Consider the following 144,179-nt stretch of genomic DNA (forward strand, 5'->3'; position numbering starts at 1 on the left):
AACAGGCAAGGCTGACTGCCTGTAGCACCACCCCTGCCATCAGGAATGACAGGCCCATGTCACATGTGTGGGCGGGCCTCTTTTTTTTTTTTTTTTAATTTTTTTTAACGTTTATTTATTTTTGAGACAGAGAGAGACAGAGCATGAACGGGGGAGGGTCAGAGAGAGGGAGACACAGAATCTGAAACAAGCTCCAGGCTCTGAGCCATCAGCCCAGAGCCCGACGCTGGGCTCGAACTCACGGACCACGAGACCGTGACCTGAGCTGAAGTCGGACGCTTAACTTGAGCTGAAGTCGGACGCTTAACCGACTGAGCCACTCAGGCGCCCCTGGGTGGGCCTCTTGATAGAGAAATGCTTTGTTTTAGAGAAGGCAATGTGGATAATGACTGAAAGCCCAGGTTCTGGATCAGATAGACATTTTTTTTTTTTTTTTTTTTTTTTTTTTGGCTTAACCTCCCTTAACACAACTATGATGCTTAACTTTCTAAACTCCAGTTTTCTCGGGGCACCTGGGTGGCTCTGTCAGTTAAGCGTCTGACGCTGACTCAGGTCGTGATCTCGCAGCCCATGAATTCAAGCCCCACATTGGGCTCTGTGCTGACAGCTCGGAGCCTGGAGCCTGCTTTGGATTCTGGGTCTCCCTCTCTTTCTCTGCCCCTCCCCTGCTCAGACACTCTCTCTCTCTCTCTCCCAAAAAATAAATAGTAAAGAAAAATAAACTCCAGTTTTCTCCTCTGTAAAATATTGATTATAGTAACTGCCACATGGGCTATTGTCACTGATAAATGAAACAACTTTTGTAAAGTTGTAGCTAATATATCAAATAATAATTATTACAAATCTACAGTTGACAGAGGATGTGAACAGAGATAAATGGGAAGGAAAGGGGAGTGACGTGTCTATGGTGAATCTCTCATATGTCTTAGAATTATAGTCCATTCTTTAGTAGCCTGTTTGATTAATCAATCATGGAGCTATTCCATTCTCTTGATATTGTGCCTGATAGTTCTTTTAGCATTAATTGTACTACAATATCACTAGAATAGAACTGTTAAGATTTAAGTCCTGTAACATTTTGTTTTCAAGATCTGAGCATAGTTACTGCATTTTTAAGGGAAAATTTTAGACTAGATTATAACCTGTGTTTTGCTGAGCAGAAGAAAATCTGTAGATGGCTACTCTTGTCATTTTAGTTTAATTTTTTATTAAAATTTTTAAATTTTATTTATTTTTGAGAGAGACAGACAGAGTATGAGCGGGGGAGGGGCAGAGAGAGGGAGACACAGAATCTGAAGCAGGCTCCAGGCTCTGAGCTGTCAGCACAGAGCCCAACGTGGGGCTTGAACTCACGGACTGTGAGATCATGACCTGAGCCAAAGTCGGCTGCTTAACCGACTGAGCCACCCCAGTGCCCCTACTCTTTTCTTTTTAAATCTATGCCAATGCCAAGACCCATTTTCTGAACTTGAGGAGCATGGATTTGTTTGTAGAAGATTATGAGTGGTCTGAGTACTTGCTTCATAAATACCACCCAAACTGGCCTCCTCTTCCTTCCTGGGAGTTCGCATCTAAGTATTGATTTTATTGATTTTACTTTATTTTTATTTTTATTTTTTAAACAGGCTTCCACGCCCCTTCTGCCCTCAACCACCTCCCTTAGGCTGTCATGCTGCTCAGGGTAAGAGGAACACAGCTTCAGTTCTGGTCAGTTTCCAGAACCGTGTGATATGTGTTGAACCTGTCTAGCCTCGTGCCTCTGTGAGTGTGAATGTGGGTGTGGTGTGAATAAAGCAGAGATTGTCATCTGCTGTTAGTGACCTCCTATAACATCTCCGTGGGGCAGGGGAGTGGAGGTAGAGACTTTTTTTTTTTTCCACCCCTGGATGGGGGATCATAGGTTGAGAAACTCTGGCCTGAAATTACAAAGTTTGGGGCGGCTCTTTGGTGATTAAACCGCTGGAGAACGCAAGCGTGAGGGCTGAGCTGGGGAGAAGTTACCAGTGTCTGTCAGGCAGGCCTGCGGGTGGATTTGAAGATGGAGGCCACGTTGACAACAATATTACGTCTGCCTGAACGTCCCTGACCACCCGTTGGATTCTCCTTGGCTCAGTAACAACTCCCAGGTAAACTGCTGATGCAAAAGTTTGGGCTTGGTTTCCCCGTGTATCCTGGGAGTCCGCATCAGCTCCCCTTTCCCTGGATTTATTGTGCCCATCAGCTCAGAGCGCTGCTTTCCTGTAAAGCTTGCTTCATCAGCTGGCATACAGCAGTTCAAGGCTTTCCGGACTCTCCAAACCGATTAATCAACTGAAACCATTCTCTGAGTGCCCGTGATACGTTTGGCTCCCTCTGGGGACAGAGACGAAGTGTCTCCCTTTTGAGAACACGTGCGTGAAAACGTGTATCAGAATGCACTAAGGTAACAGAAGCACCGCTTCTTACAGAGGTAAAAGAATTCCCAAGCCAAAGGGATGGGGGGAAAGGATCCCTCCATTTGCTGATGTGACACGGCTCAGGGTCTCGCGCAGGGGAACGCGAAGAGAGGGAGCCTGGGTTCCGGGGCGCTGGTTTGCAGCCCGGTGGGGGGGGGGGGCGGGGGGTGGTGTCTCCTTGGGCCTCCAGCCCCTAGCAGATTAACCCTTTGCAGCAAGGACTGCGAGCGAGAAGGCTCCAAAGGAAAGCGCAGGAAATGTTAGCCAGCGCGCGGACTGGGAGGGGGGCGGGGAGGAAGCCGAGACTGCAGCGAGACCAAAACAGGGTGGGGCGCGGGGTGCTCCCCGGGGAGAGGCGCCCGCCCGGGTGGCCGGGATGGAGACCTCTGCGGGGCGCGGGGAGGCAGGCCGGCGAGCTCGGGAGAAGGAAGCGGACGGGCGCCTCCCGCCCCCGGGGCTGCCCGCCAGCGGCCGCAGGGCAGGGCGGCGGCGCCCGCCGGCGTCGCTCTCCCTCGCCCGGGTCGGCCCGGGCTCTGGCCCGGTGGGCGGGCCGGGCGGCGCTCGGGGCCGGGCTCCGCTTCCCCACTTTCCCTCCGTCCCTCCCTCCTCCCGGGGCCGTCCCGGGCGGCCGGGCCAATGAGCGCCGAGAGGAGGGCAGCGGGAAGCGGAGCGCGCCCGGCGCGGCCCTCCCACCGCGCCCCGGGGCCGCCGCGCCAACGCCGAGGTTGCGCCCCGGGAGTTCGCGCGGCCCCCGGCCTGGTGGCTCGGTCCCCGCGGGCGAGGCGGCCGTGCGCGCGCGCGCGCCTGGGGCAGCGGCCCGCGAGCGCTCGGGCTGCGGGACGGGGAGCGGGGTGGCGCGGGCTGGGGCCGGGGCAGCCGCCTCCCGAAGATGCAGGATGGCAGCGGAGCCGCCGTCCAGCCTCTCGTACCGCACCACGGGCTCCACCTGCCTGCACCCGCTCAGCGAGCTCCTGGGCATCCCGCTGGACCAGGTAACGGGCGGCCGGGGCGTGGGCGCAGCGAGGGACCCTCCTCCCGGGCCACCGCGCGGGGTGCGGGCTGCGGGCACGCGTTAGCCACCGACGGTCCTCCCCCCCACCCCCCAGCCCCTATAGCAGATTTCACAGCCACAGACTCGACAGGTGGGCTTTTTTACTGACAACGTTTTTGTCCTCGAAGTGTGAAAAAAATCGGTATACCCTGAAAGACGGGTTCAAATGATACATATATTTTTTCTTCTTGAGGTTTTGGGTTGCCTCGTTTCCTGTCACGAAGTTCTAAGGTATTCTGACAAATGAATCAGGTGTTTGTTTTGTTTTCTTTTGTTTTTTTTTTTTTTTCCATCCGTGTAGTCGAGTCTTGATTATTTTTAATTTAGATTTCTGTCCTTAAAAGATAAGCCGGCTTGGTCTGTTTCTGCAGCCGTTGCTTGAACAGACACCTGGGTTTTAGACTTGGGTGGTGAGACTTGCCTGATCAGAGGGACAGTTATTTTGTCATGGTTTCCCAAGGGGCTCCAGTTTATCCAGTGGGTTCATTCTTGAGGTTCTAGGCTCCCGAGTGAGTTAGGATAGTGGGAGAAGAGAGGCTCAGAGAAGTTACTTGGACTGTCCAGGAACTGTCTGCTACCGTTAAAACTGAAAATGGCTATAAAAAACAATATAATTCCTGGTAGGAAATCTGCCTGAGGGTTGAGGCTGCCTTACTCATTTTCTTGTGTCTGCAGGTGCTGCAGGCTACATCTGCCATGTCTTTCGTGGAGAGTCAGTAAATATATGTTGATTTAAGTGGAATGAAGTGTGTTGGGGGACCGCCCATTCACCTCGGTTTAGTTTCATACCCAGGTTTGCCCCAGGTGTCTTCCTCTGCTTTTCACTACTGATCTTTTTTTTTTTTTTTCTTCTTCAAACGGGAGTATACCTGCTGCCCTCTCCACTCACATTCCTTCTGCAATGAGGAAGTGAGACCTGGACATTTGCCTTATTCACATACTGTTTACTGAGCCACCCTTCTACCTGGCTGCTTCCAAAGATCTGACTCAGAGCTCCACCTCCTGTGGCCATTTGCCTTCGCATCAGTTGCAAAATCCAGAAAGTTAACAAATGGGGGGAGGTATTAGATGCTAACTTGTGCTTTTGTAAATCAGTCTTCGATTTGTAATGAAGATGGGAGAGTCCCAGGGACTTAGGCAAAGGCAGAGATACTAACAGATTCTTTTGCCCTGAAACTGCTATATAACTCATAGCTGACTTTCCTTAAGCGGAATGTGTTTTGTACTTACCCTTCAGCCCCAGCCCCAACCCCCATCAGAATTTATTTTAGTTGCATTTTCTGTTTTAAGTTATTTGGCATTGCTAGAGAGAGGAATCTGGGGAGCATTTTCGTATGGAAAGGGATAGTTAAGGAACCCTGACAAGTTACAACTGAGAGGTGCTGGTACGATATTATCAGGTGCTTTTTAACTCATCTACCCCCATCCCCAGTCTCCTGGGTTTGTCAGAGGAACCCTGTTTTTAATTTATAAACAAGAATAAAAGAGGCTTAAGGATGTTTAAGGCTGGGAGAAGGGATTTCTGGGATAAACTGAAAAAGAAAAGTGGGCCATGGGCAAGGAAGGACCCCTCCCCTCCTTCCCACCCCCCCCCCCCCCCCACCGCCCCATGATGTCTTTGATCTTTGGATGACCCCACCACCTTCCAGCAGGGTCACATCTGAGTGATTCTTGCTGGAAGAAGTACATATAGGGCAATGCCCCAGCTCACTTATTTAAGGCCTGATGAAAGTCGCAAACCATAAATAATGTGGTTTGAGGCTAAGTTGTGGCTTGAGAATTTGGAAGCTTCGTGTGTTTTTCTCCCTCACACTTTCTAATGTTTATTTTTTATTTATTTTTAAGAGAGAGCGCACGAGAGAGAGGGAGTGGGGGAGGGGCAGAGAGTGAGACACACACACAGAACCCGAAGCAGGCTCCAGGCCCTGAGCTGTCAGCACTGAGCCCGATGCGGGGCTCGAACTCACGGACTGTGAGATCATGACCTGAGCTGAAGTCCGGGCCTTAACCGACTGAGCCACCCGGGCACCCCTCTCCCTCACCCTTTCAAGGCCTTTTTAAGGTCTTAGATGTCAGACTTGACCTACTCTGCCAGCAGACTTCTTTTGTGAGTGCTTCTGTGACCGCTGGCTGGCATTCAGCCTCCTAGAGCTCCAAATGCCCCCATGGGTAAAAGGGGAAATGGCAATATGTTCTGCATTCTGGGGGCACCCGGGGGGGCTCAGTCAGTTGACTGTGTGGCTCTTGAGATCAGCTCAGGTCATGATGTCAGGCCCGTGGGATTGAGCCCCACGTGTTGGGCTCTCTGCTGAGAATGGAGCCTGTTTAGGATTCTCTCTCTTTCTTTCTCTCTCTCTCTGCCCTTCTCTCCTGCTTGTGCTCTCTCTCTCTCTTTAAAAAAAAAAAAAATCTGCATTTTAGAGTGGAGAAAGTTTATGCAGATAAAAAATGCTCTACATCAGGAAGGTCCTTCATTCACACAGGGTCCTGGCAGGAAACTCAACTCAGTGGGTTGCAGTGGAGACACTTTAATGAACTACATGGAGGGATGTGGGCAGCATTAAGGGACCCACCGGAGGAGGTTCAGGTACTAAGACCTGGATGCAGAAGGGGAAGGGGAAGGGGAGGATGTGTTGTTACTGTTGCCCAGTGAGAGCTGTATCCACCCCTGCAGGCGGAAGCAGAGAGAGAGAGAGCCTCAGCCTTCCTTCCCTCCACCCACAGTCCTTCCGTCTCTTGCCCATCTCCGTAGTAGTCAGATCACATCTAAGGGTGACGGCCTGGGGTGCCTGGGTGATGCGGTCTTCAGGGGCTCCACTCTGGGCCCAGAACTTGGAAGAGAGAGGTAGAGCCAGAGGTGGAGGACAATCCAGGAATAAGAGAATAGTCCTCAATAAATGTTTGCTTCTGTCCCACCGAAGAGTGGCTTTTTATTGGCCTGCAATATGCTAGAGGTGACAAAACATGTCCCTTGTGTTACTTAAATAGCTCCTTATAGGCCACCTGAAGACGTTGACTCTTCCCCCCTCCCCATGTTCGCATTTCATAGCATTTCATGCTTGTATTTGTAATTTCTGCATTGAACGTACATCTGAGAATGTCTTTGGCTTCTGGGTGTCCCTGTGTCAAGTATTTTATTACTTGCAAAAAACCTAAAATATCTGTTGAGCATTCTACTGTGCGAGTGAAGAACTCATTTTTCATTTGATTCTTTCATTTATCTGTTCTGTTAACTCCCCAGGGAAGCTTGCGGGCGATCGATCGTGAGGAAACGTCTATTATTTTAATTTCCAGGGACTTTACTAGTCTGACATCTTCCTAGAGATGTTAAATGTAAAATCATCTTACTTGATTAGAAACAAGTAGAGTACAGAAGAATTCAGATGCAGAGGGTAGGAAATGGATGATGATGTAGGACCCTCCACAGGTGTGTCACAGGTGAGTGTGTGAAAATTGGATTTCTAAAACAGTGGGTCGCTGTGTATAGCAAGTATGGAGTGCCGACAACTAGTAGGGTTATTTAGATATAAAGCTTCACTTGCCCGGGATAAATTAGGTAAGAACTTTTCTTTCTCATTTAGAGTGAATCAGGGAACAAAGGATGAGTATTTGTCTTATTTTTTAAGTCATCTGCTCGTTTCCTTTTCACTTGGTTTTGGTTGTGGAATGTGACCTGATCTGCCTTTAAACTAAGGATGGCTTTCCTTCCTTCCTTCCTTCCTTCCTTCCTTCCTTCCTTCCTTTCTTTCTTTCTTTCTTTCTTTCTTTCTTTCTTTCTCCTTTTCTTTTGTTCTTAAATATTTAATGTTTATTTATTTTTGAGAGAGAGAGAGAGAGAGAGAGAGAGACAGAACGTAAGCAGGGGAGCGGCAGAGAGAGAGGGAGACAAAGAATCCGAAGCAGGTTCCAGGCTCTGAGCTGTCAGCACAGAGCCCGATGCGGGGCTCAAACTCACAAACTGCAAGATCATGACCTGAGCCAAAGTCGGACACTTAACCAACTGAACCATTCAGGCGCCCCTCTCTCTTTCTTTCTTTCTTTCTTTCTTTCTTTCTTTCTGCTTATTTATTTATTTTTGAGAGAGAGAAAGAGAGAGAGAGAGAAGATTCCAAGCAGGCTCAATGCTGTCACTGTAACCTCCCCCCTCCCCCTGATGTGGGGCTTGAACTCAAGAACCAGAGATCATGACCTGAGCCAAAATCAAGAGTCGGATGCTTAACCAACTGAGACACCCAGGTACCCCTAAACTAAACATAACTGTCACAGTTTGTAAGACTGATTTAACCACCATGATGGATGGATATCAATGTTGTTAATTGCGTGATGCATTGGATATCAATGTTGTTAATTGTTAAAACGCCTGTTTTGAAAGGAGTTTTGAAAGCTGAGCAAGAAATGGTTTCCTGACTATGAGGAATTTCCATTCTGGTGGTGGGGAGCTCTGGGGGCCAAGGCTGTTTTTATCGATTGTCCTACCAGACTTTGTATACTTTTGCATAAAGTAGCAATTCTTTGTTGAATTAGAAGTCCTTGCCTGGGTTTCATTCCCCTCCCAAACCCCAACCTAATCAGAAAAAGGGTCAAGGGAAAAATAGACCAGGACATAAGAATCCAGGAAATGATTTTGAGATTAAAGCGGCAAAGGTTTAGGACAATTAACATAAGCTTGTGTTGTAGTTTAAAAGGCTGGGTGAATGAAGACCAGCTCTAAAGACCTGGCATTCTTGATGAATGGTGAGTCCAGTAGTGAGTTTCGATTATTCCACCGAGGCCTCTGACCACGAGGTTTCTTTACTTGCCTGGAGCTTTTAGTCACCGGTTGTTTCCCTTGTCCAATCTTGGAAAGCCCAACCTGCAAGTCTCTTCTTTTTTTTTAATTTTTTTTTTCAACGTTTTTTATTTATTTTTGGGACAGAGAGAGACAGAGCATGAACGGGGGAGGGGCAGAGAGAGAGGGAGACACAGAATCGGAAACAGGCTCCAGGCTCCGAGCCATCAGCCCAGAGCCCGACGCGGGGCTCGAACTCACGGACCGCGAGATCGTGACCTGGCTGAAGTCGGACGCTTAACCGACTGCGCCACCCAGGCGCCCCCTTGCAAGTCTCTTCTTATCTAGATCTTGCCCTTGGTTAAAAGCTCAGCTCACATTCCATAGTCATTATAAAATCAATTAAATATTTATTTAATGCTGTTAGTGCCTGGTTCCTGGCCAGGTGGTACAAATACAAGGCTAAAAAGCATCAAGGCCCCTGTCCTGGAAGGGCTTGCACACCAGTAGAGGAGACAAAGGACCCATGTAAGTATACAAGTACTGTGTACTCACTGACTTGTGCAGGTGCTGACAGAAGTTTGTAGATGGTGCCCTGGTGGAACAGAGAAGGCAAAGCCATAGGACATGTTGGATTCCTGTAGAAGTTACTATTTACCTTTAACATGGTTTACAACCAAGTGGACAGCAGATCAGCCTTTGTTGGGAGAAGGGTCCTTTGCTTGGCCCACCCCCTCCACACCCCCCACTGATGCCGCCTCAAGGCTATACCCTTGGGTTTCTGACTTGAACAATCTGCTCTTCACCTTGGGACTTTCCAGTTCATCCCAGCTCAGGATGGGTGTGGGCATATGGCAGGCCAGAGAACATCAGCCCTGCAGAGCGCTACTTTAGTTTTCTTTTTTGGCCTCAGTAGTTCCTGCAAAGTCAGATCTGCAATCCCCTTGATGCCCCCTTCTTCTGATGTCGAAAATGATTGGCAAACAGGAGGAAAATAATTTGGTTAGACTGCAGACAACAAGTTTTGAGTTTCTCCCGTGTTCCCCAAGAATTCCTTGGGGTTTGTTGGGCTGCGATGATTCAAACAGCAATAAAATAGGGTCCATCCTCAAAAATCTTGTTGGGTGAGGCAGGGACACATACGTCAACTGGTGTTGCTCATGTGCAGTGACCTGGACCAACGGTAATCAGCCTGGAAACTGGTGAGAAATGTACATTCTCAGGAGCGCCTGGGTGGCTCAGTCCATTGAGCGTCCGACTTTGGCTCGGGTCGTGATCTCCCGGTTCATGAGTTGGAGCCCCAGGCTTGCTGCTGTCAGTGCAGAGCCTGCTTCGGACCCTCTGTCCGCCTCTCTCTCTCTCTGCCCTTCCCCCACTCATGCTGTCTCTGTCTCAAAAATAAACGAGAAAATAAAAAGTAATGTCCATTCTCTGCCTAGTGTCCCCATCTGCTGCTCGGGGGACAGGCACAGCCCTGGGTGGTTTAATGAGCCCCCTGGGGCGCTGAGGCACCCCGAAGTCTGAGAACCACTGCTCCGCACGGCACCCTGGGATCCCAATTAATCAAGCAGAGTGGAGGGAAAGATCTATTCTTTGCGAGGGGACAAGGCATGGTTGTCAGAGAGCCTCTGGCAGGTGAGGAGTAGCACGTGTTGGGTCTTGCAGGATGAGGAGGAGTTTAGCAGGCAAAGTGGGTAGAAAGAACACACGCATAGGTGTGGACGACTGAAACCGCTCAGTTCTGGGAGCTGAGAACACGCTGAAGTGGGTTGTGGGCTGCAGTGAGTGGACTGCGGGGTCCAGGCTGGGGAAGAGAGCAGGGGTCACGTCACGAGGCAGCCGATGGGCTCTGGCGTGTCTGTACCTCATCCTACAGACTGGAGCTCTGCGGACGTTTTCTATAAAGGGCCACACGGTCAGTATCTTCGGCCTCAGGCCCTGCAGCCCATCACATCTACTCAGCTCTGCCATTGCATGAGAGTAGAATAAATAACATAATACATAGTGAATCCATAATTGGGTGTGGCTGCATTCTCAGGAAACTTCACTCACGGATACTTGTAAACTGGAGTTTCGAGGGCACCTGGGTGGCTCAGTCGGTTAAGTGTCCAACTTCGGCTCAGGTCACGATGTCCTAGCTCATGAGCCTGAGCCCCATGTCGGGCTCCGTGCTGACAAGTCAGAGCCTGGAGCCTGCTTTGGATTCATTCTCCCTCTCGCTGTCTCTCTCTCTCCCCCCTGCTCTGTCCCTGTCTCTCAAAAATTAATAAACTTTAAAAAAAGTTTTAAATTGGAGTTTTGTATAATTTTTCATGTGTCAGGAAATTTTCTTCTTTTGATTATTTTCAATCCTTAAAAAAGAGAAAAAACATTTTTTTTTTGCCGGCAGGCCACACAGGAAACGGGCAGTGGGCTGGGATTGGCCGAGGATAGGATTTTGTAGACCCTTGCTAGAGACGAGTTTTCCATAAAATTTGATGCATGGACATTCTTCAGAATCTACTGACATGTGTGTTTCAGGAATCCGGCCCCAACTGGTGAATCAAATGTTGGGGTGGAGGGGCTCCCCAGGTGATTTCTCTGGCCAGCGGAAGCTGGGCACCAGTGCTACCATCAAAGGGAAGACAGTGACGGACATAAGGTGTGGGAAGATTTTAATTTTGTGGAGCAGGGCAGGAGTCATACGGCTGCAGGTTGCAGGGACAGGAGGAGGGCGGGCGTTTGAGGATGGGAGAAGGCGTAGCGTTGTCTTTCTGGGATGTGGAGAAGGGGGTGTGCACGGTCCATTTAACGGGCTGCTGAGTGTAATCGACGGGCTGAAAACCACAAATTTTGCAAGGCATGAGTTTGTGCCAATATGCGATTTTTCTCTTTGAGCAGCTCCTTCTAGGAGCAAAAGCAAAACCGTTGGGCGTTTGCAGAGAGGGTTGCTAGGCAGTTAAGAAGAAGGGGTGTTGAAAGATGCCGACAAGTACTTGGAAGTGATGGGAGAGAGAAGGGACACATCCAGAGTTTTGGAGGGACTGAGGAGTAGGTGCAGAGGAAAGGAGGCGGGTGGGGGCTGGCCTAGTGAGTGGAAGATTCCTAGTGAAGCTGTTCGGGGCAGTGATGACAGTCCGGGTGTTGTATGGTAGGGGTGACAGTTGGGTTTAGCCAGCCACCCCCGTGGACTTGGGGTGGGGGGGATCTGGCAGACTTCCTCCCAAAGTTTGAAGCAGGTGGACTTGGGACGTGAGCCGGAGGCAGAGGAAAAGGCTGGGCGGTAACTGAGCTCTCTAGGTTGGTAGGTTCTGAGAGCATATGGCTGGACCGGAGAGGGTAGACCCACCCTCCTGTCAGGCACTAAGTCAGCTGCTCTGCGTGCATGACCTCCCTTCATTTTTTTGTTTGTTTATTTTGAGAGAGAGAGAGAGAGCATGCACGCATGTGCGAGCAGGGGAGGGGCAGACAGAGGAGAGAGGATCCCAAGCAGGCTCTGTGCTGCCAGTGCAGAGCCTGACATGGGGCTCAATCCCACCAACGTGAGATCGTGACCTGAGTCGAAATCAGGAGTCAGACACTTAACCGACTGAGCCTCCCTCCTCCCCATCCCACCCCCCCCCCCGCCCGCCCCCGCACCATCTCACTTCATAAAAGGAGGAGTTTGGGCTGAGTCTGGAGGGAGCACAGATTTTCTAGAAGGATGGTGGAAGAGAGGTGGGCTGAGGCAGCAAAGGGGAGGGGAATTTGGAAAAGCAGTGACGCTCCTGTCTCTGCTCATCTGTTGGCACATAGTTCTCCACCAAGGCTGGGAGGGAAGGGAGAGAGCTGGGACGGCAGTGCGGGGTTTTGGGTAGAGCAGAGGGAGGGCTTTGAGGAGGTCGGCAGAGGGAAGGAGGTCTGCATGGGACGATGAGTCACGGAGGAGGAGGAAGTCCAAGAGGCACATGGCTGCAAGTTGACAAAGGGGAGCTTGGTGGCTGGGCATGGGAATCAGAATGAATGGCAGGGTTCTGGGCAGTGGGTGCGGGCCCCTGGGGTCCCGGAGTCCTGATAAGCCTGTGGCCAGTGACCGACCTTGAACATGGAGTGCAGTGTTTCCTGGGGCTGCACAGAAACGTGGTGGAAAGTTCCTTTGTGGTTCCGAAGAGATTGCTCAACTTGCAGAAACAGTGTGCGAATACCAAGCGATAAGATGTGTTGAGGGCAAGGCTGTGAATTCCATAGAGTCGAGAGGGCAGGGCTGGTGGAGTTGGGGACTGCCCCATGGCGTGGCCCTGCGGGAGCCTGTGCACACAGAGCAGGAGAATGAGCCGTCTCCGTCTGGGGGGACTCTGGGTGAGTCCAGGAGGTAGGCTGGCCCGTCTGGAAAATGCTGACTGGTGTCGCAATCTGCTGGCTTAACTTGACAATAATTGAAGAGAGGACAGAGAATTTGCAGGCGTGACCACATACTTCCTGCCATTTTAAGCAGAGGCCCAGTGGGTTCTGGAGCTTTAACCTTCCTGTCATGGAACAAGAGTGGATTCTTCCCAGCTTGGCCTCGGTTTACCTTTCTGGCTTAACGACACCGGCGGCTCTCTATATTGAATGCATGTGCTCTCAGGCCTTCAGTCAGCTGCTCTGCGTACATTATCTCATTTAACGGGTGTGACAACATTGAAATTTATGCCGCAAATTTCAATGTAAGCAGTGGGCCTACGGGGCTTTAGTGCCTTGCCGGCAGCCCAGAGGCTGGAAAGGGGCAGAGGCAGGACTTCAGCCCAGGACTGTCTGATTGTTGTGCTTCCAGGAAGTATGGCAGCCACGACTTGCTTCCCTGTGCACCGTGCTGTCATCCCAGGGGACTGTTTATTTCCTATGCCTCAAATGCCGTGTGCCTTTCGCACCTGCCAGCTTCCGCCTACACTCTTCCTTCTCTCTCTGAGCCTCGTCCTCTTCCCAGTTCTCATTTCCTGTTTCATCTCCGCTGTCTCTCTGTAACCTTGGCCTTGCTGTCTCCCTCCGCTCCAGGGGCAAACGGGTCCCTTCGTTTTTTCTGTTTCTCCCCGGGACTTTGCATACCATATTGCAGGGCTTACCTTACGTCTTAGATATTAATTGGTCTTTCTGCCCTGCCTGACTCTGGGAGGCCAAATAACTGGGTTGGAATGGGGCTGCGGAGATTGGTTAGGGTGTACCTTAATCAAGCGACAAACCCATACGCGCTTGTTCAACCACTGTATTGCATGTGAACCCTTGTAATACAACGTGCTGCATGCTTCAGGGAGTGCCTGCACGTGCCACTGCCCGGGGGCCACCAGGCCTCTGCAGCCGCCCTGCGAGCTGCCGCCTTAGGACGAGAAGGGGAATGTGCTGGGCTGGGGCCAGATGGGCCCTGCAGAATCTTCCAGGAAGAGGAAGCTGTTTGAGCAAAGCTACTGAGACTCGATTGGAGAAAAGACCAGCATTCTTCGTGGGCAGTGACTGAGGGTGAACCTTCGTCATCTTGGTGTGCTGAGTACAATGCAGGAACTTCATAAATGTTTGTTGAACAGGAATTTTATTTACGTTCTTGCATTAGAACGAATGAGTAAATTCAGTGAGACTTGGGAGCCAGCTCTTTTTACCAACTGGTTAGGTCTGTTTGTTATTTGGAACCTGCATTTCAGATTCGTAGGCCTGATATCTGATTGGAAAGTTAATGAAGGACCCGGTTGCTGATAGTTTGAAATTAGCCTTGCCTTGTTTAAATTCTCCATTCCCAGTTGTATTATGTGGGGTTGAGGTATGCATTCCTTGGGATTATTAATATCAGTTTTGGGCCTGTTTTCTCGGATTTGTGTGGGCAAAATGTGGACGTTTCCCGCAGCAGCCTACAATCAGGTGTCGTGTGTAAAAGATGCCCTATACCCAAGTGTTTTGCAGCATGGCCTCCGAATTACATTTATAAAGAAAGGTTTCTGAAAAAGATTCTAAGGAGAGACAATCTGGAATTATGTTTTGTAGTAGCAACTTGTAAAAGGAATTCCATATGTGTAATTTAATAACAGAACTTGGTTGTGTGCCTTCCAGAAGCTTTCTATTTTAAGTAAGTCAACCCTTTCAGTAAACAAGATAAAGGAGAAACTTGCTGTGGCCGTATTAATGGCTATTTCTAGCAATTTCGCCAAGGATCAGTGTAATACTCGGTGGGAAAAGTTAACTTCAGGTAGTTTGTACAGCTGAAAAATGTGCTTTATGAAAAGACCTCTGTCCCTTTGGGCTTAAGAAATGTGACCATCTCCCCCACGATGAACTCTTTAACCTCTTTGTAATGTGCTTTCTGGTTCTCCCGAAGACGTGCCCTTGGTGAATCAGATATCCAGTTCCTTGTAACAGTGGGGCTGTGGTTACAACTTCCTCAAGTTGTCAGCGGTTCATCTTTTATGCGTTAGTAATCAATCGGACTCCAAATTGGTTTTCAAAGCCCATAACAGCACGAAAGCGGTTTTAAGTGTTGAATTCAGATTTCTGGGCTGATAGTGCTGGGGGTTTCCCAACCATCTTATTATTACAAAGAGTCCATTCGCAGGCTTGTTTACCAAACACCAGCACAGAACTCAGGTCCTCGAGGGAGGGGGTAACCTTTGAACAGTTTTTGTCCCCGTGGTTCTAAATTCTGAGGTCAAACAAGTAATTAAAATCACAAAGACTGTAGTTCATCTCCTCCCAGCCCCTGATTTGTCGCATTCATCATTCTGTAGCTTTAATTTGTCAGCAAAGGTAGACACCAGAAGGTTGCTAAGGCCTAGAGGAACTAGGTCTAGAGGAACTTTGGCTAAATTCAGAAGTCCTTCTGTGAAATTTCATGAAGTGGTTTCATTATGAATGTCATAGAGTTAAAACTTCTTTTTTTTTTTTTTTTTTTCTGGCATTATGTTTTACCCTGTCTTTGTTTTTATTTAGTTTTATTTATTTGTTTAAATTTTAAAAGTTAATTTGAAATTAATTTTGTGGCTTTTATGTTACTTCATTTTTAAATCTTTTTAAATGTTGATTTTTAGAGACAGAGAGAGACAGAGCATGAGCGGGGGAGGGGCAGAGGGAGACCCAGAATCCGAAGCAGGCTCCAGGCTCTGAGCTGTCAGCAACAGAACGCAACGCGGGGCTCGAACCCACGAACTGTGAGATCATGACCTGAGCCGAAGTCGGACGCTTAACCAGTTGAGCCACCTAGGCGCCCCTGTGGTTTTTACATTGTAAAAGTACAGTAAAAAAAAATTCGTTTTCTGCCTAGGTAGCTTATATGCTTAGTATCAAAAGCACAAGGCAGAAAAGAGGATATAATGAAGGGTCCCTTCCCACACTCCCCCTGCCCCTTACTTTGCAGCTGCCCAGATCGCCTCCCCACTGGCAGCCAGTGACGTCCTTTCCGAGATGGGCTGTGCATACGTGTGTGCAGAATCTCTTTGCCTGTTTTTCTGAGAGTAGACAGTTCTTCCACTCCTTGCCTTTTTTTTTTTTTTTTTTTTTTTTTTAAACTTAGTGTCTCCTAGGAGTGATTTGTATCTGTATATACAGAGCTCCTGTGACATTTGACTTGCTTTCCGCCTTTTCTGAGAGTTCTGTTTCTGTTTCCAGGAACTGCCTTGCCCCTTAGCAAGAGCATGGAGTGCCAGTCATGGTGGGAGAGGAGGTCGGGGACGGGGCTTCCCACGCTGGCGCCCCCTCCTATGTTCTCATTCCCGAGGACTGTGGTATTAAACAGCACACATTCAACTGGGTAAACTTAAAGATCAAATTGGCTTTATGCAGCCTTTCATGAGTTGGGCAGCACCCCATTTAAGCGATTGGAAGGAGCTCCGACAAGCCGTAGAAAAGGAGAAAAATTTTAAATGTTTACGTATTTATTTTGAGAGAGAGAGAGGAGAGGGAGAGGGAGGGAGAGAAAGAATCGCAAGCAGGCTGTGCACCTGCTTGGGATTGACAGGGGGCTTGACACCGTGAACGGTGAGATTATGACCTGAGCTGATATCAAGAGTCACGCAACTGGCTACCCAGGGGAAGACTTTTAAATGCAAAAAGGGTGCGGAAAAAGGAAATTATTAGCAAAGAATGCATTGTTCCAGGCAAGGTCCCCTTCCTAAGGGGACTTGAACGGTCTCTCTGGTGGGATTATTGCATTGGTGCTGACCAGGTAATTCTGAGCTGATTAGTTAAAGCTTATATCCTGGGGGCGGGGGGGCGGGGCACTTGGGTGGCTCAGTTGGCTAAGTACCTGACTGAATTTCAGCTCAGGTCATGATCTCATGGTTCATGAGTTCAAGCCCCATGAGTTCGAGCCTCGCGTTGGGGTCTGTGCTGATAGTGCAGAACCTGCTTGGGATTCTCCCTCTCCCTCTCTCTCTGCTCCTCCCCTGCTTGCTCGCTTTCTCTCTTTCTTGAAGTAAGTAAATAAATAATTTTTTTACATTCCTGGGTAATCAAAACTACAGCTAGGCTAGGTATTAAGTCTTTGCCGATTGGGGCTTAGCATAAGTGACTCCCAATTTGGGTCTGCTCTCTCCTGCTTAACAATGGGGAGCACCAAGGTCCCCTTCCAGTAGCACACATGGTGGGGAGAGAAATTGGGGTTTGTTTCCAGTTTCTCCTCACATGGAGAGAAGTCCACTCTGGACTGAGGTATAAGAATATTAAAGACCCCTGCAATCCTCAAGTCCCAGGGATGAAAATGGCTCTGTCTCTAACTGGTGTCGGCTGTACCTCGTCAGAACTCTTGGTATGCCCATCTGCTGAAAACCTGTTCAGCCCTAAAATTCTGTTCTTCCAGAATCTTAGCAAGGAAGGCTTGTTTTTGGTTTTTTAAAATTTTTTATTAAAAAAAATTTTTTTAAATGTTTATTTATTTTTGAAAGAGAGACAGACAGAGTGCAAATGGGGGAGGGGTAGGGAGAGAGAGCAACACGGAATCTGAAGCCGGCCCCAGGCTCTGAGCTGTCGGTACAGGGCCCGACACGGGGCTTGAACTCATGAACGGTGAGATCGTGACCTGAGCCGAAGTCAGACACTCAGCTGAGTGAGCCACCCAGGTGCCCTGTAAAGAAACACTTTTTTGAAGGTAAAGCCTACAAACCAAGACTCTTTATTTTCCACTTTTTGGTGGCTGTAGGTAATAGGATTCTACATGTACATTTTACTTTTTTTCTTCTGCAAATGCAATGTGTGCCTTTTGGTGAATGTTGGCTGAATTGAGTTAGCCTTTGGGGTTCTGGAATCATTTCTCTTCTTTCATCTGTTGAGGTGGAGGAAATTTTCTATGACTTTCAGAGTCCTTCTAGCTGGACTAAGAATGAAATTTACATGAGACAGATTAACGGGAGAAAATCAAATCTAATAGCATATGTATGAGGAATCTGCACAGACATGAAAATTCCGAAGACACTCAGGCCACATAAAGCTTATTTTGTGACCTCCTGAGCTAAGGAGAGGGGTAAGGTCTGGAGATACAAAGGGGAGGATGACCATTAGCAGGAAGGTGAGGAGATGTTGAGAAAACAAAGGTTGTCCTGCTATGCAAATAAATTTCTTCAGTAAAGAGGAATCTCTGTTCATAGCTCTCTTTCTGGTACTAGCTGTCTTTTCCAATGTAAATTTACACAGTGGAGGGGGAGGGAAGGAGATTTTTCTGCATCTGCAGTTTGGATTGCTTTTAAGTCAAAACAATCTTTATGCCAAAGTGGCCCCATCTCGGGGTGGCCTGACCCTGACCACTGCACCCCTTTTTTAGTGTAAAATCAGAATTTAGGAATTGGGGTGCTTTACTCTAGAAAAAAGATCATGTAAAGCAGCGTGGCTGTTTCTTGTCTGCTAGGGCTTGTTGAGCTGTTTTTCTTCCCTTCTCCATTCTTCTCCAAACAATACATGTTCATTTGCCTGCAGATTATTTAACGGAAGGGGAGAAAACCAGCATTTCTATGAAATTATATTCCGAGAGTCAGTTTATGTGGAGGAAAGGACAAAATGATTTTTAATTTTTTGTTTTTCATGTAATGGTGGAGTTTACAAAAGAGTATAGTGGTAGACTATTTTACATTTATTTTTGTAATCTCAGCCTCATTGAGCTAACATTTACCTCAGTTTTATAGTTAGCTTTACTAAGCTGCAAAACTGAAGTTGACTTACGTGGTGTTTATCTTTCTACTGAAGCATTTAGAGCATCTTTAGACATATCTTTATCTGATTGCCAGTTCTGCTATCTTAGGTTAAAGGAAGGGCAGAATGTGGCTGTAAACTAAAAATCATTTCCTCAGGATTTAGGTTGGGGCTCAATTTCTTCATACCAACGAATGAGGAATTATAAGTGTGCCCCTTTGAGAGCTGAAACCGCGGAGAGAATTTTAAGGCAGGTAGTAGGCTATGAAACTGTTTCGAAACTGACCACTTATAAGTTTGTATGAGAGCTGGAAAGCCAGATCTTGTGTACTTGGCAGCCTTGAAACTTTTATTAGACTAATGCGTGTCTAGCTTTGGTCCTCTGTTGCAGTTTCCAGAAGAATTGGAGAAGGTAGAAAAGAGCAGCGAAAATGGTTCTAAGAACAATTGAACTTGACAATTACGTGAAGTTTGCTACACAGAAGGAAATAACCTCAGGTGAAAAAGTGACTAAGGATAGCCAAAGCCACAGATCATGGAGAGCCATCAGTGAAGACCTTAAAATGCAGGGTAGGTGACCATAAGTGGGGTGTACCACTAACGCACCTCGTTTCCCCACAAAGGCCTTGAATGTGGTGGCCTTTGTTGTATTATTTTGTAATCAGCCCTCATAAACTCAAGTGAAAGGTACCAAGGTCTTAGCAGTATTTTAAGAAAAGACTTGCACATCTTTTAAAGATGGCCCTTTGCTTCGTAATAGATGGGTCACATTCTTTGGTAATTAAAAAAAAAAACTTACCGTTTTGGAATAATTTTAGATTTATAGAAAAGTTGTAACGATAGCACAGGGAGTTTTTATGTATGCCTCACCCAGTTTTCCCCAGCGTCAACATCGTACGTGGTACATCTGTCAAAATGACAAAAAGCCAACGCGAATATATAACTATTAAATAAATTCCAGAGTTTTTGAATTTCACCAAATTTTCCATTCATGCGCTCTTTTTATTCCAGGGTCCTGTACCTTACAGTTCACTCATTTAAAGTATACGGTTCAAGGGGCGCCTGGGTGGCGCAGTCGGTTAAGCGTCCGACTTCAGCCAGGTCACGATCTCGCGGTCCGTGAGTTCGAGCCCCGTGTCAGGCTCTGGGCTGATGGCTCGGAGCCTGGAGCCTGTTTCCGATTCTGTGTCTCCCTCTCTCTCTGCCCCTCCCCCGTTCATGCTCTGTCTCTCTCTGTCCCAAAGATTTAAAAAAAAAAAAAAAAAAAGTTGAAAAAAAAAAAATAAAGTATACGGTTCAAAATGTTTTTTAGTATAGTCACAGAGTTGTGTAACCATTGTCACAAGCTAATTTTGGAACATTTCTGTCCCCCACCCCAGAGAAAGGCCCATGTCATTAGCAGTTCCTGTTTCTTCCTAAATCCTGCCTCTCCGTGTCTGCCCCTCCCAGTCCCTGGCAACCCCTAACCTACATTCTCTCTCTATAGATTGACCTATCCTGGCTGTTTCCTGTAAGTGCAGTCATATAATATGTGTCTTTGTGATTGGCTTCTTCACTCTTCAAGGGTCTTTGGTGATTTTTGATTGGGTGCTCATGCATCGTTGCTCTGTTGTACTTCAACTGTGGGGATGTTTTGAGACCTGGCTTTAAAGCGCAGCCCTTTTAAAAAACATTTGGGGGGCGCCTGGGTGGCGCAGTCGGTTAAGCGTCCGACTTCAGCCAGGTCACGATCTCGCGGTCCGTGAGTTCGAGCCCCGCGTCAGGCTCTGGGCTGATGGCTCGGAGCCTGGAGCCTGTTTCCGATTCTGTGTCTCCCTCTCTCTCTGCCCCTCCCCCGTTCATGCTATGTCTCTCTCTGTCCCAAAAATAAATTAAAAACGTTGAAAAAAAAATTAAAAACAAAACAAAACAAAACAAAACAAAACAAAAAAAAACATTTGGGTTCCCCTTCTGCCGGGACACCTGGGAGTATTCCCAATCCAGGCTCACTTAAATCGTACTTTCTGCTTTGGACTTTTTTTTTTTTTTTTTTTTTTTTTTGGGCCATACAGGGCATGTAAATTTAGGCCTCCAAACTCTCATTCTCAGGGGAGTCTTTGCACGTTTCGGCTGTCCACCGAGAGTCGCGCCCCTATGAACACACACCCCACTGTCTTGGCTGTGGGGAAGGCGGTTTTCCCTAGTTAGCCGTTGCCTTTCAGGACTTACGGAGCAGTCCTGACTTCAAGACGCGTCTTCACTTTTTGCCGAGTCTCCAGTTCTTGCTCCCGTCTCTCCGTTCTCAGCCTGCCTGCCTGGTCTCTGGTGCCCAGGCTCTGGACTGTCTGGAGCACATGCCAGATATCCTACACGTCTGATTTCTGCTTTCTTGCATTTCTGGCTTCTGAGGAATTTTCCCACCAGTTCAGCTGTGCATGAAAATGATCAAGCGTGGCAATATGAGCTCATGTTTAGCTTAACAAATATAGATGGCAGCACGTAGGAGTATTTATAGATGTGTGTATGTTCCAGAGTTAGTGTGTACACATAGTTCCTTGCGCTTTCAGCTGAAAGGGTCTGCAGGCAGTGACACTCCGTTAGCGGTGAGGACGCCTGTCCCCACATGTTGGTTTCTGATACTTTTCTCCAAAACCAGAACAAAAGCTCATGGTGAGAAGGTCCGAATGACTAGAGGTAGAAAGATTTGAGCAACAAAGTAAAGAAGGCTTAAATTGTAGGAGTATCAAGAAGTAGAAATTATAGGTCTATCATCTACCGATGATAAGCCAAAGTATAGAATGAACATCACTGAGTTCCTACTGGTATAAAATAATTGAATAAGTGAATACATGGGGCAAAATAGACAAATCTCCTTGCAGAAGAATTCTTCCTTGCGGAAGAATTCCAAATGATACTGGTGGTGTAACTTTCCACTCTGCAAGTGTGGGCTGTGCGTTGTGACTTCCTTCCAAAAGGATGGTGTGGAAAGGGAAGGTGGGGCAGAGTGAATGTACAGTGCAGGAACCTAACAAACATGACCTCAGCCATGTGACAAAGGTCAGTAGCCACAGTGATAATTATACTGGTAGTATGTTCCCCTTAATACGGTGTGGGGAAAGTGGCACTTTATTTCTGCGATCGTCCTTTGCAAAACCCATAACCCTCTTCTAATTATGAGAAAAACCTCAGACAAACATGAGTTGAGGGAGTTCACAAAATACCAGACTAGTACTCCTCAAAGTGTCAAGGTCATCAAAAACAAGGAAAGTTTGAGAAACTGTCATAACCAAGAGGAGCCTAAGGAGACGTGACAATGAAATGTCATGTGGTTTCCTGGATGGGATCCTGGGACAGAAAATGAGCATTACGTAAAAACTAAGGGAATCTGAATGAAGTATGTATTTTAGTTAATACTAGTGTATCAACATTGGTTCGTTAACTGTGGCAAATTGCCATACGATGTAAGATGTAAGGGGAAACTGCAGGGTGTGTGGAATTTCTCTGCAATGTCTTTGTAATTTTGTGTAAATCTAAAACTGTTCTAAAAAAATAAGGTCTATTTAAAAACTGATGCTTTTTTTCGGGGTGCCTGGGTAGCTCAGTCAGTCGGGCATCCAGCTTCAGCTCAGGTCACGATTTCGTGATTTGTGGGTTCAAGCCCCACGTTGGGCTCACTACTATCAGCCTTGAAGCTGTCAAAGTAGAGCCCGCTTCAGATCCTCTGTCCCCGCTCTCTGTGCCCCTCCCCTGCTTGCTCGCGCTCTCTATCAAAAATAAATAAATAAACATAAAAAAAGCATCAGGTTTTTTTAGTTTTTATTTATTTTGAGAGTTAGGAAGAAACAGAGAGGGAGGGAGGGAGAGAAGGAGAGAGAGAGAGAGATTGAGAGAGAGAGAGAGAGAGAAAGTGTGGGGGAGGGGCAGAGAGAGAAGGAGAGAGAGAATCTGCTGTCAGCACAGAGCCCTATTTGGGACTCCATCCCATGAACTATGAGATCATGACCTGAGCTGAAATCAAGAGTTGGGGACTTAACCAACTGAGCCACCCGGGTACCCCAGCTTTTCATTTTTTTTACTTACTAATATACAGTGTTGTATTCGTTTCAGGTGTGCAGTATAGTGATTCACCAGTTCTGTACATTTCTCAGTGCTCATCACAAGTGTACCCTTAATCCCCTTCACCTTTTTTTACCCATCCCCCCACCCGGATGCTTTTTGTATTTAAAGTAGGATTGTTAGTTGTGCTGTCACTGTGAACGTTGAACTCCTCATATTGTCAGAAATGGAAGTTGGGACCAGTATGTTTTTAGAAAATTTCCTAGTCAGAAACATGGAAAGAAAACGTGCAGTTCTGCTGGTCCATGTTCGTGCTTTAGAATTACTTTTTACTGTAAGGTTCGATTTATGAAAATCTTTGCATGTGTCTAAGTTACTTTCAGTAAAGGTGGGAGGGATTTTTGGTTCATCCTGACTCCTCAGGCTCCAAATCAGGTGACTTTAGCGAATGAATGGTTGTTTCATAAGGTAAATATTTCTCTTGTAACATCAGACAACAGAACCACCCCAAACCAAGCTCTCCATGCACTCACCATCGCTCACTGAGATAGTTCCTCCTTGGAAATGCTCTTCTGCTACTCACTTCTCCATGCAAACAGCACATATTGATGAAGCCACAAGAATCCATGCAAAAATCTTATAAGGAACAATGGAATACTAGCTGTATAAAAGGAGACTAGAGTTTAGACACACGCTGCGCAATTGATGTTTGGGGTTCCCTCTGAGATCTGTCCTGTGAACTCACCTGGCTCTAGGGGAGTAGGAAGAAAGGTGGAATAGCATGTGGGGGAGCTGGGTTCTAAGCTGAGAGCCAGTATTTATTAGATACGTATTGGACAAGCTATTTAGACGTTCTGAGCTTGATTCCTGATTTGTAAAACAAGCCAATAATATCTACAGTGAGGGGTTGTTGTGAATATCAGGTGAGGTAGGTGATCCCCTGGGAACGGGTGTGCAGACCGGTCAGGAAACAGGTCGGTGTCATTTGCTGTCATTTCCCCATCGCCAGCTCCATCACACTTCTGAATCTAATAGGGATGCCAGTGTCACAGCACAGAACTTCAGCGAGATGGGTGTGGGTGGTGTTCGGCTAATATCCGGTGAATGGAAGAAAAGACCTGCCGTTGCAGGTGCTGGGGAGGAAGGAATTTAGGGTACTTCAAGGCAGAAAAGATGGGGCAGAGGGAGGAGTGAGTAAAGATACGGTGACGGGTGGAAGGAAAGCTTTTTTTTTTTTTTTTTTTGACCGTGAGATCTAAGCTGATATATGAGTAGGTTTCGTGTACCTAGGAAGTGTGAAAGAACTTCTTATCAGGTAAACATTACTTATCATCTGAAAATGCTGGGGTTGTTAGTTGGGGTGTGTTCACAGCCACCAGCATGGCTTTGCATGTGGGAATATTAAGAAAATCAGCTGTCTTCTAAAGCAGATAGTGAGACACAGTTTTTTTTGCTTATTTATCAGACAGTTGGGTATATAAAAGATACAAGTTCTCTTCGGATAGAAAGGAAAATGCAGCTTGATTCCCGAGGGAGTATGGGCCATAGGTATACTTATTCCACCTTATGGCATTATTTCTCCTTTCAGCTTCTGGTCGTCATGCTTATCTAGCTATAAATAAAACTTTTTACAGTGAGTGCTTCCTATATGCTGTGCTAAACACTCGGCATGGATGATCTCGTGTAAGCCACACCACAACCCTATGTGGTAAATAATATTTTCCCGGAAAAAAACAGAAGGGTATGTGACTTGTGTAAGATCCCATGGATTTTGACCCAGGAATTTAGGGTTCCAACCCTGGACTCTTATCCACTCTTGTATTTTATGTCTAAGGGTATGGCAGCCTCAAAACAGGAATCATTAGGGGAATATTTGGTAAATCTGGGAATGAACTAGATAGAATACAAAGCAATTTTGCAGCTGCCCCATTTGGCTTGTGCAGTGGGGTACAGTGACCCAGGAGACATGTCTTGCTCTCCTGTGCAAGAGCAGGTGGTCACAGCAGATCACGCTGTGTGGTGTAGTCACAGCTCCCCAAAGCTGTTAGCTTTTAAGAAGGACACTGGAAAACTGAGGCATGGCTGACGGAAGGTGAGCAGGAAGCTAATTCATATGAGGATTGTTGAGGAAGAAGGGGTGTTTAAGTTAAAAGCCTTAGGAATGATAGGATAGCAGTTTTCAGATATTTGAAGAATATAGTTATTCTGTGTCCTTAGCAGAGTTAAACTCATTGGACAGAAGCTTTAGGGAGGTAGGTCATAAAATTCGTCATAAAATTCCTTATTGCTGTGCGTTGCATAGATAAAAGAATTGATGACCAGTGGAGTTCACGAGTCCCCATCCCCGGCAGGATTCAAGCAGAGGCTGTATGATGATGGTGCCTGTCTTCAGGAACTACACCCTTCCTTTCCTGACGTCCCTACACGCGTGTCCTGAGTTCTGTTTCGTGCCCAGCTGCCACTCCATGTGATTCTTGTTTTAGTATTAATTGCCAAATAAGTCAGTGGTTTGAGGAGCAAAGTTTCTCAGTAGGCACTTAAAGATCATGAGAGCCCAGGATGTCTGGGGCTCAGTTGGTTGAGCATCTGAACCTTGATTTTGGCTCAAGGTCATGATCACAGGGTCGTGGGTAGAGCTCCGTGTCAGGCTCTGTGCTGAGTGTGGAGCCTGCCCGAGACTCTCTTTCTCTCTCTCTCTTCCTTTCTCCAGCTCTTACCCTCTCCCCCACTTGTGTTCTCTCTCTTTTTAAAATAAAATTAGGGGCTCCTGGGTGGCGCAGTCGGTTAAGCGTCCGACTTCAGCCAGGTCACGATCTCGCGGTTCGTGAGTTCGAGCCCCGCGTCAGGCTCTGGGCTGATGGCTCGGAGCCTGGAGCCTGTTTCCGATTCTGTGTCTCCCTCTCTCTCTGCCCCTCCCCCGTTCATGCTCTGTCTCTCTCTGTCCCAAAAATAAATAAAAAACGTTGAAAAAAAATTAAAATAAAATTAAAAAAAAAAAGATCGTAAGATCTCTAAATGTTAAGCAGTAGAGGAACAGATTAAATTATGCTATTTAATGGAACATATACAAATATTAGAAGGAAGGCAGATTGAAAGATATCTATCACACTGAGTAAAAGCAAGTTGCTGAACAGCATGTATATTATGATCCCATCTCCCATTTAAATTAAAAAAAAAATCAATATGCTCTTTCTTTCTCTCTCTGTCTTTAGTTCTGGAATGATAGTTACCAAAATGTAGCTAGTGGTCTCATCCCAGTGGCTTTGACCCTCGCAATAATCATCCAGATTATTGGGAAGGGTGAAGGAAACTTTAAAATTTTACATCTGTGTGTGTGTGTTTAACAGCCATAGTATTTTGGCATTTAAAATCTATAAAAAGAAAGAGCTTCAAGACCCAAAGGGATGACGTAGTTGTGCAAGATGACGGGTGATGTGGCGGTTACTTTGTGGCTCACCCAGTTGTGAACCTAATAGGGTTGCAGAGGAAGATGTCAGAAGAGGAGGAAGACGGGGCTGTTATGCACTGGGGGTTTTGAGTATCTAGGCAAATGGGACTACTTTTGACAGGAATGAGGAAACTGGAAATAGAGGTTGATTTACAATGTGACTTCTGCTTGGGCCACGTTGAGATGAGAGCAGGATTTCAAAATGGACATGTCCCGAAGGGAAAGCGAGCTGTGAGCCATCAGAGCTGAGAAGTTGGAGGTTTGGAGATCACTGGCATCTGGGGGCAGATGAAGCCAGAAAAGGTGTGAAGTTGGGGGAGGGCAGAGGGGGTGACCTGAGACCACGGAGACTCAGTTTGCCCTGGCGACTGATCCTGCTGAGCACCGTGCACACTGGGGAGCCAGGAAAAGGTAATTGAGCCGAGTAGCTTGGAGATGGGGGAGGGGCGGGGGACGGTGTTACAGGGGCCTGAGGTGGGAGGAAATGGATGTCTGTGTAGACCACTCAAGAGAGAAATCTGGGGACTTTGAAGAAGAGAGACAAGAAACAATGGCGGGAAGGATCAAGGGGAGTTTGGTTTTGTTTTTTAAGACAGAGGGGAGTTGTCCTTGTTTGAAGACAGCAGTGAAGTCGAAACCTGGGGAGAAGAAGCTGACCGACGTGGTGGTGCAGAGTGGACTGAATGTCAGGAGGGATGAGGTCAAACCCCTGGTCAGCTGAGGACCCCGAGAGAAGGTCCGCTCTCCACCCAGGAGGTAGGGATGGACTTGACTCGCTTCAGCGTGGAGATGGGAAGAAGGTGGGGTGCTCCTGCTGAATAGCCTTGGCTTTGGATTTTGGGTGAAAATGTGGAAACTAATTTATCGGTGTTTATTGTTCGGAAAGAGTGAAGTGGATGGGAGCTTCAAAAGGTTGGGATTGGGCTCAGTGTGTCCGAAAGGCACATCCGACGGGCCTAAGGCACCCGCGGTGGTTCAGAGTGTCCGTGGTCTACGGCACTCATTCCTAACCAGCAGTCACCATCAGAACCATCTGGGTGGCTTTGGAAACCCAGGGATGCCCGGGTCCCACCCTTGATCTTTCGGAGTCAGAATTTCCTACGAAGTCCTCGTCTGGGACTCTTAGGAATTTAAAGATTCCATGTTCCGTTCAGGAGCTGCTGGGGATATGCCGGCTGCCTTGAGGAGGAAGCGTGACTTTCCAGAGCATAAATAGCCTTGAGTACTGTGTAAAGGCTCGTCTGAGCATTGGCTCCTTGAGGGACTTGTGAAGTTTTGCGCACTTGGGAATTCCAGTCTTCCCTGGTGATCGGGCAACTTACTATTTCTCAGGCAGAGCCAGCCTTCGTATGTGCGGGTATGCGTGTGTTTACTGTTCTTAGCCTGCCGTGTCTCCTTCCAACTCAACTCCAAGGCGTGTCTGAATACCCCCCGAGTCCTTTTTCTCTGGGTGTTCTTCAGGTTCTCGGGGTGGCCTCTTATGCTCCATATGGTGTTCCCATTTCACTTTTAAATGTAGGAAGAAAACCAGTGTTCTGTTAAGTTTCTTCCTTTCTTGCCCTGACCGATGGAAATGATTCTGTTTCTGCTTACTGCTTTGTATGAATTAATCCAGGAGTCTCCCTCTTAGTGATGTGACTCTCTTTTCTTTCTTCTCGTCTGTGTTGGAGATGGAGGTTGCTGAATCTCTTCTGGTTTTGGACGTTATTTTAAATTTGTAAAAATAGGAATCTGGAACTGTTTTCACAGGAGAAGTGAGAAGGAGAGGGGTGCTCTGCAGGACCCCAGCGCAGAGACTCAACCCGGAGAACACTCCCCATGAAGTGTGCGTGGAGGAGCCATTTGGCCGTGTGCAAAAAATATGTCACATATAATTTTGTCATGGGGTTTTCAGAATTATCCTAATGACAATCTTATTCCCGTCCTCATTTGGTAGACAAGAGCTAGGCTCATTGAGATTAGATCACTTGCCCAAGGACACCCAGCTGGCTAGTGGCAGAACTGGTTGTCTCATCCCAATGTCTGTGCGCTTTCCCCTGTGGCTGCTTACTACCTTGTTCGTGTCTTCAGAATTAATAAGACGTGCCCACGATAAGAAGGCGAGGCCTTTGAATTAAATGGTTATTGCAAATGGAGTTGCTGGTGTTGAAACATTCCAGACGCCCTAGGAATCCTGTCTTATGTCCTTGGGAGGACTTTATGGTTGATATCTGAAATGAGCAAATTGTGATGGCCAGAGATGTTTCAGAGGAATAAACATAGGTTATTTTTATCCCCAAGATGTTTAAGTTTGAAGTCAGTGTTTCCAAACAACTTGGTAAATAGTTTTATAACCATGTTTACACGTCGCAAGGTTTTGCTTAAAGCTGAATGGCTTCTCCTTTTCTTTCCACATTTCCAAATGTGGAACTCGTTCATTAACTAGAAATCGATCATTGGGAATAACTCTAGTCTCTGTGGTTTTCTTCTCAATTTCTGGTTAGTTTATTTACTTTCAGAAGTCAGTGACTTTTTTCTCATGTGGTTTTCTTAAGTCCCAGACCCGGTTAGAGTTTAAACCCGTTTACATTGTCTGAGATGTGCCTTTGATAGAATATTCTTGTTTGTGCTCCTTCTTCAAGGGCTGCCCCAGGGCCCTGCCTCAAAGCCATGGGAGTTTAGGCTGGTGTCTATGAGTCCTGATTCAGGCCAGTGGCCAGCCGGGGAAGAGCTTGTGCAGTCAACTTATTCCAAACATCAAGCTCTTATGTTTCCACATAGTCCCACTACAGCCTGCCTCCCTCTCTCTCTGTCTTCCCTCCTCCTTTACTTCCCCCTCCCCTTCCCTCCCCTTCCCTCCCCTTCCCTCCCCTTCCCTCCCCTTCCCTCCTCTTCCCGCCCCTTCCCTCCCCTTCCCTCCCCTTCCCTCCTCTCCCCTCCCCTCCCCTCCTTAGCCTCTCTTTCTGTTTCTCATTCCCTCACCCTGGGTTTTAGGAATGGTGATGAAAATCAGGGCACATGGGTTTTTAAGTGCTTGGGACTGGAGAGTGAGGACAGTCGGAATGGTAGACCAGAAGCACCACTGAAAATGGACTCCCTGCTTGTGCAGCCACTATGGAGAGCAGTATGGAGATTTCTCAGAATCCTAAAAATAGAACTACTCTGTGATCCAGCAATCCCTTTTCCAAGTATATACACAGAGGAAATCAAATCACTATCTGGAAGAGATAACTGCACCCCCATGTTCATTGTGGCGTTATTCATAATAGCCAAGACCTGGAAACAACCAAGGTGTCCATTGATGGATGAATGGATAATGATTATACACACACACACACACACACATATATATATATATATATATATATATATATATATATATATTCCACTGTAAAGATACATACAGTGGAATATTATCCCCCCAAAAGAGAAGGAAATCCTGCCATTTGTGACAACATGGATGAATGTTGAGGACACTCTGCTAGGGGAGATGAGTCGGACAAAGACGAATACTGTATGGTCTCACTTATATGCAAATCAAGAAAAGCTGATTTTGTCTTCAATCACGTGGAAAAGCTTTTGACTCTTGTTCTGGGGGCAGGGAGGGGTGTGGTGAAGATAGAGTACCTGTGGGTGCCGAAGCTTCCAGCAAATTCCAGCCCTCTCACCCCCATTTCCTTCCTCCCAATCACTTATTGATGTGAAGCAGCAGGTGAAGGCAGGGAGCCAGGACTGAGCTGGGATGAACTGCCTGGGACGCCTTGGGCAGGTTACCGATCTTTCTCTGTTGGGCACTGTCCTAGGTGCTAGGCTTACAAAGATGAGTAAAACTTCCTCTTTGCCTGTAGAGAACTCAAACTTAGCCAGAATATGGGCCCACAAACAAATAATTACAGACACGTGGGGGCTGCTTACCATCTAGCGATTGAGGCCCGGCCATCAGCCTTGGCTAAGTGACGAGGGTCCTGCTTTCCAGGGGGGCGTTGCCTTGTCTGCCTTTCTGCCAGGATGGGCTTCTAACCCTGGGTTGCTGCTAGCTAGTCTCTGTCCACTTCTTGTGGATGGCTTCACTGCAGACAGTGTCCCATCCTCCTCCTGTCCCTGCAAGATGACCGTCTGCAGGATGACCGGGGATGCTGTGATCATCAGACCCGGCTTTTGCCGGCCAGGCTGGACTTCCTGTCAGTGCCAGCACCTGAACAGCCCCCTAGCGTGCCCTCACCGGTGGCCCTCTTCCTGCACATCTTGCTGTGAGGTACTGGCTGGAGACCCCCGGCGTTCCTAAAGTACCTTTCAATTTTAGGGCAAGTAATGGCAAAGGTTTTGGAGCCGGGTGGCAACCCTTTTGGGGAACAGCAATAACTTGGTGGAGTCACAGCTCTTCAGGGTCCTGTTCTTAACTTTGCTAGTTAGTCTAGAGTCTTGATTTTTGTTGGGGTACTTAGACTTGATGGGACTCAGGGATGGACACCAACCAAACAGAATACCTTTTTATCCGTTCACTGTGGCTAATACAATTGACATGCAGGGCAGAAATCCTGATGTTGGGTAGTCATTCCATTCACATCCCATGTAGGAAACTTTTCCTACAAATTGCAAGTATAATCAGAAGTAAAGGGAGTCAGTTGGGTGGGCATCATGGTCATGGTGATTGAGCCATGTTAGTCAGATGGACCCCGTTGCATCATATTTGGTACCTGGGCCACCTAGTTGTGGTACCTGTTCACCCGTAGCGTATTGACGTACTCAAAATTTTTTTTCTTTTTCTTTTGTTGTTTAATAGAATCCTTGCAGACCTCCCCTTTCTGTAAACACATTATCTTTTCCGGGTAGGTCATAGTACCGTGGATTAAATTATCGTTTATTTTAGTTACATTCCAGCCTCAAGGACAGGGCTGCCTGCCAGATACCTTGAGTGAGAGAGTAATGAAGGGGAGCAGAGGACAGGGAATTCTCTTTGGCTGTAGTCATAGCCTCACCTCTCTGGAGAGAAGCGAATGATAAGGCCAGGGGACTTTCAACGACTGAAGAGTGCTGTATGTCAACTTGTTTTGGTAAATGTCACACCAGTCCTTTCCATTGTGTTTTCCGAGGTTTTCCTCCATCAATGATAACTTATTCATTATGTTCCAGGGTTACAATAATGGTTGGGATGTGAGGGTTCGTTCCATTTTCACCCCTTCCTATGGGCTGTGAATCAATTGAGAAATACTCATAGGTCTCAGGCTGCTGGATATCAGCTTTGATACTGGGAAAGCTAAACTGGAGATGTCAGTATGGCTCTGGGGCTAACGAGAAGCTCCCACAAACCTGGATTGAGCTGATCTATCCCAGTGGCAGGTTGAGCAGCTGCCTGGGGGGCTTGCCCCTTGGTGGGAAGAGGAGTGGAAGACTGAGCAGCCTTCGGGAAGGCATCTCAGGAGAGAGTCCAGACTCTGAAGGCACTGCTCCCTCCCTTCTAGGAAGCAAGGGTCCCCCTAGTGTCAATCATACCCTCCCTTGGGCAGACTGAGTGAGGGGAGGAGAAAATGGAGAGGGTTTCTGCCCAGTGTTCTAGCAAGGAAAAGTCTTTGATTATGAGTGGGCCCAGGGGGAAAGGTTATTGGCCTGGAAAGGTTTGAATAACCTTTGATTTGAGTAAATACTCAAATTCTTGTAGCAACCCTAAAAGTAGGTCGATACTACCGTCTTATGACTGAGGAATTGGAGTAATTTGTTCAGGGTCACCCAGGTCTGTGGAAGAGAGCAGGGACTTAAATCCACGTCCCCCTGACTTAAAATCTAGGCTATATCCTATCACACCAACTTGTTTATGAGAGGTTGTGTGTGCTGCTATCCCTTCCTTAAATTCACTGTGGCTGTAAAATAATCTCCTAGTAATCCAAGGCACGAGATGGTAAATATATGTACCTGTGCCCTTTAATTGTGCTCTACATGCACAGTGTCCTCTTAGCATGACTGCTTCTTTAACTTCTCATTCCCATGCAGATATGAGCTCTCTCTGATGCTCATAAGGTTTGTGTCTCCCATGTGTGAGGATCAGCGATGCCTCTTGCTTGAGTTGTCTGTTGGCCTCGCTTCACCCCTTTCTCAAGAAGGTGGGGGCCAAGGCACTTGCTGTTTTCCTACCAAGTGTAGCATGTAGCACAATGCCTGGACCCACACAAGCTCTGTGGGATTGTTTGTTCAATTGAATAAATGTCTGGATCCACTTTAGCGTGCAAGAGAGGAGGACTAGATGGAGAGAGAAGGCCAGAAAGAGAAAGTAGAATTAAGTGGGGCGGGAAGAAGGAGAGGACAGAAGGGAGGCGATAAGAAATACATTTTATTTAGTTATTTATTATTGGTTTTTTTTTAGAGAGAGAGAGAGAACACAAGCAGGGGAGAGGGGTGGAGAGAGGAGAGAGAGAGGAGGAGGAGGAGGAGGAGGGAGAGAGAGAGAGAGAGAGAGAGAGAGAGAGAGAGAGAGAGAGAGAGAATCTCAAGCAGGTTCCATACTCAGCACAGAGCCAGATGTGGGGCTTGATCCCATGACCCTGGGATTATGATCTGAGCCAAAATCAAGAGTTGGATGCTCAACCGACTGAGCCAGCCGGGTGCCCCAGGAAAATACAGTTTAAAAAGAAGAGGAAAGGAGAGGTTGCATGGTGGGCATTTGACATGGGCCAGGATATTATGCCTCCTCTAGCTGAGACCTCTAGTCCTCTCCCTTTTTGGAGGCTCTGACAACACTTGTCTTTGGCGGAACTTGAGGAAGGCGTCACCACAGCAGTGGCCAGGGAGGCCTCTTTTGTCGCCAGAGTGTCACTCATAATTCATCTGCAGCAGCCACCCAGCTGGGAAATGCCCTCAACAGGCAAGTACTTTGGCGACTGACAAGTAGGCAAGAGGCAAGGTTAATAAATCCACCTGGTTTCTATTTTTAGCATGCTGTTAGCACTGCCTAAAGCTGATTGGCCCAAGGTAATCATTTGCTACTTTATTCTCTTTTAATTATAGGTCTTATTAAACTCAGTTTTGACTACATTAAACTTTAATTCTTAAATTTTAAGTTCCAGATATTTTATCGTTTTTGGTGTACCTGTAAGTGGGATTGTTTTCGTAATTTCTCTTTCTGCTGTTTCATTATTAGCGTGTAGGAGTGTGACAGATTTCTGTACATTGATTTCATATCTTGTGATCTTACTGAGTTCATTTATCAATTCTAATAGTTTTTTGGTGGAGTCTTTAGGGTTTTCTATATATAATAGTATGTCATTTGCAAATAGTGACCGTTTTACGTCTTCCTTACCAGTCTGGATGCCTTTTATTTCTTTCTGTTGTCTGATTGCTATGGTTAGGACTTCCAACACCATGTTGAGTAAAAGTGGTGAGAGTAGACATCCTTGTCTTGTTCCTGATGTCAGAGGAAAGACTCAGTTTTTCACCATTGAGTAGGATGTTTGCTGTGGGTTTTTCATGTATGGCTTTTATTATGTTGAGATAAGTTCTCTCTAAACCTACTTTGCTCAGGAGCTTTGTCAAATGCTGTTTCTGAATCTATTGGAGTGATTGATAAATGGCTTTTATCCCTTCTCTTATTGATGTGATGTATCACGTTGATTGTTTTGCAAATATTAAACCATCCTTGTATCCCAGGAACAAATTCCACTTGATTGTGGTGTATGGTTTTTTAAAATGCATTGTTGGATTTGGTTTCCTGATATCTTATTGAGGATTTTTGTATCTATATTTATGAGAGATACTGTCCTGTAGTTCTCTTTTTTTGTGTGGCGTCTTTGTCTAGTTTTGGTATTAGGGTAATGTTGGCCTCATAAAATCAATTTGGGAGTTTTCTTTCCTCTTTTATTTTTTGGAACAGTTTGAGAAGAATAAGTATTTACTCTTTAAATGTTTAGTAAGATTTACCTGTGAAGCCATTTGGTCCTGGACTTTTGTATTTTGGGAGTTTTTTGATAACTGACTCAATTTCATTACTGGCAATTGGTATGTTAGAATTTTCTATTCTTCCTGCTTTAGTTTTGGTAGGTTATATGTTTCTAGGAATTTATCCATTTCTTCTAAGTTGTCCAATTTGTTGGTATATAGGTTTTCATAGTATTCTGTTACATTTGTTTGTATTTCTGTGGTGTTGGTTGTTATTTCTTCTCTTTCATTAGCAGTTTTGTTTATTTGGGTCCTCTGTTGTGCGCAGTCTCTCTCTCTCTCTTTTGATGAGTCTGGATAGAGATTTATCAATTTTGTTGATCTTTTCCAAGAACCATCTCCTGGTTTCATCGATCTACTCTGTTATTTTTTTAGTTTCTGTATCATTTCTTTCTGTTCTGATCTTTACTTTTTCCTTCCTTTTGCCGGGCTTGGTTTTGTTTATTCTTTTTGTAGCTCCTTTAGATGTAAGGTTGTTTATTTGAGATTTTTCTTGCTTCTTGAGGTAGGCCTGTATTGCTATAAACTTCCCTCTTAGAACCACTTTTGCTGCATCCCAAAGATTTTGGACTGGTGTGTTTTGATTTTCATTTGTTTCCATGTAATTTTTTATTTCTTCTGTGATTTCTTGGTTGACCCATCCATTGTTTAGTAGCATATTATTTAACCTCCGTGTATTTGTGCTCTTTCCAGAATTTTTCTTGGGGTTGATTTCTAGTTTTATAGCATTATGGTCAGAAAAGATACATAGGAATAAGCCAAAGAGGTGAAAGATGTCTACTCTGAAAACTATAAAACACTGATTTAAAAAATTCAAGATGATGCAAAGAAATGGAAAGACATTCCATGCTCATGGGTTGGCAGAACAAATATTGTTAAAATGTCTATACTACTCAAAGCAGCCTACACATTTAATGGAATCCCTATCAAAATACCAACAGCATTCTTCACAGAACTAGAACAAGCAATCCGAAACTTTGTGTGGAATGAAAAAAGACCTTGAAAGACCTTCAAGCAATCTTGAAAAAGAAAAACACAACTGGAGGTATCACAATTCCAGATTTCAAGTTGTATTACAAAATGGTAGTGATTAAAACAGTGTGGTACTGTCATAAAAATGGACACATAAATTAATGGAATAATTAATTTATGTGCCTGGGTGGCTCAGTCAGTTGAGCATCTGACTCTTGATTTCAGCTCAGGTCATGGTCCCAGGGTCGTGGGATTGTGCGCTGGGCTCCGCACTAAGTGTGTAGCCTGCTTCAGATTCTCTCTCTCCCTCTGCCCTTCTTCTCTGCTTGCTGTCTCTAAAAAAACAAAAAAACAAAAAACAAGTGACATATATATAATGGAATGTTACGTAGCCTTAAAAAAGAATGAAATCTTGCCATTTGCAACAACATGTATGGAGCTAGAGAGTATTCTGCTCAGTGAAAAAAGTCAGTCAGAGAAAGACAAATACCCTATGATTTCACTCTTAGGTAGAATTTAAGAAACAAAACAAATGAGCAAAGGAAAAAAAAAAAAGAGACAAACCAAGAAACAGACTCTTAACTCTAGAGAACAAACTGATGGTTACCAGAGGGGAGGTGGGTAGGGGGATGGATGAAATAGGGGATGGGGAGTAAAGAGTACACTTATCATGATGAGAGACAACAACCACCACAATCACAAAAAAACAAAAAAACAAAACAAAACAAAAAAAAAACCCTCACTTGCAAGCCACCAGGGATTCTGGGACTTTTGAGCATTAGCTCCCCATTCTCCTGGGTGGTGCCATACCAATAAATTACCTTTCTTCACTGCAAAAAAAAAAAAAAAAAAAAAAAAAAAAATTCTAATGAAGCCTTTCTATACCTCTAATTTGAAAACCTTTTATGAGTTTACATAAGAGATGCCATTTATTAAGTGAAGTTTTCATTAAATTCACTTGTCCATGGATATACTCTATGTTTTGAAATGGAAAAAAAAAACAACCCAAATAATTGGTATTTGTTAAATGGTAGGAGGGAGAGTGGGTGCCATATTTACAGGCCAGAAATTCACACCATGTTTAAGGCAATTCAGGGTGGAATTTTGTTGGCAGATACACCAAGTACAGACAACTCTTGAGTTTACTTAGCAAAAAAACTAGAGAAGCCGATTCTGTGACGGTGGGAGAGTGGGGTGTACACAATCCACAGCCAGTGGTGTTCATTGGAGCAGGAAGAGGTTAGGGAGCCGCCCCTGAGGGTGTGTCTGAGAGTGTGTGCTGGGGTGTCTCAGAGAGATGATGGGAGTGAACAAAGATGGAATATTGCAGGGCCGTGTGGGGAATGATGGACAGGTCATCTGGGGAGACCAAGGGTAGTGGGATGTGGTTGGGAGAGGACTATGGGGGAAAACTGAAGTGGGTTGGAGGACATCAGTTTACCTTGGAGGTTTGTTGAAACAACCCAAGGAGTGTGTTTTCTGGGCAACGCAGAGGTCAACTGGGTAAGGCTCCTTTGTTCAAGGAGGACACAGTCTACTAGCAGAGATGACCTGTCCACAGATACTTTGGCCACAACACACGCCATGGTGGGTGCAGTTGGCCAGCATGAGCCGATTGCCGTGGGTGCCAGAGGGAGGGTGAGATCCTATATCTATCTATGTCTATATCTGTATCTCTATCTGTATCTATATCTGTATCTATATCTATATATCTATAATAATTTTTTTTTAATCCAACTCTTGGCAGGTGCCTTTTACCAACTGGACACCCAGTGTATGTTTGGTGAGCTGAACTTGGAGGAAGAGTGGCTGGTGGGATAACCTTGCACCACCCAGTACCATTTGTGAATTTCCCATGCTGTCTTGTGTGGTTACCAGTGAGTTCACATGAAGTAAATCAGTTAATCATTAGCTGGCAGGTGCCAATCTGCCTGCTCTCTTTGGCTAAGTCATTTGGTCACAGCCAAGGCATTATTAATGTTTATAAGAATTTCTGAGTTAGATCCTAAAAAAAAAAAAAAAAAAGGAATTTCTGAGTTAGAAGGGAACTCATGGATCATTGATATGACTTCCCGATGGCACCAGTTAGAAACCTTATTAGGTCCTCAGTGATGACAGGAGTTGCCTGATGTTCCACAGGTACCAGATGTTGCTGTATCCCACGTTGAACCTGTCACAGAGCTAGGCAGCGTTCAGCCCAGGGTTGGGGAATGGACAGCCTGACTCTGATGCCAGGTGCACTGGGAAGGGCCATCACATCTAAAATGACTATTAAGTTTTAAATACTTACTTCCCAGAATTCTGTGATGCTTTTCTAACCCTGGCGTGTTTTTGTGGCATTAGCTACTTGCTAAAGACTGCAGCGATGGACTCTTCGTAGTAGTAGGTAGCCAGAGCAAGACCAGCTTTTTCTCTAGAGGCAGATGGTGTCATTTGCGGTGGCCTAGAAGTCGATTCATCGAATAAGCAAGTCATGACTGTGTGCACGTTATGTACAGATTTTAGGAACTTCCCTGTTTCATTGTGCGTGGGTACCCTTCAGCCTCCTCTTCCCCATAGAATTTATACCCTCGAGAACTGGTGGCAACAGGCAGTAACTTCTGCCTTGTAGTGTGGAATGGTGCAATTCACATGGGAAACAGAACAGAAAAACCACAACAGGTGAAAGGAAGTGGCATCTTGGCTTAATGGGGTTGCAAAGTGAGTAGATTGCCTTTTTAAAGTTTACACCATTGCAAAAACTAAAGTATATACTCTATAGGACTGGGAGGTTATACATAAAACCCAAAGGACATTTCCCTCCATATTGACATAGAATCCCTTTAATCCTTAACTGTGCGCTCGCAGGACTTGAGTCTCCTGAGTGGCACTCCATGCCAGCTAATCTGCCCAGCTGTCATTCCTGCCATCAGGGACTTAGAGAATCTGGTATCAGAGGGAAGGGAAGGAGGGAAGTGAGGTGGCATGGTAGAGGTGGGGGGAGGTCAGTTGCACTTGGAGGGAACAAAACAAAAATAAGAAAGTGTGAAGTTTTAGCGATAGCAGGCATTTTAGGGTAATTAGAAACATTTGCCAAGTTTTGCGAAAAACCATTGTGGTTCCTTTATTGTCCATATCTACATAGCGTGGTGGATTTTTTAAAATAGATGTATTTGGGAGCTTCTGGGTGGCTCAGTCTCTTAAGCATCCGACTTCAGCTCAGGTCATGGTTGGTGAGTTCAAGCCCTGCGTCTGGCTCTGTGCTGACAGCTCGGAGCCTGGAGCCTGCTTGGGATTCTGTGTCTCCCTCTCTCTCTTCCCCTCCCCTGCTCATGCTCTGTCTCTTTCTCCTCAAAATAAACAAACATTAACAAATTCAAATAGATGTATTGGTTATTAGAGTATCCCAAGGCAGGGATACTTTTTGCCACTTAAAATAATGAAGCAGGGGGGGCGCCTGGGTGGCTCAGTCGGTTAAGCGGCCGACTTCGGCTCAGGTCATGATCTCACAGTCCGTGAGTTCGAGCCCCGCATCGGTCTCTGTACTGACAGCTCGGAGCCTGGAGCCTATTTCAGATTCTGTGTCTCCCTCTCTCTGACCCTCCCCCGTTCATGCTCTGTCTCTCTCTGTCTCAAAAATAAAAAATACACGTTAAAAAAAAATAATGAAGCAGGAGAAAATATTTACGTTCCTGAAGTTCAGAGGCCAGCCACCCTGGAGAAAGGTGACTTTTTAATTGTTGAAACACCAGCTGTTAGGGTCTTTATTAGTGTTTTCATCTGGATGGTGACTGTGGGCAGGTAATTCTTGATGGCAGGTTAGACGGTTAAAAACCGTCTTTTTTAGTGTTTCTAATATGTATGAAATAACTTGGTTAAACTGTCCAGTTCAGCCCGTCTTTAAAATTAGTAATTATGAGGCCAGGCCTCCTTATCATCTTTGAAATGGAGTAAAAGCTCTCATGTCCTTCGGGTTGTATTTTCTGTTTAAATCCTCACCTTTGAAAAAATTACCTGTTTCTAAAAAAATAAATAAACAAAGCTATTTCTGAAGTAAAAATAATTAATAATAAGCCCTTAGTCCTTAGATAGCTTTTGTCAGAGCTATTCTAAATATTGATTTTTACATATATTAATTCATTAAAACCTCACAATTACCCTAAGTGGTAGGGTTATGTCTATTACGTAGATGAATATGGTGTGTGAGTCCAAAATTTGGATCTGAACAGACCCTTGGCTGTGCTTTCTACCACAGTACTGCAGCGTATTTTTGAAAAAAATTTTTACTTAACAGCAATTTTTTTAATGTTTATTTATACTTGAGAGAGAGAGAGAGAGAGAGAGAGAGCGCGAGTGTGATTGGGGGAGGGTCAGAGAGAGGGAGACACAGAATCTAAAGCAGGCTCCAGGCTCCGAGCAGTCAGCACAGAGCCCGAGGCGGGGCTCGAGCCCATGAACCGTGAGATGATGACCTGAGCCGAAGGCGGACGTTGAACCAGCTGAGCCACCCGGGTGCCCCAACACTGCAGCGTGTTAATCCTAAAACAAAACCAAAAACTCACATGCCCTCACAACCCAGCTCCGAAGAACTCTTTGCAGACAACCCTTACAGTGCTGTAGGGCTGCTTAAAATGTGTTGCAAGTGAATATGTATTTTCCAGCAGGTAGTATTTTTTTCTAGACTTTCTTTTGTAAAGGAAAATAAAAATTTCATGGAAGAGCCTAAACTTAAAATTCTCCACTTAAGAGGAACCAAACAGTGTCTTGTGCTAAAGATAGCTTCTCGCCTTGGGTCTTTCTCACTATATTACTTTCATTAATTAAGGAAAAGTGTTTTGGGGCCTCTTAAAGGGGACCGGCTGTTAGGGGAGGGGACGGTGTTTTGATACTCTGTTTCCCCTGCTTGCCTATGGAAGTCTTCATTCTGTGTTTCAGAACTTAAGGACAGTGGTTTTGCTATAGCTCTCTTGACTGTCTTAGTAAATAATCTATCCAGGGTGAATTAATTTGCCTCTCTTGGATATTACCACCTCTTTTCTGCCATGCACCCATCATGTCAGACAGGAAAATGGAAATTCAAGGACTTTTATTTTATTTTAATTTTTTAAAGTGTATTTATTTGGAGAGAGAGAGTACGTGCAAGCAGGGGGAGGGACAGAGAGACAGGGAGAGACAGGATCCCAAGCAGGCTCTACACTGTCAGCAAGGAGCCTGACGCGGGGCTTGATCCCACCAACTGTGAGATCGTGACCTGAGCCGAGATCAAGAGTCAGATGTTTAACTGACTGAGCCTCCCCGGCACCCTCGATCTTATTTTTATTCTGTGTGGGTCCTGTGAGTGGAACTGTTTGCAGGTACCTGTGATTTCTTGAAGCTACTCACGAGAAGGAGCTCTTCCTTTCCTGAGCCCGATTCACCCGGCTGCCCACAGCAGTGTAGCTGTGCTGTGCGTGAGTCGAGCCACAGCAGTGGCTGTCTGGAGTGTCTATAGATCGGTGGCCTGGGCACCGGGCGCCTGATACTTTATTTTCCCCACTTCCCCCTCTGGTGTCTTCGTTTGTCTCCACGCATACCCACCAGCTTTGCACTGTGTCCTGAAGGTCACCTTTTATCTGCGACAAGAGCAAGTGTAACCCCACCACCTGGAGGACGTGGTCCCCTGACATCCAGGTGTGCTGCACATACATATACGTATTCCTTGGACCACGATGGATCTGGAATGTACCGTAAGAGTTGCGGTTAGTGCCATCACAGATTTGTTTACTTAGTGTGCTAGCATTTTTTAAAATGTATCTTTTTAATATTTATTGTTGAGAGAGAGAGAGAGAGAGAGACAGAGCTCAAGTGGGAGAGGAGCAGAGAGAGAGGGAGACACAGAATCCGAAGCGGGCTCCAGGCTCCGAGCTGTCAGCACAGAGCCCAACATGGGGCTCAAACCCATGAACCACGAGATCATGACCGGAGCCGAAGTCGGACGCTTAAGTGACTGAGCCACCCACACGCCCCAGTGTGTTATCATTTTTAAAGGTTCCTTCAAACCCTGTATTTTATGTAAAACGTATAAACCTTTACAGAAAACCCAACAGTTACTATTAGTCGTGCTTTTCATCAGAGTTCATAGAGGCCCCAGTAATGGCTGGCTCAAGGTCATCGGGGTCAGCCAGGCAGCCTCTGGAGCTTGGCCCACGGGATGAGGAAGGCAGCGGCTTCACCTCTGTCTTGTCCACACTGTGTTTGCGGAGGGCTGTCCCTTGGGCATTGAGAAGAGGTGGCTGGAATGGTAAGAGCACCAGGGTAGAATTGTCTTGGCTTTTCAACTCTAGAGAAAAAAAAAAAAAAGAAAAAAAAGAAATCAAACAGTCTTCTAGTCAGTAAAGCCTGGATATAATTTTGCCGTTACCCAAATAGCACATGACCTACCGTAAAGCAACAGGAACTAGCTGGCATCGTTCTTTGGAGCCCCCAGTTGTGGGTGCCACTGAGCGATGCCTGTTGCAGCTGAGCAGTCCCCCTTTCTCCCTTAGATTTATTTCAGTTTTCTTCTTTATGTATTTTTCCATTCACGTATTCTACAGAGATTAAATACTTACGTGCCAGGCACTGTACTGGGTGCCAGGATCCAAGGGGTAACAAGGCAGTAGATTTCTGTCCACGAGACCCTCACATTCTACTGGAAGAACAATTAGAGATTTTGGTCAAGAGTCTCAATTGTTCCGTCAATTCTGGTATCTCATCTGAGTTCTGTAGTGGCATTGTAAGAAGCGACTGTTACGGTATCCTTTGTGTCTTTTCCCTTCTTATTTATTTCCCTTCCCCAACATTTTTGTCTTTATCATTTCTCTGTATTTTAAACCCAGGATTTCCAAAATATTTACTGGCACTGCCTAGCTCTGTGCAGAGTACTCAGACTTCAACAGTTGTCTGATCTCTGGTCTGTCTCTTTCTAAGTCAAGCAGAGTTTTAAATCTCCTTCGTGTCCTCCTGTTTGTGAACAGCCAAATGTATTTTGACTCTATTTCAGATATTTTCCAAAATCAGTCATTAATCATTTTGGGTGACATGTTTCCATTAAGTCGTAGTATGTTGTAAAAACCTGTTTCAATTTCTGTGATTATTTTATGGAATTTTAAGATTTAAATTTTAGATTAACTTTCAGAAGTATTTTGCTTCTGTGGGAGCCGAGGTCTAGAAAATACTAGCTTTCTAAACTCAGAGACTCTAAAGTTCCAATTTTGTGTGACATGGGGAGGAACATGCGTTTTCTTCAGAGTCCCTCTGAGGAAGCTAAACCGTGTTCATATATTCCTGCCCTTTTTGCCTGCTCCCTCCTATGTTTTTATTTATCTTTTTATGTTGAAATGTTTGTTTAATACACTACTGATGATCTGTATGCATATATCAAGGTCATATATGCATATGTGTATTTTACACTTAGGTGTTTACAGGACTTTTTGTTGTCATTTGCCTTTGACTTTTTTTGGAACTGAAACTTAGGCGCAGAGGGCACTTGCTAACTAACTAAGATTTAGAAAGGTGAAAAGGCTGACTTCACCTTCGGTTTGGTAGTAAGAGCAAAAGTTGAGAAGGCAAGGCCATAGACATTTCTTCGATTTTCGTAGGTAGAACAGCCATCTTTAGGAATCAGTTTTTCGTAGTAGTTGAGACCACAGCATATTTATTATCTTCTCTTTTGTTTTTCTTGTGTTAAAGAATGTAAAAGAGTTTCCTGCTGTCAGTGATGCTGCTGGGTTTGGATTAAGAGGTTTAACTGCATTGTTTCCCATTGCAGTTGGGGGTGAAGGTTAGATTTGGGAGAGACCATCGGGTGTGGATTGTATCAATCACATCTAAATCGTTGTACATGAAATAACTTCGATTATTTAAAGAAGTAACACTTGGAACTCTTGAAGGCTCCAAAACAGTCTGTTCTTGCATCTGAAAATGTCTTTCAGTAAACATTTTCTGAATGCCTAACAGAGGTCTGAAACTATGTTCCTTAAAAGAGTAAACATAGTCTCCAGAGCCTTCTCTTACCTCTTCTCTGCCCTGCGTTTCTTTATCCACCTTTTCTTATTCTCCTGACATGCTGACCACTTAACTCCTTGCCCTTAGCATGCCATTCATTCGTTCATTCATTGCACTATAGAGAACCTAATATATAGCAGGCGCTGTGTGTACATTGATCAAAAGGATAGATGTGGCCTTCTCGAAGCTATTTGTCCAGTAATAACAGAGCACGAGGAGTGATGTGATTGCAGAAGCTGAAGGTGCCGTGGGAGCAGCAGAAGGGAAGGCTTTCTGGAGGAGGTGACCTCTAAGCTGAGATCCGAAGGACTGAGGAGGAGGGGAGGGAGAGTTGGGCAAGGTCAGAGGCAGGGAGATTAGTAAATGGCTGTTGAAGTTGTCCAGGTGAAATGAATGGTAGTCTGAATTAAGGTGGATGTGGAGAGGGGAACGAATGGATTAAAGATAGATTTAGGAGGTAGAATTAATAGAGTGAGGAGATTGATTCTATTTGGAGGGTATGTAAGAGAGAGGTAGAGTTCTCTGGTTTCTGGCCTGAACAGTTGGGTGGTTGAAGGGTCCCACCCTTAGATCGGAGACCTAGCAAGAGGAATTGATGGAGGGGGCAGGTGATGAACTCTGTTGGGAGCTTACGGAAATTTAGGTGTTTGTGGCTTATCTAAGCGTTGATTCCAGTAGGCGTGGGGTGTCTGTGATTTCAGGGGGGCACATCTGGGCTGGAGGAAAAGATTTGGAAGTCATCAGCTGGTGTTGGAGGCACAGGAATGAGAGCGGCCCCTTGGCATATAATGTGGCGTGAGAAGAAAAGCTGGCCTGGGATGGCCCCCCGAAGGGCACCATTTTAGCAGGAATGGGCAACAGGGGAGCAGCTCTCAGGAAGGAGGTAAGGAGTGATCAGAAAGGTACAGACAACCAAGAGAATGTGGTGGTAGGGAGTCAAAAAGAAAGAGCATAGAGGGGCGTGTGGGTGGCTCAGTTCAGCTCAGGTCATGACTTCAGCTCAGGTCATAATCTTGTGGTTTGTGGGTTCGAGCCCCATGTCATGCTCTGTGCTGACAGCTCAGAGCCTGGAGCCTACTGCAGATTCTGTGTCTCCCTCTCTCTCTGCCCCTCCCCAGCTTGCACTCTGTCTCTCCGTCTCTCAAAAATAAACATTGAAAAAAATCAAAAATAAATAAAAAAAGAAGAAAGGCCATAAAGTACAAGTGCCAAATGTACTACAGGTAGACAAAGACTGGATGTGGTTCCTTGGCTTTGACAAACAAGGACATGGTGGTGACTTGGGCAAGCAGTTGTGGAGTGTTAGGGATATGGCATGGTTTATGGCATGATGGGGAGGTTACAATTGGAGGGTGATTTTAGGGATTCTTTGGAGTTTAATTTTTAAAATAAATTCCCTTTCCTCTCCTTTACTTCTATGAATGTATAGGTGGAAGAATTAATAGGCACCAAAGAAAAGCTTGCTGACTAGTTGAAAAACATTTTTTAACCTACAGCTGGCGATTTGTTTCCTGCCTTTGAAAACTGTGTATAGTTTGCTGTTGAGTAGGCTAAGGTATTACTGTTGTTTTTTAAATAGGATGCATGGTTTCTTTGACTCTCAGTCCGCATTGGAGTTTCCCTTTTGTTACAAACACATATTCTAGAGAAGATGATTACATAATAGGAGCTGAAAATAGCTTCATTCCTAGGGGCCAGGCAAAATCACAGATTTTCCTCTTATCATGGTCCCCCGTTATACAAGGGCCAGCAGCCCTTGCGGCTCTCCACTCTTGGAATTGTGATATCTGTGTTGTATCCCCTGTGGCCCCAAAAGGTCTCTGTTTTGTAAAAGGCAAATGGTGATGTCTTCTATTTTCGGTGTAAACTAAATGAAAAAAATTAATTCTGTCGTGTGACTTTGGAGAATTGCATAACACGCTCAGATAATTGGTCACACCCTAGGGTATTGCGTAAGAAAATACATACAGTCCTGGTTCTGCATTTTCCATTGTCCCCATAGATCTCGCTCAGAGTAGCATCTTAAATAGCCAGTAGTATTATGGGTGACAGCAAAGTGTCCATGTCTATGGAGGGTATCGTCTTTAGAGTGGTAAAGTTGTTACTTAAAGTCCACCAGGAAAGAAGTTGTTCAAGTCAGATTTTTTTGTGTGTGTGTAGGAGGCAACATAGGTTGTTGGGGAGAGAGGCAAGTTGGGAATCTGTTTCCTTCTCTCGCGTTAAATAACCTTATTTAACCTCCCCACTTTGCCCACTGGGAAAACACTGATGCTGTTTGTACTTACTGCCTCCTTAGTGACGTGAAACAACCAAATGCAACATGTGCGTGTACGCGTGCATGCGTGTGGGTACAGTTACTGTTTTCTAAGAGAGGTGACACGATGGTATCCTATGATTGACTCATGCTCCATGCTGATTGGGCTTATGTCTCTTAATTCTATTTTAAATGTATGCCTAAGAATTTTAAAATAAATAATGAGATTTGAAAAAAATGTAAATTTGATTCTTTATTTTTGAGAGAGAGAGAGAGAGAGAGAGAGAGATTGAGAGAGAGAGAGAGAGAGAGAGAGACAGACAGACAGACAGAGCATGAGCAGGGGTGGGGCAGAGAGAGAGGGAGACACAGAATCCGAAGCAGGCTCCAGGCTCCAAGCTGTCAGCACAGGGCCTGATGCGGGGCTGGAACCCACGAACTGTGAGATCGTGACCTGAGCCCAAGTTGGATGTTTAACTGACTGAACCACCCAGGCACCCCAAAAGAATGGGCTAATTGTGTTTTTCATCTGGGAAAGGTCTTTGACTATATAGGAGCATATTATGCATTTCATAGGCCATCAGTGATTTTTTGGGTGGGGGTGTTTTATCATTTATATGCTTTCTACCAAAGGATGTGTAGAGAAATTGGTCAGCTATAATTAGTACGTTTGAGCTTTTCTCCTTGCTACTGTGTTTGGAAACAGCTTGATGGGAAAAAAAAGAGATGATTAGTATGCACTGAGCATTTCTTGCTGGACAGGCATTGTGCTAAATCACTTTACATGTATTAACTCACTTAATTGTATGAGGGTATCTGTATTATAATCCTCAGTTTTTGGAAGAATTTAAGACACAGGTTAAGTAACTTGGCTAAGGTGGTCCAGGTAGAGGTTAGAGTTAGGGTGGGATCTGTCTCCAGCAGTCTGACTTCCCAGCTTGTGCTCTTTATAACTCTGTTCTGGGTCTCGTCACTATTGATTAAATCTGTGTGCTTAATTCATCTGTATAACTCTCCCTTTTTATAGCAAATAACTTAAAAATGTTAATCTGTTGGCCAATAAAGTCATTGGCCAAAGATCAATAATAAATGAAAAGGTGCTGAACTAGTAGTCAGGAAAGTGTAAATTGAATTACTACGATACCAGTGTTTTTCCATCTGATTGAAAAAATTAAACAGATTGACAGCATTCAGTGCTGGCTGGCAAGGGTGAGGGGTGAAGGACACATACACATATATATATGATGGTGGGAGTAAAACATGGCTTCAACTTTTAGAGAAAATCTCTGGTCATATTTGTTAAAATTTTACATAAATATGCCACTTGACTGAACTCCTGGGAATTTATCTTACAAACATAAAATACCCAGTACATAAAGTATATGTACAAGGACTTTTTTTTATGGTGCTATTTGCAGTGCCTCCCTCCCCCGCCCCCCAAAAAACCCAAAAAAAACCCCCTGGAAACCACTTGGAAGTTGGAAAATGCTTGAGGAAATTATGTCACGTACATAATATTGAAGTTTTGGAAAGCTTAAGAAGACCCTTTGCTTCCCTCCTGGATGTGGACCAACTTGGAAAGAAAACCCAAGAGACAGCCAGAGGGAGATCCAAATATTAATCTTTATTAATGATAAAGCTGATTAACCACAACAGATTCCCTATCTCTTTACCCTTGACTGACTTACCCCCCAATCACTGGGAGCGGGGCAACCATACAAGACCCCTGGGGAAGGACAAGGCAGGGAGCATAGAGCAGGAAAGGCTCTTTCTAAATGCGGACCTGCCCCCACAGAGAGATCCCAGAAGGCCTGACTAGCCATGCTCGGTGTCTCTTCTCAAATTCAGCAGGTGGCTAAGTCATTCCTTCTTCCCAGGGGAGGAGGGACTGAGCCGGTCAGGGTGGAGACCTTTCATATTTTCCCTCTGAGGGAATGGAGTGGAAATTATCTTACTTCTGTGGAAATCATTCCGTGGAAATCATCTTATTTCTATGGAAATCATTCTATGGAAAATAGAAAACATTCTCACCCCGACTCATGTTATAGAATATCATGCAGCTTTGAAAAGTACATACTAGCTCAACGTGAATGGACTTGGAAAGATGTTGATGGTATTTTGTGAAATGAAACATTGAGTTACAGGGTAATTTTTATGCCACGATTGTATTAAACAAAAGGAGAAACCAATGTGTGTGAGTATGTTTTATAAATATAGAAAAAAGTGTTAAAAAATGGAGAATGGTGGGTGTTGTGTGTAGAAGCTTGGGGATGGGGGGACCATGAACTTTTCTCACTGTATATTTCTGTATCTTTCAGTTGTTAAAGTGAGCATTTGTTAATTTTTATAGGAATATAAAATTGGATGAAAAAGAACCCCCATGACTTCTTTCAGTTGACTTCATTCAGGTGTAGTTTTGCTGGATGCCTGGAAGAAGGATCTAAAGCTCTTTTGATGTGTTTCATTGAGTCCTCACAACGGAGGATAGTAGTTTGATTCGTTTGGATGCCTTTTATTCCTTTTGTATGAACCAGTTGGTTTTCCTGTTCATTTTTAAACCTTCCGAGAAGAGTGAGGTATACAGTGCGCTGGACCTTTTGAGTAGTTCTTTTGCCAGTTGAGAAAGCTCTTCTGTGATGGGGTGGTGAGTGCCAGGAGCCAAAACATAGCCAGAGTTCGCCAGCCAGCGCATATGTCAATGACGTATCAATAAGGATGTCATAAGTCGCACAGGGCATGGGGTTCTGAATCCATTTATAAGGTGGAAGGAGATCTGCCTATAGAGTTAGGAACCTCCAGCCATAGTCCCCCCGTTTCTTCCCCCCATGAGCCAGTTTCCTTATCTACAAAATGAGAGGCTTGCACCAGATAATTGTTAATAGCCTAAAATTTTCTTGTCTATTTTATGCCTGATTTAAAATCTTTGGTTACTCTAAAATACACTTATTTTTATTTAAAAAAACTTTTAAAAATGTTTATTTATTTTTGAGAGAGAGACAGAGTGCGAGCTGGGGAGGGGTAGAGAGAGAGAGGGAGACACAGAATCTGAAGCGGGCTTCGGCTGCACCGACCTGTCAGCACAGAGCCAGACGCGAGGCTCCAACTCACGAGCCGTGAGATCATGACCTGAGCTGAAGTCAGATGCTTAACGGACAGAGTCAGCCAGGTGCCCCTAAAGTACACTTATTAAACTGCTTGTTCCCTCCCTGTGAGCAATATGATAAGTTGAAGCTGTGATTCATTCTCAGACCTGGGCGACACATTAGAATCAGCCAGGAACCTTAAAAAAACTAAAATGACTGGCCTTCCCCCACACCTGTCACCCCAGAGTCAGAGCGGGGCCTTAGCATCAGTCCTTTTTATTTTTTGTTTTTTAAAAAATCGCTCCCTGGTTGATTCCAGTGTTTGGTGTTGAGAGTCACTGACTGAAGAGGGGTCTTGTGTGGTAGTTGAGTTGTGGGCAGCACAGCAGCAAGTGGTCCGTGTGGCAGTTCGTTAGCTGGCTGGACAGTTTGTAGCTCACCTAATACACAAGGTTCTTTCCCCTCTTATTTAGTGCCCGTTACAGTCTTGTGAAGCAGATGTTGTTATTGTGTCCTGTAACCTTGTAGGTGGTGGGAGACTCTTAGTGGAGGTTGCTTTTCACTCTGGAACCCAGTTGAGAGAAGGCAGCTGCAGACCCAGCTGGGTGGATTTGGGTCACGTGAAAAATTACACACACACACACACACACACACACACACACATGTGTACATATAAACACATTTACGTAGATTGTATATTGAATGTATGTTATACATGTACACCCCCCCACCCCAATACCTGCTTCTGGTGGTGATCTCTGTCTATACCCAGGCCCTGGTCGAGATTATAAAGCCATAACCAAAATCAGTAACCAAAAACCTTCCCACAAATAAAAGTCCCGGACCAGATGGTTTCACTGGTGAATTCTACTGAACATTGAAAAGGAGAATTAATAACAGTTCTTCTTAAGTTCTTCCAAAAAAAAAAGAAAGGAGAGAACACTTCCAAACTCATGTCATGAGGCCGGCGTTACCCTGAAACCAAAACCAGACAAGGACACCACAAGAAAAGAAAATTATAGGCCAGTATTCTTGGTGAACAGAGATGCAAACATCTTCAACAAATATTAGCAAACCCAATTCAACAATATGACAAAAATCAGACACCGTGATCATGTAAGATTCATCCCAGGGATGCAGGGACGGTTCACCATCTGCAAACCAATCAACATGTTAACGAAATGAAGGATAAAAATCATATGGTCATCTTGATCGATGCAGAAGAAGCATTTGACAAAATTCAATATCCATTTATGATAAAATTGACAAAGTAGGTATAGAGAGAACATTCCTCAGAATAATAAAGGCTATATATAATAACACCACAGTTAATATCATATTCAATGACAAAGAGGTAAAAGCTTTTCCTCTTAAGTCCGGAAAAAGCAAGGGGTACCCACTCTCACTACTTTTATTCGACATAGTACTGGAAGTCCTAGCTAAAGCAATTAGGCAAGAAAAAGATACAAAGGCATTAGAATTGGAAAGAACAAAGTAAAACTGTCTCTATTTGCAGATGACATGGTATTATATATAGGAAACCCTAAAGACTGAACCAAAAAACTTAGAACTAGTACACAAATTCAGTAAGTTGCAAGATATGAAATCAATGTACAAAAATCTGTTATATTACTGTACACTAAAAATGAGCTAGCAGAAAGATATATTAAAATAATTCATTTATAATTCCATAATTATATAGTTTACAATACTTAGGAATAAATTTAACCAAAGAAGTTAAAGACCTGTACATTGAAAACTGTAAGACACTGATGAGAAAGACTGAAGAGGACATAAGTAAATGGAAAGATATTCTATGTTCATGGATTAGAAAAATGAATATTGTTAAAATGCCCATACTACCCAAAGCAGCCTGCAAATTTAGTACCATCCCTATCAAAATGTCAATGGCATTTTCCACAGAAATCGAACAGTCTTAAAATTTGTATGGAGCGGCAAAAGACCCTGAATAGTGAAAGCAATCTTGAGTAAGAAAAACAAAGCTTGAGGCATCATGCTTCCTGATTTCAAAGCATATTACAAAGCTGTAGTAATCAGAAATACTGTTGTATTGGCATAAAACAAAATAATGGGACAGACTACAGAGCCCAGAAATAAACACTTGCGTATATGGTCAATTAACGTATAACAAAGGAGTCAAAAGTATGTAATGGGTAAGGACAGTGTTTTCAATAGATGGTGGGGGAAAACTGGACAGCCACATGCAAAAGAATGAAACTTGACCACTATCTTTCACCATACACAAAAATTAACTCAAAATGGATTAAAGACTTGACTATAAGACCTGAAACCATAGAACTCCTGGAAGAAAACATAGGCAGTTAGCTCCTTGACATAGGTCTGGCAATGATCTTTTGGATTTGAGACCCAAAGCAAAGGCAACAAAAGCAAAAATAAATAAGTAGGACTATAACAAACTAAAAAGCTGCACAACAAAATGAAAGGCAGCCTGTGGAATAGAAGATATTTACAAATCGCAAATCTCATGAGGGGTTAGTATCCCAAATATATAAAGAACACATACAACCCAATAGCAAAAAACAGTCTGATTAAAAATTGGGCAGAGGAGCTGAAATAAACATTTTTCCAAAGAAGACCTACAGGTGGCCAACAGACACATGAAAAGGTGTTTGACATCATTGATTATCAGGGAAATGCAAATCAGAAGCACAATGAGATACTACCTCACACCTGTCATAATGGCTAGACTCAAAAGGACAAGAGATAATAAGTGTTGGCGAGGCTGTGGAGACAAGGGAACCCTTGTGCCTTACTGGTGGGAATGTAAATTGGTGCAGACACTGGGGAAAACAGTATGCACCTTCCTCAAAAAATTAGAAATAGAACTAGCAATTCCACTTCTGGGTATTTATCCAAAAGAAATGAAAACTCTTAACTTGAAAAGATACGTGCCCCCCTATATTCGTTGTAGCAGCATTTTCTGTAGCCAGTACGTAGAAGGAGCCTCAATGTCCAGTGGTGGTTGAATAGATAAAGTGTGTGTGGGGGCGCCTGGGTGGCTCAGTTGGTTAAGCATTTGACTCTTGGTTTTGGCTCAGGTCATGATTTCATGGTTTGTGATTTCAAGCCCTGCACTGGGCTCTGTGCTGACAGTGTGGAGTCTGCTTGGGATTCTCTCTCTTCTTCTTTCTCTGCTCTCTGTGTGGAGTCTGCTTGTGCTTTCTCTTAAAAATAAATAAACTAAAAAAAATGTGTGTGTGTGTGTGTGTGTGTGTGTGTGTGTGTGCGCGCGCAGTGGAATATTATTCAGCCATAAAAAAGGAAAATAGGGGCACCTGGGTGGCTTATTCAGTTGGGCATCTGACTTTGGTTCAGGTCACGATCTCATATTTCATGGGGTTGAGCCCCATGTTGGGCTCTGTGCTGACATCGTGGAGCCTGCTTGGGATTCTTTCTCTCACCCTCTCTCTCTGCCCCTCTCTCCCTCACGCTTTCTCTCTCCCTCAAAATAAATCTGTAAACTTCAGAAAAAAAAGGAAACTTGCCATTTGTGACAATATGAATGGACTTTGAGGGTTTTATGCTAAATGAAATAAGATGAAGGACAAGTACCATGTGATGTCACTTATACGCAGAATCTAAAAAAACCCCAGAACTCACAGAAACAGAGAACAGATTGGTGGTTGCCAGAAGTGGGGGCTGGGGCTTGGGCATAATGGGTGTAGGGTGTTAAAAGGTACATACATCCAGTTATAAAATAAGTAAGTCATGGGAATGTAATACCCAGCGTGGTGACTGTAGTTAACAGTACTGTATTGTGTATTTGAAAGTTGCTAAGAGGTAGATCTTAAAAGCTCTTATCGCCAAAAGTGGTGCCTGGGTGGCTCAGTCGGTTCAGTGCTCACTCTTGATTTCGGTTTGGGTCATGATCTCACAGTTCGTGAGTTCAAGCTCCACGTTAGGCTCTGTGTTGCCATGCAGTGCCTGCTTGAGATTCTCTCTCCCTCTCTCTCTGCCCCTCCCCTGCTCTCTCTCTCTCTCTCTCTCTCTCAAAACAAACTTATAAAAAAGTTATCACCAAAAAAAAGTGTGTAATTATGTGTGGTGATAGGTATTAACTGGACTTATTGTAATCATTTCATAACATATACAGATGTCATTCTTTTGTACACATATGTTACATGTCAATTATATCTTAATAAGAAGAAAACCAAAGGTGATAAAGTCGCCCCAAACCTTGCACTTCCTTGTGTGGTGGTGCTTTCTCCTGCCGTGTGTGTCCCTTCCTCCCGCTGGCTGTCTGGGACTCCTCCCTCAGACCTCACCCTGGCATGGTCCTCTCTGACCTGCATCCTGTCTTACTTCCATCCCGCATCCATGGCTGGTAAAGGATTGCAGGCAGGTATACTGGACCAGGGTCAGGACACCTTAGTTCTCGTCCCAGCTCTGACATTCCGTGGCTGTGTGACCCAAGCCAAGTCACTGACAATCTCTGGTCTCCACCTTTCCTTGCCTGGAGAATGAGATGTTGGAATTACAGGTGAAGATTTAGATGAATCATGCATGGTTGGCTAAGCAGATGGGCTCTGGAAGCAGGATCCGGGAGGTATGCGACGTTTGGGAAAATTTCTTAACCTCTCTGTGACTTAATTTCCTCTTTTCTAAAATGAATGCCTCGAAGAGCCTCAGAGAGTTGTGAATGTTGAAGAAGTTACTCAGAAGGACCTAGAGCAGTGCCTGTGATGTGGTACGCATCCTGCTGTTAGTTATTATTATCGTGTTATTATTGTCACTTTCTTTTATTTTAATAAATATTTATTTTTGAGAGAGAGAGAGAGCGAGCAAGCAGGGGAAGAAGGGCAGAGAGAGAGGGGACGCAGAGGATTTGAAGTGGGTTCTGTGCTGACAGCAGAGAGCCCAATGTGGGGCTTGAACCCGTAAACCGCAAGACCCTGACCTGAGCCAAAGTTGGACGCTTTGTGGCGAGCCACCCAGGAACCCCTTTGTTGTCGCTTTCAAGTGGCTAACGACGGAGGTGGTTTTCGTGGGGAGATCACATCTCCAGAGGACATGGGTGGGTGTTTGTGGACAGTGTTTTCAGCACTCCTCAAATGGTCCCAGATTCTATTCAGTCTTCCCTGCCTCCTTGGCCGAGGATTAGAAGGAAATGATTTGTGGGCTGGGAGGCAAGCTGGAGGCAGATCCTTATAAAACATGTCACCCACATATTTTAAGGTTTCAGTCTGCCATGGCTAAACAGCATAAACATTTTTTTGCCCTTGTATCTTCTGGAATTCATTTCTAAAGGGTTTTCATTCTAAATCATAACTAATACATGACATGATATTTACAGCATAGGGTAGCCACAAGTCTAAACTAACCAAAATACAGGATTTTTTCCCCTGAGAATTAATAGAGGGATTATCTCACTCCAGAGGAACTGGATGACATACTCTGAACTGAGGGAAGGAAGCTTCTGATGTGAGTATACAAACTCCAGAGAAAAGGTCTGGGTGAGCCTCAGAGAAGAGTTGTTGGACAGGATGTTGAGCCTGGCAGCCTGATTCAGGTCCGCCCCTACCCCCAGCCCCACCACCCTACAAGATCAAGATCTTGAGAGACAATCGTAGGCAATGGCTGAGCATCTCTAAATATTTTTTTTAATGTTTTATTCATTTTTGAGAGAGAGAGAGAGTGAGTGAGAGAGAGAGACAGAGCGTGAGCAGGGGAGGGGCAGAGAGAGAGGGAGACCCAGAATCCGAAGCAGGTTCCAGGCTCTGAGCTGTCAGCACAGAGCCCGACGCGGGGCTCCAACTCACACACGCAAGATCATGACCTGAGCCGAAGTTGGATGCTTAATGGACTGAGCCATGTAGGCGCTCCCGGCTGAGTGTCTCTAAACCAGTGTCAAACCAGTGGTTGACGGCTCTGGGGCCCTTCGCCTTGTGTCTGAGGTTCCTCAGTGGGACAGTGAGGCTCTTTGAGAAGACTAAATGCGGTAATGGATGTGAAGCATGTAGAGTAACAGCCAAGGTTTTGTTGAGCTCAGTAAATATACATGCACAATACATCCCTATTGTTATTACTTAAAACCTGTATGTTATGGGGCACCTGGGTGGCTCAGTCAGTTAAGCGTCCCACTTGGACTCAGGTCAAGGTCTCTTGGTCTGTGGGTTCGAGCCCCGCGTCGGGCTCTGTGCTGACAGCTCAGAGCCTGGATGGAGCCTGCTTCCGATTCTGTGTCTCCCTCTCTCTCTGCCCCTCTCCTGCTCACGCCCTGTCTCTCTCTCTCAAAAATAAATAAACATTAAAAAACAAGTAAGAAAAAAAAAAAGCATTTCTTGTTGACATTCCAAGGAGGTTGGAACAGAAGTGTAACAAGGCTCTCTTTGAAAGCGCAAAGTAGCTGAAGACTGTGGCACAAACACTTTTTGTTCCGTGGTGCAGAAGGGAATAGCATTTCTTGTAGTCTCCCCCAGCCACATTTATTCGTAGGAGGCAATGCAAAAGAGCACTGTTTGTGGAGGAGGGAATGGCTTGCCTTTAAATAAGGAATTGTTTAATTAGATCGGTTTTGTCTGGGAACATATAAGGCACTGTTGCTGAGAGAAACATTCCAGGCCTGGACAGTCGCCTGCACCTCATTGCTGAGCCACTGTCATGGAGGAAATAATTTTGGACCGTTAATATTTGCTGTTTGTTAAAAATAGACTGCTTACATCTCTTCATTAGGAGGAAGGCAGTGCTTTCTCGCCCTCGGCAGAGTTCGTTTCTCGTTGCAAGAATATGAAGACCGAGGCACAGAAATCCCCAAATAAACCCCCTCTCCAGCAGCGCGTTACAGCAGAAAGATTGAAGACGTGCGCTTGAACATTGCAGTAGGGTTTCACTGTGCTTTGGTGAAATAGGGAATCACGGCCTCGGGCACGTGTTTTATTTGCTTGTCGTGACTTTGAAATCTTGCAAGAGCCGTGGAAACCGAGCTCTTGTTAACGTGAGGTACGCCAGGCTTGCGTTTTGAGAGTCTGATCAAAACCGCTGTGCTCTGCTGTTTCCTTAGGCACAGGACCCACACAATACTCTAATTGTGCACAGCATATTGTTGTGTATCACAGATGAAAGCACAGCTTTCTTTTCTGCTCGGGAGGGGGTACGCCAGCCCCAAAGTCAAGACATCCGCACATGTTCCTTCTAAATGTGAAGGGTTTATTCAAGAGCATCATGGGACATATTTCTATTCTCTTTGGCTGTCCACACTGTTACCCTTGACATTTTACCGCCTGTAAAACATGTTTTTCTTTAAGAGGAAACTTTTTACAGGTTAATTTTTTTTTTTATTTATGCCTAACTCCTTCCTAAAAGTTAGCTGTGGTAGGTGCTAATAAATGCAGCCTTGAGGCTAGCGTAAGTAGAATTAAATACAGATTTTTTAGAGTTTCTTAGATTGCCTTGATTGTGTGTGCTCACGCGCGCACGTGTGTGTGTGTGTGTGTGTGTGTGTGTGTGTGGTGTGTGTGAGAAATTCCACATGGAATTTAAAACTATAAATTGTAAAAGAATTTTTGCAAAAAATTTGCTCAGATTCCCGTCACCCTGACAAAACCTCCGAATTCCATCTCACGTGTTACGTTTGCCTTTTTCCTAATGCCACTGTTTTTTTTTTTTTTAACACAGGTGTAGGCATACATACACTTTTATTTATTTTTTATTTTATTATTATTTTTTAAATGTTTATTTCTTTTTGAGAGAAAAAGAGAGAGAGAGAGAGAGAGGGAGTAAGTGTGCGCATGAACCGGAGAGGGGCAGAGAGAGAGGGAGACACAGAATCCGAAGCAGGCTCCAGGCTCTGAGCCATCAGTACAGGCCCTGATGTAAGTCTTAACCTCATGACCTGCGAGATCATGCCTTGAGCCTAAGTCATGATGTGGCTTAACCGACCGGGGCACCCCTGGAATACTGTTCTGTTGCATAGGTTTACCATTAATTACTATCCTCTTGTCCTAGGATTAGGTAAATCTTATGTCATTCTGTCTTGTAAATAATGCCTTAATATTTTTTTTTTAGCATTCTGCTTTTTTGTCATCCAACGAATAGATTTCCATTCGGTTGGAAGTGTGGCTTATGGCAAATAGTACCACGGTCGTTTCAAAAAGGATTATAATTCAGGGTGCGTCCTTGAGTTGTTCATGTGTTAACCAATGTCTTTACTAATTTTGTTGAACTTTTAGGTCCCTTCTTGCTTCGAGAAGTTAACACGGAGTTAAATATTTTTTGTGGAGATTTTTTGTGCACATCTCTAATCGTGGTGATAATGACGGGCTGAAAATTTTCAGCCAGAGATAGATGTGCAAAAACTGTAACTTTTAAGTTTGTTCCTACTAAACTTAATTTAGCTTTCGCGCTACATTGCCAGTTATAAGCGGCTTCCTTCTGTTTGGGGCCGGTTGTGGTAGAGGTTTGTCTCCCTCTACGGCTGGGAATCAGGTAAGCCCCGAGGGGTCTACAGACCTCTGTAGCCTGGGTGAGGGTCTCGGGTCCCTGTGCCGTTGGGGTCTTGCTGGCTTCTGCTTGAGTGGAGCCCCTCCCTGTGGTCTTGGGCATTAGGCTCTTGCTGCCGGTTTCTCTGCTGTTCGCTGCAGCATCTTCCGTGGCTCCTGGTGGCAGGTTCACACTCAACATTCTCCTGAATCCAACCACAAGACCTTCTCGGGCCTCTCCGCTGTTCTAGAGCCTGGGAGAGGGGCCTGAGAGATGCCCTGGGCCCATGTATTTCATCACCCTCTGGGCCTTCTGGAAGCAATGCTGGCCCATCTCCCAGGGCTGCATCCTGGGAAGCCAGACAGCCAATCTCCAACAGTGATAACCTGTGTCGTTCCTCCGGACTTCTCCAGGATCCCATCAAGTTTTGAGGTCCCACCGCCTCTGCTGTCACCCCCCCGCCCACCCCATGTCAAGTTGCTAGTCCTTCTCCGCTGAATCCCTCCTTCAACGCACTGGCCAAACTCTATCTCCTTTTTTTGGGCAGAAAAATAACCCTTTCATCATTAAGAACTTTTCTTCCCTCCACGATTGTAGTAGAAACTTCGTGCTTTAAATTCCTCCATTTTGCTCTTGATCTATATAAAGACAAGTTTTTAGAATTTTAAAAAGAAAAAAAAAACCTATCTTTTCAACATTGGTAGACTGCTTTGATTTATTCAGATTGATCTCTGCTTTTAGTTTATAAAACCCCACTTGGGAGCTGGAAAACCCAGAGATTGGCTCTTTGTCAGAAGCTGCATTGCCTCTCCCTGTGGAAGAAAGGACACGTGGAAAATTCTGGCGGCTGCCTGAACGTTGGGTGGGAAAGGGAATCGGTACAAAGGCAGCAGGGAGGAGACTGGGGAGGCCGGCTCTTAATAGCTCAACAGTAGTGACGGTGTATGGAGTTATTCTACCCACAATCTGCTTGTTAACTTAGTAGATGTAGAATGATATTAATAGTAAGTGCTTATCAGTGCCAGGCACTGTTTCAAATAGTCTTATATATTCTTTTGTCCCAACAATCCTGTCAAATGGTACCACTGTTCGTACCCCCGTCACATGAGCTAAGAGCCAAAATGCAGCAAGCTGGTGTAACTCTTCAACCAGTAAGTGGTGGATCCTGGTCGTGCAGCAGGGTATTCTGGCTCTGTGTTGACTCTTGGAACCACAAAGTCTATTCTTGGTTGTGGGATGGGGTCAGATACTTCATTTGATTATTATTATTGAAGGTAGGTCTTTTGTTCTCTTGTAATTGTAATTTGATTCTCTTCTTAACGGGGGTTCGATCATTTCCAAAAGGCTTTATTTCCCCCCCCTCCCCCCCATTTAGGAAGATGTGATCCCTTTATTGTTTTAGTTTATTTCTGTACTTATGTATATTACTTTATTAGTGTTTCTCCAGTTTGGATAAAGAGGCCTTCTCAGTTCCAGCTGCTTGTAGTCACCAAAGTTTAATATCTGTATCATCCCAGGCCAGTGATTTGCTTTCCAGAGTTGTGTGATTTTTAAAACCGGTTTATTATGGAAAAGTTCAAACATACACACAAGTGGAGAGATTAGTAGGATGACCTCTGTCATGTGCCCAGCACTCAGTTTTCAACTCATGGCCAATCTTGTTTCGTCTATACCATGATTTGTTCATAGCGGCTCTACCGACATTTTGGGCCGGGAAATTCTTTGTTGTGGGAGGCTGTCCTCCGCCTTTTAGGATGTTTTGCGGTATTCCTGGCCTCTACCCACTAGATAGCAGGAGCATTCCCCCACCACCATTTCTGGTTATAACAACCAAAAATGTCTCCCGGGAGGGGGGCAAGTCGTCCCCAGTTGAGAACCACTGATTTATACTCACTCCACTCTAGCCATCCCTTCAAGGTTATTTGGAAGCAGATCCTATACATCAAATACAATCCACTTTGGGATGCATTTCTGAAGAATAATGCCTCCAATTTTGTTGGCCCTATAGAGAGGAAAGGAGCCAAGATCTCATTCTGTTCCTGTAAGAACTGTTGTCACGGCAGCCTGTCACCGTTGGCCGCAGAAGTAGCAAATGCAAAGAAATCGGTGTCATGCTTCAGCCTATACTTAAAAAAAAAATTGTGATAAAATACACAAAATATGAAATTTTCCATTTTAACCATTAAAAACATTTCTTTTCACGTGTATTTATTTTTGAGAGACAGAGTGAGACAAAGTGAGAGTTGGGGAGGGGCAGAGAGAGAGGGAGACACAACCATTTTAACCATTTTTAAGCATGTAGGATAGTTCAGTGACATTAAGAACGTTCACAGTGTTGTGCAACCATGCCACCACCCATCTCCAGAACTCTTTTCATCTTGCAAAACTGAAACTCTGTATCCACTAAATAATAAGCCGGTTCCCTCTACCCCTCAGTCTCTGGAAATCACTGTCCTACTTTCAGTCTCTATGAATTTAACTGCTGTATTCTAGGTACCTCATTTAAGTGGAATCAGAATAGTTGTCTTTTGTGACTGACTTATTCACTTAGCATAATGCCCTTGAAGTTCATCCATGTTGTAGCATATGTCAGAATTTCCCCCATTTTAAGGCTGAATAATATTCCACTGTATTAACTGTGGTTCAGCTTGTGCCTTTTAAGATGTACATCTGGCGGTTGAAAAGCAATCCTGCTAGGAGCCTCCTGCGAGAACTGAGCGGTGTTGCTGTGTGTGTGTGTGTGTGTGTGTGTGTTTCCACTTTTGCCTTGGAACAGTTTGCCAGGGAACATTCATCCAGCCATCCATGACTCACTCCCGGGAAGAGGATGGGGGTGTGGGTTGTGTCTGTGTGTAGGAGGAAGCTTTTAGTCCCAAGGGTCTTGCGTTTAGGCATTAACTACTACCAGTTAAGGGAAAGGATTTGAGTTAGATTAGAATCAGAGACCGTTACAGACTAGGTCTCCCAAAGCACATGTTTTGGAACCCCCCTCCGCCCCCCGAAAAAAGCAATTGAAACCCAGAGCATGTAAGTCTTCTTTTCTTGACTTGCTGGTAGTGAGAGTATCTTGCCCGCTGTACCCAGTATCTGGCATATAGCATCAGCCAGTCAGTGTTTGTAGAATTAATCAATGAATTACCAAAGCTCACCCAGCTGACATCCGAGAGTCAGAACTAGGATATTCATTGGTTACACATGAGATCATGGTGGCTGAAAAATGGCAGATTGCTTCAGTGGCCCAGTGAGTCTTTGTTTCCTCCTTATCGATCACGAGGGTGACAAGATCAGAGGTAGTTTCCCCACAGTGAGCCTTATTCTTCCTTGGAGGTGGGTTAGAAGGACCCACCTTCCTTAAGACGAGCCAAGCTGATGAGACTGTCAGGAGGCTGAGGATGCCTGGGCCGGCTGAGTGACGACCATTGAGCTTAAATCTTTTCTGTCTCATCCCTGCCGCACGACGTTCACCAATCTCCTTCTCCTTTATTTGTGCTTTTCTTCTTTATGAGAAAGTCTAGTTCCTCCTGGATGCCTCTGAGGGTCCCTCTTATTATACTTCTAAACCAGGTGCCTTCCATCTTGCCTGAATATCAGAACCACCTGAACGCCTTGGAAAGTCCTGATGTCAGGCCAGTTATGTCAGAATGGTTGCGGATAGGGTCCAGGTAGCAGTATTTTTTTTTTTTTAACGTTTTTTAATTTATTTTGAGAGACAGAGAGGAAGGAGAGAGAGAATCCTAAGCAGGCTGCACACTGTCAGTACAGAGCCCAACGCGGGGCTCAATCAGACTCACGAACCGCGAGATCATGACCTGAGCCGAAGTCTGACACTTAACTGAGCCACCCAGGTGCCCCAGGCAGCAGTATTTTTCATGTCCTTAACTGCTCCCGCGCCTCAGTTTTTACCTATTTCAACAGTTTTTTTCCTAGTTGTCAGCCTGAGTCTCATCCCTCCTTAACCGTGAAACTTCTCATTATTTACTTCGGATCTAAAGGGGGTGTAATGTAAGAGAATAATAATCATGTACTAACTTCGAGCCATGTTAATGTTACTTTACAATTACTTGTGGGTTCTTGTGTTCCTTTCTCAGAGTATAAGGTCTGCTAGGCAGGCAGCGTGCCTCCTTTCTCCTGTATCCCAGGGCTTCTCAAAGTGACTGTGCACCCCCATTTCTTGGGGGGCTGTTAAAGCACAGATTGCTGGACCCACCTTGGGAAGGTCTAATTTAGTTAAGTCTCAGGTGGGGCACGAGAGTTTGCATTTCTTTTCTAAAAAATGTTTCCGAGATCATGACCTGAGCCTAAGTTGGACGCTTAACCGGCTGAGCCACCCAGGTGCCCCGAGAATTTGCATTTCTGATGGTTTTCCAGCTGCGCCTGCCGGTCCCGGGACTGCACGTGAGAACACGATCTACCCTTTGGATCATTCCTCACGTGCAGGGGTGCTCAGTAATTACCTGTAAACCTCAAGGAATGGAACCAATTTCCCCTGAGCTGCTCTGCTGCCTGGGGGACCGTATTCTGCTGTGGCTAAGAGAATGAAAGTACGTGTGATTGATCACCTACAGATGATCATAACTTTGACTTTCCAGTTGCCAATTCTTTTACATTTGGACCCTCACTAAGATGATTATTTTTCTCTCCATTGTGTGTGTGTGAGAGAGAGAGGGTTGGCGGTGGCATGTTTAGCCTACACGGAATGATAGGACCGCATCATGCAGACCAGAATCATGGTTCACGTCCTCTCTGTCTTCCAGGGTAGAAAGCCAGGGCAGGCAGTAGAGGGGATCAGTGTTTGGAAAGGTCCGCGAAGAGTGGTCTCCAAACAGAGGGGAAACTCAGCACAGTTTTCAAAAACGAAACAGAAGATTCTCTGGAAAGCCTTCCTGTGAATTACCAGGGGCCCCAAGTCGTCTTGGTTTTTATCGGGAAAACAAAGTGAGCTCAGGAGGAGCTAATGTTGCTGCCTCCGCCCCCGCCGGGAGACAGCCCTAATGAATTTCACCAGCAGCTACAGTTTTTTGTCGTGTGAGAAACTGTGGAGGCTGAATTTGAGGCTCTATTCAGGTATTTATATCCTCGATCCCTTTTCTGTTAAGTGTCTTCTAGAAGCTGAGTTTTTCCTCCGAACACTCTGAAAAGTTTGAACCGCTCTTCCTGTTGTAATTAATGGTTACATCACTTGATGCATTTGGGTTTTGTGTTACATCAGCCGGTCTTTCCCCGGGGTATCAGGGAGTTATTTTATATTTTCTTGTACGTACAATATTTTTGAGAGATAGATGAATGAGACTTTTCTAAGGAAATTTGTTGCCTATTTTAAATAATTGGATAGGGTGGCGTTGGAAGTGTAAGGTGGGGGTGTTTCTCTTTTGTGTGTGGCTTTTTAGTGCCACTCCTTGAACTTGAGCTGTCCTCTTGTTCATTTGGTGTTCATGTGTTTTTATTTTATTTTTTTCATCTGGTGTTAAGTTAAAATGAGAAAAATTAGAGTCAAACAGTTGATGATGACTTTGGAGAGAAGCCTCTAGTTTCTCAGGTATTTCATGAGGGACGCGTCACGGATTTGGTTCATTTGTGCCTCTTACAGAACACGTGCTTTATCTTAGGATAGCGCTGGGGATGCGGTGGAAAGAGACCCAGCAAAATGACCTCACAGTCACTGAGGCCCTCTACATTGAAGAGCCCTCTGTGTTGTGGGTGAGAAAGCAACCTTGGGTAGTCTTGAAAAATTAGATGTGAAATCTACCCCCAGAATCAAGAGCCTACTGTATACACTATATGGTGGCTAACTTGACAAATTATATGTATATAAAAAATGAAAAAAAATTTGAGAACGAAACTCAGGTTCCTCACTTCTCACATCAGATGAGGGCCTGGCTACCCGGTCAGTCTCCTGAACCTTTTCCAAACAAACACTCTGCTGAGGAAAAAGTCCAAGTCGCAGATGCACCCAGATGCGGAAATCCGAAAAGACCGGAGAGAATTCGCACACAGGCAGAAGGATAAATAAAGGTTTTGAGTCTCTCTCTCTTCCCCCCCAACAGGTGAATTTTGTAGCATGTCAGCTCTTTGCCTTGTTCGCTGCTTTCTGGTTCCGCATCTACTTAAGTCCTGGTAAAACCAGTCCCGATGTCCGGCACGCGTTTGCCACCATTTTTGGCATCTATTTTGTCATCTTTTGTTTTGGCTGGTGAGTATGAGCCTCAGAAACTCTAGTATTTATCATTTGGGTGTGTTGGGGCAACATTCTTGGCATTTCCCAGGCAGGAAGTGAAATATATACTCCTATTGTAAAAAATATATATATACTCCTATTGTTTTATATATACATATGTACACACACGTATATATGTACACATACACATATATATACACACATATATATACACATACATATATATACACACACACACATATATATGTGTGTGTGTGTATATATATATATACACACACACTCCTATTGTATGTTCTAGGAATATCATTTATTGTAAGAACCTAGAACCAATAAACTGACTATCCATTAGAAGTCAATTCGGTGGATTTTTCTAGAAATTGTGCTTCCATTGATGTTACCCTGGGTCAAGTAAGTGGAATGCTATAAGGTTTCATTTTCCAGATGAGGAACCTTTCTTACCTGTTGTAGATATTGGTGTTTTTCTTGCATGACAATAATAATTGATGTTAGTCCTGCGCATAAAGTAGAAGAGTTTTAGTGCTGGTCTTAGGAAGTGTGAGTCATTCCTCAACAGCGAGAGCCTGCGGATGACTCTTTTCTCTACCAGATAAGCTGGCCAAATACCCTGGGAGTGGCACTTCTCGGAGAAAGAGTTTTAGGAACCAACATTTCTAGAAATACAACTTAAGGATTTTTGTGAATTCATTCAGGATACTATAATACTGCTGTTCTTCCTTCAGTAAAAATTTGAGAAAAGATGATGAGTATGTTGAATCAACTACCGGGTAAAAGTCTTGGTATCTGGTGAAGATCAGTTTTGGTCCTGGTGCTTTAAAATAAAAAAAAAAAAAAAAAAAAAAAAAAAAGGTTCTAAAGAAAGAAAGAACTCTTCTGGACTCTCAGTTGTATGTGTGCCAAAGTGCAAGCCTTCCATTTATGGATCCTGCCGTTACTGGCACCACAGGTGACAGACTGTGTCATGACTTCCTCCTGCCGCTTCAAGATCTAGTCTAGTACCTTAATTACACAGAGCAAAACTCTTCGATGTATTTTCTGTTGCATAAACATGACTTAGCAGATCATGTGCTTTCTGGTGGGGGCATAGGCGGAGCACAGTGTGCGTGCCCAGTAGGCATGTTCATTTGGAATATACTCAACGCTCCTCCTTCTCTCTCCCTGATGTCTTAAAGGTACTCTGTGCATCTTTTTGTGCTGGTGTTAATGTGCTACGGGATCATGGTCACAGCAAGCGTATCCAGTATTCACAGGTAAGATTCTGGGAGTGAGCCGTGCAAGGTGAGGTTTTCTTCCATGACCGGTGAAATGTGTTTCTAGGGTCAAGGGGCACTTTCCCCACGTGCCCGTCACAAGTGGCGTATCCTAAGTTCTCTGGGATATCAGAAGGAGACATGGGGGCCCTAAGTGCTGGGAGCAGTCAGAGGAAGCTTTGTGAAAAGGGTGGCAAGCCCCTCGTGTCGGAAGAGAAGCAGCTGTATGGTAGCCACAAATTGGAAACCGCCCAGATGGTCACCGCAGTGGAATACTACTCAGCAGGAAAAGGGAACGAAGGATGAATAGCACACAATGATATGGATGAATCTTCAAAGTAAATGTGCTGAAGGAAGGAAGCCACACACATTTCTATTCTTGAAAATGCAGACTAATCTGAAGTGACAGAGAACAGATCAGAGGCTCCCTGGGGTGGGGCGGCACAGGGAGATGTGACAGGGATCGGAGAGGCAGGAAGACACTTGGGGGGGTGACGGATATGTCTGTTATCTTGAATTTGGCTGTGGCTTTCCAGGCGTGGACCCGTGTCAAAACTTTGTGTACTTCAAATATGTATACTAAAACGGTCAAAAGAGGAAGAAATATTCTTACTGTGATATTTTGATTTGAAAGTAGAGAAGTAACTTAATTCTGCCTTGAAGGCAACGTGCTTGGATAATCGATTCAGACACCTGGGTATCTGTTTAGCATTGTCTGTGTTTCCTGTGGTCTTTGTGAAACCCCAGCATTCGTTCTGTCTTTCTGTAACACTGAAACGTGAAAACACAGTCCACTCTTGTCTCCACAGAGCCTAGAACAGTATCTGTCACAAGTAAAGTCTCAATAAATATTTACGGAATGAATGAATACCTTTGAAAAGACATTTGTCCTGTTGTAAGTTCTTTTCTGATGGCTTCCCTGAAAAAGCAGATGCCTTATTTTAGTTTCAGAAAGCTCTTTGATTTTTTTTTTTTTTAGAGAGAGAATGAGAGAGAGAGAGAGAGAGAGAGTGTTCATATGCAAGTGGGAGTGGGGCAGAGGGAGAGGGAGAGAGAATCCATGCCCAGCATAGATCCCAGTGTAGAGCCCAACACAGGGCTCGATATCATGAGTCTGATATCGTGATCTGAGCTGAAATCAAGAGTCTCTGAGCCCTAGAGGCACAACCAAGTGAGCCACCCAGGCTCCCTGAAAACTCTGATTAATAAGACTATTAGCACAATAGTTTTCCTTCTGCAAATCATTGAAATTTCACTTTTTAATATATAATCTTGTAAATTACGGTAAATTTCCTGTTTCCAAGGGAAAAAATTTTTAAGGGAAAATATTTTTGTATGCTTTAAAATTTTATTTTCACCCAACTTAGTGTCTGGATGAGTTCTGAAAAATTGAATTGCCATCCTCTTCCTTCTGAATGCCCTCCTTGAAAGGGATAGTGTCACTCCTTCAGAAGGGAAATAGGAAATCTATATTTCTGATTTGGTAAGAATGGGCTTTGGGAATGCTCCATATTATGACAAAATGCCGTTGTTAGTGGGAGGTGAAAATGTCTGGCTTTCCCCAAACTTGAGTTTGGAAGCCATTCAACAGTTAGTAAAAATTGGGTATATCTCTGTAGCATATTTTTAACTACCTTACAAGTTGTGATTTGTCAGCTCTCTCCACACTCGTGTGATCCCGATCGGTGTGGACCATTTTTCAGAGTCAAGAACCTGCACGCACATGCTTGTTCCGTGCGGGGCCCAGTGTCAGCCTCTGGCCAGGAATGGAACACTCCAGCCTTGGCTGAGCCGAGCAGTTTACGGACAGGCTGTGTCTGTCCCACCACAGTAATATTGTGGTAGCAGAGGCCCAGGTCATAAGACCAAAAAGGACTCCAGCGCAAGCTCTTTCTTTGCCAGGACTGCGGAAGTAGGGAGTGGTTCATGGTTCCTGACGGAGGGAAATTGCTTCCTATTGATGCAGGGAAAGAACATGAGACTGGAAATCTGGCTCTCTCTGGCAGTGTGAGTTCAGAAGGGTCATGCAGCCTCTCTGTACAGCAGATTTCCCACCTATAAAATGTGGCGTGTGTGATAGTTTGAACTTAAGGTTTCTTCAGGATCAGGATTTCGTGATTCTTTGGGAATCGTTTTCTTCCCCTTGCCGAGCCAGTTACAAGAGTTCCGTCACATGGCTGGGGAGAGTCGGGGAAGGTCAGGCTTTGCCGCTATGGGGAGTTAACTGATTTCTAGACATACTGTTTTCTCTTTGTCTATAGATTTCTTGGGGTGCCAACTGTTTCCTTCCTACGCCACTATGTTGGGCAGAAATCACAGGTGTTAATTGATCATATCCAGACCGACTGGAGCAGAATATAGTTTGTATCTCCTAGGATAGACCGCCTCTGTGAGAACATGATGATAAGTTGCCAATTTTGGGGTACCTGCTTTGTGCCAAGTGCTAAGCCATGCTCTTTTAAAAAGATATGTTTCAGAGTGTCTGGGTGGCTCAGTCGGTTGAGCGTCCGACTTTGGCTCAGGTCATGATCTCACAGTTTGTGAGTTCGAGCCCCGCGTCGGGTTCCCTGCTATCAGTGCACAGCCTGCTTCTGATCCTCTGTCCGTGCCCCCCCCCCTTTGCCCCTCCCCTGCTCATGCGCTCAATCGCTCTCTCTGTCTCTCTCTCTCTCTCTCTCGTAAATAAGAACAAAAACATTACAAAAAATAGTTCTGTTTCATTATTTTGAATCTATAAACTCTTACTTAGTATATCATGTAATATATTTAATACTTTACGTCATTATTACAAATATATTCTCTCTAGGACAATTAATTGGGATACAGATTCCCCCCCCCCCTCCCCACAGGTTTAAGAAATGAATGCTCAGAGAGGTCAATAGGTATACAGATAGGGAATTTTCGTAAATGAATACATCCATGTTACCACCACCCAGGTCAGCAGGGGAATGTTACCATCACTCATGCCCCAGTCTCTGCCACATCCTTCCTTCATAAAATAGCTAGTATTTAAACTTCCCACATTAGCTTTGCCATTGCTGGGCTTTGAAGTCCTGTTGGTCTGTCTCCAGAACATAATGCGTAGTCTCTCTACCACTCCTGGATTCCTTAGATTTTTCAGGTGCGTCCAGAGCATGAATGCATTGTGCTGTTGTCTCGGGACACAGTGCTTGTTATAACTACTGAGTTGAAGTCTCTTTCTTTGCTCGGCTGGGGGGCAGGGGAAGGTATGGGTCTAGCTCTTGTGAAGGAGAAAGAGGAAGCAGGTATGGTTGCATTCAAGAGGGCCGTGGGAGAATTTGTCTTTTGTATCTGCCTCGTGCTTTTGCCTTGACCTTCACGAACTGGCTGGAGAGAGAAAACAGAGGCTGGAGGCAGAAGGGCCTAACTAGCACCATTCTGCTTCTGCTCAGCCCTTCAGGGAGTTGTTTTCTCTCAGTCCCGCTTTGTTCACCGTCTTTCTGTTTGGGAAAGGGTTAAGGATGAACCCAAGGCAGGGAAAGTCTTATTTTGTGTCAGGACGTCTTTGTTTGCAAAGAGAACGTAAAGTTATGTAGTGTTTTAGAGTTTACAGAACTGCTTCACGCCCACTAGCTGGTTCTCCCTTGCTACCAAGTGCATTTTTATTATTCTTACCTCACCATTTGGTCTCCATGAGTTATTTTAACATGAACTCGTGAATTTCAATATAATTTGAGAATATGCTTCATCTCTGTTTTATGACCCATGTTTCAGTGTTATACCTTCTAAATTTATGTCTGTTTCTGATGGGCTCTTGCACCATTTAAAATGTTGAATGTGCTCCTTTCAGTGCCTTTCAGCTAACCATACACGAACCCCCTCTATGGCCAAGGGTTGGGGTGCTCAAGGTCATGGTGAGTTGGTGTAACAGACACATGCATATAATTTCAGCATCATAATGATGAGGTTGGCATGGAGCACTGGAGATATACCAGGAGCGGAACAGTGAATTGTGCTGGGGGTAGGAGGGAAGGGGTGGAGCAAGCCGGTGCGGGGGGGACTGACCCGGAGCCCGGCCTTACCTGGTAATTAGACAGTTCCTAGGTAGGCTGGAGGACGGAGGAGGGAGTTGCAGGCAGAGGAAGGGGTGTGCGGAAGACATCTGGCCTGGAAACGCAAGCTGTAATTGTGGAGAGAGAGCGGCCGGTGTCGTCTGAGCATAAGTGGACGTGGGGTGTGAGCAGAGAGGAGTCCACGAGGGAAAGGTAGAGCTCCGTGCAGGAGCACATCGCCTGCTGCGTTTAGGAGTTTTGATGTGACTGGACAGTGGGAGCCATTGGAGACTTTTAAGACAAGTAACATTTATTTGGTTTTTGTTCACTTAGCACCCAGGAGGCCACTCTTGTGAGTGAAACACACAAGACGTTCTTGCCTTCATGGTCCAGTAAGGGAGACAACAGTTAATTTGATGATCGTTATGAAAAAGAAGACCACAGACCCAAAATGGAGTCACGTAGGCCAACTCACCAAACTAGGGCTTAGGGCAGTTTCAAACCCCCCAGAAATGTAAGTCTTAACCGGTCAGCCAGGAATTTTCTGGTCAGCACTAATGGCCTCTGGAGTCTATCCCATGGGCCCTCTCCATCCCCCAAAGGGAACATGAGGTCATCTGAGTGAGGAGACCCTTCCTCCTAAGGGAAAGTGGCCTTGCCTGAAACAATCCCTTCTTTTCCTAGTCACTTCCCTGTGCCACCCTCCTTCCTGTAAAAACCTTCCATTTTGTGCAACTCCTCAGAGCTCCCCTCTATTTGCTAAGTGGGGTACAGCCAGGTCAACAAATCGCTTAATAAAGATAATTCGATCTTCAAAGTTTACTCAGTTGAATTTTTGTTCTTTAATGTCACATATGTGTGATTACAAATTGATGAATGTTCTGAATGATGTACATGAGTGTGTGTGTGTGTGTGTGTCTGTCTGTCTTTGTGTTGCTGGTTCGTACCCCGGTGGTCATGGCAGGTGTCGGAAGGAAGCCAGGACGTGATCTTGGTGTGTGGTAACTGAAGCCTCAGGCTTGGGCAGGGGTGTGCCCAGCAGGGCACTGGGAATGCTCACACCTAAGGAGTAAGTGGAGGAAGATAAGCTGAGCAAGAACCTGGGAAGCATTAACCAGAGAGGCGGGAAGCAATCACGGAGAAGAGAAGCCAAGAGAACAAAGTATGTTAGGAAGGGAGAGGTTGGCGGCATAATGCTGGTTTGGTTTGTATTTTACAAAGATCGTTGTGTAGACACGATGGTTTCTGAGGAGGAGAATCTGAGTGCAAGATCTTGCAGGTTCTTGCTTCGCAGCTCTGGCTGCACGATGAAATTACACCTGCTGGGCGTATCCTGTGCCAGTTAAGCCAGAACAGCAGGGGTGAGGCCCAGGCATCGGCACCGGGGTGACTCCATCGTGCTGTGTGCAGATGAGAAAAGATGAAGGGTCCCAGGCAGTGAATGCAAAAGTGAGCGGAGGGGATCAGCTGGCTTACAGACCAAGCAGAGAGGACTTTGTGACTGACTATATGTGGGGAGGGAGGGAGAGGAAGAGGAGAAAGTCGATCGTGTTACTGCCACGCATAATCATCCGATCTTCTCTCTTCTGCTTTCAGATACTCCTTCTTTGTAGCAATGGGATACCTTACAATATGCCACATCAGCCGGATATACATCTTCCACTATGGAATTCTCACTACAGATTTTTCTGGGTGAGTGTATTAATTTGGGGGGGAGGGCCCGACTGCAGACTTGCACTCCGTCTCTCGGGGTCTGTAAAGATCAAGGCTGCACAGGAGACTCCTTGGTGGCTGGTTCAATCGGTTGGTAAGACTGTGCTAATGAGGTTGGGGCTGAAGGTTTGATTGCCCTGCAGGACTGTTGGCCCTGCTGTGTTGTAAGGTTGGGGTGGCAGCCGATGGCCCGTGGGCCATGTCTGTCCTGCCGCTTGTTTCTGTAGAGTTCCAATGGAACACAACTGGGCACTGGGTCATTACGTGTTGTCTCTGGCCTCTCTTGCACTACAGCGGTGGAGTTGCATAGTCATGACAAAACCATGTCGCCTGCAAAGCCTACAGTATTTACTGTCTTCCTCTTTAAAGGAAACGTTTCCAGTCCTCTGTTACAATGCTCTTAACATGGACCTGGTGTTTATCTCCTACTAATTAATAATACAGAAATTTTTCGCTCCCAGCTGATAAATGGTTCCCGTCCTGACCCTTCCCCCAGATTCCCTAGGCTTCTAGTGACGTGAAGGTAATACCCAGCACAGCAAGGGTCTCCATGCTGGGCTGCAAAAGTTTTTTCTTGGCCCTAACCTGCTGGGCCACCCCTCTCCTGATGGTCACCTGGTGATGACTGTGGGCAGATAAGTGAACATTCTATACTCTGTCGCTGTTTGTTTAGGAACAGCTGTTTATGAATCTTGAGGAATGGACACTGAAGCCGGGTGATTCCTCCTAACACATTGTATATTCACCGTGTTCCTTCCTGGGGAATTTGGGTCTGTTCTCTGCAGCAGCGCGAGGTCAGGCAGAGCCTGGGGTCTCCCTTCCGGTTGAATTGCACTTCCTTTCATGAGTTATTGGAGGGGAGGTAGTGAAATAAAGGTGTTGCAACTCACAGCTCAGTTCTGCGAACTTTGCAAATTTTGCGACTTAACTGTCCCACCTTGAAGAGGCTTGGGAAGCCAGAAGTGTTGGTTTTGGCCACAAAGACTGATGTCCTGAAGTTTCTGTGACTGTGGTTTGGTCTTTCATGCATTGGTTCTTCTTATCCTTGGGTTCCTGGGATTTTACGTTTCTCTCTGACTCGTCTCCTTTCTGCATTTCCCTCCCTGTATGTTGTGGAGCACGGTTGTTGTTGAGTTTTTCTGAAACAAGTTCACAACTTTTTACTTTTTAATGACACGTTAGCAACATGTGGAAAATATGGGAGCAACAAAGATAACAATACAGCCAGGAAGTTACAGCATTAAATGTAATTTTTAATTTATTTTAATGTTTATTTATTTTTGAGAGAGAGGGAGAGATCGAGAGAGAGCACATGAGCGGGGAAGGGGCAGAGAGAGGGAGACACAGAAGCCGAAGCAGGCTCCGGGCTCCGAGCTGTCAGCACAGAGCCCGATGCGGGGCCTGAACTCACGAACGATGAGATCATGACCTGAGCCGAAGTCGGATGCTCAGCCGACTGAGCCGCCCCGGCCTGCCTGTACTGCTATATAAACTGATTGTATATGGACATGAAAGGGGAGAGCGTGATCCTTTGGAAAGAGACGAAGGCAAGTTCATCATGCCACAAGTAATGGCTGTTGAATGAGAAGAGGGTAGGGAGTTTGGAAGGGGACGGGGAGGACTGGAGTCCTGCAGCAGTCGGCTGTCAGGTCGCTCGGCAGGCTGGGCATCTTGACTTGCTTCTACTGCCTCAGTCCCCGTTAGAGGAATGACTGTGGAGGTGGCAGATGGGGCTTATGGAAGAGCAATGCCATCACTCCGCAGATCCCCACTCCGAGGAAGGGCTTTGGTGCTGAATCAGAAGGCTCATTCATTCCTCACTCAGCAGGCACTGGCTGAGAACCCCGAACATGCCAGGCCCGGTTACAGGAGACAGGGGTGAGCAAAGACTGACATGTACATAGGGTTACCGACTTCAGGTTGGTTTGGGAAGTTCTCTTGAGAGCATATTTATCCTCGTGTACTGGGTTGATTAATGTTCCTCCAACCTCAATCTCTGAATGTATTCTTATTTGGAAATGGGGTCTTTGTAGGTGTAATTAGTTTCTGGTTTTAAGCCACCTAATTTGTGATACTCGGTTACGGCCATTCTCAGACAGCAGCACACGGTGTTCTGTGATAGTGTGCCTTTTGATGGGCCAACAGCTGTCCCTCGCCCCCGATCATGCAGGTGAGAACACCTGCAACGTCCCCACTTCTCCCCACTCTTGTCACACCTCCTTCCTTGTCGGTTCTGTCCGTAAAACCGGGGACTTTGACAGAAGGGGACAATGGAAATCAGTCACTGTCAGCTTGACTTCCAGCAGCATGGTCGTGACATCTTTCCTCAAGTGATGTTGGTGCTTGGAAATTTTTTTTTAAATGTTTATTTATTTATTTAGAGAGAGAACATGGGGGGGGGGGGTGTGCAGACACAGAAGGGGAGAGAAAATCCAGGCAGGTTTCGCGCTGTCAGTGCTTAATCGACTGAGCCACTCAGGGGCCCCTCGGGCATTTTTTAGATCTCCTTGTATTAAGAAGTTACACACTAGATTACACACTAGATTACACATTAGATCATAGAATGTTTGACCTATAAAGAACACTGTGGATTGAGGAAGGATACAGAGAAGATGTGTCTGTTCCCTGTAGTTGTGTGAGACTTCCTTCTCTAACTGCTGGATGGCCGTGCTATTCGGTTCTTCAGCATATGTCTTTTTTTAAATTATAGGACATTATTGGGGCGCTTGGGTGGCTCAGTCGGTTTAGCGTCCGACTTTGGCTCAGGTCATGATCTCATAGTTCGTGGGTTTGAGCCCCGCATCGGGCTCTGTGCTGACCACTCAGAGCCTGGAACCTGCTTCGGATTCTGTGTCTCCCTCTCTGTGCCCCTCCCCTGCTCATGCTTTCCCTCTGTCCCTGTCTCTGTCTCTCTCTCTCTGTCAGAGAATAAATAAAACATTAAAAAAATTAAATTATAGAACATTATTAAGCAGCATTATTTTTTCCCTGCCACCAGAAATGCACTGTGCCTCACTGACACATAAATCTGCCTTCTTGGATAAACAGAGAGGCACCTACCAACCTGAAATTGACAAGAGGTTTTAAATCCCAGATTGTCAGTTACAGAGATTCTTTAATGATGTCTGTTTTGATGATGAGCATGCAGAAAACCCCAGTTCCCCTTCAGAATGGACTTTGTCTGACACTTCCATTCGTTTCAGCTTAAAATTTTTGTTTTGTGGAGGAATAAAGTAGAGTTTTTAAAAATTTTTTAAATTTATTTGTGACAGAGAGAGAGAGACAGAGCATGAGCAGGGGAGGGGCAGAGAGAGAGGGAGACACAGAATCTGAAGCAGGCTCCAGGCTCCAAGCTGTCAGCACAGAGCCCGATGCGGGGCTCGAACCCATGAACCGTGAGATCATGACCTGAGCCGAAGTCGGATGCTCAACTGACTGAGCCACCCAGGTGCTCCTAAAGTTCTGTCTTGAAGTTGAACCTGGTGTTTTAAAACAGCCTAACGAGATAGCTGTTCCCTTTGTAGCATGCTTCCAAACTGAAGAGCTTAACATACTTTATTACGTCTTTGTTTATTTAAATTTTTTTTTTTTTTAATTTTGGGAGAGAGAGAGAGTGAGTGTAAGTGCATGGCCATGAGTAGGAGAGGGGCAGAGAGAGAGGGAGACAGAGAATCCCAAACAGGCTCCACACCGTCAGAGCCCGACCCGGGGCTTGAACCCAGGGACTGTGAGATCCTGACCTGAGCTGACACCTTAACTGAGCCACTCAGGCACCCCTATAAACGTCTTTAGGATAAGAGCACAGACAGGAATTGAGTGGGATTAGAGGAGATCAGCATTTGTGCCAAACAACATATATATGTTTTTAATTTGAGAGTAACGGCTAAACTCATACTTTAAATTATTCTGGGGCTTGGCATTTTATTTGTCTTTCTGAAAGTAATCAGGTTTTTGTGGGCTGGACTGTTGTTAATGGCGAGGATACCACAGACGACACACTTTTATTAGTGGCGAATATCCTTTGTGTTTTCTCTGTGAATGTGGGCTGTTAAAAATACCAGAACATTTACTGTTCCCCTGCAGGACGCTCAACAGTTGCTGGTAATAAAGCGGGTACTTGATTCCTTTGAAGTGTGTGGAAGTGAGCTCATTCTTCTCTCTTGCTCCCAGAAGGGTACAATTGATATTTCTGAGGGAAGCAGAAAGAAGAACCCTCATTTCCTCTTTGCAGGCTTGGCCGATTCAGGCAGCTAATTGCTCTCCCATCATGTTGGCAATTTGAGTTGCCCGTGTGTTTTTGAGAACAGTCTGAAACAAGAACGCTTACACACTGATAGTGGGAGTACAAATTGGTACCGTCCCCTTCTGGAAGGCAACTTAGCCATAAAATTTCAAACAGGAATTTTTTTTTTTTAAGCTCATATTCTATGATAGGAGAAATTCCTAGGAATTGAATTACCTTAAGGAAATCAAATGTATTCATAAGGGTGTTCAGCTGTTGTCAATAGTGAAAAGCTGTTAGCATCCTCAATGGTCCAAAAGAGGTGAATGATTAAATCATGGTACTAATATATGTCCACTGAAAATGTTGTCTTCAAAGAATGTTTAAGGACACTGGAAAATGCTTACAATACAATGGAAAATCAAATCCACAAAACTAATACATGACTTAAGACTCCCACTTTTAGGGGCGCTCAGTCCCTGACTGGGTGGCTCAGTCAGTTAAGCATCTGACTCTTGGTTTTGGCTCAGGTCATGGTCTCACAGTTCATGGGATCAAGCCCCACCTCGGGTTCTGTGCTAACAGCATGGAGCCTGCTTGGGATTCTGTCTCCCCCTCTCTGCCCCTCCCCTGCTGGTGCTCTTTCTCAAAATAAAAATAAACATTCAAAAATAAAAGAAAAAAAAAGATTCCCATTTTTATGAACGTGGACATGCGTAGTAAGCCCTGGAAGGAAATAATCAAAATGCTGAGACAGTAGTTCTGTTGGGAGGTCTTTATTGGTGATTTTAATAATTGTTTTATTCTTTTATATGATTATAATGAGAAATCATAAATAATACTTAAATATATTTGCAAGTATGCATATTATGAATGCATATGCATGTATATTATGGTGAAATGGTCTAGAGGAGTAGAACAATAGCCTTTGTGTTCCCTTTTACCTTACTAGGGCATAATAGAAATATCACTTGTCTGCACCCCTTGCTGCTAGAGATGATCATTTGTCTGGGAAATGTTTTCTTCTCTTGATTTATGACATCCTGGCCCCTCCACCTGACCAACTCAGTATGTGCAAATAATTGGGTTTTATAATATGGGCAAAGAAGTGATGTCTGCAGGGAGATTTGCTTATTTCGTGCTTCTTCAGGCTTCTGTCAGCTCTTTGATAACTAGTATAGTCACTTGGAATTTAATTCCCAGACATGAGTATAAGTTCTACCAAGTAAGTATATTTGGTGGGTGCCTATTAGAATGGAGAATGGATGATTCTGTTATTGTTGAGTGCGAGAGTGTGGAGATTACAACTTTGGAAAGATTAATGCGAAGGGTAAGCCTATTCTACTCTGATTGACCACTGGATGGTTCCCAACAGATACTCAGTGAACTTTGAACTAAGTGGAGAAGAGTTCCCGCTACCCTTAGGTGTAGTCCTGGGGAGCTCATGGAACCATCTGTTTTGTTTGCTGTGACTTCTGGAGCCCTCCATATTCTTCCTGATGCTGGAAGAGTTGATAGGAGTTTGGTAACATTCTACTGAAGTTGTCATACCATCACCTCCTTCTTTGGTAATCCAGGGAGTGGGGGTTACCAGTGGGGCAGAAGCAACAGAGATGAGGGAGTACTGTCCGAGCCTCCTGTGCTCCTCAGCTGCTGAGTTAAGGCTACTAGTTGCATAGTTCACATTGCATTTGGAGCCCCTGGTTGTGCAAGATGGCAGTCCCAGCCTAGGTTGCCGTTGATTGAAAGTTTGTCATATTCCTATTCTCCCACCCTGTCTAACTTAGGCTTGCCTGACTCTTTGCTTTCCTAATATATTAGTATTACAAGAGGACTTTTATTATAAAGAAAAGAGTAATGAAAATGCAAAATATACTCTTTTGGATCTTGAATGTCAGATCTGGCGTGATGCTGGCCAGCCAACTTTATATCATTGCCCCATCTCAGTTTTACCAGGACAGAGAACTTAACCACGCTAGCTCCAAAGAGTAAGGTAAACTAGGTAGGTTTTATTGGAATGTTGTTCAAAATTGAGTTTCTGTTTAATGTTTTAAAAGACAGGTTATTTTTTGGTGGGAGTTGATACGGAAAATAGACATGGACGAATGGGTACCACTTCTGGTAAATTGCCCGGAGTTTGTAGGAAGGCACTGATTTTCTGTGTGTGTGTGTGTGTGTGTGTGTGTTGGAGGGAGTGGCATTGTTCTTTCTACCCTAATCACATCTCCATCTGCCTGTTTTCCCTTATTCATTTTTCCCTATATGTCTTTATCCAAATTGGAAGCATAATCTTAGGTTCAGAAAAAAAAAGTGATTTTCTTTCCTTATATATGTATAAATTTTTCCTTCTGTTGACTTTTAAAATTTCAGTATAATTAACATAGAGTGTCATATTAGTTTCAGGTGTACAGTATACTGAATCAATAATTTTATACATTACTCTGGGCTCATCATGATTAGTATAGTCTTAATTTCCTTCACCTATTTTACCCGTCCCCACACCCACCTCCTTCTGATAACCATCAGTTTGTTCTTTGTACTAAAGAGTCTGTTTTTTGTTTGTCTCTTTTTACGTTTTTGTTCATTTGTTTTCTTTCTTAAAGTCCAAATAGGAGTGAGGTCATACGGTATTTGTCTTTTTCTGACTGACTTATTTCACTTAGCATTATACTCCCTAGATCCGTCCATGTTGTTGCAAATGGCAAGATTTCATTCGTTCTTCTAGCTGAGCAATATTCCATTGCATGTATATGTACATACTACATCTTCTTTATTCATTCATCTATTGATGGACGCTGGGCTGCTTTAATATTTTGGCCATCGTAAATAATTCTGAAATAAATAGGGGTGCATATATTGTTTTGAATTAGTGTTTTTATATTCCTTGGTTAAATACCTAGTAGTTGAATTCCTGGATCATATGGTAATTTTACTTTTAACTTTTTGAGGAACCTCCATAGGATTTTCCACAGTGGCTGCACCAGTTTGCATTCCCACCGATAGTGCACTAGGGTTCCTTTTTTTTTCACATCCTCGGGAGCACTTGTTATTTCTTGTGTTTTGGATTTTAGCCATGTTCATAAGTGTGAAGTGATATTTCATTGTGGTTTTGATTTGCATTTCCCTGATGATGAGTGATTTTGAGCATCGTTTTATGTGTCTGTTGGCCATCTGCACGTCTTCTGTGGAGAAATGTCTGTTCGTGTCTTTTGCCCATTTTTAATTGGGTTATTTGTTTTTTGGGTGTGGCGTTGTATCCGTTCTTTATACGTTTTGGATATTAACCCTTTATTGGATATGTCATTTGAAAATATTCTCTGCCATTCTGTAGGTTGTCTTTTAGTTTTGGTGATTGTTTCCTTCGCTGTGAAGAAGCTTTTCATTTTGATATAGTCCTACTAGTTTATTTTTGCTTTTGTTTCCCTTGCCTCAGGAGACCTGTCTAGAAAAATGTTACAGCCAATGTCAGAGAAATTACTGCCTGTACTCTCTTCTAGGATTTTGATGGTTTTGTGTCTCATATTTAGGTCTTTAATCCATTTTGAGTTTATTTTTGTGTATGATGTGAGAAAATGGTCCAGTGTCATTCTTTTGGATGTAGCTTTCCAGTTTTCCCAACACCACTTGCTGAAGAGACTTTTTCCCATTGCATATTCTTTCTTCTTTTGTCAAAGATTAATTGAACATAAAGTTGCGGGTTTCTTCTGAGCTCCTTTGTGTTCTATTGAAATATGTGTCTATTTTTGTGGCAGTACCATACTATTTTGATTATTACAGCTTAGTAATATAACTTGAAGTCTAGAATAGTGATACCTCCAGCTTTTTCTTTTTTCAAGATTTCTTTTTGAAATTTAGGTCCTTTGTGGTTCCATACAAATTTTAGGATTCTTTATTCTAGTTTTGTGAAAAATGTTGGTATTTTGATAGGGAGTACAGTAAATCTCTGGATTGCTTTGGATAGTATAGACATTTTACCAATATTTGTTCTTCCAGTCTGTGAGCATGGAATATTTTTCCATGTGTTTCTGTTGTCTTCAATTTCTTTCATTCATATTTTATAGTTTACAAAGTACAGGTCTTTCACCTCCTTGGTTAATTTCTTCCTAGGTATTCTGTTATTTTTGGTGCAGTTGTAAATGGGATTGTATTTTTAAATTTTCTTTCTGCTGCTTCATTATTAGTGTATAGAAATGCAACGGATTTCTGTACATTGATTTTGGATCCTGCGATCTTCCTGAATTTCCTTATCAGTTCAAATAGTTTTTTGGTAGACTCTTTCAAGTTTTCTATATATGGTATCATGTCATATGCAAATAGTGGAAGTTTTACATCTTCATTACCGGTTTATATGCCTTTTATTCCTTTTTTTTTTTTTTGGTCTGATTGCTGTGGCTGGGACCTTCTGTATTATGTTGAATAAAAGTGGTAGGACACTTTTGTGGACATCCATGTCTTGTTCCTGATCTTAGGGGGAAAACTTGATGTTAGTTATGGGTTTTTTATATATGGCCTTTATTATGTTGAGGTACGTTCCCTCCTAGCCTACTTTGTTTAAGAGTTTTTATCATGAATGGATATAGTACTTTGTGAAATGTTTTTTCTGCATCTTGAAATGATCACATGATTTTTATCCTCTTATTGATCTGATGGATTTGTGAGTATTGAACTACCCTTGCATTCTGGGAATAAATGTCACTTGATTGTGGTAAATGATTTTTTTAACATGTTGTTGGATGTAGTTTGCTAATATTTTGTTGAGGCTTTTTGCATCTATGTTTATCAGAGGTATTGGCCTGTAGTTCTCTTTTTTTTTTGTAGTGTCTTTTTTTTTTTTCTTTGTTTGTAGTGACTTTATCTGATTTTGCTATCAAGGTAGTGCAGGCCTCCTAGAAGAAATTTGGAAGTTTTCTTTCCTCTTGTATTTTTTTGGATTATTTGAGGATAATAGGTATTAACTCTTCTTTAAATCTTTGGTGGAATTAACCTATGAAGGTGTCTGGTCCTGGACTTGAGATTCAATTTTATTGTTGGTAATTGGTCTGTTCAAAATTCCTATTTCTTCCTGATTCATTTTTGGGAGGTTATATGTTTCTAGTAATTTATCCATTTCTTCTAAGTTGTCCATTTTGTTGACATATGATTTTTCATAATAATCTCTTATAGTCCTTTGTATTTCTGTGGTGTTGGTTGTTATTTCTTCTCTTTCAATTCTGATTTTGTTTATTTGAATTCTCTTTCTTTTTTGATGAGTCTGGCTAATGGTTTATCAATTTTATTGATGTTATCTGTGGAATTATTTATCTCTCCTTCTATTATGAATGATAACCTTGCTGGATGGAGTATTTTTAACCGCAGATTTTTTCCTTGCAGCATTTGAATATATTGTACTACTCCCTTCTGGCCTGCAAAGTTTCTGCTGAAAAATCTGTTGATAGCCTTGTGGGGTTTCTGTGTATGTAATAATTTTCTTTTGCTGTTGTAAAATGTTTCTCTTTACCACTATGTTTTGCCATTTTAATTTTTAATGTCTTGGTGTGGACCTCCTTGGGTTGATTTTTGGGTGGTGCTCTCTGGCCTCCTGGATTTGGAGTTCTGTTTCCTTTCCCAGATTAGGAAAGTTTTCACCTAGTATTTCTTGACATAAATTTTCTTCCCCCTCTTATCTTTCTTCTCCTTCCAGGACCCCTATAATGTGAGTGTTTTTATGTTTTATGGTGTCACTGAGTTCCCTTAGTCTATTCTTATTTTTTATTATTCTTTTTTCTCTCTCCTGTTCAGCTTGATTGCTTCCATTACTCTGTCCTCCAGTTCACTGACCCATTCTTCTGCTTTCTCTAGTCTAGTCTACTATTTATTCCTTCCTGTGTAAATTTTAGTTACTGAGTTCTTTATCTCTGATTGGCTCATTTTTATGGTTTCTCTTTGTTGAACATATCACTGAGATCCTCCACTCTTTTCTCCAGTCCCATGAGTATCTTTATGAACATTACTTTAAGTTCTCTCTCAGGCATATCACTTACCTCTGTTTCATTTGGCTCTCTTGCTGTGATTTTTGTCCTGTTCTTTCATTTGGAACATAGTCCTCTGTCTCATTTTGTCTAACTCTCTGTGTCTGTTTCTCTGTGTTAGGGAAGTCAGCAGTGTCTCCTGCTGTTGGAAGCAGTGGCATTATGAAGAAGGGGTCCCTTAGTGCCCTACAGTGCAATGTCCCATGTTCACCAGAACCTGGTGCTTTATGGTTTTGCTTCCTCTGTGTGTTGAGCACACCCTATTGTTGTGACTGAGCTGCATTTGCCTTCAGATCAGTTGTCTGCAATGGCTCTCTTTGCCCGTTGTGGGCAGGATTTGGTCCCTATGTGTCTAATGGGCCAGTTGGGCTACCACAGGCTTGAGTCAGGTCAGACCAAGAATTTTTCAGAGCTGTGGTCACACTGAACTGCAGGGTGCTCTTCCTGTTTTGTCCCCTGACAGGCTCTAGTTGGCGTGTGGGGTCTGCAGTCAGACCCGATGTCTGCCCCAGCCCACTGCTGGGGCCAGAGTCTAACTGGTGTGTGTGGTTATCTTCTACCTGCCTCCCCAAGGCAGGAGTCACTTAGAGTGGCGCTGGCCCCTGTGGCAGTTGCTTGCACAATGCCAGCTTGTGGTGCTGCTTTGGATGGACTCCTGCCAAGGGCAGATTAGGTGGGGCAGGAGAGTGGGGGTTGTGCGGTATTATCAAGCTAATTGGAGAGTATTTGAGCCGGTTCCCACAGGTGTCCTATTTAGGCAGGGATGTAGGGGAGAGAAATGGCGCCCACCAGCTGTTTTGTGTCTGGAGAAGACTCCTAAAGATCCCTGTCTCTCAAGCACACGCTCTGAGATTAGTAAATCTCCTTCCTGTATACCACAGTATACCCCAGGTATTTTTCAAATTGCTGCTTCTGTGCTGTATCTCAGCAGGCCTGTTTGTCATGCTGTCTCTTTAGGGTCCAGGACTCCATTTCCTATCAAGCTCCAGCTGTCCCAGAGCTGAGCCTGCCGGTTTTTAAGGTTCTAGGTGTTATGTGCCGCTGGTTTTAAGGACTGGTGGCGTTAAGCCTCTGTGGTTTTCAAAGCAAACTGTGAGGGGGATTTATTTTCCCGGTGTCTGGTGTGGGGTCTGCTCTTCTCCATGCTTGCAGTGACCCTCCTTCCCACAGACAGTCCCATGGGTCAGTTTGGTTCCCAGCCGTGTTTGCACACTTCCTAGTCTTTTCGGTGGGCCCTCTTCTCTCCGTTTAGCTGTGGTGACCCTGTTCTGTCAGTCTTCAGGTCCTTGTTTGGGTCCTCTACACCGATGTGGCTGTTGTCTGGCTGTATCCATGGGATGAGGTGAGCTTAGGATCCTCCTATTTTACCATCTTCCCCAGAAGTTGGCCTGTTTATCTTTTTTATTTCTTAATCATGAAGAATGTTATCGGACAAAAGAGAAATGGCCCTACCTCCACCACGCTGGACTCAAACCTTGATTTCAGATTGACCGGATGGTTCCCATGGATGCAAGTGCAGCGCCTGCTACTGGTGAGTGCGTGCAAACCCCAGCACAAGGCGCACTTCTCAGCGGTGGAAAATCCGAGTACAACTCAACTTTTAAGGCCTCGTTGTTCTGCGGAAGTTCTTTGGCTGCATCAAGGAGCCTTTTTGCGTCCTTCCTGTACTTGTGGTTGCTCGTGTGTGCCGCGTTTTGCATTTTTGCAAAAAGTCAGCATGAGTTCCAATCATCATCGACATGTCTTGGACTATTTTAGGTTTTGACTGAAATATACAACATGGATGGTATTTGAGTTTCATCTTTTAAGTCAGTAACTTTACGGATTTGACTCTCAAATCTCATAACTTGGGCATTCTGAATTTGGCATCTCATCTACTCGTAAGTTTAAATAAATGGATCAATGAAAAATGTTGAGACAGGAAGGCTTCTGAGCAAGAGCATATGGCACTCCTCCTTACATGCATAGAAGAGTGAGTATGAGGGAGGATTCTAACTCTACTTCCTCTTGGTGAGATCTAATTCACATAGCCTACAGTTCGCTCATTTCAAGAGTACGATTCAGGGATGCCTGCCTGGCTCGGTCAGTTAAGCGTCCCGACTCTTGATTTCAGCTCAGGTCATGATCTCACCATTTGGGCCTGAGCCCAGCGCTGACAGTGTGGAGCCTGCTTGGGATTCTCTCTTTCTGCCTCTCTCTCTCTCTCTCTCTGCCCCTCCCATGCACACCTTCTCCAAAATAAATAAATAAACTTTAGAAAATTAAAGATTAAAAAAAAAATAAAACATTTGAAGAATACAATTGAGTGGTTTTGAATGTATTCACAGAGTGGATGTACAGAGTGCAACCATTACCATAATTAATTATATGACATTTTCTTTTTTTTTTTTTTTTTAATTTTTTTTTTTCTCACGTTTATTTGTTTTTGAGACAGAGAGAGACAGAGCATGAACGGGGGAGGGTCAGAGAGAGGGAGACACAGAATCCGAAATAGGCTCCAGGCTCTGAACTGTCAGCACAGAGCCCGACGCGGGGCTCGAACTCACCGACCGCGAGATCGTGACCTGAGCCGAAGTCGGAAGCTTAGCCGACTGAGCCACCCAGGCGCCCCAATTATATGACATTTTCATCACCCTCCCAGAGAAACCGGTATGCATTAGCCCTCAGTCCTCATTTCCTCCCAACTGCCCCAGCCTTGGGCAACACTTCCTTTCTCTATGGGTTTGCCTGTCCTAGGTATTTCATGTCAGTGGAACCGTGCAATATATGACTTTTGTGTTTGGCTTCTTTCATTTAGCATAATGTTTTTAAGGACCATTTGTATTATAGCATGTGTCACGACTTCATTGTTTTTATTGCTGAATAATACTCTATTGTGTAGACATACCACATTTCACTTACTCATTCATCAGTTGGTAGACATTTAGGTTATTTCCCTTTGGGCTATTACGAATAATGTCGCTCTGAACACGTGTGCCCAAGTTTTTGTGTAAGTGTATTTTTATTTTTCATGGGTATGTTCCTAGGAGTGGGATTGCTTGGTTATACGGTGATTCTATGTTTAACCTTTTGAGAAACTGCCAGACTCTCTCAAGTAGCTTATACCAGGGCGCCTGGGTGGCTCAGTCAGTTAAGCGTCCAACCTTGGTTCAGGCCATGATCTCATGGTTTGTGAGTTCGAGCCCCGCATCAGGCTCTGTGCTGACAGCTCAGAGCCTGGAGCCTGCTTCAGAGTCTGTCTCCCTTTCACTCGGCCCCTCCCCTGCTCACACTCTGTCTCTGTCTCAAAAATAAATAAACATTAAAAAATAAAAAGTAAAGTAGCAGGTACCATTTAATATTCCCACTGGCAGTGTTTGAGGGTTCTCCAACTCCTGGCCAATACTTGTTATCTGTCTTGTTGATTCTAGTCCTCCTGGTGGTTGAGAAGGGGTACGTGATTTGATTTGCATTTCTTGGATGGCTGATCATTGTTGAGCATCTTTTCATCTGCTTATACCTCGGCCAGAGCAACTTCTTACCATTTGTATATCCTTTCTAGAGAAATGTCCATGCAGATCCTCTGGCCATTTTTAAATGATATTACTGTCTTATTCTTATTGAGTTGTAAGAGTTCTTTATATATTCTAGTGCCAAGTCCCTTACCAGATGTGTGATTTACACATGTATTCAGCACATTCTGTGAACTATCTTCTCACTTTCTTGATGGTGTGTGTCATTTGAAGCACAGAATTTTAAGTTTTAATGATATCCATTTAATCTATAATTTTCTTTTGTTACCTGTGAAGTTACAGGTTATAGGCGTTGCATTTAAGAAACCATCACCAAGGGGCACCTGGGTGGCCCAGTCGGTTAAGCATCTGACTTCGGCTCAGGTCATGATTTCCTGGTTCATGAGTTTGAGCCTCATGCCAGGCTCTGTGCTGACAGCTGGAGCCTGGCAACTGTTTTGGATTCTGTCTCCCTCTCTCTCTGCCCGTCCCCTGCTCACGCTCTGTCTCTCTCTCTCTCTCTCTCTCTGTCTCAAAAAATTATTAAAAAAAAGAAACCGTCACCCAATCTAAGGTCATAAAGATTTATGCCTGTGTTTTCTTCTAAGAGATTTATAGTTTTAGCCTGCATTTAGGTATTCGATGCAGTTTTAATTACTTTTGTATCTTTTTTTATGTGACTATCTAGTTGTGCCATCACTATTTAAGAAAATTGTTCTTGCCTCTGTTGAATTATCTTGGCATCCTTGTTGACACGATGCCACTTCTTAGGCAAGTTTTTATTTGAGGTCTTTTTTCAGATTAGGATTGGTGTTATTTTTGGTCACTAAACGGTTTATGGACAGGTGGCTGCGTTTTACAAATGAATCTTTTACTACGGAAAAAGTACGTGCAAGAATTGCCTTTACTAGAACAACACATGGTAGAAGATACTAGAATGAAGAAGCCAGAATATGTACCTCATCAGGCGGAAGCAGGGCACTGGATTTAGGTGTCCCCCAAACTGATGCTGCTCATACGTTACTGTGCATCTGAGTTCCCTGGAGATCTTGGTAAGATGCAGGTTTCCATTCTCTGGTTCCGGAACGAAGTGTACGAGTCTGCGTTTTTAACGAGTTCCAGACAACGTAGTCGGTGCCGGTACTGAAACTCAAGGCTTTGAGTAACAGTGCAAGAGAGGCTTTCTGGAGTGATCTCGTTCCGTGTTGTTGTATCTACTTACTTAAAGTGATTTGGAAAGGAAATAAAAATGTGTTTTTCAAATCCAGTGTGTTCGTATTTTATTGAATAACCTTCGGGATAAAACACCACCATTCAGGGAAATAGAATGAAAGTTTCTTCTCGTGGCCCTTCTGTCAATGGATTATCTTCTGTCTTCCTTTTAGGCCTCTGATGATTGTCACACAGAAGATCACGACCTTGGCATTCCAAGTTCATGATGGTGAGAAGAACTCTCCTTTTGGTTCTGAGAGTGAGCCTGACAGAGACCTTCGTTTAGACTATATCCACAGTCCAGATCTTATTATAACTTGTCAGAAATTTGCAAGCTTCTTTAATCAAAGCTTTTTACTTTCTCAGCTATTATTTACCACTTTTCCTGCTGAATCTGCCGTCTACATTTGCTGAAGTCTTTATACTGAGAAGGGTTTTTTTTGTTTGTTTATACCACATTTTAAATGTATGGTGCGCTCTGCCCTTCATTTCTAAATCTGTTGATTTTTTCTTTGGTTTAATCTGAGATGCTCATAAGGTAATAAAAAATAGTATTGGCTGATTAATCTTTTTTTTTAAAAAATGTTTATTTACTTTTTGAGAGAGAGAGAGAGAGAGAGCAAGAGTGAGGGGGGGGGGGGGCGGGCAGAGAGAGGGGGAGACACAGAACCCGAAACAGGCTCCAGGTTCCGAGCTGTCAGCACAGAGCCCGATGCAGAGCTCGAACTCAAAAACCCGTAAGATCATGAGCTGAACCAAAGTCGGACGCTCAACCAACTGAGCCACCCAGGTGCCCTTGGCTAATCGTTTTTCATGCTGGATTTGTTTTGTTAGCTTAGTGTTTTTGTTTTTGCTTGGCTTGGAAAATTATCTAATGAGATTAGCGTGACCCTTGTCCTAGAAGAAGGAAGAACCTTCTGTTTGTATAAAACTGAACATTTTCTTTGCTCATGCCCTTCCTGCAAGTGGCCAAGAAAGTGTGATTTACATGATTAAAACCTGGTTCCAGGGGATGAGTACAGCGCTTTCAGCTGGGTGGAAGATTTTAATATGGGCTTAAGAGGTGTTGGGTACAATTAGTAAAAGTATATTCTACGGATTTGTACTGCTCTGGCAAACACTTTCGGACGGTTGAAGCTTCTTTATGTGCCAACAGGTTGAGTAGATTTACAGTCTCTGTCAGCTAGTCTTATTTTTCTTTAAAGCTTGGGAACCGATTTAATTTCATTTTGACCCTGGGTATTCCGAGTTCATACTTGGCAATTTAATCACTGTGTAGAGAACTGGGTAATTTCATACCAAGGATGGGGTCTTTCTAGGGAGACCATCTGTCCTGGTTTGCCCAGGACTGAGTGCTTTCCCAGGACATGAGACTTTTAGGACCCAAACTGGGTAAGTCCTGGGCAAACGGGGGTGAGTTGCTGAATGTTTTTGTACCTAAAAGTCTACTTGGTAGTGGTTATAGACTAATATTAGCACCATAAACCAATAACTAAAATCAATTTAATTTCTAGGATTGCCAGAGATGTATTGTTGAGATCTTAGAAGAAAGTGTGATTTTTTTTTTTAAATACTGCCTTTTTTTTTTTTTTTTAATAGGCCTTTTGCCTATATTTACTACTTAAAGCATTCTCAGTATACCCGATTTTCTGGAACAACCCTTATATGCAGCAAGATGTTTGTTTGCCGTTTCTTTTTTTCTTGTGCATGGGAGGAACAAGTAAAATTCAGAAACACTCTGCCTGCCTTTAGACATGTTTCTGAATTGCCTCTGTGATCGGTGATCATAATCAGTCTTAGCTGAATATACAGTTTTAAAGTCAACTTATGACACTTCAGTTTGAGTATAAGCTAACATCTAAATTTTATGAGAAGCACTAAGGTGATTTTCTGGCATGGATGAATTTTATTTTATTAAAAATTCTTCTTAATGTTTATTTTTGAGAGAGAGACAGAACACGAGCAGGGGAAGGGCAAAGAGAGAGGGAGGCACAGAATCTAAAGCAGCCTCCAGGCTCTGAGCTGTCAGCGCAGAGCCCGACTCGGGGCTCGAACCCATGAACCGTGAGACCGTGACATGAGCTGCGAAGCTGGATGCTTAACCGACTTGACTCACCCGGGCGCCCCTGGATGAGTTTTAAAAGAATAATCACCTGATAATTCTTCTGTGTTTTCCCCGCACTCAGGCTTCCATTTCCTGTTTTTTGGAAAAGGAAAGTCCCCTGTTCCTTTCCCCATTCCACACCTAAGTTCTCAGCCAATATAGAGACTTTCCTCCTCACGCACATATTTGTGGGTAGCTCTTAAATCCGGGACATTAAAAAAAAAAAAAAAAAAAAAAAAAAGGAAAAGGAGGACGCTTTTATGATTTCTGAAGCAAAATTAATGAAGTATGAGATAAATCACTGTCTTCAAATGAATTTTGTAGGCCTCTTTTAGAATGAGTTGTCTGCTTCACACATCTCCTTTCTAACTTTTTTCTTTTTTATAGGATTAGGTCGAAGAGCTGAAGACCTCTCTGCTGAGCAACATCGACTTGCTGTGAAGTAAGTTTTCACAGTATGTTCTCTAGGCCTTGGTGTATCAGTGTCCAGAAATCCCCCTCTTTTCAGTATCTGCATAGTCGCTGCATTATATGGAGGTAATATTGTCTGTTTAATGAATCTGCTGTTGATGGATACTTGGGGTTGTCTGTCAGTCTGTGGCTTTTACAAGTCAGTGATGCATGACCCTGTTCCCTGGTCATTTTAAACAAGTTTGGGTATAATGGTGGGACAGATTCCCGGAAGCGCGGTTGCTGGGCCGGAGAGTAAATGGATCTGTAGTTTTGTTTGTTTTGCAAGATTCTCCTTCACTGAGGTTGTTATGTCCGTTATTACCGAGTTATTTTTATGGGGCCTGTGTCAGAGGGTCCTCAAGAAAGAGTTGTCAGTGCCCGTCAGTAGGATTAAATGCTGGTACGAAACGGACTCAAAGGGCTGGACAGAGGACTGGGGGCCGGGGGATGGGAGGCAGGTGGCAGGAAGCAGGCTGAAGACAGATTGTGGCTGGTGTGGGTGTTGGAGAGGAAGGGAGACTAACGGAGGAGAGTAGCATTGATGGGGAGTGGAAAGAGCCCGTGGGTAGCACATCGGGGAAGGTGGTGCAGCCATGGCGGTGGAGGGTTCCTGCCAGAGACTTGTAGGAGGCAGGGTAAGGAAGAGAGGGTCCTGAGTGGTCGGGAGACGGAGTGCCCCATTTCCACATGAAGGGATCGGGACTTGGAAGAAATGGAGACCCATTGCAAGAGACTAATGAATCCAACTCTTCGGTCAGTATTATGAGGGCATAAGTGCTGTAGGGTATATTCCAGTGACGGGTTACCAGTGGCATTTTAGGGAGCCTTGTCCCCACAATACCATCCTGCCCTTTTTTTTTTTTATTTTTTTTTAACGTTTTTTTATCTATTTTTTTGAGACAGAGAGAGACAGAGCATGAACGGGGGAGGGGCAGAGAGAGAGGGAGACACAGAATCAGAAGCAGGCTCCAGGCTCTGAGCCATCAGCCCAGAGCCCCGACGCGGGGCTCGAACTCACGGACCGCGAGATCGTGACCTGAGCTGAAGTCGGACGCTTAACCGACTGAGCCACCCAGGCGCCCCTCATCCTGCCCTTTTAAATGCCATTAAAACACTACCCAGAACTGGTCTCTACAGAATTGTTTCCTGCCGCTACTTCTGTCTGTTATTCAGGACCTCGTGCCTGGATGCCAGAGCAGACAAGAGGCTGCACAGGGGTGGTTTTGTGTGTCCTCTTCTAGTGGAAACTGGTTCCACCCATCATTTGTTTTGTATTTATTTTGGCAGTCGGGAGGGAGTTTTCCCATTTCAGTGCATCTCGAGCAGCTAACATTAGGTCAGGTTCCCACCCTGCCTTATGTTTATTACCTTCCTTTTTCTCTTGTTAGGCGACCAAGGGTGATGAGAAAGCGCATTTCCCAGCCTCAGAGCCTCCTTTACCCTGCACCTCACCCTCCATGTCCATAGCCGCAGCCGGCCAGCAGAGGGCGCCACGGAGCGCTGCGCCTTCCCCGAGCCACTCCCCGATTTAACCTGCCCTTTCAAACCAGGTTTCTAGCTTGGGTGGATTTTTAGAGAAACGGAACCCAGAAAGACCACCTCACGTCTGGTAATCTACAAAGACAACCCCTGTGTTTAGGATTGGCCTACTTGCGGATCTAAAAGAAAAATCCAAAGACCGAAGACTTCAACTTGTTGTTTATTTTCACAGGGTAAAGCCCTCCTTTTTGCAATACTTAAGCTATCTTCTCAACTTCATGAGTGTCATAGCTGGCCCTTGCAACAATTTCAAGGATTACATAGCCTTTATTGAGGGGAGACATACGCACATGAAGTTGCTGGAAGTGAACTGGAAGCAGAGAGGTTTCCAGAGCCTGCCAGAGCCTTCTCCCACTGTAAGTTTTTAGTGCCGAGAGTGTTTACGCAGAGCTCCAGAAAAATAGAGCTCTGCTTCCAGGGCTGACTCTCACTGGTAATTGTTCTAATTAAAAAGCCAAACAGTTCACCAAAAAGCGTGGCCAATAACCCCCACCACCACCCCTATGCACTGAAAATACTGGTATTGGTATTTATTTACAGCAGTTTTCCATGTTGGAACACCACATGTTTATTTCACAGAGGAGCTCATTGGCTGGAAATATTAAGGCGATTCGTCCATTAGTCAGTCAGCCAATATTTAATGCTTACAGTGTGCTCGGCCCTATGCTAGTTAACACGTTCGGATTTATGAGTGTTTTGTCTTTAGGGATAGAAATTCATATCCAGCCCAAAGATAATATCGGGAAAGGGGGGATGGGAAGGGGTGGGAACCAGAATAAATGCGATTTTTATTTCAGAGCCCACTTCTTATGTGGGAAACCAGTTTTACGTGGGCATGCTTAAAGCTTGGTTTTATTGACTTCGAGAGAGTTTAAGATGGCTTTTTAAAAAATACTTTCATTTTAATTTGCATTTTGCTCATTTCAAAGTGGTCAACAATAGGATCGCTTGAACTTTACGAAAACGCTGCATTTATTCAGATCACATGGCCTGTATTTAAGGGACGTTTGTAATTAGCTGAAGGAGTAGGGGACATTGGAAAGAGGAGAAAACCGGGAGATTGGAGTTAAATATTTTGTAAATGCTACAACCCAGGCAAAGTTAATTATTTGAAAATTTAAGTGACTTCTGGAGCATGCGTTTTCAGAGAGTTTCGGTGCTGTCGGGTCTTTGACAGTTTACGGTCCGTCCACTGTCTCCGCTCTCGCTGCGGCATCGAAAAACATAGCAGTGAGGTCACCGTGGCCACGAGACATGAGGGTGCCCGCGGGTGTTTCTTGGCAGGGTCTGGCACAGTAGTGCTCTTATGTTGCACACGCTCGTAGAGAATATTTTCAGAGAGTCTTAACATCACTCTCCAGGGAGCCTCTTGCCTGTTTGTGCACGGAGAGCATGAAGCAGGGAGGTGGTACTTTGGCTGAAGACACATCGGTGGGAGAGGGTGGCCCTCACGAGCTGGTGCTTCCCCAGTGTGTTGGCATCATCGTGGCTAAGCGTGGCGTGCACTCGACTGGGAGCCAGGCGCCGTTGGATGCCTTGCAGACACTCACTCACCTAACCCTCAAGCTGAGGGAGGTGCTGTTGCCGTCCTGCTGTCCCCGTATTACAAAGAGAAAGTGGCCCCCTTTTGTTTTTTTTTTAAAGTTGGGAACCAGAATCCTATTGATGTTCATTGACATTGCCTGGAATGTCAGGGAAACTGAGCAGAAATCACTTGGTCCAGAGGCATTTAAAACACTAGCACATCATGGGGCGCCTGGATGGCTCAGTCGGTTAAGCGACCGACTTCGGCTCAGGTCATGATCTCACGGTTTTTGAGTTTGAGCCCCGCATCGGGCTCTGGGCTGACAGCCCAGAGCCTGGAACCCGCTTCGGATTCTGGGTCTCCCTCTCTCTCTGCCCCTCCCCCCGCTCATGCTCTCCGTCTCTCAAAAATAAATAAACGTCAAAAAAGCCAAAAAACCACTAGCACATCTCAAGGCCAGAGCAGACCACATGTAAACCATCCTGGAAGGCTTCCTAAAGCTTTCCATTACCTGCTCACGTCCTGGCTCAGGCCCTTGAAAACTGGCACAGAGTCCTTCCTGACTAAGCCTCTGTCCTTGTGGTGACTGAAACCCATTTCCTCGGCTCTGCGGGTGACAGAAGTGGAAGACAAGCGAAATGGTTCTTTCTGATGGAAGATTGCCACCCTATAATGTTATTTCCCTTATGTTTTGGGTAATAAGACGCCTACCTTTTATTGGTAGAATGTGCTGGTAATCATTGTCTTCCGTTTTAGATACATTCAATCCTCAAGGGTCAGAGGTATGTTCTTTCTTCACTTGTAGCCCATATGCCCAGCATCCAATTTGTGTCCTAGGCATGCCTCTCCTTCTAGGGCCTATTGCCAAAGCGGCTCTTGGAACAGCTTTGTTCTTAATGTGCCCTTGCTCAAATTGTTTTTCTTCATACTGGAATCTTGAATGGTTACACCGATTCTTTTCCACATTTTCAGGGAGCAGTGATCCGCAAGTTGTACATGACCTTGGTGTCTCTCCTTCTGTTTTTGACACTCACGAAGACCTTCCCTGTCACCTGCCTGGTTGATGACTGGTTTGTTCATAAAGCGAACTTTCTGACTCGACTGTGCTACTTGTATATCGTCATGCAAGCCTCAAAGCCCAAGTATTACTTTGCCTGGACGTTAGGTACGTTCGATGGAATGGCCCTGCATGACAGAACCGCATTTGGGATCGCCTAATCAAAACAGAGTTCAATACGTAATGGGGGTGGCTGAGCCAGTATCGTTTTGTATTTTATCGCACAGCACTTCTGTCTCCTGCCATCCGTAAAGTCAATCACCCATGATAAGAGAAAAGCAATCCTGCCTCTCGTTTAAACTCAATGCTATTAACAGATGTCCAAATCTGGAAGCTTCCTCCACCAGTCAGAACTGGCCTTCAGTACAGTGGAAAGTTAGGGAAAAATTCCAGCATGAGCTGGTCATCGGGCCATTTTTCTGGGTTGTACATAATACAGGATACATGCTTGAATAATTTACCAATGCACGTGCTGATTGAGGTTATGCTGCTTTAATTGTTGGTTAAGATTTTTTCAAGTGATTTTTTTTTTTTAAGGTAGAAAATTCAACTCACTTTGATTTTTCTCTCTTTCCTTTCAAACAATTTTAGACTGGAAAAGTTTAAAGCTTTGCTGGAGTGAGCCGTGAGTCCTTCTATTTACTTACCAGGCGTGGTAAGGGATTTTGATAAGGCACGGCAGCTGTGTCTAGTTCACATTTGGAACCCTTTCAGGAATGGAAATTTGACTTCTTAGCTGAGGGTGACCTGGGGCTTGATGTCAGGGAGCGGTGATTTGGTGTATTAAGCGAAACAGATGATTAAACTCAGTGCCTGGTGCTTCGCCCATATTCCGTGAGTGAAGGCATAGCGCTTAATTGAGTTCCTTTTTTCTCATTTCATGCTCCCAAGTTTTTATCTCCAAATTAAAGCTGGTAGCTACTGAATTTTTATTTTTTGTGGTAAAATAGACATAACGTAGAATTTATCATTTTAACCATCTCTATGCGTACAACAGACGGGCATTAAGTAAATACACGGTGTTGGGCGACCATCACCACCATCCGTCTCCAGGACGTTTTCCGTCACCCCAAACAGGAATGCTGTACCCGTTAGAAAAAGTAATAGTCTCCTCATTCTTCCCTCTCCCCGGCCCCTGGTCTACATGATTTTCATAGGTCGAGATGTTCAGGGATAAGTTCAGTCCGGTGCAGTATTGATGTAATGCTTGGCCAGAAAGATCTGACTTAAGGCTCTTAAACAAGTTTGCAGCATGGGAAATTGTGTCTGTCCTATTTGGTTACTGCAGGGAGTTTTTGTCGAGGACCGGGTACTGTGCTCGGGGGAACGCAAAGGGGGAACAAGAGCTCTGGTCTGTGGTCAAGATGGTTACGTTGTGTGGGCACAGAATTGTGCACCCCATCCAGGCAGGACACAGAGAGAGCTGTCCCCAGGCGAGGAGTACAGAGGGGACGAGGAATATGGGCAGGGGCTTCAAAAGTCCTATTCCTCTTTCTGTAGTTGTTTGCTTACTTGAGAAGGAGAATTTCTTGTAGGCAGGCGTGACACATACTATGGTGAACCCTGCTCGGAGTACCAGGCTTAGTTTTCTACGTGAATTACTTAATGTCTTCACTCTGCTCTAACCTGCGGGTGCGTCTGTGTGTGTGTGCACGTGGGCGTGTAAGAGAATGAGCGAGAGAGGAAGAGCTAATACTCTTTCACGCCCTCTTCTGCCTTCTGCTTGTTCACTTACTTTCCTTTTCTCTCTCCTCTCCCTACTTTTCCCTCTCCCGTATTCTGTATCCTAGGGTTTACGGGCTGGCTTCTGGACTAAATGAGCTCCTGCTTTAGGAGGAAAGAAAGGCCAGTCCGTGGCCTCATAGGGAAAGTCTAACACGAGGTGGGTTGTGCTGGTGGGGCTGTGGGTGGGGAGGGGGTTCTAGGGAACGGGGTGTCTGGTGTCATTCTGCCCTTTCGGGAGTGCCCCAGATACTGGGAGTATAGAAGTACTCTTTCCCGTGGGTAGCTTTTTTGGACTTGGCTTTTTTCTATACCCTCTTCCCTTTATCTGGTTTTGATAGCTTCAGTAGAAACACTTCATTAATTTGTATGGCCTCAATTTGAACCTTGTTAGTTTAGATTGCTTGGGCTGGTCTGAAATTAACCTTTGTGTTACGAATAAAGAAGCAATGAAGAGTGTAACAGGGAATGCTTAAACTGCTTTACCAAATAATTGTTTTATCCAGCTCCTTAAAACATCATTTACATATAATTGATGCACTAATTATACGTGATTATAAATTTAATCCTTAAAGCTGGCCTCTTGATGGATCTCAGCTGAGCTGCACCGTGTTAGCCTCGTTTTCTCGTTACTGTTTACAGTGAAATAATTAAAGCTGTTTTCTTTGGACTTCATGTACGATCCTGGTTGTTTTTCCCTTGCTAATTAGTACTAATTAGCGAGACTCAACTTCAGCCCAGGCTGTGTTCCAAGGAACACGACCTCCAAAATATGGGTATCCAACTTATCTGCGATCATACAGTAGGCAATACAAGTAAAGCCAGTTTGGGGCTGGTGAATGTAGCACCCACCTCCGCTTGGAGACAAAAACAAGTCTTCGGTTAAGAGGAGGCGGAATGCACTAGGGGGACCCGGTAGGTTCCCCCCATCCTCTATAGAGACGTAGCATCCGAGAGTCGCTATTTCTGGTCCTTCATTTATCTTGGCGGGGTGGCTCGTAGCCGCTCAGGCTGTGGGATCAGAATTCCTTCTAGCATTCGGAGTCTGGCATTGTTGACCACCTGCGTGATGAGAATGTTAGCATCACTAAGCCTGGGCAAGACGGACACTGATAACAGCTAACATTTCTTGAGCGCCCACAGGCAAGGCACCGTGCTTTGTGCTCACTCATATCTCGTTTAAGTCTTTCCACATGGCTTTAAATTCGATACCATTCTTCTGTCCAATTTCCTCTCAAGGGAATGGGTGTCTAGATGTCAGACAACTCTCCCGAGGCCATACGCTCAGGGTGTTGCTCGATGGGGGGCAGGAAGCCAGGGGCTCTGCCTCCGGAGCTCACCCTTGCCACTGTCTTCGCACCGCTGGGAACACTGACTGAGAACACCTGTAGAGAGAGAGCTTTCTACAATCCTGGAAAGGTAGCGAGAACCAGAAAGAGAAGAAGTTGTTAATCTGCGTTTTAGATGAGGCCGGAGGGGATGGAAGGAACTGAGTGAGGGGCTGCCTTGCGGGTCCCGGCCCTTGTTTCAGTCTCCAACACCGACCCCAACTGCCCCTCTTCTCTTTGTCTTGTAGTTCAGTGTCTTCCCGCACGTTTAAACTGGCACACCCAGTCGTTTCTTCACTGGCACACCCTTGCTTTGTTGTTCTTCTCCTTGTCCGCTGAGTATCCATCCAGTCAGCTTGGGAGAATGACCTATCAGCGCTCAGTACTTCTCTTCCCTCCTTCTAAAAGAAGCCAGATCGTTTCCCAGTGAAGCCAAACACACTCACCCGGCTAGAGGACCAACCTGGAGGTGGTAAAGCAGTCATCAGCCCTGCCAAAAGGAAAGGAGACGAACATAGAACAGGCTGTGTTTCTTTAGAGTAACCCTTCAGAAGTCATTCTGGAGCTGGCCCTGAACTCCTATAGAAAAGAATGAGTAGAGCTACAAGAAAGATTTTTCTAAGATCTCCCCAGATCTTAAGACGGCACTGTGATTTATTTTTTATTTTAACTTCAGTAAACATACAGCGTTGTGTTTGGTTTCAGGTGTGTGATACAGTGATTCCACACTTCCATACATCAGCAAGTGCCCTCCTTAATCTCCAGACCCTTTTTCACCCATCCCCCTATGCACCTCCCTTCTGGTAACCATCAGTTTGTCCTCTAGAGTTAAGTAAGAGTACGTTTCTTGGTTTGTGTTTTTCCCCCCTTTGCTCATTTGTTTTGTTTTTTAAACACATATGAGCGAAGTCATATGGTACTTGTCTTTCTCTGACTTATTTCACTTAGCACGATACTCTCTAGTTCTATCCATATTGTTACAAATGGCAAGGTTTCATTTTTATGGATAAATCATATTCCATTGTGTGTATGTGTGTATACATATACACACACATATCACATCTTTATCCATTCATCAATGATGAATACTGGGACTGTGTCCATAGTTTGGCTATGGTAAATAATGCTGTATCTCTTTGAAGCAGTATTCTTGTATTTTTTGGGTAAATACTCAGTAGTGAAATTACTAGATCATAGGGTAGGCCTTTTTTTAAACTTTTTAAGGAACCTCCATACTGTTTTCCACAGTGGCTGCACCAGTTTGCATTCCCACCAGGAGTCTATGAGGATTCCTTTTTCTCCACATCCTTGCCAACTCTTGGTGTTTGTTGGGTTTTTTAACCGCTCTGACAAGTAATAAGGTGATAGATATCTCATTATAGTGTTGATTTGCATTTCCCTGATGAGTGATGTTGAGCATCTTTCCGTGTGTCTGTTGGCCATCTAGATGTTGTCTTTGGAGAAATGTCTGTGTCTTCTGCCCATTTTTTTTTTTTTAATTTTTTTTTTCAACGTTTATTTATTTTTGGGACAGAGAGAGACAGAGCATGAACGGGGGAGGGACAGAGAAAGAGGGAGACACAGAATCGGAAACAGGCTCCAGGCTCTGAGCCATCAGCCCAGAGCCCGACGCGGGGCTCGAACTCACGGACCGTGAGATCGTGACCTGGCTGAAGTCGGACGCTCAACCGACTACGCCACCCAGGCGCCCCATCTTCTGCCCATTTTTTATCTGGACTACTATTTTGGGGGGGCAGGGTGTTGAAGTTTCTTTTTTTAAAGAAAATAGTCTGACAGAATTGAACGAAGTGAAAAGAGAAAATCAGCCTCTTGGTCGGCATCTACGTCGATTTCATCAGGTCTCTATCTGATTACAAAATCGCATAATTAAGGAGTCAGAAATGTTGCACTCACCGCAGGGGGACATCTTCTTACACTTCAGTGAAGTGAAATAAAGATGGAAACGGGCGTTTTCTCAGACTGACTTTGTGGGTAGGATGCTTTGGTAATGGGGTCCACGTGTGGTCTCCGTGGCTGCTGGCCCCAGATTCATGTCTCTCTGTCTCAGCTCTTTGTCTTGTGTTCTGAGCTTTTCTAACTGTATCTCAGCAGCTCTGGCTGAAACCTACTGGCATGTCACCCTGAATGTGTCCAGAATGAGCTCCGGTTTCTCTTTCAGAACTAACGCTGTCAGGTCACGTTGTGCCATCTTGAATGACAACTCTCGGGCCTGAGTCCCCTGGGTCCTCGGTTTCTTCTGGCCTCTGCTTCTGAGCTTAGATGTGTGTTTACCTTCTTCCCTGTCTCCCCTTCTATCAAGTTGGTCACTAAATCCTTGCTGCTTTGTTCTGATTCATTTCTCTTTTACTTCCATTTTGTGTTCTGTGAGCGTCTAGTGCCTTCTTATTATTCGCAGGTGTTCACTAAATGCTAGCGAATGAATAAAAATGAGTCCGTGAACATTAAGGCCACCAAAGAACCACTGATGTTTCTGTGATTTATGATGGTACCAGGTCCTTAAAATTGTGTTGGTTTCTTTCCCAAAGGAGAGACCACTGCCTCTCTCTCAATCTTAAAGTTAGACAGACATTTAATATCTTATAAAGCAGCAACGTGACTTTTGTTCCATATCCTAATGTGTTGTTTTAAAAACCATAGCTGATGCAGTGAATAATGCAGCGGGCTTTGGGTTCAGCGGAGTGGATAAGAATGGAAATTTCTGTTGGGATCTGCTTTCTAACCTAAACATCTGGAAAATTGAGGTGAGTCTATTATGCTTTTGCATCAAGCTTCCGTCGCAAATAGAGCAAATGATTTGCTTTGAGTGTGGTGTCCCTGGAAGTTCTTCCTCAGAGTGTCCGAGGGATCAGGGAATTCTAAGTCGAGCAGCCCCTTGGACTTTTTTTTTTTTTTTTTTTCAAGATAACCTACTTTCTTGACAGTTTGCATGGCTCAAGGAATGACGTGTAGAAATCTGAAAAGGAGCCAGGAAAATCGATTTGTTGTTTACAGTCCTGTTCTTTCTACTAGAAAGTACAGATGTCATCTTCTCTCATTTCACATTCTGCTTTCTTCAGTCAAGAATACAGACTGGAAGTTCCTGCGTTTAGGTTGTTGTATGGCAGGCATTCTCTGTGGTTCCTTCTGAAACATTTCTAATCCATTTGCTTTTAAGAAGCGTTGTCATGGCACATGGCTTTTAGGCCACTCGAATCAGCGTGGGTTTTTTGTTGTTGTTTGTTTGTTTTTGGTCTTTCCTTGGCTCTGTTCTTGGATCACGGTTCGGTTCTCGACACGTCCTTATCTTCAGAGGTGGTCTTGTTGGGGCCATGAGATTCCCAGTTTTCCTGGCATTGTGTGAGTGGTCAGAGCAGCCTTTCCTTCTGGCTGCTGAGTGGGAGTAAGGACTCGGTTCTCGACCTACAGAAGGGTTGGTCCTCTAGCCGGGTGACTCATATTTGCTGTCGGTTCTGGTTTCCCACCCACCACAGGGCAGGCAGGGTGCCACGGGAGAGTCTGAGCAGAAGAGGATGTGCGTGTAGAGCAAGAAACCAGGGATGTGGAGACTGACCGCCTGCTCCCTGTTAGGTGGACACCAGGCCAAAAGGGGACATGGCCGATGTTCTCCACCTTCTTAATGCCCGAGGCTTCTCTTCTTCTTAATGGACAAGCAGCAGCCTCCAGTACGACCTTTGTCATGCTTGGAAAAGCAGTGTAGATCACTTACAAGCTTCCCATTTCTATACAGATGACGTCCGAGAGAGTCGCATCGGGACTTCATTCGCTTTTCCCACTCAAGTTCTTGGCTTCCTCAAAAATCTCGGATCACTGCTGGTTGCCTTGGGGTGCTACGGGTACACGTACTTTACAGCATCTCCCTTTGGCCTGCTCACCAGTCCCCTCAGCTGTGTGCCCAAAACACAGCCCTCCTGTTGTGGGTGTGTGGTCAGGGTGAAGCGCTAAGTTGTTAAGTCACATCTTTATTAGAAGAGAAAACCAGAAAGCAGAAGTTTGCATTCTCAGTAGAGTTGATCTAGAGCAAAGAGCTGAAGAAACCCAAGGAAGTCTGATTTAGTTAAGGTACTTTGAAGCTGTACATATAGCGTTGTATTAGCCAAAGACAACATAAATAAAACCCCTTAGGGCTTTGAATTAAAAAGTTATAATATCTACTTATGTATTTAATTTTCTGTCTGATCTGTCTACCTACCTACCATCTCTCACCTTCCCTCCAAACATACTACATTAGGCCAATGTATGGCCCAAGATGTCCTTAGGGCTGGCATAGAAAAAAGTGCCACTTATACTCTGCCTTTGTTAGGAATTCTGGTTTTTTGTTTTGTTTTAAAGTAGGCATCATGATGTGGGGCTTGAACTTACAACTCTGAGATCAAGACCTAAACTGAGATCAAGAGACACTTACCCAACTGAGCTACCCAGGCACCCCAAGAGTTCTGGTTCTTGAAAGTTTGCTTCATGCTTTCTACTGCCAGCCTTTGATATGACTTTTGTCTTTCTTTTTTTTTTTTAATGAGAAAACCCAATTGATGGATTATTTTGGAATCTCTCTCCTTGGCACCTGTGTCATTGCCAGTTGGGTGATGTTTGTTTTCTTTTTTTGTATGGAGACTCCTTCATGCGTGAAATCTCTCCCTATTCTAAATCCAACTGGAAGCTCTTGAACCTGTGCAGCTCTTGGCAGAATCACTTCACAAGACTGACCTAGTGTATAGATGGCCACATAGGGAAAGATGACAGTTAAATTTAGGTTGTCTCCAGAAAAGCCTAAATCGACATGATGAAACTTTTCCTATGGCAAATCCCCCTTTAGAGTGTTTAGTTTTTAAACTCAGATGACTTAAAAAAAATTTTTTTTAACCAGAGTGGGAGAAAAACCTGTAAGACATTCCTTCAATTTTCCTATAATTTGAAAATAAGTTTTGAGGGAAATGAAGACTTTGCAAGCCAAGTTTTAGTGCAAAGCGAACTGTCTAAACACCAGGAAATTGTACTGTGTAGGATGGAACCACTGATCTTCTCTGGATGGAGTCGTCTCTATGCACATCTAATCTGCCGCCAGGGAAATTCTGGGGAGGACTTTCCATTACTTGGGGAATTTTTGAAGCTAATGATAGGTGTTATTTTCTTCTTTCTAGACTGCCACAAGTTTCAAAATGTACTTAGAAAACTGGAATATTCAGACAGCTACTTGGCTAAAGCGGTAAGAAAAATAAAAAAAATGACCTCATTGCTCGTGGCACTGGGATATGTTTAGATGGGCGTCGCTAGATGAGCAGTAGTCTGCCAGGAGTAACGTGTCATCTGACACTTTTGTTTTGTATTAACATCTCTGCCCTGTAAATGGAAAAGTAGAAATAATGTGAGAGGGTCGCAGCGTAGCATAGTTATTTTAGTGTATCAAACACCTAATAGTGCCCTTCTTGTCTAGCAGCCACTCGTGCAGTTCTCAGGTCAGTTCCATAGGAGATGGTGGTTATCCCCATTTTACAGATGTGGAAAGTGAGACAGGTTATGACACTTGCTTAAAGTCACACAGCTAATGAGTACTTGATAAGAGCCCAAAGAGACTCTCTCCAGAGCCAGGCTCTTAAACCTCTGTATTTTGCTGCCTCTTACCTATAGGAGATTAGGTCAAGGAAGGTCAATGTCAGCATCAAATCACTGAAGATCTCCATTTATCCCTAGCATTAACAGCTTGATGGCACCTTGAAGATTTAGGTTTTTTTTAACCTCACATTTTTGTTCGTATTTCTCTGTCGTTTATTTCCCTACACGTTCCAAGACTGGAAACGTTACTTAATATGGAATTAATAATGTGCTATCCTTGAAGCAAAAAACTCTAGCTAGCGAATACTCCGATCATATGAGTGCAAGAAGAGTGTGAAACTATCAAGCTGTAGATTCTGTTTCTGATACGTAGCATTTTTCATAGGTCCCAACATCAGGGTAAGAGACAATATACGGTAACACTCCAAAGTAAACTCAAGCAGCGCCATCTGAGAATTGACCTGAACATGCAAATTTTGGGAAGTTGTACTTACTGGTGCTATTAATTTTACCAGAAAATTTAGCATAAACCTCTATTTCTTTTTTTGTTTGTTTGTTTTAATGTTTATTTATTTTGAGAGAGAGAGTACGAGTTGGGGAGGGGGAGAGTACGAGTTGGGGAGGGACAGAGAGAGAGGGAAAGAGAGTCCCAAGCAGGCTCCACACTGTCAGCACAGAACGTGACACAGGGCTTGATCCCATGAACCGTGAGATCATGACCTGAGCTGAAATCAAGAGTCGGATGCTCAACCAACTGAGCCACCCAGGTGCCCCTAAACCTCTATTTCTGTATGTCAGGTAATCCCAATATCTCCATTGGGAATTTATGTTCTAAGATGACTGAACATAAAAATTGTAACAAATATTAAAAAATCATTTTGGAAAACAAAGCATCTTATTCATACAAAAAGATACAGAGGGTAAGAAACAAATACCTGTGAAGACTAGCCCATTTCAAAGAAACATTCCAAGTGGCATCCAGGTTCTGTGTCTCTTTCCCCAAATGCATTCTCTTTCTTTGTGTGACAAGGAAGCCGTAGTCCTTAGTTTGGGTTCACTTCCGTTGCGTTTGACAATCCATACAGAGCTGGATTGGTGTTAACTGTTTGAATTTCTATTTTATTTTATTTTTGGGGGTTCAATTGTTTAGTAAAGCACGTCGTGGTTTCCTTATGCTGCCACTGGCGATTTATAGATCGGATTTGGGAGAAAGTCCCCATCACTTCGTTTTAATCAACCAAGAAGTCAGAGATCTCCAGGGTATTTGCTGACAGTTTCTAGGTCCTCACAGTGTCACTCTTTAAAACGAATTCGTGGATTGAAATCCAAAGGGACACCGGAAGCGCTGAAAAGTCATGTAACCGACACCGTGATTTTGTGCTGGAGTCCTTGCCAAGAGAGATGAAATGGTTTGCAGCGTTGGCTGGGTAGATGGCACGGAGGCCAGGTTGGGATTCATTTTGACCGAAGGAAGATACCCACTTCGAAAGACGCTATCCTGATCTGAAAAGTTCTAGTGCCAGTGGCCCTGATCCATAAGTGTTCCCGGTAGATCAGGGCACTGGAGGAGTGCACTTCTATGAGGCAGGAGCTCTTGCTGGGTGGAGTGACTGCTTGGACTTTTATTAGATCTCGTATGACGGGGCCCAGATCATTTAGTTCCATGCAGTTTAAAACTTCCTATTCTACTCCCCAGACGATTGGACTACGAATTCCCTGTCTGGTAGCATTCAGGAAACGGAGCTCAGGCAGCTGGCATTGCATTGAAAAGCCCTGGTAGGGGTAGCTTGTTCGCCATCCATAATGGGTCAGATGATTTCTGTGTGGTCTGAAGGCACAAGTGTAGTTAAGACGTTTCTGCTCCTCTGACTGATGGCTTGTTGTACCTTCCTCTCTTCATAGAGTGTGCTATGAGCGGGTTCCCTGGTACCCCACGGTGCTAACCTTTGTCCTGTCTGCCTTGTGGCATGGTGTCTACCCTGGATACTATTTTACCTTCTTAACTGGAACCCTCGTCACAGTAGCAGCCAGAACGGTAAGCTTCCTTTGGTTGTAGGATCTTTTCCCTAATAATCTGATGCCTGTATGTGTTACCTTCTGGTCTCAGAAGTAGGTGGTGGAGATGGGAGTGATACTTTGAAAAATCACCACACAACAGAAGTCTTCCTCTTAGAGAAATACTTCAATATGTAGGAATTTTTGGCCACCAAGTGATTAACTGCTTTTCTGTTATTTACAGATGGTATTTGCAAAACAAGGAATTTTAGGAGTAACGAATGTTTCGTACCTTAAGAGATGAAACCATTTTTAATCATTAAGCGGTCTACCAATTACGATGCCTTCGTAATTGAGGCTCCACAGGCTTCATTCTGCTTGTACCCAACTCATTTTCTCATTTCATTATCGTAAGCTGAGAAACAATCCGCCAAGTCTGTGCAGCCAGTAAAATTGTGTTGTTAGAGATCACTCTAACTTGTCACATGCTCATGCCTGATCCGATTAAGTTAGTTTGTGTGAAATTCTTTGTGAATTTGTTTGGGTAGCCTCCAGTTCGTCCTGGACTGTTCCTACTCTGTGCTGGTTGTAGAGTAGGATGCTAAAGAAACACAAACCCTGCCTGCCCTTAAAGAACGAAATGAACACGTATGTGAGTAATTGTAAATCAGGGTGTGCTGATTGTGCAGTAGAGTTTTGTATTTGATTTAATCACAACCTTTGATAATGATTGTGGCCTTCCATATTTAGGTGCCAGGGATTAAAAAGAAAATTTTTTTAATGTTTATTTATTCTTGAGACGGAGACAGAGCATGAACAGGGGAGGGGCAGAGAGAGAGGGAGACACAGAATCCGAAGCAGGCTCCAGGCACCGAGCTGTTGGCACAGAGCCCGACGTGGGGCTCGAACCCATGAACCGTGAGATCGTGACCTGAGCTGAAGTCAGATGCTCAACCGACTGAGCCACCCAGGTGCCCCTGGTGCCATGGATTTTTAATGACATTTGTTAAACTGTATTTTGGACGTGAATTCAGGAGCCCCAGCATAGCTATTCACGCTTTAATTCACGTATCCTGTGAGAGTTTCAGGCACTGGAATCCCACAGCAAGAGTCCCTTCCCTGCAGAATACCTGTTTTAGTTCGATGAATGTGGGTTGGAATATACGTGTGAACAAGAATAATTGATTATTTTAAAAGTGCACTAATCAGCATGAGTAGTAACGTCTATATTCCACATATCTGTAAGTGGAAAACAAGGAACGCCGTGTCTTTTCTCCCATTCACATACCCCTTACATTATAAAAGCACAGAACAGATGGCCAGGACAAGCTAAAACAAAGACCGGAATTGTGCTCGTTTATATATCCAAAGTATTATTCCTGAAAATGCCTTTAGCTCTGTGATTTCAACTGGTATCAAAGCATTGATTTATGGAAAGCCTTTCTTTTGGGTGGCCCGGACATATTTTTCACAAATGAGTTAGATAGGGGGTAGAGAGGGTTGGTAGAACAGTATTCCCAGGAGAATGAACTCAGGAGTTTGCTGATACTGCTTACGCTCCCCAGGGGGTGGAGCTCTGACTGTCTTGAACTCGCCAAGAAGGAGTCTTTAGCTTACCCAGAGGCCCCCAGGAAGCCTCTCCTGCGTTGGGGCTAAGCTACCTGTAAGCCAGTCACTGTCCCAGCTGCGCCTTTGGTTCTTGGATCTGGGAATTACATGTCTTTCTGGAGGCAAATCTAGTCCCATTTATTAAAAGACCTACAAATTAATTATGGAAAAGTTAGCTTTTCCATATTATATCACAGATTAATATTTTCGGCATGAAATATGGTTTCCGATAGAATACTAAAAAAAAAAAGCCTAGAAAATAAATCTGTGCCATCAGTGAAAATATAAATGTGGATGTGTATGCATAGCGAGAGGCTTGGGAGGATATGTGCCAAGGTTATAAACAGTGCTTTTCGCTGGCAGATATCAAAAGATAAAATTCTTTTTTGCTTAGTTCTTTGAACACTTGTCAACAGTGGACATAAATATATGTTTTTACGATAATAAAAATCATAATGGCATTTTTGATCACCTGTGTTCCCAAGGTATACTGCCCCCATGCATGGAATAAAAACTGTTTTTATTTTTTTATCCCTGGCTCTGCCTTCCTTGGCTTGCAGATGAGGAACAACTACAGACATTACTTCCTTTCCTCAAAAGCCCTCAAGGTTGCGTATGATGTGGTCACCTGGGCGGTCACTCAGCTGGCCGTGTCCTACACCGTTGCTCCCTTCGTTATGTTAGCAGTTGAACCAACCATCAGCTTATACAAGTAAGTTTCCGTCGTTCTCCATTGCTGTTTCATAAACTTGTCTTCTCTGCGTTTGGCTTGGAAGTTGGCAAATTGAATCCATCAGTATTAAGAATTTCTAAATATGGCTTCCACGTATCTTAAGTGGAGGAAACTGCCAAAATGTGAAATATGTGTCAACTTACAGCAGGAATGTTTGCGTTCAGCTCAAAACCATTTAATACCTTCTGGTTGCTGGGCACTGTCCTAGAAGTTAGGGATAAAATGGTGAGAAAAATAAAAGAAATCCTTCCTGGTCCCATGGAGGGGATAGCTTGATAGAGGCATTAAGTACATTAAGAGTACATTAAGATTGTACTCAGAGTGAATGATACTGATGAGGTTTTGGAGTGGTGGGGGTTGGTATCTGATGGCCAAGAAAGAATTGTTGAAGATGTCTTTGCTGCAAGATGTGATTTTATCAAAGCACATGGACAGGACCGGTAGGCAGGAACAGCTCTACTGGGGTTGTGAAGAGTGACTAGTTATATGCCCTGGAGTTGGGGGAGGTAGAGTCAAAAGGAGGCCTCCAGAAGGACTTTGGTCTGCTAAAGAGGACTCCTAGGATACCTGAGGCCTTGCTATTGTGAAGCTAAGGTTGTTTTTCCTCTAGTAAGGCATTTACGCTAGGATGGTGGGGGGTTCCTGGAGGAAATGTTCTACTCCGAATTTGCCTGAAGTACTTATCAATGGGCTGCAGGTTGTAAAGAAATTTAATTTTACCTGCTCTTTCTTTCTTGCCTTTGTTCCCCATATCCCTATGGAGAGGAAGGTGATACCAGGGGCTCCAGGAAACGGAGTCTAGAGATAACTGGAGAGGAGTCTGTTGATAATAAATTACCAAAAAAAGGCCATCTTAAGATATTTGTGAACTGAGGGAGACTCCCGTCCCGCATGACTTTGATCTCTATTAACTGCTTGTTTCCTTTCCTTGGTCCTTGGGCGGCCAGGAGTGTCTGAGGAATATGGCACATATCCCACCTGGGGGCGGGGCGGGGGCGGGGGTGCTGGCTTGCACTTTGCCCTCAGCTTGCCTTAATGCTCCCTCGTCGGTATCGAGACTTAGGAGGGCACGTAACAGGAATCGGACTCAGACCGGACATCAAGGGTAGCTTTTGGGTGACAACGGCATTCGAGCTAAGACCTGGAGGCTGCGTGGGTGGGGGGAGCGAAACATAGTGTGTGTGGGGATGTGAGGGTGATGGTCCAGGTGGAGCACCCTAGGGACTGTGCTCCAGACACAGGGAACAGCACTGAAAAGGCCCCCTGTGCTAGGAGGAGGTTCTGGGCACTGAAGCCCCAAGTGACCTGAGTGTTGGCAGAACCGAGAATCCATGGTAGATAGCGGTGAGCTGAGGGGAGAGAGTAGCTCTCAGTATCCCTGTTTGTCGTAAGAGGAAGTGGAAGCTCAGAGAGGGTGATTGAACAAAACTCACACACCTCGACCTGAGTTTCAGACCTGGAGTTCCTTTATAGCAAGAACAGTAATGCAGTCACGAAAAATGTCTTTACAAGCTATTTGGGCAGAATGTTACTGGTTGGAGATCATGCTAAATAGCGATTTGTTGGAGATAGCGTGCGTTTAACCGACTGAAGTATGCGGATTCCTACACTCAGGGGCTCTAGAGGAAGAGAAGCAAATAGCTACCAAGCCAGATCACCCAAGTAGATTTCCATGTATTTACAAAAACAATAATTCCCTGCCCAGATCAGCTCTGTCCAGAAGTTTCTACAGTCTAGAAATGCTATCCGGTGTGTTAGTCATCTGCACGTGTGGCCGTTGAGCGTCTGCAATGTGGCTGCAGTGACTGAGGAACTGGTCAATTTTATCTAATTTTAATTAATTTGAATTGTAACAGCCACGTGTTGCCAACGGCTATCATAGATTGCATCTCACAAAGTGTTTTCAGCATCTCTTAAGAGAATCACTGAATCTGATGAAAGAAATGAAAATTGAATGTGCGGTTTTTTTTTTTTTTAGCGGAGGTGGGTCTGGTTGCATTCCAGATCTGTTCCTCACTTGGGGCTAATTTCGGTGACTGACAATGAATGGCAGTTGTATGCAAATCACTTCTCCGCACATCCATCACTGCTTAACATTTAAATTTCAGATGTGCTTTATTTTTAGGTCTAGTCGGTTTTCAATCTATGGTGACTTCCCATCTCAGCTTTAAATTCCTGTCTAATCTTTAAGTTGTGAATCCCAAGTAAACACTTAAATGTATTATGAAAGAACCTGTCTGAGCTCAGGATACTATGACTAAATATAGCCCGAGTGAGTTCTGCCACAAACATTTCCCTCGTTGCGGAGGCCGGGAAGTCCCAAGATCAAGGTGCTGGCAGATTGGGTTTCTGGTGAGTGCTGTCTTCCTAGTTTACGGAAGCTGCCTTCTCTCCGTGTCCTCACAGGGTGGCAGAGCCACACAGGGAGAGGCAGCTCACACTCTGGTTTCACTTTATCTTCCTATGAAGGTACTAATCCCATCACGGGGCCCACCCCCAACCAGATTACCTCCCAAAGTTCCACTTCTCCAATACCATCCCTTGGGAAGTTAGGGCTTCAATACATGAATTGGAAGGTTGGGGCACCTTTGGGGTCCATGGCTGGACCTTTTTGGGAACTCATTTTGAAAGGCAAATCCTTATCCATGAACTTGTCTTTAAGTAGAAGACCCTTAAAAAATATTTTTTAACATTTACTTATTGAGAGAGAGACACAGAGCAAGCAGTGGAGGGGCAGAGAAGGAGACACAGAATCTGAAGCAGGCTCCAAGCTGTCAGCACAGGGGCTCGAACCCATGAACTGCAAGATCATGACCTGAGCCGAAGTCCGACGCTTGACTGAGCCACCCCGGTGCCCTAGTAGTGACACTTTCTTAAATTCAGTGTGTAAGGATGCCAGGTAGAGACATCTTTTGCAGATAGCATCTCCTTGAGAGTGAGGACTATGCCTCATTCATCGGTGTATCTGGGGTACCTGGTTCGGAACTAGGGTGCTCAACAAATGTTGAGTTTTTCCATAATAAAGAGATGAAGTATTTCTTAAAATTTTAGAAAAATATGGAATGGCAGAATAGGTTACTAAACTTTGGGAGGGGATTGAAATATTTTCCTTCTGACTTCCAAAATAATTGGCTTTAATCTAACATAACTGTTCCAGTGTAGATGAAAGATTAAGGAAAATGCAAGAACAAAGCGTGGCTGGAGTGCCTGTTGAGCCAGTGTGTCTATGTATAGAACTCTTTTTCACTCTCAGTGTCCTGGTTTAGACAATAAATTAATTGTTTACTTGCCTGGGGCTGGTTAAATTATAGGAGCCTCCTTATCCCCGGTTTTGCTTTTACATGGTTTCAGTTACCCGCAATTACTCTCTGGGAGCAAATGATCCGCCTCCTGATGTGTGATCAAAAGGTCAGTAGTAGCCTAATGTTACTAATTTTATCACCTCCCATCATCACAAGGGTGAGTACAGTACTATTGTACTGTATTTTGAGAGAGGAGAGACCATATTCTTATAACTTTAATTATTAAAGTACATGGCTGTAGTTCTATTAATTTCTTACTTTGCCTAATTTATGAATTAAACTGTATCATAGGTCTGTAGAGGGAGAAACAGTATATATAGGTTTCAGTACTGTCCACAGTTTCAGACCTCTACTTGGGGCTCTTGGACCGTGTCCTCCAGCTAAGGTGGGAGGGAGGTATCTGTGGTACCCTCACTCCTATATTCCTGTTGTTCCCCATTCCCCTGAAGGAAGGAAGGGCTTTGCCTTTTTTTTAGGTCCTGGTTTAATGCTTTGTACATCCTAAGCAGTAAATGCTTATTGAAAGAATAAGTGAAGATGTATTTGCTTCTGTTAGAACTCTTCACTATTCTGTAGATGCTTTCAGGGAAATTTATTTAGGGGATATGTGAATTAACCTGATTCCAATGTGTCTGAGAAGGACACATGAATCTGTTCTGGGTTTCTTGACATTATTTTCCTTTGATCTTCCAGAAGCATTGGAGAACGTTTAAGTTCAGCCTTTCCAAAAGGCTATAGAACAGTTGTACAAATGTGAGCTGTTTCTAATTACTTGCATTTACAGATATTTATTGTCTACATTGTGCTCAGTGTGCTGAATGCCACGTTTACACAATAGAAATGCACAGACTGAAAAAGCAGCACTTGTTTCTTATTAGTTTGGGTGAAAGCGATTTTCAGAGTCATAGAGCAGGTTTTGAAAATCTGGATTCTTCTGGCTCCTAACACACACAAGAACAACTCTTCACACTTGAGCATATCAGTTAAAGTGTAAGGTGCGTTTGTGTCTAGGGAACAGAGTATAGGGTTTGAATTGGGTCCTGTGTGTTCTTAGATTTCAAATCATTAGGGGTTTCCGGCTGTTATGGGATTCATGCTCTTAGTCTGATCAGGGCAGGGGGACAGTACTGTGTATCTATCTGTAGATGGGCTGATGGGTTTGCTGTGTTCAGTTCTATGCTTTTGGTCCATCCCTGGCCTGCTCACCTACCGAAGGAGCCCCCCGCCTTGGGGTGGATCAAGGCAAACTGGAATACAGACGGGTTGGCTACTGCCCAAAATTGTGCCTTCACTTGCTGGCCTGCAGATGATGTAATCACACCCATGTGACTTTTCCCATTTGCATCCTTGTGCGAAATACAATTTTTGTGTTTTATTTTAGGTCCATGTACTTTTATTTACACATCATAAGTCTTCTGATAATACTATTTCTGCCGGTCAAACCCCATGCTCATATTCAGAGGCAGCCTCAGACTCTGAACTCCATTAATAAGAAGAAAAAAGATTGATACCTCCAAGAAAAAGCTGAGCGTGTAAAACTGCAAAACATCGGAAAGTTGAGACCAAAAGGCTCAAGGGTTCTCCAGTGACTTAGAAGCAATGTTTACGTGCATTTTTTTTTAAGTGCAGGGAGAATTTTTATCAAGCCTTTTTAAGTCAGCCATGTCCTGTTGACTTAATATTTCCTAGGACACTTGAGTGGTGTGGAGGTATGTGCAGGTGGGCTGCTGGGTCTTTGCTTCTCTGGCACCATTTCCAGCCACGGGAGCCCATACATCTGCTCCGGAAGGCAGAAGGTGTGGTTGCTGACAGAGCTGATCTTCCAGAATATACCCAGATATGGTTGTTCCTTGGGAAGCCCCAGACCCTTTGGCCACAGTGACGACACTCAGAAGACCACGGAGGAGAAGGAGCCGGCACGAAAGAACCAGGAGGACTTGCCGTGAACACTTGAGTGGATGGAAAATCAGGCATGCCCGAAAGTAGGCTGCATTTTTTTCCCCAAGAGATAGAACTCTTCCCTTTTTTCCTTCTGAACTGAGCCAAGATTGGAAATCAGTCTCCTGTACTCCAGGAGTCTAGGAAGGGCTACTGTTTTCCATTTCACACACGCCATCTCTTTGCCCAGGGATGGCCCTGAGAAAACACCCAAATGTTTGTACCATCAAAGGCAGAATAAATAAGCCTTCTAAATAAGTAATTTGTTTTAAAAAAGTAAAGTTCCATAGAAGCTTGTTAAGAAGCAGCATTTTTCTCTTTGCTCACCTCATTTCGTGGAGGTGTTCATGATCTTGGTTATGATACACACACCAGCTGATTTTCACTTTTCTGGTTTTGCAGTTGATTAAATTTGACTATTTTAGTTAAATCATTGTATCGGAGAGCAGAAATGGAGGACCGTTTTCTATCCTTGTTATGAATGTGCTGTGGTTCCTTTCGGGGACTTCTATTGGATAATATTCTATGTGGGAGAAAGAAACATGGTATTAAATGTGCAAAATGATGAAACTGATAATAATAAATTATATGTTACAACAGTGTACCCTAAAGTAATGGTGAGAGAATTTGTTCCAATCAGATGGCTCCCAATTGGTTTTTTACCAAATGAATGCTGTGTTTCTATATAAAGGAAGCATTCCTGAATGGAATGATTGCTTTTTGTTTCTGTGAGGGGTGACTCAGCATTCTGAAGCACGTGCCTTATATTTGTGTGTTTCTCTAAGTTTTAACAAATGCACATAGTTCAGGTTTTTCTCTTAAGTTTTAACAAATGCACAAAGTTCCAGTTTTTACTTGTTTAAAATTTGACCTTTTATGACCTGTTCAATTTGTCCTCTGTGTCAGGTACTTGGAAGGTTTTGGTTTTTTTGGTTTAATTTCCTGTCTTCATTCCCAACTTTGCAGGTAGGATTAACCCCCTTTCCCAGACGAGGAAACAGAGAATCAGGGGGAGGTTTTCTAAGTGCCCCCACAGTCACAGAGTTAGTGAAGGAGCAGAGATTAAAATCCAAATTCCAAAGCTTTGGACAGTTTGTAATTTCCAGGAGGTACCCTGCTGCTGCTTAGGGCGATGAAATGTGAAGTGATGTGCTTGTCCCTTGAAGAGTTTGTATGGTGTTCATGGAGAATACTAGAACCTAAACTCTAGGCCTTATATGTAAGATAATGGAAGTTAAGAAATAGCACATTTTGGCCGGTGTTTGAGGCTCACCCCAATTTAACCAGGTAACCTTGGGGCAATACCACCTTGCTGGTCCACGAGGAATGTTAGGGGAGAGGGGATATGGGTACTTACCATCTATCAGGGGCTTTTTCCAACAGGAACACGTAGAGGTGCAAGACCAAGAAAAATGCACACCAGTAAAAATGATATAGATCACCGTGGGCCCAAAGTCTTTGGAGTAATCCATATTACAGTAAAGTCTTTGAACTTGGCAATATGATTTATATTCAGGCTTCACTGTATCTAAATAACATCATTTCTGAGAGAAAAATATTGGTAACAAGAGGAGGGGTGATCACCAGGGTGACCATCCTGTTGTACCAGTGACTTTACTGACCCCTCAGTCGTGGGGAAACTTGGACCATTTGGTCCCTCCCGTGTTTGCCGAGAATCAAGTATTACAGAATGGAGTCAAAGTCAGGCCTTTGGAATCTGGGCTCATAGAGGCCTTATGTCAGACAGCGCTGGGCTCTTAGGCACATTTTTCTTATTGTGGAACTTTATTCAGTGCAGGCACTTTATTGTGCTTTGCAGATACTGCGTTTTTTGTTGTTGTTTTTACGATTTGAAGATTAATGGCAACTCTGTGTTGAGCAAGTCTGTTGGCAACATTTCTCCAACACCATTTGCTTACTTCGTGTCTGTCTCAGCTTGGTGATTCTCACAATATTCCAAACATCTTTGTTATCTTATATTTCTTATGGCGATCTTTGATGTTACTATTGTGACTGTTTTAGGGTGCCATGAATCACACCCATATAAGACGACAAACTTAATTGAGAACGGTGTGTGTTCGGACCTCTCCACCAACCAGTTGTTCCCCCAACTCCCCCTCTCCTCAGGCCTCCCTATTCCTGAGACACAATATTGAAACTAGGCCCATTAATCACCCCACAGTGGCCTCTGAGTGTTCAAGTGAGAGCAATAATCACACATCTATCACTTTAAATCAAAAACTAGAAACGATTAGACATGGTGAGAAAGGCATGTTGAAAACAGGCTAAAAGCTAGGCCCCTTGCGTCAAACAGCCAAGCTGTGTTTCAAAGAAAAAAGTTCTTGCAGGAAATTCAAAGTGTTACTCCAGTGAAACAGGAATGATAAGAAAGCAAAAGAGCCCGGTTGCCAGTTTGGAGACAGTTTTAGTGGTCTGGATAAACCAAACCAGCCACAGCATCCCTTACGTCAAAGCTGCATCCAGAGCAAGGCCCTAACTCTCTTCAGTTCTATGAAGGCTGAAAGAGGTGAGGAGCTACAGAAGCAAAGTTTGAAGCTAGGAGAGGTTGGTTCGTGAGGTTTAAGGGAAGAAACCGTCTCCATGACATCAAAGTTCACGGTGAAGCAGCAGGTGCTGATGTAGAAGCTTCGGCAAGTTCTCCAGAAGTTCTAGCTGAGGTAGTTAATGAAGGTGGCTATGCTAAACAGTCTTTTACTGGAAGAAGATGCCATGTAAGGCTTTCAGAGCTGGAGAGAAGTCAATGCATGGCTTCAAAGCACGTCTGGCTCTTGTTAGGGGCTAATGCAGTGGGTGACTTCAAGCTGAAGCCAATGCTAGGTCCCTTAAGAATGACGCTAGGTCTACTCTGCCTGCCCTCTATAAATGGAAGAACAGTCTGAATGACAGCACAGAACAGAGTCTGAATGACAGATGCCATGTAAGGCTTTCAGAGCTGAAGAGAAGTCAATGCATGGCTTCAAAGCATGGCTGGCTCTTGCTAGGGGCTAATGCAGTGGGTGACTTCAAGCTGAAGCCAATGCTAGGTCCCTTAAGAATGACGCTAGATCTACTCTGCCTGCCCTCTATAAATGGAAGAACAGAGTCTGAATGACAGAGTCTGAATTACAACATGGTTTCCTGAATCTTTTAGGCCCACAGTTGAGACCTAGTGCTTGGGGAAAAAACGATCCCTTTAAATATATTACTGCTCATTGACAGTGTCCCTGGTCACCCAAGAGTTCTGATAGAGATGGACAGAGATGAATGGTGTTTTCATGCCTGCTGATGCAATATCCACTCTGTAGCCCATGGATTAAAGGGTAATTTTGATTTTTATGTCTTATTAATACATTTCCTAAGGTATAGCTGCTATAGATAATGATTCTTCTGAAGGATCCAGGCAAAGTAAACTGAAAACTTTCTGGGGTTCTCGTCCAAGATGGTGACCTGGGAAGACCCCCTTCCTCCCCTCCTCCATGGATACAGCAAATCTACACCTATTTACAGAGTAGTTCCTCCTGAAGAAGAACTGGGGGCTAAGCAGGTTTTACACAGGTAAAGATAAGCCATGTAGAGAACAGCAAGAGAGATGGGAGACATGGCAATGAAGGGAACCCCCCATCCCCAATGCTGCAGACAGCAGTGGGGAGGAATAGTATTGAGGGATCGTGAGCAGATTCATCTGACGTGATGTGGGGCACAGAAAAACAAGCCATGGTTTACAAGGGCAACTAGAATAAGAATATAAAGGAACTGCTCTAGAACCCTGCAAATGGCTGGTGAGTTTCTGGAACTTTCTCTGGGTTGCAGGGGCTGACGAGTACCATGGTTTATGTTCACCTTCCTTTTTTTCTTTTTTTAAAGTTTTTTAAATAAGTTTATTTATTTTTGAGAGCAAGTGAGCAAACAAGCATGAGCAAGAGAGAGGCAGAGAGAGAGAATCCCAAACAAGCTCTGCAATGCCAGTGAGGGGCCCGACGCGGGGCTCAAACTCATGAACCGTGAGATCAGGACCTGAGCCAAAATCGAGAGTCAGATGCTTAACTGAGAGAGCCACCCAGCACTACTGTTTTCCTTCCTTCTTGACAGTGCAGATGACAACAGGGTTCTGGTACCATAGCTGGCCCGCCGACTCAAAGCCCTGGGACCCTAGCCCACACCAGCCAAAGATGCTCTGGGGCACAGAAAAAAAGTGGTTTCAAAGAGCAACTAGAATGGAAGAGATCCAGCCCTAGACCTCTTCCAAATAGCAGATCTTCTGGAACTCTATCCAGGTTAGAGGGGCTGGGGAGCACCATGGTTTATGTTTACCATGTACCGTGATAGTGTAGATGGAGGGAAGGTTCTGGGCACCACAACTGGCCAGCCACCTCAGTGAGCCCTGGGTGCCTAGTTCATACCAGCCACAGATACCCCTGGGCACAGAAAAAAAGCCATGGCTTAACCTTGGTTAACTTTCCTTCTCCACCCTGATAGCATGGGTAGGAGCAGCATTCAGGTCCACCCTAACCAGCCTACTGCCTCAGTGAGCCCCAGGCACCTAGCCCACACCAGCCCCAGCCATCCCACCAAGGTGGCCCCAGCATGGTATATACCAGAACACCCCTAGTCAACACAAACTACAGCTTTAGCCATCTCACCAAGGTAACACAGTCACAAAGCATCCCAGAACAATCCAAGCCTATCTGAAAGGGAAAAAAAAACAACCCTACCTACAACCAAGAATACTCTACCTGGCAAAGTTATTCAGAATTGAAGGAGAGGTAGAGTTTCTGAGACAGCAATTTTAAATGTTCATCACCACTCAATTGGCCTTAGGAGAAATGTTAAAGGTACTTCTTTAAATGGAAAATAAAAGGACATAATTAGGAGAAAATTATAAATTAAAAGATGTAAAATGGAACAACATATACATAAAATGTAGAGTGGGGAGTGAAAAAGGGACTATCAACTTAATATAGATTGCTGTGTACTTAGGATGTTACATGTGAACCACACGGTACCCTAGAATATATGTACAAAAAATACAGAGAAAGTAGTAAAAGCATAACACCTACAGAAAGTCACCAGTCATAAGGAGAGAGCAAGAAACTTAGAAAAACTACAAAAAAATGAAAGAGCGAACAAAATGTAGCAAGTACATATCTATCAATAATTACTTTAAATGTAAATGGCCTAAATGGTCCACTTAAAAGACATTACTTTAAATGTAAATGGCCTAAATGGTCCACTTAAAAGACACAGGGTGACTAAATGGATAGAAAAACAAGACCTTCTATATGTTGCCTAGAAGAGACTCACTTCAGTTTTAAAGACACAAAGTAAAAAACCAATGTAGCAATATTTATATCAGAAAAAATGGACTTTAAAACAAAGTCTGTAATGAGGCACCATGAAGGACATTACGTAATGATAAAGGGATCAGTCCAACAAGAGGATATAACAATTGTGAATATCTGTATACAAAACATTGGAACACCTAAATACATAAAGCAAATATTAATAGATGAAAAGGGAGAAACTGACAGGGACTTTAACACCTCACTTAAATCAGTGGATAGATCATCCAGGCAGAAAATAAAAAAAAACAATAGTATCTTTGAATGAAACAGACCACATGGACTTAACACATCTGTATGAATGTTCCATCCCCAAAATACCAACAGAATACACGTTCTTTTCAAGTGCACATGCAACATTCTCCAGGACAGATCACATGTTATGCCACAAAACAAGCCTTAATAAATTTTGAAAGATTGACATCATATTCATCTTTTCTGACCACAATGGGATTGGACTAGAAATCAATCATGGGGAAAAAACTGGAAAAAATACAAACGTAGAGTCTAAACAACATGCTACTGAACAACCAATGGGTCAATGAAAACACAATGGCCAAAATCTGAGACACAGCAAACGCCATTTTAAAAAGGAAATTTATAGTGCTACAGGCCTACCTCAAGGAACAAGAAAAGGGGTGCCTGGGCTTCTCAGTTGGCTAAGTGTCTTGATTTGAGCTCAGGTCATGCTTTTACGGGTTCATGAGTTTGAGCCCCATGTTGGGCTCTGTGCTGACAGTGCACAGCCTGCTTGTAATTCTCTGTCTCCTCTCTGTGCCCCTCTCCTGCTTGTGCTCTCTCTCTCTCAAAAATAAATCAGCTTAAAATAGATAAACCTTTAGCCAGATTCATCAAGAAAAAAAAAGAGAGAGGACCCAAATAAATTCAGATACAGAAATAAATTCAGATACCCAAATAAATTCAGATAAAGAAATGACAGCTGACACTACAGAAATACAAAGGATTTTAAGAAACTGGTAAGGAAAATGATATGCCAACAAATTGAACAATGTAGAAGAAACAGATATATTTCTAGAAATATACAATCTTCCAAAACTGAATCAGGAAGAAATGGAAAATTGGAACAGACCAGTTAGTCATAACCATATTAAATCGGTAACCTAAAAACTCCCAACAAACAAATGTCCAGGACCAGATGGCATCACAGGTGAGTTCTACCAAGTATTTAAAGAAGATTTAGGGGCCCCTGGATGGCTCAGTCGGTTGAGCGTCCGACTTCAGCTCAGGTCATGATCTCACAGTCTGTGAGTTCAAGCCCTGCATTGGGCTCTGTGCTGACAGCTCAGAGCCTGGAGCCTGCTTTGGATTCTGTGTCTCCCTCACTCTCTTCCCCTCCCCCGCTCATGCTCTGTCTCTCTGTCAAACATAAATAAAACATTAAAAAAATTTTTTTTAAGATGTAATAAGTATTACATCTTCTTTACAAAGAAGATGTAATACTTATTCTCCTCAAACTATTCCAAAAAAATAGAAGATGGAAGAAAGTTTCCAAATACATTCTGTGAGGCCAGCATTACCCCAATATCAAAACTAGACAAAGACACAACCAAAAAAAAGAACTATAGACCAATATCCCTTATGAACATAGATGCAAAAATTCTCAACAGAATATTAGCAAGCCATATTCAATGGATTATTCACCTCTTATCAAGTGGGATTTATTCTTGTGATGCAAGCGTGATTAAATATTTGCAAAACAACATGATACACAATATTAACAAAATGAAGGCTAAAAATACAATCATCTCAATGAAAAAGCATTTAACTAAATACAACAACCATTCGTGTTAGAAACTCTCACTCAAGTGGGTTTAGAGGGAACATACCTCAACATAATAAAGGCCATATATAAAAACCCACAGCTAACATCGTAGTGGTGAAAAACTGAGAGTCTTTCACCTAAGATCAGAAACAATGGAAAAAGGTCTACTTTCACTATTTTTATTCGACACAGTACTGGAAGTTACATTCACAGCAATCAGAGATGAAAAGGAAATGTAAGTCATACCAGTTAGTAAGAAAAATGTTACTAATGGTCACTGTTTGCAGATGACATGATACTACACTTACAAAACCCTAAAGACTCCATCTGAAGACTATTGGAATAAATTCAGTAAAGTTGCAGGATATAAAATTAACATAAAGAAATCTGTTGCATCTCATTACACTAATAATGAAGTAGGAGAAAGGGAAATTAAGAAAACAATTCCATTTGTAATTGCACCAAAAAGAATAAAATATCTAGGAAGAAACTTAATGAAGGCGGTGAAAGACCTATACTCTAAAAACTATAAAACACTGATTAAGTAAATGAAAGTTGATACAAGCAAATAAAAGTATATACCATGTTCATGGATTAGAAGAACTAGTATTGTTAAAATGTCTATACTGCCCAAAGCAATCTATGGAGTCACTGTAATCCCTATCAAAATATCAACAGCATTTCTCATAGAACTAGGAAAAACAATACTAAAACTTGTATGGAACCACAAAAGACTCCAAATAGTCAAAGCAATCTTGAGAAAGAAGAAAAAAAGCTGGAAGCATCATAGTCCAGATTTTACTGGCAGAAAAACAAATATACAGATCTATGAAACAGAATAGACAGCCAGAAATAAATTCATGCTTATATTATCAATAACAAAGGAGGCAAAAATATACAATAGGGAAAGGACAGTCTCTTCAGTAAATTGTGGTGGGAAAAATGAACAGCTACCTGCAAAAGAATGAAAACTGGACCACTTTCTTTTTTTTTTCTTTTTTTAACGTTTTATTTATTTTTGAGACAGGGAGAGACAGAGCATGAACAGGGGAGGGTCAGAGAGAGGGAGACACAGAATCCGAAACCGGCTCCAGGCTCTGAGCTGTCAGCACAGAGCCCGACGCGGGGCTCGAACTCACGGACCGCGAGATCATGACCTGAGCCGAAGTCGGCCGCCCAACCAACTGAACCACCCAGGCGCCCCGGACCACTTTCTTATACACAAAAATGAACTCAAAATGATTAAAGACCTAGTGTGAAACCTGAAAACCTAAAACTCTTAGAAGAAAACATAGGCAGTAATTTCTTTGATTTCAGCCTTAGCACCACTTTTCTAGCTATGTCTTCTCAGGAAAGCAAAACAAAAGCAAAAATAAACTATTGGAACTACATGAAAACAAAAAGCTTTTGCACAGCAAAGGAACCATCAAAAACCCAAAAAGACAACCAACGGAATGGGAGAAGATATTTGCAAATGATATATTTGATGAGGTTAATATCCAAATTATATTAAAACATTATACAAATCAATACCCCAAACCCCAAATAATCTGATTTAAAAATGGGCAGAGGACCCAAGTAGACTTTTCTCCAAAGAATTTTTATAGCTGGCCTGCAGACATATGAAAAGATGCTCAACATCACTAGTCACCAGGGAAATGCAAATCAAAACAACGAGATAGCATCTTACACCAGTTAGAATGACTAGAATAAAAAAAAAAAAACAAGAAATAACAAGTGTTGGCAAGAATGAGGAGAGAAAAGAACCCTTGTACACTGTTGGTAGGAATGTAAATTGCTGAAGCCATTGGGATTCCTCAAAAAATTAAAAATAAAAATACCATATGATCTAGTAATTCCACTTTTGGGTATTTACCCAAGGAAAATGAAAACACTAACGTAAAAAAAAAGGATGTACACCCCTATTATTTACAAAAGTCAAGATATGGGAGCAACCCAAATGCCCATCAATAGATGAATGGATAAAATATGGCTATATACACTGAATGGATGATATATACAATGGAATCTGACTTGGTCATAAAAATGAGTGAACTCTTGCCATTTACAACAACATGGATGGCTATGTATACAGGGTATGTGTTGTGTGAAATAAGTCAGAAAAAAACAAATGCTATATGATTTTACTTATGTGGGAATCTAAAAAGCAAAACAAAATCAGAAAAGAACCCATAAGTACAGAGAATAAACTTAAGGTTTTAGGAATGGAACAGGTGGGGGGATAAGCAAAATGAGTGATGGTAAGTGGGAGACACAGGTTTCCAGTTATGGAATGAATAAATCATGGAGATAAGAAAGACACAGCACAGGGAATATAGTCAATGGTATTGTAATAACATTGTATGGTGACAGAGGGTAGCTACACTGGTGGTGAGCATTGTATACTGTATACACTTGTTGAATCACTATGTTACATTTGTGAAAACTAATGTAACATTTTATGTCACCTATACTTCAACAAAAAATTAATCAGTTAAAAAAAAAAAAAACCCACCTGGAAAGGACTCACCATGAAGAACCCTTGTGATTCATGAGATGTGATCAAAACAATCAGTATGAACAGGAATTCAGAAGCAGTTGATCCCAACCCTCATGGATGACCTTGAGGGGTTTGAGACTTCTGTAGAGGAGGTAACTGCAGATGTGGTGGAAACATGAAGAGAACTAGAGTTAGAAGCGGAGCCTGAAGATGTGGTAAACTTGCTGCGATCTCATGATAAAACTTGAATGAACAGAGAGTTGGCTTCTTGGGATGGAGCGACGAATTTGATTTCTTGAAATGAAATCTACGCCTGGTGAAGATGCTGTGAAGATTGTTGAAATGACACCAAAGGCTTTTGAATATTATATAAACTTGGTTGATTAAGTAACAGCAGGTTCTGAGAGGATTGACCCTGATTTTGAAAGAAGTTCTGCTGTGGGTGAGATGCCATGAGGCAGCATCTCAAGCTACAGAGAAATTGTTCATGAAAAAGCAATCTATGTAGCAGTCTTAATTGATGACTAATTTTAAGAAATTGCCACAGCCACTCCTACCTCAGCAACCACCTTGATCGGTCCAGAGCCAAAGGTGCCACAACCACCTACCTCAGATCACCACCTTGATCGGTCCAGAGCCAAAGACATTGAGGCAAGACCCTCCACCAGCAAAAAGATTAAGACTTGCTGAAATGTCAGATGATGGTTAGCATTTTTAAGCAATAAAATATTTTTAATTAAGGGGTATGCATTCCTTTTTTTGACATAATGATATTGCACACTTAATAGATGACAGCATAATGTAGATGTAACTTTTATATGCACTGGGAAACCAAAAAATTCATTTGACTCACTTTATTGCAATATTTGCAATAGATACTAGAGTATTTATTGCAGTGGTCTAGAACTAAATCTGAAATATCTCTGAGGTGTTCTTGTACTAAAAAGACAACTCCTAGAAGGGTGAATAGCAGCATTTTCTCCATGAGAATGATTCATACATAGAAAAAGTTTCAATTTAGGACCAAAGTTTAGATGGAAAGTTGGAACTATTTCTATTGCCTTATAGATCCAAGTTGTCCTAAAAATACATTAAACAGTTTTGGATCAATGAGCTTTCAGTTTAAAAGACATACATTTTAAGTATTTTTTTAATTTTATTTTTTAAAATTTATATCCAAATTAGTTAGTATATAGTGCAACAATGATTTCAGGAGTAGATTCCTTAGTGCCCCTTACCCATTTAGCCCATCCCCCCTCCCACAACCCCTCCAGCAACCCTCAGTTTGTTCTCTATATTTATGAGTCTCTTCTGCTTTGTCCCCCTTCCTGTTTTTATATTATTTTTGTTTCCCTTCCCTTATGTTCATCTGTTTTTTCTCTTAAAGTCCTCATATGAGTGAAGTCATATGATTTTTGTCTTTCTCTGACTAATTTCACTTAGCATAATACCCTCCAGTTCCATCCACATAGTTGCAAATGGGAAGATTTCATTCTTTTTGATTGCCGAGTAATTCAGGTTTATTTTTGTATATGGTGTAAGAAAGTAGTCAGGTTTGATTCTATTTCATGTTGCTATACAGTTTCCCAGCACCATTTCTTGAAGATACTGTCTTTCTTCCCATTGCGTATTCTTGCCTCCTTTGTCAAAGATTAATTGACCGTATATTTGTGGGGTTATTTCTGGACTTTTGATTCTGTTCCATTACACATTGTGTGTCTATTTCTGTGTCAGTACCATATTGTTTTGGTTACTACAGCTTTGTAATATAACCTGAAATTTGGGATTGTGATACTTCCAGGTTTTGTGTGTGTGTGTGTGTGTGTGTGTGTGTGTGACCTGAAACCATAAAAATCCTAGAAGAGAACACGGGCAATGATTTCTCTGATGCTGGCTGTATCGACATCTTTCTAGATATGTCTCCTGAGGAAAGAGAAACAAAAGCAAAAACAATCTATTGGCAGGCGAGAATTCTACCACTGAACCACCAATGCAAAAACAATCTATTGGGACTACATCAAAATAAAAATCTTTTGCATAGCAAAGGGAACGATCAACAAAACTAAAAGGCAACCTACTGAATGGAAGATCTTTTCAAATGACATATCCAACAAAGAGTTAATATCCAACATATATAAAAAACTGATACAATTCAACACCCAAAAAGCAAATAATCCAATTTAAAATGGGAAGAACACATGCACGGACATTTCTCCAAAGAAGACCTCCAGATAGCTAACAGACATACAAAAATATGCTCAACATCGTTCATCATCAGGGAAAAGCAAATCAAAGCCACAATAAGATATCACTTCACGCCTATCAGAATGGCTAAAATCTGACAGATTTTAGTCCTGATGAAACACAGGAAATAAGAGTTGATGAGGATATGGAGATAAAGGAACCCTCATGAACTGTTGGTGGGAATGCAAACTGGTGCAGCTACTGTGGAAAACAGTATGGCGGTTCTTCAAAAAATTAAAAATAGAACTACCTTATAATCCAGCAATGGCATTACTGGGTATTTACTCAAAGAATACAGGGACACTAATTCAAAGGGATACATGCTCCCCTATGTTTATAGCAGCATTATTTACAATAACCAAATTATGGAAGCAGCCCAAGTGTACATCAATTGATGAATGGATAAAGAAGATGTAGTATGTTTATACAATGGAATATTATCCAGCTATAAAAATAGTAAAATCTTGCCATTTGCAATACCATGGACGGATCTAGAGTGTATAATGCTAAGTGAAATAAGTCAGAGAAAGACAAATACTGTATGATTTCATTCGTATGTGGAATTTAAGAAACAAATGAACAAAGGAAAGAGATAACCCAGGGAACAGACTCTTCACTAGAGAGAATAAACTGATGGTTGCCAGACAGGAGGTGAGTGGAGAGATGGGTGAAATAGGTGAAGGGAATTAAAAAAGACACTGATCATGATGAGCACTAAGTAATGTATGGAATTGTTGAATCACTATACTATACACCTGAAACTGATATAACACTGTATGTTAACTACACTGGAATTAAAATTAAAAAAAAAATCCATTTCATAGTTTGTTTTTCAAAAAGCCAAGTCTAAAATGTTTTTTTTGGGGGGGGGTTCTTTTTCTCTTTAAGGTAACCATTATTCAATAGTTGCAAAAAGCAATAAATAATTCAGTGAGATTTTTACAGTTTAAGGGAGAAAAAGATGGAAATTGGGAAGACTGGGAAATGGAGAGGAGAAAGAGGGGTTGGCAGGTGGTCTGAGAACTGGTGTGGGTGCCCCCTCCATTATTGTGCAGGCTCAGGGAAGACAGCCATCCCAGGCAACATTTGTCCACCCTGGCTGCAGAGTAGAACCACATAGGAAGTAAAAAAAAAAAAAATTGACCAGTGCTCAGCCCCTTCAAGGTACCACATTTTATTTCTCTTTTTGCCTTCAGCACTTGGCATAATGCCTGCTATGTAAGGATTTAGTAAGTTTGTTGAATGAATGAAGTATCGAATGAATTAGTTTAATGCATCATTGCACTTGACAGTTCTGATGGAGTCCCTTTTACACTGGGAAACATATTTTCTGGTTTTCAGAACGAGTTTTTGAAATAAAGGTTTGTGTTTTCAGGGGATTCAGAAAGTCTGTTATGTGAAATAACCACTCAGGCAGTTTCCATAGCCTAAAACTCCCTCATCCATCCATCTATCTGATCCATTAATGAACACATTCACTTCTTTCCTTTTTCTTTTTTTTTTTTTTTTACGAGGGAGTGAGAGAGAGTGTGAGCAGGGGAGAGGGGCTGAGGGAGAGAGAGAAAGAGAGAGAATCTTAAGTAGGCTCCATCCTGAGCATGGAACCCGACATGGGTTTCGATCCCATGATTCTGGGATCATGACCTGAGCCAAAATCAAGAGTCAGAAGTTCAATAAACTGAGCCACCCAGGTGTCCTAGCATTCACTTAATTTCTTAACTATTATTATGTCTGCTATGGGCTTGGTACTCTGTTAGGTATGGCAGATAAAAAAGACTGCAGGTAAGAGTGTCCAGGAAAACCCCAGCATCCACAATTATTCAGTGATTGGTTGCCTTCCACCCCTGTTTTCCTGTAAGTTTGGAGCACATCATTTCATGGTGCCTGATGGCCGCCTAGCACAGCAACATTGCTGTTTTCCAGCCTCATGTCCAGGAGTCCTGTCCTGTCTGTCGGAATCGAGCTTGCCCTTGTCCTGAAATTAGATGTTGACCTTGCAGCATATCAGTACTTGTTAATGCAGTGACCACCCAGGGCAGCAGGCTGTACTTTCACAGTTGTCCAGAGCAGTAGTGGGGTATCTAGTCCCTGTCTGGAAGGGTATTTGGTAAAGGTCCCACACTCAGTAAATGACCTCATGAGGTCCGGGAGAAGATGTATTGACAAAGAGAAAGCTCATCCCACCTAAGCTTTTGTCTAATTCCTAAATTTCTGCAAGTTTGCCTACCAGATGCTAGGAAGATGAAAGCTAGCAGTACTGTGGGTTCCTGTCCCATCTAATGTCACCTCCTACAGTTCCATGAACTTGGTATTCTCATTCTCTTTTCTGCAAATGTGGAAGCCAAAGCTCAGAGACTTGAAGTAACTTGCCCAAGATCGCCCAGCTAGTTAGTGGATCGCCCAAATCCATCTCACAAGTGCAGAAGCACTTCTGTTTTCAGAGAGACCAGGAATTTTAAAGTTGAAGGTAACTGTATCATTCACCTGGTCCAGTGGTTTCCAAATACAGAATGGCTGTATTGGACACTTAGGGAGTTAGTAAACATGCAAGGAATGGGGAGATAGACTGATTTGCTGTTGAAGAGAAAGTGCCATCTGCCACTATTCCCATCTTCTAAGGGAAGCAGCAGAATTAATATCCATGGAAGGTAATGGTTACCTTGCCATTACTCTCTGCTGCTTAGGGGAAGGAACAAACCCATGAGGTGAGAGTCAAAGTAAATCATTTGATTCTGTTCAAGAGAAGGTGTTTTGAAACTTCTGTCAGTGCTCGTGCTCCTCAAAGACCTTTTGTTTAACGCAATCTTTAGTGCATTTTGAAATAAGCAAAGGTTGGCCGAGATTTTCAGCATTTGATGCAGGTTGTGTGGGGCAAACTGCCTCATGGGGGAAATGGACAGGACTTGGGGGGAATTAGGTACACACTGCTCAGGAGAAGAGTGACAAGAGACAACTTTGGGACCTGAGGGGAAGGGGAAATCCCCATGGGTGGACTGGTCAGCTGAATTGTTATGGACTATTTGTCTCTTACCATCATGGCTGGAGACACTCTTAATCTTAATGACGGTGGGCTCAGTTCAAGTTTGACTGGCATTGGAAAAGAGAAAGGAACAGACCCAGCGAGATAGAAAATACAGTAAGTGCTAGAGATTGGAGCAGGTATGTCCAGGAGTCACCTAAGCCTCCTGTGAGAACTGCCTGGAATTCTGGCCAAGATATTGGCCATAGGGTTAGAGGTGGTGCTATGCTTCCTATAATTTGAATTTGTAAGTACAAGGATATCTTATAAAGTGAGGGAACTTGGGGATAGGCAGGTAACAGATGCCTTAACAAATATTTGGTCATGAACAGTCTCCAGAGTTCCCCTCCCCACATACTTTGACTCCATTGGTCTAGAGTTATGCCTCGGAATCATTAGTCTTAACTGACTCCCCTTGTAATTCCGATGTGCGGCCATGTTTGGTAACAATTGGCTTCATCTCCTATTTTCACATCTGAGGAAACCGAGGCCCCACGTATCACAGAGCTCTTCTGTAGGAGAGTTGAGGGTAGAAACAAATTCTTTGACCCACCAGAGTGCACCTCATGGACACACGGGTCTATGATGTGCCTCCTAAATCTTAATGACACCTTCTCAGATGAGCATGCCCTTCTAAGGCCTGAGAATGGGAGCACAGGTGAGTGGTTGGGTGTTCCAGTGGCCTGGACACCTGCGTTACCTGGGTACCAGCTGGTTTCTACATGCTGCAGCATCATGTCAACCTCTCAGTTTTTTCAGAACTGCTGACCCAACCAGTGGAGGCAGATGGGGAACACTTTTCTGGATAGCACAGCACTTTTCTCTATGCCTTTCTGGATCCACATAGCCCCGAGGATCAAATGGCCCTTTTGTTCTCAAAGAAAATTCATACGGAATAAGCACTTTTGACATTAAAATATACACGGTCTAAGCAATTGCCAGCGACACTCATCCATTCATTCTGGGCCCTCTGTCTATTGTCTTGTGTTTCACGGGCAAAATAACCTTTCAGCGATTCCAGCTGCAGTCCTGAGTCACAACTATCTCTGTGTGCACCAGCCTGAAAAAGCCCCAGATGCCGGGACAGGTTTTCTGCCTGGCCACCAGTCCCTTCTCCCTCCAGTCCTTCCGCAAACTACTGCCAGAGAATCTTCCTGGACAGCCCATCAGGCCAGGCTTCTTCAGAAAAAATTTGTCTAACGCCTACTATCTACAGCTTAAAACCCACCTCCTTCCCCTCTTACCCTGACCAGCCTGGTTCCTATGCCGCATGCCAGGCAATGGCAATGCGGCTGCCCCGCTTAGAGCCCTGCCCCAGCCAGCCTGGGGCATTTGTGACTTTTTGCCCTTGTACTTTTTGCTGCTGCCTTCAAGGCCTGTCTTTTTTGAACAGACACTTCCCAAAGCAAAAAAGACAGGCCTTTCCGGCAGAGAAAATACAATGTGCAAGATGCTGTTTTCACTGTGACATCTTCACTCACCTCTGGGCTCTGCTCATAGGTCCCCAGTAATACCTTGTGTAGTGACTTGACTTCATTTGTCTCTCCCCAGCCAGCTACCTGACAACTATAAACTGTGTTTATCTTTATATTTTCATACCTAGCAAGGCACTGGGCTCAAAGGGGTACTTGAGTCAGTGCTGGTGGGACAAATGACCGAAAGAATAAATTCCATTCACCCTGGCAGGATTATTCCTCTGGAATGAGCTAGAGGGGGCATACTGGAGATGCAGGCTGGCTTTGGGGTTCTGTCCTCTGTCTTTAGAGATCAGCCTTATAAATCTCCTTTGTAATGACCAAAGGCACCATGTTGCCTTTTCCTCTACCATCTAGGCTTTCCTTTGGGTATGATGCTAGATCAAACTCTCCTGGCCACTGGAGTTCAGGTAGGATAAGATCAACATGCTTCAACTAAATTCCTGGGGGTTGTCTACTCACAGGACTCCATATTGCCGGGACCCTCATCTTTTACCACTTTTGGTGGTTAGTGGGACTATTGTCTGCATAACCAAGGCTTTATTTATCCATTTTCTACTGATGGACTTTGCATTCATCTGCTCAGGCTGCCACAGAAAAGCACCGCAGACTGGGGGGCCTCAACAACAGAAAGTTATCGTCTCACAGTTCTGGAAGCTCGAAGTCTGAGATCAGGCGTTGGCAGGGTTGATTTCTTCTGACGCCCCTCTTATTGGCTTGTCAATGGCCGTCTCTCTCCATCTTCACACGGTCTCCTTTCTGTACGTGCCTGTGTCCTAATCTCTTCTTCTTGTAAGGATACCATATTGGATTAGAGCTCACCCCAATGACTTCATTTTAATTACCTCTTTAAAGACCCTATTTCCAAATATAGTCACATTCTGAAGTACTGGGATTTAGGACATCAACATAACAATTTTGGGGGCACATGATTTAGTCCACAACAGACCTTTAGGTTGTTGTCACTGTTTCCATGGTATTAAGCCAGGCAGCAAGAACACCCTTTGTATTTCTCTGCACACAGGGGGTGATAAGCTACATAGGGGGAAGTGGAACTGCAGGATCTCAATAAAGGAATGGATTTTTCAGCTTGCCTGGCTGTGATTGCTCTCCAAATGCATATAGGAATTTCCCCTTTGCCCAGCAATGTGTAACAGTTCTTTCTCCACATTGTCATCAGTACTTGGTGTTACCAGACTTTTGTTTTTGCCAGTCTGATCAGTGTTAAAAGATATGCAGAGAAAAGTAATTCTGCCTCCTAGGTCTGTCTTCAGCAATCTTGTTTCATTCCCTGGAGGCAGTCACTATTATCTTCTTTGTGTGCAGTCTTTCAGAGAAATTCTGTACCCTGCATCTGGACCTTCAGAAATGTTATAAGCATTTCCCATGTTATTAAATAAACTTCCTAAAAGTTTTATCTATTTTTGAAATTTGTTGTCAAATTGGTTTCCATACAACACCCAGTGCTCATCCCAAAAGGTGCCCTCCTCAATACCCATCACCCACCCTCCTCTCCCTCCCACCCCCCATCAACCCTCAGTTTGTTCTCAGTTTTTAAGAGTCTCTTATGCTTTGGCTTCCTCCCTCTCTAACCTCTTTTTTTTTTTTTTTCCTTCCCCTCCCCCATGTGTTTCTGTTAAGTTTCTCAGGATCCACGTAAGAGTGAAAACATATGGTATCTGTCTTTCTCTGTATGGCTTATTTCACTTAGCATCACACTCTCCAGTTCCATCCATGTTGCTACAAAGGGCCAGATTTCATTCTTTCTCATTGCCACGTAGTACTCCATTGTGTATATAAACCACAATTTCTTTATCCATTCATCAGTTGATGGACATTTAGGCTCTTTCCATAATTTGGCTATTGTTGAGAGTGCTGCTATAAACATTGGGGTACAAGTGCCCCTATGCATCAGTACTCCTGTATCCCTTGGGTAAATTCCTAGCAGTGCTACTGCTGGGTCATAGGGTAGGTCTATTTTTAATTTTCTGAGGAACCTCCACACTGTTTTCCAGAGTGGCTGCACCAGTTTGCATTCCCAACAGTGCAAGAGGGTTCCCATTTCTCCACATCCTCTCCAGCATCTATAGTCTCCTGATTTGTTCATTTTGGCCACTCTGACTGGCGTGAGGTGATATCTGAGTGTGGTTTTGATTTGTATTTCTCTGATGAGGAGCGACATTGAACATCTTTTCATGTGCCTGCTGGCTATCTGGATGTGTTCTTTAGAGAAGTGTCTATTCATGTTTTCTGCCCATTTCTTCACTGGATTATTTCTTTTTTGGGTGTGGAGTTTGGTGAGCTCTTTATAGATTTTGGATACTAGCCTTTTGTCTGGTATGTCATTTGCAAATATCTTTTCCCATTCCATCGGTTGCCTTTTAGTTTTTTTGGTTGTTTCCTTTGCTGTGCAGAAGCTTTTTATCTTCATGAGGTCTCAGTAGTTCATTTTTGCTTTTAATTCCCTTGCCTTTGGGGATGTGTCAAGTAAGAAATTGCTACGACTGAGGTCAGAGAGGTCTTTTCCTGCTTTCTCCTCGAGGGTTTTGATGGTTTCCTGTTTCACACTCAGGTCCTTTATCCATTTGGAGTTTATTTTTGTGAATGGTGTGAGAAAGTGGTCTAGTTTCAACCTTTTGCATGTTGCTGTCCAGTTCTCCCAGCACCATTTGTTAAAGAGGCTGTCTTTTTTCCATTGGATGTTCTTTCCTGCTTTGTTAAAGATGAGTTGGCCATATGTTTGTGGGTCTAGTTCTGGGGTTTCTATTCTATTCCATTGGTCTATGTGTCTGTTTTTGTGCCAATACCATGCTGTCTTGATGATGACAGCTTTGTAGTAGAGGCTAAAGTCTGGGATTGTGATGCCTCCTGCTTTGGTTTTCTTCTTCAAAATTACTTTGGCTATTCGGGGCCTTTTGTAGTTTCATATGAATTTTAGGATTGTTTGTTCTAGCTTCGAGAAGAATGCTGGTACAATTTTGATTGGGATTGCATTGAATGTGTAGATAGCTTTGGGTAGTATTGACATTTTGACAATATTTATTCTTCCAATCCATGAGCATGGAATGTTTTTCCATTTCTTTATATCCTCTTCAATTTCCTTCATAAGCTTTCTATAGTTTTCAGCATACAGATCTTTTACATCTTTGGCTAGGTTTATCGCTAGGTATTTTATGCTTCTTGGTGCAATTGTGAATGGGATCAGTTTCTTTGTCTTTCTGTTGCTTCATTATTAGTGTATAAGAATGCAACTGATTTCTGTACATTGATTTTGTATCCTGCAACTTTGCTAAATTCATGTGTCAGTTCTAGCAGACTTTTGGTGGAGTCTATCGGGTTTCCATGTATAATATCATGTCATCTGCAAAAAGTGAAAGCTTAACTTCATCTTTGCCAATTTTGATGCCTTTGATTTCCTTTTGTTGTCTGATTGCTGATGCTAGAACTTCCAACACTATGTTAAACAACAGCGGTGAGAGTGAACATCCCTGTCGTGTTCCTGATCTCAGGGAAAAAGCTCTCAGTTTTTCCCCATTGAGGATGATGTTAGCTGTGGGCTTTTCATAAATGGCTTTTATGATGTTTAAGTATGTTCCTTCTATCCCAACTTTCCCACGGGTTTTTATTAAGAAACGTTGCTGAATTTTGTCAAATGCCTTTTCTGCATCGATTGACAGGATCATATGGTTCTCATTTTTTCTTTTATTAATGTGATGTATCACGTTGATTGATTTGCAAATGTTGAATCAGCCCTGCATCCCAGGAATGAATCCCACTTGATCATGGTGAATAATTCTTTTTATATGCTGTTGAATTCGATTTGCTAGTATCTTATTGAGAATTTTTGCATCCATATTCATCAGGGATATTGGCCTGTAGTTCTCTTTTTTTACTGGGTCTCTGTCTGGTTTGGGAATCGAAGTAATACTGGCTTCATAGAATGAGTCTGGAAGTTTTCCTTCCCTTTCTATTTCTTGGAATAGCTTGAGAAGGATAGGTATTATCTCTGCTTTAAATGTCTGGTAGAACTCCCCTGGGAAGCCATCTGGTCCTGGACTCTGATTTGTTGGGAGATTTTTGATAACTGATTGAATTTCTTTGCTGGTTATGGGTCTGTTCAAGCTTTCTATTTCCTCCTGGTTGAGTTTTGGAAGCATGTGGGTGTTTAGGAATTTGTCCATTTCTTCCAGGTTGTCCAGTTTGTTGGCATATAATTTTTCATAGTATTCCCTGATAATGGCTTGTATCTCTGAGGGATTGGTTGTAATAATTCCATTTTCATTCATGATTTTATCTATTTGGGTCATCTCCCTTTTCTTTTTGAGAAGCCTGGCTAGAGGTTTATCAATTTTGTTTATTTTTTCAAAAAACCAACTCTTGGTTTCATTGATCTGCTCTATAGTTTTTTTTAGATTCTATATTTTTTATTTCTGCTCTGATCTTTATTATTTCTCTTCTTCTGCTGGGTTTAGGCTGTCTTTGCTGCTCTGCTTCTATTTTCTTTAGGTGTGCCGTTAGATTTTGTATTTGGGATTTTTCTTGTTTCTTGGGATAGGCCTGGATTGCAATGTATTTTCCTCTCAGGACTGCCTTCGCTGCATCCCAAAGCATTTGGATTGTTGTATTTTCATTTTTGTTTGTTTCCATATATTTTTTAACTTTCTTCTCTAATTGCCTGGTTGACCCATTCATTCTTTAGTAGGGTGTTCTTTAACCTCCATGCTTTTGGAGTTTTTCCAGACTTTTTCCTGTGGTTGATTTCAAGCTTCATAGCATTGTGGTCTGAAAGTATGCATGGTATGATCTCAATTCATGTATACTTATGAAGGGCTGTTTTGTGACCCAGTATGTGATCTATCTTGGAGAATGTTCCATGTGCACTCGAGAAGAAACTATATTCTGTTGCTCTGGGATGCAGAGTACTAAATATGTCTGTCAAGTCCATCTGATCCAATGTATCATTCAGGGCCCTTGTTTCTTTATTGACCGTGTGTCTAGATGATCTATCCATTTCTGTAAGTGGAGTATTAAAGCCCCCTGCAATTACCACATTCTTATCAATAAGGTTGCTTATGTTTGCGATTGTTTTATATATTTGGGGGCTCCTGTATTCGGCACATAGACATTTATAATTGTTAGCTCTTCCTGATGGATAGACCCTGTAATTATTATATAATGCCCTTCTTCATCTCTTGTTACAGCCTTTAATTTAAAGTCTAGTTTGTCTGATATAAGTATGGCTACTCCAGCTTTCTTTTGGCTTCCAGTAGCATGATAAATAGTTCTCCATCCCCTCACTCTCAATCTAAAGGTGTCCTCAGATCTAAAATGAGTCTCTTGTAGACAGCAAATAGATGGGTCTTGTTTTTTTATCCATTCTGATACCCTATGTCTTTTGGTTGGCGCGTTTAATCCATTTACATTCAGTGTTATTATAGAAAGATATGGGTTTAGAGTCATTGTGATGTCTGTATGTTTTATGCTTGTAGTGATGTCTCTGGTACTTTGTCTCACAGGATCCCCCTTAGGATTTCTTGTAGGGCTGGTTTAGTGGTGACAAATTCCTTCAGTTTTTGTTTGTTTGGGAAGAACTTTATCTCTCCTTCTATTCTAAATGACAGACTTGCCAGATAAAGGATTCTCGGCTGCATATTTTTTCTGTTTAGCACACTGAAGATATCGTGCCAAGCCTTTCTGGCCTGCCAAGTTTCAAAAGAGAGATCAGTCACGAGTCTTATAGGTCTCCCTTTATATGTGAGGGCACGTTTATCCCTTGCTGCTTTCAGAATTTTCTCTTTATCCTTGTATTTTGCCAGTTTCACTATGATATGTCGTGCAGAAGATCGATTCAAGTTATGTCTGAAGGGAGTTCTCTGTGCCTCTTGGGTTTCAGTGCCTTTTTCCTTCCCCAGATCAGGGAAGTTCTCAGCTATTATTTCTTCAAGGACACCTTCAGCACCTTTCCTCTCTCTTCCTCCTCTGGAACACCAATTATGCATAGATTATTTCTCTTTAGTGCATCACTTAGTTCTCTAATTTTCCCCTCATAGTCCTGGATTTTTTTCTCTCTCTTTTTCTCAGCTTCCTCTTTTTCCATAATTTTATCTTCTAGTTCCCTATTCTCTCCTCTGCCTCTTCAATCGGAGCCGTGGTCGTCTCCATTTTATTTTGCAGTTCATTGATAGCATTTTTTTTTAGCTCCTCCTGACTGTTCCTTAGTCCCTTGATCGCTGTAGCAATAGATTCTCTGCTGTCCTGTATACCGTTTTCAAGCCCAGCGATTAATTTTATGACTATTATTCTAAATTCACTTTCTGTTACATTGTTTAAATCCTTTTTGATCAGTTCGTTAGCTGTTGTTATTTCCTGGAGATTCTTTTGAGGGGAATTCTTCTGTTTTGTCATTTTGGATAGAACTGCAGGGCACTTCCCCTGTGCTGTCTTGAATAACTTGCATTGGTGGGTGGGGCCTCAGACCTGATGTCTGCCCCTAGCCCACCGTGGGGCCACAGTCAGACCGGTGTGTACCTTCTCTTCCCCTCTCCTAGGGGCTTGATTCACTGTGGGGTGGCATGGCCCCTCTGGGCTACTTGCCCACTGCCAGGCTTGTGGTGCTGGGGATCTGGCGTATTAGCTGGGGTGGATTGGCCAGGTGTAGGGGGGCGGGAGGGGCAGGCTCAAGCTCGCTTATCCTTGGTGATCTGCTTCGGGAGGGGCCCTGCGGCACTGAGAGGGAGTCAGACCCCCCGCCAGCCGGAGGGATGGATCCGCAGAAGCACAGCTTGGGTGTTTGTGTGGTGCAAGTAAGTTCCCTGGCAGGAACTGGTTCCCTTTGGGATTTTGGCTAGGGGATGGGCAAAGGAGATGGTGGTGGTGAGTGCCTTTGTTCCCCGCCAAGCTGAGCTCTGTCGTCTGGGGCTCAAGGACTCTCCCTCCCGTTCTCCAAGCAGAGCTGTTAGCTTATAACCTTCCAGATGTCAAGTCCCGCTTGCTGTCTGAACACTCCGTCCGGCCCCTCCACTTTTGCCAGCCAGACTCGGGGGCTCTGCTTGGCCGTTGGGCCGCCCCTCCGCCCCGGTTCCCTCCCGCCAGTTTGTGGAGCGTGCACCACCTCGCGGCCCTTCCTACCCTCTTCCGTGGGCCTCTTGTCTGCACTTAGCTCCAGAGACTCCCTTCTGTTGGTCTGCTGGCGGTTTTCTGGGTTATTTAGGGAGGTGTAGGTGGAATCTAAGTGATCAGCAGGATGCGCGGTGAGCGCAGCGTCCTCCTATGTCACTATCTTCCAAAAGTTTTTTTTAATAGCTGCATTCTATTTTGTAAATAAATGTGCCATAGTTTTGAAAAACACCCCCTTCTAATTGTTGGACGTGGATTGTCGCTTCAGTTAAAAAAAATCCTTTTAGAAAGTTTTAAGTTCATGAGGAGGATAAGGCATCCTTAATCTCAGTAACTGTTAACACTTTATTGTATTTCTAGTTTTTCTTTTGCAGTTTAAGAGATTTTCTAGTTCCTTTTATAGGCACTTATTTTTACAAAAGTCTAATACTTCCTACAGAGTTTGGATTTTTTTTTCTTATTTAACTTTACAGTGTGAGGATGCCCCAAGTGATCAAAATCTTCCATACCTTTCTCTTCTGCTCCCGTGAGTACGTTGAGGAATGAAAACCAGTGAGGCCATGATGGGGGTTGGCTTGGACACGGTATATAATTTTTTAAAATGTTTAAAACTCTATCGTCAACTTTATCTTTTAAAATTACTATCAGTAAGAAATTACGTTGACAGGAGAGGGAGAAGATGACAGAATAGGGGGATGCTGAGCTTACCTTGTCACCTGGACACCCTGAGGCAACAGTTACATTCTCTGCAACAACTCTGAAAACAACCTGAAGACTGGCACAACAGATCTTCCATAGAGAAAAGAGCACATTAAAAAGGGTAGGAGGAGTGGAGATGCCATTGGGATCCAAACTCTCAGCACAATGAACCATAAACAGGAGGGACACCACAAGCATGGAAGAGAATCCACATTAAGTACCCCTGGCTGTGGGGATCCTCACTGGGAAAACACTGGCTTTGAAAGTCAGTGGGCCTTAATTTTGGGAACTTTGGAAATCAGCAGGACTTAACTCCAGGAGAGCTGGAGGTGATATGAAACTGAGACTGCACCCTTCAAGAGTCAGCATCATAAATAACTTAGTGGGAGATACAGCATAGAGCAGCAGTTTGAAAAATATGTGGCATATGTGTGAAGGAGATTTATTGACTAATCTTAAGGCATGTGCTGGAAGGGTGGGGGGTCTGCATATTTCTCTGGGAACAAAAGTGCTAGTGGGTGTCATTTATCTTGCATCACCCCCAGCTTAGTCAGTTGCTTGCAGGAGCCAATTCTAACACCCTCCATCTAAGTTTTTGGCACTGCGTGATCCACTCTGGCATTCCCCTGCAGAACTGTCCCAACCCAAGCTAGCCAGTGGGGCAGGCATCGCTCCAAAGCAATTCCTACCCCAGCTAGTCATCCTGCCAAAGCAGGTAGCCCCAACTAAAATCAGCATCACTCCAAAGCAAGTCCTGTACTGAGGAGGTGATGGGATAACACCACACGGCATGACTTCAGTTCCTGCAGCAGAGCCTTAGCAGGCTGTGTAAGGAGAAAGTCCTACCCTGTGGGGTACATGCAGCTGTCACAGAGACTAAGTGCAAACAGCTAGGCTGAATGCCAGCCCACCCACCAGTGAGCTCATGGTGGCTGCATCCAGGCCTTACACTGTAACAAGGGGCAAACCATGCCAATGTGCCCATAGAATATGAGGTGGGTTAGAGCAGCCAGCTGGGCTGAAGGCCAGACCCACCCACCACCATGCCCATGGCAACTGTGTCTAAGCCACAACAGTAGTGGGCACAGAGCCCACATAGAGAACACCTTTGGATGTCTGGTCCTAGTGACCCAGGGGGATTGCTCTACAAGACACCACAGGACCCCTTTGTCAACAGACCACTACTTTGAAGACCAGGAGACTTTGATAACCTACCTAATACAAAGAGAAAAAGAGAGAGAAGTAGACAAAATGAGGAGACAGAAAATAGGTACCAAATGAAAGAACAAGGCAAAAATCAGAGAAAAAGAGCTAAGCATAACAGATATAAAAAAAATATACCTGATAAACAGTTTGAAGTAACCATTGTAAAAATACTCACTGGACTGAAGAAAAGAGTAGATAAACTCAGAATTTCAAAAAAGAGATAGATAATATAAAAAGAAACGAGTCAGAGGTAAAGAATACAGTAAGTAGAATGTAAAATACATCAAGAGAATTAAAAAAATCAGATTAGAGGATGAAAAATAACAGATTAGTGGTCTGGAAGATAAGATAATGGAAAGCAACCAAGCTGAACACCAAAAACAAAAAATAATAAAAAAAAGTGAGAATGGGTTAAGGAACCACTGTGACATCATCAAGTATAACATTCACATTATAGGGACACTTGAAGGAGAAAAGAGAAAGAAGGGAGCAGAAAATTATTTGAAGAAATAATAGCAGGAAACTTCCCTAATCTTTAGAAGAAATAAACATCCAGGTCTAGGAAGCAGAGGGCTCCCGACAATATAAATTCAAGGAGGTCCACACACCAAATCCTAATGAAAATCATAAAAATTAAAGACAGAGTCTTAAAAGCTGTAAGAGAAAGGGAAACAGTTACATATAAGAGAAATTCCATAAGGCTACCAGGTAATGTTTCAGCAGAAACTTTGTGGACCAGAAGGAAGTGGCATGATATATTGAAACTGCTGAAAGGAAAAACAAAAACAACCACCCACAACCAAGAATACTCAACCTAGCAAGATTATCATTCAGAATTGAAGGAGAGATAAATAGTTTCCCAGACAAAAGTTAAAGGAGTTTATCAGTATTAAGCCAGTTTACAAGAAATGTTAAAGGGAGTTAAGTGGAAAGTAAAGGCGATAACTAGAATTAAATTATGAAAGGAGAAAATTTCACTGGTAAAAACAAACATAAAGTTAAAGTAGTAGATTAATCACTTATAGAGCCAGTATGAAGGTCAAGTCACAAAAGTAGCCAAAGCAATTATATCTACCAAAGTTAGTCAAGGGATACAAATAATAAAAAGATGCAAAATATGACATCATATACCCAAAACATGGAAAGGGGTAAAAATATAGACTCTTAGATTGTATGTGCACTTAAGAGATCATCAACTTAATATAGACCACTGTACACATAAGATGTTATATATGAACCCAGTGGTAATCACAAACAAAAACCTGCAATTGATATTCAAAAAAATAAAGAGAAAGTAATGCAAGCATTTCACTATGTAAAGACATTCAACCACAAGGGAAGAGAGCAAGAGAAGAACAAAGAAACCAAGAAGAGCTACAAAAACAACCAGAAAACATGAAAGAAAAAAGAAAAAAGCAACAAATAAATATGGATCAGTGATTATATTAAACGTAAATGGACTAAATGCTCTAATCAAAAGATAAGGGTGACTGAATAGATGAAAAAACAAGACCCATCTATATGCTTCCTGTAAGAGATTCACTTTAACTTAAAGCACCTACAGACTGAAATTGAAGGGATGAAAAAAAAATTACATATAAATAAATGTGGGGAAAAAAGCCAGAGTAGTTATCCTTATATCAGAAAAAAATACACTTTAAAACAAAAGCACCAAAAGACAAAGGCATTATGTGAGGATAAAGGGAGCAATAAACAATAGTGCAATAGGGAGCAATCCAACAAGAGAATGTAATAATTATAAACTTCTGTGCACTCAACAGTGGAGCACCTAAATACATAAAGCAAATATTAATAGATGTAAAGGGAGATATTGACAGTGATACAATAATAGGAGACTTTAACATCCTATGTACGTCAACAAATAGATCATTTTGACAGAAAATCAACAAAGAAACAGACTTTGAGTGGCACATTAGACCTGATGGACCTAACCAATAAATACAGAATATTCCATCTCCCCCCAAATCAGAATATACATTCTTTTTCAGTGTACATGGACTATTTTCCAGGATAGATCATGGTAGGCCACAAGTCTCAATAACTTTAAGAAGACTGAAATCGTATCAAGTATGGTTTATGACCACAATGATGTAAGACTAAAAATCAATTACAAGGAAAAAAAAAACAAAATAGAAAACACAAACTACTAAACAACCAATGGTTTAGTGAAAAAAATCAAAGAGGAATAAAAAAATACATGAAGACAAATGAAAATAGAAACACAAAGATACAAAATCTTTGGGATGCAGCAAAAGCAGTACTAAGAAGTAAGATTTAGTGATACAGGCCCACCTCAAGAAACAAAAAAAATATCTAATAAGTAATCTAACCTCATACCTAAAGGAACTAGAAAGAAGAGCAAACAGAAAAGCCCAAAGTTAGTAGAAGGAAGTTAATACTAAAGAAGAGAACAGCAATAAACACAGTCTAAAAGAAGATCAAATGAAACCAAGAGCTGGTTCTTTGAAAAGATAAAACTGATAAACTTTTAGCCAGAGTTATCAAGTAGGAGAGAGGGGACTCAAAGTGAGACATCAAGGAGGAGAAATAACAACACACATAAGTAAAAACATTATAAAATAGTATGAAAAATTATATGCCAACAAATTGGGCAACCTGGAAGCAGTAGATAAATTCCTAGAAACATACAATCTTTCAAAACGGAATCAGGAAGAAATAGAAAATTTGATTTGACAGACTCCCAGTAATGAAATAGAATCAGTGATCAAGAAACTCCCAACAAACAAAAGTCCAGGACCAGATGACTTTACAGGTGAATTCAACCGAGCATTTAAAGAAGAATTATTACTTCTCAAACTATTCCAAAATATGCAAGAGATAGAAAAACTTCCAGATTTGTTCCACAAGGCTAGCATTACCCAAAATATCAAAACCAGACAAAAACACTACAAAAAAAATAAAACTACAAACCAATATCCCTGATGAACATAGATGTAAAAATCCTCAACAAAATATTAACAAAGGAAATTCAACAATACATTAAAAAAATAATTCACCAAGATCAAGTGGGCTTTATTCTAAGGTTGCAGGATGACTCAACACTTGCAAATCAATTTAATAGACACTAATAAGAGAAAGGATAAACATTATACAATTTCTACAGATGCAGAAAAAATATTTGAAAAAATAGGACATCCGTTCATGTTAAAAACATTCAATAAAGTGAATTTAGAGGAACATACCTCAACATAATCAGGGCCGTATATGAAAACCCACAAGAAACCTCATACTCAATGATGAAAAACTGAAAACACTTCCTGTAAGATCAGGAGCAAAATACAGATCCATTCTCCATTTTTATTCAAAATAGTACTGGAAGTCCTAGCCATAGCAATTGGAGAAGACAGACAAAGCATCCAAATTGGTAAGGAAGAAGTAAAACTGTTACTACTTGCAGATGACATAATACTATTATAGAAAATCCTAAAGATGCTACCAAAAAACTATTAGAATTGATAAATTAATTCAGTAAAGTGACAGGATACAAAATTAATACACAGAACTCTGCTGCATTTTTTTTTTAATACCAACAAAGCAGAAAGATAAGTTAACAATCCCATTAAAGTTGCACCAAAAAGTAAAATACATACCTAGGAATAAATTTAACCAAAGAGAGAAAACCTGTACTCTGAAAATTATGACATTGATGAAAGACACTGAAGATAACACAAATGAAAAACATACCATGCTCAGGGATTGGAAGAATTAGTATTGTCAGAATGTCTATACTACCCAAAGCAATCAGCAGTTTCAGCATAATCCCCATCAAAATACCAACGGCATTTCTCACAGAACTAGAACAAATAATACTAAAATTTGCATGGAATGACAAAAGAGTCCAAATTGCAAAAGCAATCTTGAGACAGAAGAATAAAGCTGGAGTTATACAATCCCAGATATCAAGATATACTACAAATCTGTAGTAACCAAAACAGGAATGTAGTGGCACAAAAATAGACATATAAATCAATGGAAAAGGATAGAGAGCCCAGAAATGAACCCACACTTACATGATCAATTAACCTATGGCAAAGGAGGCACAAATACACAGTAAGGACAAGAATGTCTTTTCAAAGATAGCATTGGGAAAACTGAACAATTGCATGTAAAAGAATACAACCGGACCACTTTCTCACACTATACACATTTTAAAATAAACTCAAAATGGATTAAAGGCCTAAATGTGAGAATGGAACCCATAAAACTCTTAAAAGAAAACAGAGACAGTACTCTCTTGGACATCTGGCTTAGTAATATATTTATTTATTTATATATTATTTATTTATTCCTCCTGAAGAAAGCAAAACGAAAGCAAAAATAAACTATTGGGACTACACCAAAATAAAAAGCTTTTGTGCAAAGGAAACCATTAACACAACAAAAAAGGCAAGCCACTAAATGGGAAAGTGTATTTGCAAATAATATATCTGTAAAGGATTAGTATCCAAAATATGTAAAGAAATTATACAAATCAATACCAAAAAGAGCCCCCTAAATAATTTGATTAAAAATGGGCATTAAAAATGTCTAAAGACCCTTTTCCAAAGAAGAAATACAGATGGCCAACAGACACATGAAAAGATGCTCACCATCACTAATCATCATGGAATGCACATCAAAATCACCATGAGCTATCCCCTCACACCCGTCAGAATGGCTAGAATCAAAAGGACAAGAAACATCAAGAGTTGATGAGGATTTGGACAAAAAGGAACTCTCATGTACTGTTGGTGGGAAAGCTAATTGGTATAAGCACTGTGGAAAATATGGAGGTTTAAAAAAAATGAAAAATAGAAATACCATATTATCAATTGCACTTCTAGCTATTTAGCCCAAGAAAATAAAAACACTAATTTGAAAAGATATATACACCCCTCTGTTTATTGTAGCATTATTTACAAAAATCAAGATATGGAAGCAACCGAAGTATCCAATGATAGATAAACAGATAAAGAAGATGTGATACACACACACACACACACACACACACACACACACACACACACACACATTTACGTAGAGCTTTATTCAGCCATATAAAATATGAAATTTTGTCATTTACAATAACATAGATGGGCCTAGAGGGCATTGTGGTATCGTGCTAAGTTAAATAATTCAGAGACAGAAGGACAAATATCATATGATTTCACTTACATGGGAACCCTAAAAACCAAAACAAATGAACAAATGAAACAGAAACAGACTCAGAGAACAAACTGGTGGTTGCCAGAAAGAAGGTGGATTAGGAGAATGTGTGAATTAGGTAAAGGGGATTAAGAGCTACAAACATCTAGTTATAAAATAAGTAATTCACAGAGATGAAAATCACAGCATAAGGAATATAGTCAATAATACCGTAATAATGTTATACAGTGATGGATGGTAACTATACTTATCGTGGTGAGGACTGAGTAACATACAGAATTGTCAAATTAATATGTTGGACACCCGAAACTAATACAACATTGCATATCAATTATACTTCGATAATAACTACATTAGAAAATACTTAGTTATATCTCACAATCCATTAGAACACAAGGCTAAGGTCTGCTTCTCTGAGGCCCCATTTAACCTGCCACCTCCTAAGTGACTTGATTTGGCCTCTTGGTAAGTTGGATGTGTCTGTATAGGAAATACAGTCCTTTAAAGCAAAACTACTCTTTTGGTCTATAAAGTTGAATGATCTTCTGAAAACCTACCAAGAAAGTTCCTTTTTAACAGAGTGAGTTCACTGCCTTCTCTGCCTCACCAGATTTGAACTGCCATTAATAAAGATAATTTATCCCAATGTCCATAAAAACAGATTAGGAGAAAGAATCTCAGTAGAGAACAGTAATAAAGGATACAAAACTTCAGAATTATCTGGGGCCTTTAAAAACCTTCAATCCATAAGCATATTTTGCATTAGTAGATCTTGCATGAATACAGTATTTCAATTGGACTTAAGGTATGTCAATACTAAACATAGCTGAAGTTAAAATATTGAGCCTGGTTAACATAATTTTGGTGTTTTTGAAATGTGTAAAAACTTGCAATAATGATTTGCAAACACAATGCTTATGTTACTGGAAAAAAACTCAATAAGCATCCAAACTGGATGAACACATACACCACACACATAAACTCACTATGGTCATTTGAACACTAGTCCTGGTGAAGGAAAGTGCGAGAAGTATTTCAAGAAGAAAGCACAATTTACAATTCCAATGTGTTGCCTTTTGGATGTTGCAGAATCACTGTTTCCCGTGAGTCGGAAGCAGGGAAGGTGGTGAAATTACAAGAAAGTGCTGAGAGAAGCTTTGCAACTGAGCAGGTTAAGGGCTTAATGCAAGGTCTCCCGCCTTTCTTTTGTTTACACTCAGTCACATGAGGACCCCACTAGGGTGATCTCTTCATGTTTCCCAGCATTAGAGCATTCAGTCTCAAACCTTAGTTAGTCTAGGTTTTACAGTATTTCTTGAGGTAGATTTAAGAGAAAACAAGGAGGCAGTCAAAAGACATTAGAAATGACAGAACCTCTTTCAATTACAAGTGATCAATTATATCTGTTCAAAGATCTAAAAGTGACTTGAATGAGGATGGTTTTTCTGAATTGGTGGAAAGTAACGACATCTTGTGGACATTTCAGGTAATTGCAGGGAGCTCATATTGCATTGCAAAGCCAAGTTTTCATTCATTTTTTTCCCTCCCACTGTTCCTTCCTTGGTAGGTTAGTTCATTCATTCACACTCTTAATACTTAATACTTGCTACTTTAACCTATCTGGTGTTCGTTTTTTAAACAGTAAATGACAGTCTGTCGGAGTAAAGGTCAGATATTGATGACTGTGTTCCTGCAGGGTCAAATGCTACACTGTCCTCTACCTTAGAAAAAACAAACAAAAGCAAGGTATTACCACCCATTTTTAAATTAGGAACCTGATATCTGAAGAAGCCGAGCGACTTTCCCATGGCTATACAGCCAGGGAGTGATGACGTCAGCACTGGAACACTGAGTTGCCTTCTTAGACTGAAGTCTGTATCACCAAACTGTGTACGCTAATTTTGAGAATTATATGAAACAAATCTTCTTGTGCTATTAGTTTGAATAAATTGTAATTATTTGGTTTTTTAAGGCTTGTTAATTTCTGAATGAAGAATGATCCGTTTAGAGACAAAGAAATGTCCGTAAACAGTCATGGGTGGCATCTCCTCAGAAACACACCTAAGATGGGGATTTCACTTTAAGTAGAAGAAATTTGTTTGGGAATTGATAGAGGAAGGACCTGGAATGTGGGAGACAGGGAAAGGATAGAAGATAATACAACATGCATTAATTAGTAGACTACCACTGTGGGCAAATGGGGCACGGTCTGCTGGGGATCTCTGGGAGACTATGTAGAGCACACCCCAGAGTTGTCCCATCTGAGAAAAGAAGAAGTTGGAGTATTGGTGGACCAAATCTCATTTGTCATTGAGACAACTCCCCAGCACCATGGCATGTCCTGCTTAATAGCCATACAGGGCCCTGGACATAGTTGAAGGGATTTCAGTTAGAAGCTGCTCCATGTACAAGGGAAGTGAGTGTTGAGAGGAGGTGGGTGGGCAGTTGCCATATCCTCCACACAGATACTCCTGCTCTTTCTGTATCTGTGATTCACATTTCTGGCACTATACAACATGCTGAGAGCCATGAAAATAAGTTTAAAGATATGAGATATCCAGGTATTACAATAGGCTAACTGAAAATACATACATACTTGAAAAAGGTAACTTGAAAAGGTTGAAAAAAGTAACTTGAAAAAGGTAACACTAAGTTTGTTAGCAACTGTCAAAATGAGTAAGAAAGATATCAACCACTGTAAGCCCAGAGAAGGGAGACATCAGAAAGCCTCTCTGAGGAAGAACTCCAAGGAATGATGGATTTGGGCAGGGAGAATGAAGGGGTAAGGTGAGACTGAAGAAAAAGTATAGGTAAGTGCACATGAAACATTTCTCAAGGATAGATCAGCTGTTAGGCCACAAAATCAGTCGCAAAAATTTAAGCACACTGAAATTATGTCAAGCATCTTTCTTTTTTTTTAATTTTTAATGTTTATTTATTTTTGAGAGAGACAGAGACAGAATGCGAGTGGGTTAGGGGCAGAGAGAGAGGGAGACACAGAATCCAAAGCAGGCTCCAGGCTCTGAGCTGTCAGCACAGAGCCTGACACGGGGCTCAAACTCACAGACTGAGAGATCATGACCTAAGCTGAAGTCAGTCGCTCAACTGATTGAGCCACCCAGGCACCCCTCAAGCATCTTTTTCAATCACAACGGTATGAAAGTAGAAATCAATCAAGAAGGAAGCTGGAAAACCACAAACACATGGAAGCTAAACAATATGCTATTAACAACAAATGAGTCAATGAAAAAATCAAAGAAGAATTTTTAAAGATCCCTGGAGACAAAAGAAAATGGAAAAACAATGGTTCCAAATCATTAGGATGCAACAAAGGCAATTCTAAGAGGGGAATTTATAGGAATGCAGAACTACTTCAAGAACCAAGAAAAATATCAAACAACCTAACCTTACACCTAAGGAAACTAGAAAAAGAAAGCCCAATGTTCGTAGAAGAAAATAATAAAGATTAGAGTGGCAATTAATAAAAGACTAAATAGAATAAAGACCAGTGAAACTAAGAGCTAGTTTTTTATAAAGATAAATAAAATTAATAAACCTGATGCCAGACTTGTCAAGAAAAAAAAAAAGAGAACTCTAAGAAAATTAAAAATGAAACAGAAGGTACAACTGACCACAAAAATTTGAAGGATTATAAGACAATAGTATGAAAAATTGAACTGGGTACATTTTTGGAAACATACTATCTTCCAAGACTGAATTAAAAAGAAAGACAAAATATGAACAGACGTGTTGCTAATAACAGAATTGAATCAGTGGCCAAAATCTCCCAAGAAACAAAAGTCCAGGACCAGATGGCTTCACAGATAAATCCTTTTTATTTACAAGTTTTATTTATTTACCTGAAAGCAACAGAGATAACAGGTAAATTCTGATCAAACATTTAAGAGTTAAAATAGAGCGAAGATGGTAGAGTGAAAGGATCCTGAACTCATTTCACCCAAAAGACACACCAAAACAAGTACTGCACGTATTATAACTCACTCTGAAAATGACCTGAAGGCTATTAGAACAGCTATTCCATGGAAAACTTGCAGAGAAGCCCGTATCAAAAAGAGTAGGAGTGTTGATACTTAGGAACCAAACCCCAAGACTGACTAACCACAAACTGG

At 43.2% G+C, this 144,179-nt stretch overlaps 1 protein-coding gene across 4 annotated transcripts; it reads left to right on the forward strand.

Moving 5' to 3' along the window:
• Positions 1 to 3,056: 3,056 nt before the first annotated feature.
• Positions 3,057 to 110,092, forward strand: MBOAT1 (membrane bound glycerophospholipid O-acyltransferase 1). Of its 4 annotated transcripts, none has more exons than XM_060614694.3 (13): positions 3,118 to 3,427; positions 62,552 to 62,697; positions 63,873 to 63,950; positions 69,560 to 69,655; positions 84,783 to 84,838; positions 87,101 to 87,155; positions 88,878 to 89,061; positions 91,203 to 91,395; positions 96,996 to 97,099; positions 99,494 to 99,558; positions 101,808 to 101,940; positions 104,069 to 104,220; positions 108,925 to 110,092. In XM_060614694.3, exons 1-13 carry the CDS (start codon positions 3,332 to 3,334, stop codon positions 109,049 to 109,051), a joined length of 1,485 nt encoding a protein of 494 aa, XP_060470677.2. In that variant the 5' UTR covers positions 3,118 to 3,331; the 3' UTR covers positions 109,052 to 110,092. The 4 variants fall into 4 exon arrangements, with proteins under 4 accessions (XP_078302723.2, XP_078302724.1, XP_060470677.2 ...); XM_060614696.3 differs by lacking the exon at positions 3,118 to 3,427 and adding an exon at positions 61,291 to 61,571; XM_078446598.2 differs by lacking the exon at positions 69,560 to 69,655 and having other exon boundaries at positions 3,117 to 3,427.
• The last annotated feature ends 34,087 nt before the right edge of the window (positions 110,093 to 144,179 follow it).

The sequence above is a fragment of the Panthera onca genome, chromosome B2 (genome assembly GCF_046562875.1).
Source record: "Panthera onca isolate mPanOnc1 chromosome B2, mPanOnc1 haplotype 2, whole genome shotgun sequence".
In the NCBI taxonomy this organism is placed as follows: Eukaryota; Metazoa; Chordata; class Mammalia; order Carnivora; family Felidae; genus Panthera; species Panthera onca.

Excerpts from the sequence above, each read along its gene's own strand:
- MBOAT1 (XM_078446597.2), top strand. The coding sequence starts at position 3,072 with ATGAGCGCCGAGAGGAGGGCAGCGGGAAGCGGAGCGCGCCCGGCGCGG. Across the intron at positions 89,062-91,202 it reads TGCCAGAGCCTTCTCCCACT|GGAGCAGTGATCCGCAAGTT; the intron begins GTAAGTTTTTAG and ends CCACATTTTCAG. Across the intron at positions 99,559-101,807 it reads ACAGCTACTTGGCTAAAGCG|AGTGTGCTATGAGCGGGTTC; the intron begins GTAAGAAAAATA and ends CTCTCTTCATAG.